General features: G+C 40.5%; 1 protein-coding gene, 1 long non-coding RNA gene, 1 other non-coding gene and 2 pseudogenes across 4 annotated transcripts; 3 read left to right on the top strand and 2 right to left on the bottom strand.

The window, feature by feature from the left end:
* Positions 1-14,974: 14,974 nt before the first annotated feature.
* On the bottom strand, positions 14,975-16,374 carry LOC132002274 (annexin A1-like; annotated as a pseudogene).
* A 2,577-nt stretch (positions 16,375-18,951) lies between these two features.
* LOC132001227 (mitochondrial adenyl nucleotide antiporter SLC25A24) lies at positions 18,952-69,106 on the top strand. 2 transcript variants are annotated; one of them, XM_059375597.1, is made up of 10 exons: positions 18,952-19,362; positions 34,998-35,124; positions 38,683-38,770; positions 49,317-49,428; positions 51,393-51,551; positions 53,779-53,931; positions 57,844-57,951; positions 59,347-59,514; positions 64,659-64,809; positions 67,010-69,106. In XM_059375597.1, exons 1-10 carry the CDS (start codon positions 19,180-19,182, stop codon positions 67,192-67,194), a joined length of 1,434 nt encoding a protein of 477 aa, XP_059231580.1. In that variant the 5' UTR covers positions 18,952-19,179; the 3' UTR covers positions 67,195-69,106. The 2 variants fall into 2 exon arrangements, with proteins under 2 accessions (XP_059231580.1, XP_059231581.1); XM_059375598.1 differs by lacking the exon at positions 18,952-19,362 and adding an exon at positions 31,702-31,842.
* LOC132001555 (segment polarity protein dishevelled homolog DVL-3-like) lies at positions 46,223-49,199 on the top strand (annotated as a pseudogene).
* Positions 69,107-71,181: 2,075 nt separating the features above from the next.
* LOC132001229 (uncharacterized) lies at positions 71,182-115,063 on the top strand. The gene is made up of 3 exons (XR_009399561.1): positions 71,182-71,323; positions 75,427-75,597; positions 114,961-115,063. It is a non-coding gene; the product is annotated as an uncharacterized LOC132001229 (long non-coding RNA).
* LOC132002362 (small nucleolar RNA SNORA70) lies at positions 79,843-79,976 on the bottom strand. The gene has a single exon (XR_009399849.1). It is a non-coding gene; the product is annotated as a small nucleolar RNA SNORA70 (small nucleolar RNA).
* Positions 115,064-136,594: the final 21,531 nt, after the last annotated feature.

Below are 136,594 nucleotides of genomic sequence, written 5' to 3'. Positions count from 1 at the left end.
TGAAACAGCTTCAGGAGTATAGGTGTTATTTCTTCTTTGAAATTTTGGTAGAATTCCCCAGGGAATCCATCAGGTCCTGGGCTCTTATTTTTTGGGGGTATCTTTATTCTTAACATCTTGAAGAACCTCCATACTGTTTTCCAGAGTGGCTACACCAGCGTGCATTCCCAACAACAATGTAAGAGGGTTCTCCTTCCTCCACATCCTCACCAACATTTTGTGTTTCCTGTTTTGTTAATTTTTGCCATTCTAACTCGTGTAAGGTGGTATCTCATTGTGGTTTTGATTTGTATTTTCCTGATGGCTAGTGATGTTGAGCATTTTTTCTCATGTGTCTGTTAGCCATTTGTATGTCTTTTTGGGGAAGTGTCTGTTCATGTCTTCTGCCCATTTTTTGACTGGGTTATTTAGTTTTTTAAGTGTTGAGTTTGAGAAGTTCTTTACAGATCTTGGATATCAGTCTTTTATCTGCAGTCATTTGTAAGTATCTTCTCCCATATCCACAGCCTCTTAGTTTTGTTGACTGTGCAGAAGCTTTTGATCTTGATGTAGTCCCAAAAGTTCACTTTTGCTTTCTTTTTCACTTGCCTTTGAAGACGTGCCTTGAAAGAATTTACTGTGGCAAATGTCAAAGAGGTAACTGCCTCTATGTTTTCCTGTAGGATTTTGATGGATGCCTGTCTCACAGTTTTGAGTTTATCTTTGTGTATGGTGTAAGGGAATGATCCAGTTTTATTCTTCTATTTGTACCTGTCTAATTTTCCCAGCACAACTTATGGAAGAGATTGTCTTTTTTCCATTGAATATTTTTTCCTGATTTGTCAATGATTAGTTGACCATACAGTTGAGGGTCCATTTCTGGAGTCTGTATTCTGTTTCATTGGTCTGTGTGTCCATTTTTGTGCCAATACCAGGCTGTCTTGGTGATCACAGCTTTGTAATATAACTTGAAGTCAGGCAATGTGATGCCCCCAGCATTGGTTTCCTTTTCTATCATTCCTTTTGTGATTTGCCATCTTTTCTGGTTCCATACAAATTTTAGGATTTTTTTGTTCCAGTTCATTGGAAAATGCCAATGGTATTTTAAAAGGGATGGCACTAAGTGTAAATTGTTCTGGGTGGTACAGAAATTTTAACAATGTTTATTCTTCCAATCCATGATCATGGAATATTTTTCCATCTTTTTGTGTCTTCCTCTATTTCTTTCATAAATATCCTGTAGTTTCTAGAGTATAGATCCTTTACCTCTTTAATTAGGCTTATTCCTAGGTATCACATGATTTTTGTTGCTATTGTAAATGGAATTGATTCCTTAATTTCTCTTTCTACAGTTACATTGTTAGTGTTTAGAAAAACAACTGACTTCTGTGCATTATTTTGTATCTTGCCACATTGCTGAATTGCTGTATGAGTTCTAGTCATTTGGGGGTGGAGTCTTTGGGGTTTTCTACATAAAATACCATGTCATCAATGAAGAGGGAGAGTTTGACTTCTTCTTTGCCAATTTGGATGATTCTTACTTCTTTTTGTTGTCTGATTGCTGAGGCTAGGACTTCTAGTACTATGTTGAACAATAATGGTAAGGAAGGCAAATCTCATGTGAAGTTCAGGAGTAGGTGTGTAAGAAACTTGAGTAATTGTGGTAGTTGCTTGGATAGATTTTCACAATGCATTCAAACTGATGAGATCGTTTGAATAGTAACACAGAAATGGCAGGGTGGTGGTGGGGGTGGGGAGGGTTCATGTAGTAGTAGGGAAATGACAAGTAGCCTGGTCATTTTGAAATGTGTGGTGTATAGAAATATAGTGAGACAATGAGGCTACTGCTATTGACTGATACTAAGTCATAGAGAGCTGTGAGTTACATGTGCTAATGACATGCTCTGGTGTAAGAAGATAACTGACAACAGAAGAAAACCATTGACAGAGGAGATAATAGAGCCAGTGAGACCAGTTAGGATAGGATGTTATTTCCATAGTTGTAATTATAAAATGCTGGATTCTGAGTGAGGACTTCTTTTAGAGTAAGTAGATGCAATTATTGTATCAGAAGTCAAAATCCAGTTTATTTTATTAAGTTCCTGCTATGTGCCAGAAACTATTTCAAGACACTTTTAAAGGTTCTCTTGCTTAATTCTAGAAAGTTGAGATTATTATGATTTTTTTATTATTAACATGTAATGCACTATTTGGGGAGTACAGGCTGTGATTCATCATTCTTACATAACGCACAACATTCAGCACAACACATAGCCTCCTCAAAGTCCATCACCCAGCCACTCCATCATTCATCCCCCTCCCCTCTAGCAACCCTTAGTTTGTTTCCTGAGATTGAGAGTCTCTTAAGGTTTGTCTCTCTCTCTCTGGTTTTGTCTTGTTTCATTTTTTTCCTCTCTTCCCCTAGGATTCTCTACCTTGTCTCAAATTCTATGTATTAGTGAGGGCATATGATAATTGTCTTTCTCTGATTGACTTATTTTGGTTAGCATTATACCCTCTAGTACCATCCTTGTTGTTACAAGAGATTTTTTTTTCAATTTTTGTTCAGTATTTTTAAACTAACCAAACCAAACAGTTCACCCCTTTCTCCTACCCCATACCCTGCCTCTTGTAACCACCAATCTATTCTCTATATCTCTAAGCTTGTGTCTATGTTTTAGGTTTCACATATGAGAGAGATCATATAGTATTTGTCTTTGTCTTACTTATTTCACTTGGCATAATGCCTTTGAGGTCCATCAGTGTTGTCACAGATGGCCAGATTTCATTCTTTTTTATAGCTGAATAATATTCCATTGTATATATACCATAATTTCTTTATCCATTCATCCATTGATAGACACTTAGGATGTTTCTGTATCTTGGATATTGTAAATAAGACTACAATAAACATGGGGAGTATATATTTTTTATTTAGTGTTTATGTTTTCTTTGAATACCTGGAAGTAGAATTGCTGGATCATATGGTAGTTCTACTTTTAATTTTTTGAGGAAACGTCCATAAAGTTTATACAAATTTATATTTCATTAATGGTGCACAAAAGTTCCTTTTTCTCCAAACCTCAACAAAACTTGTTATATATTGTCTTTTTTATATTAGCAGTTCTGTTAGGTTTGAGGTGATATCTCATTGAGGTTTGGGTTTGCATTTCCCTGATGATTAATGATGTTGAGGGCTTTCACATACCTTTTGACATCTACATGTCTTCTTTGGGAAAATGTCTATTCAGATCTTCCACTTTTTAAAAGATTTATTTATTTATTTTAGAGAGAGAGAACAAGCGAGCATGTGGCAGGGAGGGGCAGAGGAAGAGAATGTTCAAGCAGACTCACTGGTGAGCATGATGCCCAACTCGGGGCTCAATCTCACGACCCATGTGATTGTGACCTGAGCTGAAACCTGGCTTAACTGACTGAGTCACCAGGGGCCCCTGAAATAGATCATATACCTTAATGTAAAAGTGGGAACACTACTATTCAAAGTATTGTATATTTAAGTAAAATACCATTTTCACCTCTCATATTGAGAAAGTTTATAATATTCTAATACCCAGTACTTGCACTTTTTAATTAAATAAAGTAATAAATAAATAAATAAAGCACTCTCATATACTACCTATGGAAGTGGGAATTAATTCAAACTTACTGGAGGGCAATTTAATAATACTTATTTAAAAACATGTATATAAATAATTTAAAAAAAACATGTATCACTGGGGTGTTTATATTTTCCATTGTTTATAATAGCAAAGAATTGTAATAAATACATTTAACACAAAATTTTAGTTTAAATCTAACACAATACAACATACTTTTAAAAGACTTTATTCTTATTTATTTGAGAGAGTGATAGTGAAAGACAGCCTAAACAAGGCAGGAGAGAGAGAAGCAGACCCCATGCTGAGTGCAGAGCCCCATCTGGGCTTGATCCCAGCACCCTGGGATCATGACCAGAGCTGAAGGCAGATGCTTAACCAACTGCACCAGCCAGGCACCCCTTAACACAGTACAATATTAAGCAGTTCTTTGAAATGTTATGGGAAAGAGAGAGGTTACCATATCTAAATTAAATTTCTGGACAGTGAGTTCATGAGCTTTTTGTTCTTTGTGATCTTCTTTATTTTTCACACAATAAATATGTAACAGTTTTGTAATCAGAAATGAAATTACAAAGGTCATTTAAAAATAGTGAGAGAGGGCTGCCTGGCTGGCTCAGTGGGTTAAGCTGCTGCCTTTGGCTCAAGTCATGATCTCAGAGTCCTGAGATCCAGCCCCGCATCTGGCTCTCTGCTCAGCAGGGAGCCTGCTTCCTCCTCTCTCTCTGCCACCTCTCTGCCTGCTTGTGATCTCCGTCTGTCAAATAAATAAATAAAATCTTTAAAAAAATAAAAATAAAAATAAATAAAAATAGTGAAAAGAAATTATAAAGGAGAGATTTTTTTTAAGATTTTATTTATTTATTTATTTATTTATTTTAGGGGTGGACAGCAAGTTAATTAATTATTTATTTTCAAGGTAGCTACCATTGAATATATCTAGAGCTTAATCCAACAGAGAATATTAATTTGAGATCTTGTATAGAACATTGATCTGAGGTTTGTTCCAAGAGAACTGAATTACTTATTCACATAGTCCTATCATTAGTTGACGGCTGTTCTATTATAATTTTTTATATTTTATAAACATATATTTTTATCCCCAGGGGTACAGGTCTGTGAATCACCAGGTTTACACACTTCACAGCACTCACCAAAGCACATACCCTCCTCAATGTCCATAACATCCCCTTCTCCCAAACCCCCTCCCCCCAGCAACCCTCAGTTTGTTTTGTGAGATTAAGAGTCACTTATGGTTGTCTCCCTCCCAATCCCATCTTGTTTCATTTATTCTTCTCCTACCCACTTAAGCCCCCATGTTGCATCACCACTTCCTCATATCAGGGAGATAATATGATAGTTGTCTTTCTCTGCTTTTTTTTTTTTTTTTAAGATTTTATTTATTTATTTATTTGACAGAGAGAAATCACAAGTAGATGGAGAGGCAGGCAGAGAGAGAGAGAGAGAGAGGGAAGCAGGCTCCCTGCTGAGCAGAGAGCCCGATGCGGGACTCGATCCCAGGACTCTGAGATCATGACCTGAGCCGAAGGCAGCGGCTTAACCCACTGAGCCACCCAGGCGCCCCCAAATTTCCTCTTGTGATTGACTTCTAGCTTCAGAGAATTGTGGTCTGAAAATATGCAGGGAATGATCCCAATCTTTTGATACTGGCTGAGACCTGATTTAGGACCAAGGATGTGATCTATTCTGGAGAATGTTCCATGTGCACTAGAGAAGAATGTGTATTCTGTCGCTTTGGGATGAAATGTTCTGAATATATCTGTGATGTCCATCTGGTCCAGTGTGTCGTTTAAGGCCTTTATTTCCTTGCTGATCTTTTGCTTGGATGATCTGTCCATTTCAGTGAGGGGAGTGTTAAAGTCCCCTACTATTATTGTATTATTGTTGATGTGTTTCTTTGATTTTGTTATCAATTGGTTTATATAGTTGGCTGCTCCCACGTTGGGGGCATAGATATTTAAAATTGTTAAATCTTCTTGTTGGACAGACCCTTTGAGTATGATATAGTGTCCTTCCTCATCTCTTATTATAGTCTTTGGCTTAAAATCTAATTGATCTGATATAAGGATTGCCACTCCTGCTTTCTTCTGATGTCCATTAGCATGGTAAATTCCTTTCCACCCCCTCACTTTAAATCTGGAGTGTCTTCGGGCTTAAAATGAGTTTCTTGGAGGCAACATATAGATGGGTTTTGTTTCTTTATCCATTCTGATACCCTGTGTCTTTTGACAGGGGCATTTAGCCCATTCACATTCAGGGTAACTATTGAGAGATATGAATTTAGTGCCATTGTATTGCCTGTAAGGTGACTGTTACTGTATATGGTCTCTGTTCCTTTCTGATCTACCACTTGTAGGCTCTCTCTTTGCTTAGAGGACCCCTTTCAATATTTCCTGTAGAGCTGGTTTGGTGTTTGCAAATTCAGTTTTTGTTTGTCCTGGAAGCTTTTAATCTCTCCTTCTATTTTCAATGATAGCCTAGCTGGATATAGTATTCTTGGCTGCATGTTTTTCTCGTTTAGTGCTCTGAAAATATCATGCCAGCTCTTTCTGGCCTGCCAGGTCCCTGTGGATAAGTCAGCTGCCAATCTAATATTTTTACCATTGTATGTTACAGACTTCTTTTCCCGGGCTGCTTTCAGGATTTTCTCTTTGTCATTAAGACTTGTGAATTTTACTATTAGGTGACGGGGTGTGGGCCTATTCTTATTGATTTTGAGGGGCTTTCTCTGAACCTCCTGAATTTTGATGCTCGTTCCCTTTGCCATATTGGGGAAATTCTCCCCAATAATTCTCTCCAGTATACCTTCTGCTCCCCTCTCTCTTTCTTCTTCTTCTGGAATCCCAATTATTCTAATGTTGTTTCGTCTTATGGTGTCACTTATCTCTTGAATTCTCCCCTCGTGGTCCAGTAGCTGTTTGTCCCTCTTTTGCTCAGCTTCTTTATTCTCTGTCATTTGGTTTTCTATATCGCTAATTCTTTCTTCTGCCTCATTTATCCTAGCAGTGAGAGCCTCCATTTTTGATTGCACCTCATTAATAGCTTTTTTGATTTCAACTTGGTTAGATTTTAGTTCTTTTATTTCTCCAGAAAGGGCTTTTATATCTCCCGAGAGGGTTTCTCTAATATCTTCCATGCCTTTTTCAAGCCCGGCTAGAACCTTGAGAATTGTCATTCTGAACTCTAGATCTGACATATTACCAATGTCTGTATTGATTAGGTCCCTAGCCTTCGATACTGCCTCTTGTTCTTTTTTTTGTGTTGAATTTTTACGTCTTGTCATTTTGTCCAGATAAGAGTATATGAAGGAGGAAGTAAAATACTAAAAGGGTGGCAACAACCCCAGGAAAATATGCTTTAACCAAATCAGAAGAGATCCAAAATCGTGAGGGGGGAGAAAGGGGATAAAAAGAGGTTTAAAAGGAAGAAAGAAAAAAAAAGAAAAGAAAAGAATTATAAAAAAGGAAACAAATAAGATAATATAAAAAAGAAAAAATATATATACTAAACTAGTTAAAAAACGTTAAAAAAGAAAAAGGTAAAAGTTAAAAAATTTTTTTTCCAGAAGGCGAGAAAAAAAACAAAAAATGAAAAAGAAAAAAATTAAATTAACTGCAAGACTAAAAAAAAATCACAGGGAAAAAGCCATGAGTTCCGTGCTTTGCTTTCTCCTCCTCTGGAATTCTGCTGCTCTCCTTGGTATTGAAACCGCACTCCTTGGTAGGTGAACTTGGTCCTGGCTGGATTTCTTGTTGATCTTCTGGGGGAGGGGCCTGTTGTAGTGATTCTCAAGTGTCTTTGCCCCAGGCGGAATTCCATCGCCCTTATCAGGGGCCGGGGTGAGTAATCCGCTCAGGTTTGCTTTTAGGAGCTTTTGTTCCCTGAGCGCTTTCTGTAGATTTCCGGAGAACGGGGAATTCAAATGGCGGCCTCCTGGTCTCCGGCCCGGAGGAGCCGAGAACCCGGGGCCCCACTCCTCAGTGCGCCCTCAGAGAACAGTGCTGAGTTACTCCCGTCTGCCCGACCTCCGGCCGCGCTCCGAGCTCACGGAGCCTGCGACCGGTTCAAGGTAACCCCGAGCTGTGAGCTTACTGTCGGCTCTGTCTCTGTAGCCGGCTTTCCCGTTCCAATACCCGCAAGCTCTGCGACACTCAGATAGCCCCGATCCTTCTGTGACCCTGCGGGACCTGAGGCCACGCTGACCCCATGGGGGTTCGCCCCGGTTTAGCCTCTGGAGCGATGTCCCTCAGCGGAACAGACTTTTAAAAGTCCTGATTTTGTGCGCCGTTGCTCCGCCGCTTGCTGGGAGCCGGCCCCTCCCCCCGGGGTCTATCTTCCCGTCGCTTTGGATTCACTTCTCCGCCGGTCCTACCTTTCAGAAAGTGGTTGTTTTTCTGTTTCCTGAATTGCTGTTCTTCTCTTCGATCTGCCGATGGATTTTCAGGTGTTTGCAATCTTTAGATAAGCTATCTAGCTGATCTCCGGCTAGCTGAAGTAGTCTCAGCCTGCTACTTCTCCGCCATCTTGACTCCTCCTCCTATTTATTATTTTTTAAAGATTTTATTTATTTATTTGACAGACAGAGATCACAAGTAGGTAGAGAGGCAGCCAGTGAGAGAGAGAGGAGGAAGCAGGCTTTCCGCAGAGCAGACAGCCCGACGTGGGGCTCGATCCCAGGACACTGGGACTCTGACCTGAGCCGAAGGCAGAGGCTTTAACCCACTGAGCCACCCAGGCGCCCCTAAAGATTTTATTTTTTATTTTTATTTATTTTTTTTTAAAGATTTTATTTATTTATTTGACAGAGAGAAATCACAAGTAGATGGAGAGCAGGCAGAGAGAGAGAGGGAAGCAGGCTCTCCGCTGAGCAGAGAGCCCGATGCGGGACTCGATCCCAGGACTCTGAGATCATGACCTGAGCCGAAGGCAGCGGCTTAACCCACTGAGCCACCCAGGCGCCCAAGATTTTATTTTTTAAACTAATTTCTGCATCCAGTGTGGGATTTGAACCTACAACCCTGAAATCAAGAGTTGCACACTCTACCAACTGAGCCAGTCTGGTGCCCCTATAAAGGAGAGAATTTTAAGATAGCTTAAAAAATTCCAATGCAACACAGTTGGCTAATGAAGCTCCCTTGTTTTTAAGATTGAATGCCTTAAACATAATTTAATTGGAATAAAAATATAAGAATAAAATAGGCATAATTTGCTTATTTAATTGTTTGTTTATTATTTCAATTTTTTTAGAGGGCATAGGGCAGAGGGAGAGGGAAGGAGAATATTAGGCAGGCTCCGCACCCAGTGCAGAGCCTGATGCAGGGCTCGATCTCATAACCCTGAGATCATGACTTGAGTGGAAATCAAGAGTTGGACACTTAACTGACTGAGCCACCCAGACACCCCTAATCCATTTTTTAAAACTTAGTAATTTTATAATAGTTGGTTATTGGTCATCATGCCTCTCTTATAAATAACCTCTGTTCTCCTAGGAAGAGGAGGGTAATAACTCAAGGAAAGCTGAAGGGTTCATAAGGTCATATGTTTACTCATCCTCTCAAGTCACACAGGTTACCAGGGAGGATGTTGCAGGATGTTGTGTGGGCAGCAGGAAGTTCTTCTGAGATTGAACAAACAAATTTGGCAAAGGAAAATTCAAACAGGTCTACATCATGGCCAACCTTACTTAGTCCATTCATTCATGTGCACTCTGCATTACTGCAGCCAAGTCACACTTAGATTGCTAATGATTTGTGTCACCCAAATACAGGTTTCAAATTTGATGATACAGTGAAAAAGAATGGTCTCCATTTTCTACTTTCAGTTTTTATTGGTGGCCATCTTAGGTTTTTAGACTAGTAAACTTATTTCTTTTAAAGATTTTTTTTAAAGATTTTATTTATTTGACGGGTGCCTGGGTAGCTCAGTGGGTTAAAGCCTTTGCCTTTGGCTCAGGTCATAATCTCAGAGTCCTGAGATCGAGCCCCGCATCTGGCTCTCTGCTCAGCAGGGAGCCTGCTTCCTCCTCTCTTTCTGCCTTCCTCTCTGCCTGCTTGTGATTTCTCTCTGTCAAATAAATAAATAAAATCTTAAAAATATATATATTTTATTCTTTTGACAGTGAGACACAGTGAGAGAGGGAGCACAAGCAGGGGGAGTGGGAGAAGGAGAAGGAGGCTTCCCGCCCAGCAGGAAACCTGATGCGGGGCTGTATCCCAGGACCCTGGGATCATGACCTGAACTGAAGGCAGATGCTTAATGACTGAGCTACCCAGGCACCCCAGTACACTTAATTTTTAAGCAAACATTTCTGGTTTGAAATTTTTCAGAGAAGATATAATGGCTTTTAGTGTTGTAGTATATCCCAAACAATTTCTCATGGTGATGTATGGTCCCAAACAAAATATGATTGCCTCCAACGTAATTCTTCTGTCTGCAGAGGAAGGGACAATAAGGTATATTACTCCTCTCCTCCAATAATAATACTTTGGAATTAATGAAGTACTTTATAGTGTATTATCTCATGAGTCTTCAACTATCATCTAGAGAAAGACAGAGTAGGTATTATTAATCCAGTCTTGTCCATAAAGAAACAAGAGATCAGAGATTTTAAGTAAGTTTGCTAGAAGTTAAAAATGTCTAAGAACATGGGAACTAGTTTAGTAAAGACACGCTTCCTGGGGCCAGATATATATGAATATGAATCCTGACCACTTTTTGGGAAAGTTACTTAACTTGGGGATGGTTTTCACATAAGTTGAAAAGGGGTATTGTTATGAGACTTAAATGAGAATAATACGTGTAGCTTATACAGAACTTAGGATGTTTCTCTAACAACTGTCTCCATTCATTTCTCTTAAATATCTCTATATTCACTGAGACCCTTGCAGCCGACTCTTTTAAGCATGAAGCATAATTTAGGGGATGAATTACTAGGCCATTTTTAAATGTGTTTCCCAGAGTCACTTGGGCTTTATTTTGTGTGGGGCTGGTTCTTCCCATGCTCTAGATGAAATTTAGGGCAAGTCCCACAACTTTTTTGATTGCTTTCAGTTGCCAAATTTTTCTTCAATAAAGTAATTAATAGGTTTAGTGTAGTATGGTCATCACAACTTCAGTCTTGATTTAAAGGTAAATAACTTCTCCCTCTCAGGCGTGCTGGGATGAGAGGGCTGTGGTGACCATGCTGGGCCTTTTGGTTTCATCTCTCTTTTCCCCTTCCAGGACTGTTCTTTCTCTAGCCCCTGAGCCCCATCAGAGTCACCACAGAGTAGAAAGCCGACCACACACTGATAGGGGCTGACAGAGTTCTCAGCCCTGATATCTTTCTCTAATGGAGAGACTCCCCACCTCACCCAGTCACTAGGAAACTCTCTTTTGTAGTTTCTAGTTGGGTGTCGTGCACTCTGCCTGGCTGGTCCCACATGTTTCCTTCTTCCATCTCTACACAACTGATGGTGCCTCCACCTTTTTTGCCTGCTGAAGTTGATCTCTGAATTCAGACAGCCTTTCAGCCCTTTCAGTCAGGACCCAAGACAACATGGTCGTTTCCTGTGGCAGCGCCTTGCACAGCCCACATCTGGTACAGGAAAAACATTCATACATTCTTTGTTTCAACAGAACATGTAGCTGGCCTAAGGCAGGAGCTCCTCTTTCACTTTATTGGTGAGAACAGTTAGCAAAATTGGTGTAATCATAATAAGGTACCTAGTCCACTGTGTCCAGCACAGCCTACCAGGCCTCAAAATGCATGAGACTTAGGTCATATTTCCAGGTAGCCTCACTGAAGCTTCAGCTCTAAGCTGGAGGTGAGGGGTGCAGACCCCTTCCCCTAGGTGGAAGGTGGGGGTGGATAAAAAGGGGAGCTTGGTGCAGCAGCAGTTCTCTCCAGGTATCATCTTCTAATCCAACCCCTTTGGCCCTCAGTATAGGTGAAGTTTTCAAGGTCACAAAACTGACTCTCCACCACCACTACTGCCTTGGAAAATTCTGCATTATGGTCCTGCATGTCATTTTGGAATAGGTTATCTGCTGTCTAGTTACCTTAATCTAAACTTCTGTTTAACTGCCTGTTAATTTTCATTATTTTATGTAAAATTTATGTTCCTATATGTTGCTTATGAATTTAGTTTTTGTTAATTCAATCTCATCTTGCCATTGACTTTAATAATAATTTCCTGGATGCTTTATTGTTTTTATCTGACTTGTTTTCAAGTGGAACTGACTTTTGGACATTTGACAAATAATCTGATAAACCGAAACCCAAGTTAAGTTTAATAAAGAAAGTCTATCTGTACGTCTACATCCTCTTCCAGAAAATAACGTTCTTCCCTTTCCTTTTACCTGGACTCACTGGTAACTGCAGCACACTGACAGAATCCTCGGCCCATGAATCGTTCCAGTGGTGAGCACCTAACATCATGATGAGTCCCTCATGAAGATTTGGAGAACTTAATACTAGAAAGAGTGTTGAGAAAGGGTCTCTCTAGCGCCTGAGGTCGTATGACATAAAACTGAGAGCTTTCTACCAGGTTAGAAAACTGTGCTGTGGGAGAAGAAGATGAAGCAGGAACACAGATGGGAGCAGAGACATGAGAGAGAACCTCAAGTCTATTCCAGTTCATGGCTCTTGCTTCACCTGAGTTCCAGACGCCATCCTCCTCTTTTTGCATAAGTTAACTTGAATTGGATTTTTGCCTTGGGGCTCTTCAAATGCTAATTCTGACATCCCACTAAAGTTTCCTTAGGCTCAGGTCATGATCCCAGGGTCCTGGGATTGAGCTCCGCATAGGGCTCTCTGCTCTGTGGAGAGCCTGCTTCCTTCTCTCTCTCTGCCTGCCTCTCTGCCTACTTGCAATCTGTCAAATAAATAAATAAAATCTTAAAAACAAAACAAAATAGAAAACTTAGGTTTTAAATGACTACAGATTTACTGCATGTACACGTAATATAGTGCATCATGCAGAGTCAACATCTAGAAGATGTTTGAAGCTGTGTAGACCTTTAAAGGGAGGGTTAATTAAAATCGGCAACAGTATCAAGAATCAGTACTGTAACAACTTTAAAAAGTGGCACACTTTAACAACAGAAGGTTTCAAGGGTTACAAAAAGAACTTTAGCCATCTCAAGGCCTTTTCTGGAGCACAAAATTACATTATTTACTTCAGGGGCTTACACAGAGACTGAGTCACTGAACAGTCATTCACAGGGATTATAAAGTTCCTGATTTGGAAGAAACTTTGATTTTGTTATTGAGAGAAGTGTGCTGATGTAATGAATTGTTTCTTCAAATATAGAATAACTTTCAAAGGTAAATATATTACATTTCTTCTGTTGATTTACTTTAGTTTTGTTAGAGTGCAAATGAACATGGACAGAATATTCTTTAAGTGGAAAAAAGTATGCTGTTACACCCCGGTTTTCAATATTTTAGGTTGTATCTTTTGTTAGTGTAGTTTAGGGATCTATATTTATGACTAAAGAATAAAGACCCATTTTTTTCTTTCTTTTGATTCCCTTCTGCCTGCACTCCCCTCTCAGCTTCTATTTGGCACTGACCACCCTTCATCTTTAGGTTACAGCACCCTCTACTGAGCTGTTCGCAATATTACACGGTGGCCATTTTCCCTAATAGTGGCTGTTTTTCCTTCAGGAAGTAACAGTCTGAAAATGTTGAACTTTCTGCAAATCGAATTGCTCTTACACTCTTTGAAACTTATAAAGATACAGGTACAGCCATATTACTATGCAAATAAGTGATGGTGAGTTTGAAGACTTTACAGAGACATACGCAGACAAACTTTAATGTAAAAGACATGCAAGATTTGAATATATGTAGCACCTTGTTATCTTGAGATCTGTCTCCTAAATGACTTAGAAAATCTGGGGAGAATATTCACTTAGCTTAATGTGATAGAATTAAAACTTAAAATGATTATTGTCTTTCTAAAGAATGCTAGGATATTCAAGTTTAAAATTCATTGTATGATAAAACTATCTTTCCAGTAATGGTGATGGCTTTATATTGAGTCACTCAAATTCTCCTACACAGCCTCCTTTGTAATCACTTAAATTTGAGACAGCAGTGACCAGGATTTTGACAAAGAGTTGGTCCTTGTGATGAAGTTCTAGAACCTAGGTGGGGTTTGGTGGGGTGAGGTCCAGAGCCAATGACCAAGAAAGAATTCTTGAGACATCTTTGGTGCAAAATGGTGGTTTATTAGAGCACAGGGACAGGACCCGTGGGCAGAAAGAGCTGCTGCTGCCCCGGGCATGTGAGGAGTGGCTGGCTATATACACAGGAGTTGGGTAGGTGAGGACAAAGGGGTGTTCAGAAGGGCTATCGGGGTAAAGAAGACTGTCAGGATATTGAAGGCCTGGTTACTATCACGCCAAGGCCGTTTTCCCTGTAATGAGGCACTAACATAAAGACCATTGGGGAGTCTCCTGATGGAATGTCACATTCTTGCTATCAAGCGTCCTTGTTAGTGAGATTCAGGTTTAGAAGAAATTTAACTTTATTTACTTTTCCTTCTACTTCAGTCTCCTCTAGTTTTGTTTATGATGGGGAGGATGATGTTAGGGCTTGAGGAACTGAGTTATGTGCCTCTGGAAATTGGGCTATTGATAAGGTAACTTCTTTTTTGTAAATCTCAAGGACATTTGTAAACCAAGGGAGACTCCTGCTTTGCAGGATTGTGATCTCTGCAAGTTAACTATTTGTTTTTCTTTTAGGGCAGCCAGAGGTGCCTGAGGAACGTCACACATATTACCGATGGGGGCCGGGTGGAGAGGGGGTGCAAGGTGCCAGTTCTTGCTTTGTTCTCAGCCAGCCTCCTGCTCCCTCATTACTTGTAGGGAAACTAAGACTTTGGTCTTATTAATACCATACAATAACTACATGGTCCAGTAGATTTAAAAAAAAAAAAAAGGTAAACTTGTTTACTAGCTAAAATTATGAACATCTAGAATGATCATTTAAGTGGATTCTTTCTAACAACAAGGTATTCAAAGTAGGTGCTGAAAAGGTCTTCGAAGACCAATTATAGATGAAATTGATAAAGTTTGAAGGTTGTCTCCATGGAAGATGGTAGTACTTAAAACAGCTAGAAGCTGGGAAAAATAGTTGCAAGCTGAATTGGGCTGAACCCCCAACTTCTGTCCTGACCACAGAAATGAATCAGGGTAAGGAAATCTGAGAGAGTTCAAAGTTTCTCCTCTTGACCTCTACAGGAACCACTGGTCTTTGGGAATTATTAACACAGAAATGGGTAGGGATGCCCTCTCTCTTGCAGATGTTTAAATGTCTATGTAAAGTTTTATTCTCTCATGCAGGAAGTTTCTTTTTTTTTTTTTTTTTTTTTTGTCCTGCAAAATCATTTTATTTTCTACTGCACAAACATCTTTCTCAGGTAATGTTACTAGAACAACCTGCTTATGAGGTTTTTATAGCTTGGGATAAATATAGTTTTTTTTTTTTTAAAAAAACTTGTATTATATGGAGTTGTGATATAAAAATGATTTATAGGCTATATTTTTCAGAAAGCATTTAGCTAGAATGTAATCCCGCTGAGAAAACTTTCCCATTTAAGTCTATGATATGGAATGAAAAGATAGGATTAAGTCTTCTGATCAAGAAGCTTGCGATCATCAAAGGAATGTTAGTCTCCACAGAGAGCCACCAGGACTTTTTCGTAATCTCCCTTGGTTTCATCCAGGATGGCTTGGCAGAGAGAAATACCATACAGCTTCTGGTAGCACGCTTTGATATCATTCATGTCGATTTCAGAACGGGAAACCATGATTCTGATCAAGGTCTTATGACGAGTTCCAGAACCCTTCTTGGCCTGATGAAGCTCCTCGGCAAAGAACATCGGTTTGCTTGTGGCACACTTCACGATAGCCATGAGGCATTTCTCAATGTCGCCTTTTATCTCCAGGTCTAGGACTTTGTTCATGTCGTGCTTACTGTACTTGTGGTACTTCTGGAACACTTGGCGAAGATGGGGATAGGCTCTGGTGGTAAGGATGGTAATGAACACATTCATATCCGTCCCCTTTCTCCTTTCTCCTGCTTCATGCAAAGCCCTAGCATCTGTATCAGCCAAGTCGTCATTCAAGCCCAAATCCTCAGATCAGTCACCCTTAGCCAGAGAAAGCAGAGCATTCCGATAATCTCCAGATGTGTCTGAGGTGATATCTTTAGACAGATCTCTCTTCAGTTCTTCTCTATAGACTCTGTTAATTTCTCTGATCTCGTTGTTAGTTCTTGATACCAAAATTTCATCCAGAGTGTCTTCATCAGTTTCCAAGGCCCTTCATGGCAGCACGAAGTTCATCAGCGTCAAACTGGGCTGGAGTTTTTAATAGCGCCAAGACAACTTCCTCAAGGTGACCAGAAAGGGCTTTCTTCAGAGCTTCATCCAGGGGCTTTCCTTTTTCCTGGAGATACGCTGCTTTAATCTGTTGTTCCTCTTAGTTAGAATGTCAATGATGGTTGCTTCATCCACACCTTTAACTGTTATCGCGTTATGCAAGGCAGCAACATCCGAGGATGGATTGAAGCTAGGATAGGGGCTCACTGCTGACCCAGGACCGCTTTTGGATCCTTTCACAGTTTTAATGTATTCCTGCTCTTCATTTTCAATAAACCAGGCCTGTTTGAGGAATTCTGATACCATTGCCATTTTGAAAGAAGGATCCTTTTTCCCCAACTTCTTCCAAAGCACTGAAGAGAGATTCAACTGTGAACGTTTCCTACTCATGCAGGAAGTTTCTATTGTTGACTTTACTTTTATTCTGTACGGTAACAGTGTCTTCTTAATCTGTTGTGGACAGATACTGTTGTAAAATTCAGTAAAAATGATTAGAAAAGTGAAATTAAAAAGACAATTCATGAGCTATTATCAGATTCAACAAACAAAAGTACTCCATCAAAACTGCTATAAAGTTTCTAAATGCTTCTAAATCTTTGATTTAGCTTGTTGTGAACAGATAGCAGCTCGCAGTCTGGCACTAGAGTGCAAACCACACTTTGAATGGTATTACTTTTACTAGCAGAGTGTCTCAAAATTTAATATAGGAAAGGATCACCTGGGGCTCTTGCATAAGTACAGCTCTGGGGTGGTCCTGAGACTATTTCCTAAAAAGTTCCCAAGTGATACTGATGCTGCTGGTCTGTAGCCATAGTGTTGTGTAACAACACATTATGAACTGTTTTTGATTTTCACACTGGTATTTTGAACTAAGAATTCTTACTCTATTTTACTCGTGTTTAAGTCAGGTACTAATTAAAGTCAGATTTATTGAGGTATAATTTCCACAGAGTAAAGTTTAACCTTTTTAGTGTACAGTGGTGTGCATTTTTAACAAAGTCATAGTTGTATAACCACCACCATAATCAAAACCTAAACAGTACCATCACCCCTCAAATCTCCCTATGCTCTTACATAGTCAATACCTCCCACGCTGTAGCCCCTGGCAACGCCTGGTCTGTTTTCTGTCCCTATAGTTTTGCCTTTTCCAGAATGTCGTGTACTGTATTGTATAGTAGTTTATTCCCTTTTATCACTAAGTAGTGTTCCATTGTATGAATGCAACACAAGTTGCTTATCCATTCAGCCATTTAAGGATGTTTTGTTTGTTCTTGGGTTTTGGTGATCATGAATAAAACTGCTATAATTGGGTGCCTGGGTGGCTCAGTGGGTTAAGCCGCTGCCTTTGGCTCAGGTCATGATCTCAGGGTCCTGGGGTCGAGCCCCACATCGGGCTCTTTGCTCGGTGGGTGGCCTGCTTCCTCCTCTCTCTCTGCCTGCCTCTCTGCCTACTTGTGATCTCTGTCTGTCAAATAAATAAATAAAATCTTTAAAAAAAAAAACTGCTATAATCTTTCTTGTACAAGTTCTTGTGTGAACATAAATTTTCTCAGTCAAAATTTTGATGGACAATTTCTCCAATTACTGCAAAAAAAAGAATGTTAAAAAACTATTCAAGTCTGGGATGACTATTTCAAGCAGCATTTCCGAGTGCAGAGTATACACAGTGGAGGTTAAAAGAGGTTATTAAGGACAGATACAACAATCTGATGACATTGGAAGGCTTTTCCAAGGAACAGGATAATTCTTAAGACCAGAAATTGGAAGTAATATAAAGAAATAAATTGATCACACCGTGATTTAACTAAACAGACAGCCCTCAATTTGCAACTCTAGATTCACATATATCTTAAATATATAAAATGATATGGGGGAAGTGACTCAGGGTTCAAGTTCCTGGGTTTTGTTGGAAGAACTAGTGTTTGTTTAGTGATTCAGAGTATGTGGGGAGAGCCTTACAAGTACCCAGTTGTATTTTCTGTAAATAAAGGAATGCAATGACGGTTTCTATTTAGCAGCTATGAATGAACAGAAAATTATTAGTTTATGATATCCCATTTGGCACTTGTGGGTATTAAGACCTTTTGCATCCAATCTACAACATTGTCATGAGGCATATATTCCTGCTTTCATTTTACTGATAAGAGGCTGCTCAGAGAGGCTCTGCCACATTTCCAGGTTTACAGAGCGGAAGGCATTTTCGACGTCCAAGGATCCCGGTCTTATTCCATGTTATGAAGTAAGCCCTAAATTTGGAATTGCACCCATCCCCGAGAGTCAGGGGCCTGAGGTTTTGCTCACAAATGCTGTTGGCAAATCCTGTGATTTATCAGCGGGCAGATCAAACTAAGCTGTAGAGCCAAGTCGTCTTTCTTTTTACCGCCACCCACCTCGACGAACCTTGAATTTCTCTTTCTGATACCCCAGTTTTATTGGGGTGTAATTGACATGTAATATTGTATTGGTTTCAGGTGTTGCTTTTGTTCAGCTTTAACTCCTCTGCTTCTTAAAGAAGAATTCCCAACCCAGGAGAGCAAGCACTCAATTTCCTCATTTTTGTCAATAGAAAACAGGCCCAGAGATGGGTAGTATCTGTGGAGCCTCTCGGAAAAAGTCCGAGATCTGTGCCGCCCGACGGGTCCCAAATGTCTATGCAGAGAAGGCTGACTACCTGGGGGCAGTTTGCAGACTCCGAGCTGTTAGGTATGGGGGCTTGAAGTGGAGTAACCCAAGCTTCGAACTTTCTCTCCCCCGTCCCCCAGCACTTAATCAGCGGAGGCCCCAAACCAAGGCCTCGGGGGGGGGGGGGGGGGGGGGGGGGTTCCTCCTCCAACCTGCACCTCTGACAGCTGGACGGAGAAAGAGCGGAACTCCTTCCCCAGGTCCCAACGCCCCTCCCGAGACCCACCCGCCGGCCTCTCACTTCCTGCCCCTGCCAGGCAGCTCCGGGCCCGCCCCTCCACGCCTCTCAGGGAGGCCCGCGCCCGGCGAGCTCCTCCCCGGGTAGCAGCGGGAGCGGCCACTCCCTGCGCGCGGAGCTGGGCTGGGCCGGGGTCGGCCTCTGCTCTTGCTCCCTGGACGCCGCGAACCCCTCGAAGCCAGGCGGCGGCCGTCGCGCAGGACTTCGTCGCGCCCGGCAGTCCTCGTCCCCGTGACCCCCCTGGGCTGAGCCGACCCTCGCCTCCCGGACCATGCTACGCTGGCTGCGGGGCTTCGTGCTGCCTGCGGCGGCCTGCCAGGACGCGGAGCCGCCGACGCGCTACGAGACCCTCTTCCAGAGGCTGGACCACAACAAGGACGGCGTGGTGGACATCCGCGAGCTTCAGGAGGGGCTCAAGGGCCTGGGCATCCCGCTGGGCCAGGACGCCGAGGAGGTGGGTCGCTGTGCGGCCGGGACGGCTGCGGAGATTCTGGGCGCGGGCGGCAGAAGGCGGAACTGCGGGTTCCAGCCCGCGACTGGGTTCCGAAGCTCGGGAGTGGGGCACTGGGCCAGTTACTCCCGGAGCCGATGCGCGTCAGCCTGAAAGCCTACAGGTATATTTCCGAATGAAATGAGTGCCGCGAACACGGTGGCCCACTGTAACAATTTAAAAACGCTCTTCCATAGCACTTTTGGTAGGAATGCATCCCAGGTCCTTCACCTGCCTTTTTGCAAAATTTAATCAATAATTTTTTTTTTAAGCTCTCAGACTTAAATGGGCCTCACGTTCTGTAAAAGGCTCACATTTTGCATCCCTTAGAAGCTGCTTTGTTACACTAGCTAGTTTTGTCTAGTCTTTCAGAACTTTTGAAAACCAAAAACCAGTCGTATGTTTCTTCCAACTTCCTGTTGAGGAGAGGCAACATTCCATTGTTTAAGACCTTCTTAATGTCCTAACTGCATAAATTCATCTAAAGGGTTGGCCGGTCGCTGAGCAGTTTCAACTTCTCTGAGTCATTTTAATTGTGACTCTGAAGCTCAGCCCCTTTACCAGGGTGGAGATACTTGGAACCTCTCCAACTCCTCTGAAACATAAGAGGACACTATGGCATTCCCTATCCCAAGAGGGAAGGTGATTAAACTCCAATAGCCAACAACTGTTTCACAGTTATATTTTAAGCTACCCGTTCAATGTCTTTAGTAGTTCTAGGTGCCTTTTGTTTATTTACTATTTCTTACTGAGACAGATTTAGTAAGTTACAATTTTTAGAAAACTTTGTCTCCAAGGTTCGTTAATACTCAATTATGATTTTTTAGAACGTTCTGACTCTATGTGTGGTTATATGCTCTATTTCATTTCTGATATCGAGCTCCCCCCACACTTCAGTGTTGCCAAAGATTTGTCTACTTTATTTATCCTTTTAAAGAACCAACTTTTGGTACTTTTTACTGATGTTCTCTTTTTAATTTTTTTTCTCATTAATTTCTGTATATTTCCTTCTATTTTCTTTGGGTGTACTCATTTGCTCTTTTTCTAATTTTTTAGTTGAATGCTGATTCCCTAGTTTTGAGCTACAATATCCCTTTGATCACTTTTTTGCCTTTAAAGTCAATTAGCCAACATAGAGTACATCATTAGTTTTGGGGGTAGTGTCCAGTGATTCATTAGTTGCATATAATGTCCAGTGCCTTTCACATCATGTGCACCCTCTTTAATTCCCATCACTCAGTTGCCCTATTCCCCCACAGACCTCCCTTTAGCTGCATTCCACAAGTTTGTATTTCTGTTTAGTTTCAAGTACTTTGTAATTTCCAATGTGATTTCATCTTTGACCCTGAATTATTTAAATAATTCAGGGTCAAAGACATGACCCTGAATTTCCAAAGACATGCTTTTTAAATTTCCAAAGACATGCTTAAATTTCCAAAGACATGCTTTTTCAGTTGGTTCTTTGAAAATATGAATGAAATAGGGATGCCTGGGTGGCTCAGTGGGTTGGGCTTCTGCCTTCAGCTCAGGTCATGATCTTGGAGCCCCGGGATTCAGCCCCGCATCAGGCACTGTGCTCCTTGAGGGGGCTTGCTTCCCCACCCCCTCCCGCCGCCTGCCTACTTGTGATCTCTTGATCTCTGTCTCTCTCTGTGAAATAAATAAAATCTTTTAAAAATATATGAATAAAATAGACAAGCCTCTGACAAGGCTAAGAAAATATGAACTCAAAATCAGGAATAAGAAATGTTTAATTTTCCAAAATTTATATATGAACAAATCATAAATTGTATAGAATCATGTCTATACAAACATACAATAGGATGGCATATATTTATCACTGTCATGTATATGTATTTATACATAAGCATAAAATGTACTTTACACATACATACACATATTTATAATATCACTCTCTGTGCTTATGATAGATATTAACTAATCCCAGCACTCTTTTCTGACTGGTGTCTTCTTCAATAAAAGGTTAGTAATGGTTATTTATGAATGGTAGGAGTTGCTTTTTTACTTTTTTCTTCACAATTTTTGTATTTCCATTTTTAAAAATAACTGTATATTATTATGATTAGGGAAAAAAAGAGAATTTTGTTTTCATTTTCATTTTGTTTTTATAAATACCACCTCCTCTGAGATGAGTCTTTCTGGGCCACCTTCTATGGAAGAGTTGATCACACCCTACTATGTGTAGGTCCTTGGTCTCACATGTCACTACTATCATAATTTTCAGAAAGTGTTATGTTTAGTTATTGATTGTACCTTCCACTAAGACCAAGCATCTCAAAGATGAGGGTCATAACTTAGATGAGGGTCATCTAAGCACAATAATGCAAAAAGATTTAGGACTTGATTTGAAATAGCCTAAATAAGGCAGTGCCTCCTTTGAGATAATACAGAAAAAAGAGATAACATTTAATTGTAAAGTTGTCAGTCCTTGTATTTCCAGTATGTATAGGACAAGATGACCAAAAATCCTCCTACTGCAAGATATCAAGAAATGCTGGATAAAATAAAATAAACACTTTTTTATGAAGACTTTATTTTTTTAAGAGCAATTTTAACTGAGAAGAAGGTACCGAGATTTCCCATACACATAAGCCCTTGCATATCATGTGCACAGCCTCCGCCATTGTCGACATCACTGAGTGGTACCTTTTTTTAACCAAGCGTGAACCTACACATCATTATCACCCAAAGCTTACCTGGGGGTTCACTGGTGATGTATATTCTCTGGGTTTGGACGAATGTGTAATGACATGTATCCATCATTATAATATCATAGAGGATTTTCACTGCCCTAAAAGTCTTGTGCTCTGCCTGCGTATTCATCTTGCCATCCTGCCCCCCACTGCTGATCTTTTTCTTTGCTCCACAGTTTTTTTTTTTAATTTTTTTAAATTTATTTTTTATTTATTTTCAGCATAACAGTATTCATTATTTTTGCACCACACCCAGTGCTCCGTGCAATCCATGCCTCTCTAATACCCACCACCTGGTTCCCCCAACCTCCCACCCCCCCACCCCCCCGCCACTTCAAACCCCTCAGATTGTTTGCTCCATAGTTTTGCTCTCTAACATGTATAAGAAGAGAACGCTAATCAAACGGTCTGGGTTTAAATCTCGGTTCAGCTGCTAACTAGTTAACTTTGGGCAATTTTCTTTCTCTCTCTCTCTCTCTTTTTTTTTAATGGAAGCATAGTTGACACTATGACAGCATTACATTAGTTTGAGGTGTACAACACAGTGACTCGACAACCCTGTTGGTTCGGCTGAGCTCACCACAAGTGTAGCTCCCGTTGGTCTCCATACAACGCTGTTACAGTGCCATTGACTACCTTCCCACACTGGGCCTTTCATCCCCCTGACTCACCATTCCTCAACTGGAGGCCTGTACCTTCCACTCCCACTCCCCTTCACTCATTTTGTCCCTCACCCCTCTCTGTATCCTCACCCCTCTCTGAACAATCTTCTTAATCTCTCTACCCCCAATTTCCCCATTGGCCACAGAGGCAACACAAGTATCTATCCCAAAGGGTTATTGTGAAGAATAAATGAATTAAAATATGTAAAGTACTTAGAAAAATGCCTGGTACCTAATAAGCAATCAGTTAGCCATTAACCTTTAAATTATTAATTACTGTTACTACCATCACTACAGAAAGAGAGATGTCAAAAACTCTATGATTATGGATTTGCCAACTTTTGTTTAGAATTCTGTCAATTTTCCCTTTTATATTTAAAAAAACAGACTATATAGTGGAATATACAGGTGGTATAGTCAAATTTAGCATTTTGGTATCTTCCTGGTGAAATGCTCCTTATAGAAGTACACTTTCTTGCCTATCCTTATAGCATATTTTTCAAATTCCTGAGCTATTACCAGAGTGTTGCCCTCCAGCAGTCACTTCCCAGATCACCAGGGGGAAATCATCAGCACTGGGCTCCCACCTTGTGCAAGACATACTTCTTGCCCCATATTCCAGTCAGACTCTTTTGTCAGTTGGATGAGTGATCCAGTTTCCAAATTCCACGTTACCACTTCTTGGGTTGGACCACTCTTGGTCAGTTCTGGTCTTCTGAGGGGCAGAAACCAAAATGGGATTGGGAATGCAAAAGATGTATTGGAAGAAATCCTTGTGAAGGGTAAGGGAGAGGCAAGAATGATGAGTTGAGGTCTTAAGACTGGACACAAATTTAACCCCTGCTGGAAGAGTTCAAGAAGGAATGATTTGGGAAGAACTTCGACTGAAGTACAGTTCTTAGAATGTCTCAACTAAGGCAATAGGGGGGTTCCCAGGGGGGAAATGTTATCAGTTGGGGAATCCTATGCTATTGGCTGCCCCGTGCTGGTACCCTGCTGTGGCCAGTCGTTGGTTGGAGCAGCCCAGGGCAAGCATGGACTTGCTGGGAGTGCTGCAGCACAGGCGCGAAGGTGTTGCAGGCAGGGTTCCCTCAAAGGGTGATCTGACCTAGTCACCAGAGCCCTGTCCTCGTGCCACACACATCTGCGTCTGTCAGCTTGGGGAGCACTTACCTCACTGTTCTCTGCCTCTTTTTCTCAGGGAGGTCAGTGGGACAAACTACAGTCCCCATGGGTTCAGTTAGTCACCAATGGTACTCCTCATTTCCCTTTTTGACTGTTTACTTTAACTCCACTCATACTCTTCTATAATCACTGCAGGTCCTCGTGACTTTGGGTGGTGTGCCCCAAACCTTCATTTGTGAGGGATCTGAGCTTCTCAGGCCACTGTTCTGCGTGCCCGTTCATAGCGATCACTGTGTGGCAGAGTAGCAGGCAGCGTGTATAGGGTCCCAATGGCTCACCTGAGTCCACACCTATGCCTCTCTGTCTCCACTATGTAAAAGCAGCCCTATCTCCTGCTGATTAAGGTCAGCATATACCTACTAAGATGATGACTTCTTTTTTTTTTTAATGGGCAATTATTTTTTTTTCTTTTCTTTTTTTTTAATTTCTTTTCAGTGTTCCAGAATTCATTGTTTATGCACCACCTTTAGTGCTCCATGCAATATGTGCCCTCCATAATACCAACCACCAGGCTCACCCAACCTCTCACCCCCGCTACCCCTCCAAAACCCTCAGTTTGTTTCTCAGAGTCCACAGTCTCTCATGGTTCATCTCCCCCTCCAATTTCCCTGAACTCACTTCTCCTCTCCATCTCCCCATATCCTCTGTGTTATTCCTTATGCTCCACAAATAAGCAAAACCATATGATAACTGACTCTCTCTGCTTGACTTATTTCACTCAGCATAATCTCCAGTCCCATCCATGTTGATACAAAAGTTGGGTATCCATCCTTTCTGATAGAGGCACAATACTCCATTGTATATATGGACCACATCTTCTTTATCCATTCTTCTGTTGAAGGGTGTCTTGGTTCTTCCCACAGTTTGGTGAGAGTGGCCATTGCTACTTTGAACATTGGGGTACAGATGGCCCTTCTTTTCACTACATCCATATCTTTGGGGTAAATACCTAATAGTGCAATTGCAGGGTCATAGGGAACCTCTATTTTTAATTTCTTAAGGAATCTCCACACTGTTTTCCAAAGTGGCTGCACCAACTTGCATTCCCACCAACAGTGTAAGAGGGTTCCCCTTTCTCCACATCCCCTCCAAAACTTGTTTACTGTCTTGTTAATTTTGGCCATTCTAACTGGTGTAAGGTGACATGTCAATGTGGTTTTGATTTGAATCGCCCTGATTGCTCATGATGATGAACATTTTTTCATGTAAGATAGTGACTTCTTTCCTTGACTGTTAGTCCCTGAGCACAAGGAATTCCAAGTGTCCAGGTGGAAGTTGTAGCTTGTAGTTCATTGGGACCCTTGCTGTATTCCCTGGCAAGAGTGTGTCCTGTTTGGGACCACAAACTAACCCTCCAGAGCCCAGAGTTGTGGAAGTGGGAAGCAAAGAGTCTCCCAGTGGGTCACGGGGAGTGCTAATAAGTGAGACTGCTCCTGCTTCCACCTCTTGGTTCCTGGACTCCTGTATTCTCCCTTTTGAGGGCATGGAGCTCTATGGAGGTCTCTCATGTCATGTGTACTGCATCCTAAAGGCTAGCAACTCATTTTTGCCAAATATTGTCTCGATAATGCTTCCGTTATGGTTTCTGTAGGCCATTCTAGCATCCTGTGAGGATGGCTACTTCTGGGTGGTGTGATGTATGCGATGGCCAGTGGATCTCTTGGTCATGGGCCCACCTACACACCTCTTTGACTATGAAGCAGATTCCCTGGTTAGATGCTATGTTATGTGGGGATTTCGTGCCGATGGATCAGACATTCCATAAGCCCCCAGATGGTGGTGCTCTCTAAGCCTCTGTGGGCAGGAAAGGGTAACCCCTACCTGGAAGAGGTATCTGTTTCTGTGGGGGTGAGCCAGTGCCACTCCCATATAGGAGGCCTCAGTAAAACTGACTTTTCACCTAGTGACTGGTTGGACTTCTTGAAGAATAGTGTCATATTGGGGGCAAAGAGGGGCCAGGTCATGAAAAACAATTTGGGCCCACTGAATGGTTTGGATTTCATATGAGTAATGGGAGCATTGAGAAGTTTTAAGTAAGAGAGGGACACAGGCTGACTGAAGTTTTAGGAAGATCACTCTGGTGGCTGTGTGGGAAATAAATGGAGGAAGAGAGGGCATTGAGGCAAACCTGGAAAATAGTAGCCAACCAAATACTTGGAATTAGGATTACATGGTCAGTCTTTATGGGGGAAGATTTCAAAGGTGTAGGTCAAGGGTTTGCATAATGTCAAGGATTGGGGAGATTTATCTAGAAATGAGAGTATCATTTGAGCATCTACAAATGAGAACTATGAGGTGACTCTTCAAGGGAAGGCTTCAAGATAATAATTTGCATCTAAGACAGATCCTTAGCTTGAAGTGAAACTCTACTAAATTTCTACCTGATTTTTTTCTCCTTTCTGTGTTTTAAGCTTTCGTAATGAATTTAGCAATTAGAAGAGAGCAAATATCCATTTATGGTATAAAGAATCTTAAATGGAAAGAATATGGAAAATAAAAGTAGAGTGTAGAAAATGGGCATAAGGGATACAATAGCTAACTGTTACTAAGCGTTCCAAGACTACCCAGGGAAGAGAAAGGGCTTCAAAGCAAGTCTACTTTTTAGAGTATTTTCTTTTTTATATTCCTCCTCCTCCTCCTTAATGTTTGTTTTTTGTTGAAGACCACATTAGAACATTCTCAAAGATAGTCCCAATGTTTGTATGTTATTTTAGGTACTCTAAGGAACACGTTTTAGAACATTAAAGAATAGAGGAAAATATCTGAATTTTAGTTTACTCAAATGGAAATTGTGAGGAGAATAAGCTGATGAGGAGTGAGCAGTTTTAGCTGGAAATATGCTTATTTAGTTTCAATTTGGGCTTGGAAGAATTTGGAACAGTAAAGGCCCAAAAAAAACCCCCCAAAACCAAAAAATTTCCCAGTTGTAGAATGAAGGCAGTAAAATGAAAAAAGTGGATCTTGCCCAAGAGGATTTTACAGATTTTTTTTCTTACTTCTCCAATCTTGACATCATTTCAGTGGTATCTCTTTTATTGTATGTGGAGGAAAAAGGGGGGCAGGTTTTGTAGGGATTCCTGTATCCAAGTTCAGACCTGGCTGGCTTGATGAATGTGTTCAGCTAGCCTGGTAAATTACAGGTAGTTTTTTTTTTTTTTTTAAAGATTTTATTTATTTATTTGACAGACAGAGATCACAAGTAGGCAGAGAAGTAGGCAGAGAGAGAGGAAGAAGCAGGCTCCCCGTTGAGCAGAGAGCCTGATGCGGGGCTCGATCCCAGGACCCTGGAATCATGATCTGAGCTGAAGGCAGAGGCTTTAACCCACTGAGCCACCCAGGTGCCCCTTGTAGTTTTTTGTTTTTTTTTTTTTTAAGAATTACAGGTAGTTTAAAAACTAAGTTGTTATCATATCTTCATGTGCACAAATTCTTACTTTAACTTTCTTAGGAGAGATTTATCATCATATCATCATAAGGGGCCTAGGACTCTTAAAACAGAATTGCTGAGAGCAAGAAGGGAAAGCATCTTGGCCAATGAGTTCCATACTTCGTGGAACTGTGTAGCCTTGGTCAGGTCATCGAACCTTTGGTTTACTTTCTTTATTCTTAAAATGCAACTATCTTCTATGACTCCTGGACAGAGCTTTTGTCAAGATCCCATGTGACTGGATATGAAAGTTGATGTAAAAAAAAAAAAAATCCTTTAAAATGTAGTGTCACAGGTACACAGATGGACTTCTGGAGGACCCTCTGTCCCCATCAGTACTGAGTAAGTGCCGAATGATTAGGCAGTGTCTGACAAGTGGTTGGACTGGTTTACCTGATTTAAGGGCTCTTCCAACTCTGATACTCTGATTGTTCTGATTCTCTGTCTTAAAATTTTCTATTTACAACTACAGATGGAATAGGTTCACATACAAAAACAGTAGCTTAATAAATGTTAATTGCTTTGAATGGATTTTCTTTTCAGGGTTTCACTCCATAGCGTAATTCCTCTGTTAACAGGAGGGACTTATTTTATTAGCATTTTCTTTGTTAGAAACTTTAGGAATGTGATAGAGAAGTCATAGAAGTCATAAAATGTACTCAAAAGTACATTTTAAGGCATCATAGCAGGGAGTTTATGATATAAGAAAAATAATGAATTTCAAATACATTTATGTCAAATGTTCTAAAATTTACAACATCTGTACCTTTTGTGTTTTCTCCTTGTATTCTAAAATCTGATGTTATCCCTTCTTTGAGGCTCTTTATTTTGGAAAGAATGAAAAAAATGGAAGAATTCTTTCATAAGGCATAAAATACCCTTTTCACCTTGGTAGCAGTCTACCTGTTAGTCTCCTTCCCAAACCCCAACATTTTATTTCCCTAGCCAGGCCATAGCCATGGACATTTGTCTCTTTATTTTCTTCTCTCTGCTTGGCATTGCTCTCACTTCTTTTCTGCCTTGTCAGTTATTACCCATTTCTTTAAGGCTTCAGCTCACCTGTATAATTGTACCCTAGCACAGTCAGAATTATTATTTTTTAATCAACATTCAAGTTAATATGTTTAGAAATAAATATACTAACTCTCACAAGGCAACATAATGTAAGGGTGCTGCTTGACTCCTTTTGACCACTCTGAATTAAAAGATGTTATCTTTTTTTTTAGTTAATTTATTTTTAAAAGATGTTATCTTTTTAAGGGTCACATAGAGTCCACTGAGAAGTCTATATTGGACAGGATCTATGAAAACAACAAGAGAATTTGTTGAGGAAGTTTGATGCCTCACTCTGGAGTGCAGACCATCATATCTACATCATTCACTGGTGCAGTGTGTGTAGTGGTTATTTTTATGAGCTGTGGACTCAGACCAGGGTTCAGATGTTTTCACTGTGTGCTATACTTGTGGCCTTGAGTGAGCTATTTAATGCTTGGAAAACACAAATGTAAACTAGGAATGCTACATAGTAAGTAGTACAAATATTATATAAATCCATTCAACTAATATTTTTGGATAGTTCAAGACACTGTTCAGTGAACTGGGGTATATTAGTGAATAAGACAGATAAGGTCCCTGAACTTTCCTTATAGGAGGTGTATTTGGGGGTAATTATAAGTAAATAAGGAACAGGATAATCTTTTTAAAAAGTGGAAAGAATTGTTGAATACAACAAAAATAGTTGCCCTTTTATTAGATGAGACTATCAACTCTGTTTGGTTCCTTCCTATCCCTTGTGTAAAATTCTGTCAGTTTTCCTTATTACTCTGGCCCTGACTTTTGTCCTTTTTCCTTGGACCACTGGACTCTTGTGCCCTGTCTGGACATCTCTCTCTCTCTTCGATGGCTCTTGGTGGCTACGTGCCTCTCTGCAGTGCACAGTGCCCCTGTGGATTGTACAGTTCTCTTGTGTGGGAGAATTCATTCTTGACTGGGCCACAGCACATCTTGTGAAACAGGATTAGATGTCTGCCACTGCTCAGTTGTTCTGGGGGGAAGAGTTTATTGCAAAGCCTACAGTGGAACTTAGAACTAACTGTGGTGCAACCTCCTTCTAAACGCAAACTGTGGATATTTCACGGACATATGACAGGCCTCTATATGTTGTCAGTACTTGACAGGATGAGTGAATAGAGAAAGAACTAACAGATAATGGCCAGATTAAATTTTCTTTGAGAATTTTTAAAAAAGAATCTATTTATTTGCTTGGAGCAGTGTTAGGTTCACAGCAAAATGAAGAAGTTACAGAGTTTCCCCATAGACCCTGCTCCCACACATGAATAGCCTCCCCCATTGCCAACACTCCCCACCAGAGTGGTGCATTTGTTTCAGTTGCTAAACCTACACCAACACTTCATTATCATCCAAAGTCCATAGTTTACCATAGGATTCACTTTTGGTGGTGTGCTCTGGGTTTGGACAATTGTATAATGACATGTAAGCATCATATCTTCATAGTATCATACAGGGTACTTTCACTGGCCTAAAAAAGTCCCTTGTTCCCTGCGTATTCATTCTTCCACCCTCCCCAACCCTCTGGCAACCACTGCTCTTTTTATTTTTATTTTTTTTAATTTTTTTTTTTTTAAAGATTTTATTTATTTATTTGTCAGAGAGAGAGCGAGAGCGAGCACAGGCAGACAGAGTGGAAGGCAGAGTCAGGGAGAAGCAGGCTTCCCGAGAAGCAAGGAGCCCGATGTGGGACTCGATCCCAGGACGCTGGGATCACGACCTGAGCGAAGGCAGCTGCTTAACCAACTGAGCCACCCAGGCGTCCCAACCACTGCTCTTTTTAATGTCATAATTTTGCCTTTTCCAGAATGTCATATGGCTAGAATCATATAGTATGTAGCCTTTTCAGATTAGCTTCTTTCACTTAGTAATATGTAATATGCACTTAAGGTTCCTTTGTCCTTTCATGGCTTGATTCTTCATTGCTTTATAGCACTGAATAATGTTCCACTATCTGGATGGACCACAGTTTACTTATCCATCACCTACTGAAGGCCATCTTGGTTGTTTCCAAGTTTTGGCAATTATGAATAAAGTTGCTCTAAACATCTGTGTGCAGGAGTTTGTGTGGACGTAAGTTTTTACCTCTTTTGGGTGGACACCTAGGAGCATGGTTACTGGATTGTATGGTGAGAGTGTGTTTAGTTTTTGTAAGAAACTGCCGAACTGTCTTCCACAGTGGCTGTGCCATATTGCCTTCCCACCAGCAATGAATGAAAATTTCCTGTTGTTCCACATGAATTTTAATAGTCAGCTTTTTAAAGAGTACTCCATGTTTAGGAAAATAGATTACAGAAAAAATGGAATTTTTACTGTGAAACTACACTTCCACATTTTCAGTGGAGCAGGTGAGGGACCATAGGTCCATGAATAGGGTGGCCAGAGGCCTCAGGGACTCTGAAGAGTGGGATTAAGAAGAACCCACAGACATCGTGTATGGATACCCACTGATTTCTCTCTGTGATCCCAGCTGACTTAACTTCTACCCATTTTGAGGATAACCTCCTGAGTGTGCTGCCAGCATCTGTGAGGACAGAGCTGGGGCCCTGGTGGTTAGCATAGCATATCCTTGCTCTGAAACCACTGCAGATGCTGGGTGAAGATAAGGACCTGGGGGTGGCGGGAGTTGGGGCTGGCTAGAATCAAAGCAGGAGAGGCCCAAGTGGGCAGATTTTCATTAGGTCCTCAATTCCTAATCGCCACAATAGTCAGTGCTTCAACCTTCGAAGAAGGCTTCTAAGAAGGTGTAAGGAAACAGCTTTTTAAAAACGTGGACTTCACCACCGTCAATATGGCCCCACCATCCGTGTCCCAACACTCCCCCACCCACTTCTCTCTAAAAAGAAGCCCTACCTTTAGACAAGCCCTGTGCAAAGTTCTTTCCGGAAGTTTTGGGGGAAGGATGTGAGTTGTCCCTTCTAGGCTCCTCCTGGATTGGGGTGATAGCCTGGCGTCTCATCCTGTGTAAGAGCACAGCCCAAGTGCCAAGGCCTCGGTGTCTGGGTCAGACCCGTAGCTGTCGCCACGGAAGCTGCAGGGCTCACGGATGCACCTCGTGCCTCGGCCCTGGAGCCGTTGCGATGGGCCCTCCCCTTCCTGCGCCTGATCTCGCGGAAGGAGCCTGAGGAGGACATTGCTATCGCAGGTCCCTGCTAACTGGATGGGTGGTGCACCGGAGGCACCTTCCTCCCCCCCACTTCCACCTCTGCGGGGCTCCCGGGGGCCAAAGCGTGGACCACCGCTGCTGCTGGAGACATCGCAAATGGATGCCCTCTATGAAGAACTCTTTAGGTACCTGGACTCTAATAAAGATGGGACCCTGGATATCCTTGAGCTTCAGGAAGGCCTGCAGCGTATAGGGTTCATCGAGTTCCTGGAGGAAGGACAGGTGGGCCTCAGTGGGGCTGTGGTCAGAGAGATGTGGGGGCTGGGAGCCCTGGAGACTCCTTGGGCAGAGACGGAGGAAGCCAAATTGACACCTTATCTGGCTTCACCTGGGACCCACTGTAACTTTCAGGTTGATTAGCAACGTTTTACCGTTTTAAGAAAAACAACACAGCTGATACTTTTCTCAAGCGTTTTTCTTATTTCCCTTGGCTCTCATAAAACTTCCACATTTAAAGTGTTCTCAAGATGTTGGCTACCACCTTTTTTTGGGGAGGGTGGTCACCTTGTTCAATGTACTCACCTGTTACTAGTAGCCTGGACGGGTATCTAGGCCAGTGAGGCTCCCTCCCCACTTTGGGGAACTGGGATCGTTTTAGATGTGTTGGGAGTGGGATGGTAGTTAGAAAAGGTCTAGTATTATCTTTTGGTTTTTTTTCCTAGAAGGAGGGCATTCAGTCTCGTGGCTTGTACCCTGGGGGGTCTGGCAAGCTCTGACCTTTCCTCCTAGCATGCCTTCATTAGCAGACTTTTAAAGATGGAGCTCGGGCATCATTTTGCCTGGGAATCCCTTTTTCCCAGCTGCCTAGATTACAGATAGCGTCTCAGTATGTAATGCTTGATGCATATTTCTCTCACTGTATTTCCAGGTTATATTCTGTTTGGAAATTATTATTGAATATAAGTACTTTCCAATTATATTTGCTCTTTGGGTGTTTACAGCAGTAGACTGAGTAGGAGATTCAGGAGAGCGAGGACTGTTGAATTCATTTCAGATCATTGGTACTTCGTGCTCAGAAATCTCTTGGCTGAGTTCTGTCGTGTTAAGATTGAATAAAGCTCTTCCTACTAGCTGTGTGGTCTCTGGGGCTCTCTACTTTCATCATCCAGGGGTTGAGCAGCTGTATTTTGGGCACATTCTATATGCCAAGTGCTACAGCTCAGTTTTCTCATTTGTGGAATCAGAGGCCTGGACTGGGTGTTGTCTGTGGATTAGGCCAATCCCAAATGTTATCTCCATAAAGTTCACTTGGTTTTTGTAATTTCTAGAACAAAAATGGAAGTTTTTTTTTTTCTTTTTTCTTTATTTTTAAAAAATTTTTGAAGTGCTTTTCTTTTTTAAGCTAAATATCTCTTATGCTCATTATTTATTTGTTTGCTTTCTAAAGATTTATTTCTTCATTTGAGAGAGAGAGAGACAGAGTGAGTAAAGGGAGAGGGAGACATACAGACTCCCAACTGGGCAGGGAGCCCAATGTGGGATTCGATCCCACAAGCCTGAGATCATGACCTGAGCTGAAAACAAGAGTCGGACGCTTACCTGAGTCAGATAGGCACCCCACACTTTATGCTTATTTAAGTATCGTTTATTCTTGTACTCAGGTTTCCAAGTGTGACTTGTATTTCTTTGATACAACTAAACTTTCATAAGAAATTCTGGTTTATGCCATAAACAAGTTCAGTTCTTTGAAACACATTTCTTCCTTAAAAAAACAAATTTTTTTGCGAATCTGTCTTTTGTTTCTTAAGAGACGGTGTGAGCCATATAAGGGTTTGTATGCCTAGTGGTGGTGGCAGGGCTCACACACTAAACCCAGGAAGAGTTAGCTCTGGGGGGCTGTCATCAACCACACAGAACCATTGCAGGAGAATGCTGATGAGGCTTTTCCTTGGGTGACAGTGACATCTTTAGGGGGTTCTAATGTGAGTTTTCTCCCACATGTCTCCACCTTCCCTAGTAGAAAATTCACTTATATAAATTAAGAATTCATCAGTTAAAAAAAATAGAAATGGTACTTACATTATATAATGATAAGAAAGAAAAGATACAGCTTTTTAAATTCTGATAACAGGTTCTTTGAATGATGTTTAATTGGCTTTTTACTGTGGGGAGGAAGAGACTGAATATACAAGTATGGATCATGGTTTGCTCATATTTAAAATTGAACTTTGACCCACTTGAACTTAGAGTAACCTGCTCAGGAAACCAACCCCTTTTCTGTCGTAAACAACCCAGGGAACCAACCTGCTATAAATCAGACTTACAGGAGTCCAAACTGCTATCTCTAGAGACAATCCAGGAAGCAAAATAACTTCTGTAACAATCAGCCCCAATGGTCAGAGATTGATACCTGACACCTTCCCTAGTTTTTGTCCCCACTTCCAACTTAGGACCATCTAGAGAGAGGGAAATACTTATGCCTAACCAGTCACACAGGATGCCCCACTTCTCTTTAGCCTGCCTATGACATCCGCAGGCCCAGAGCCGCCAATCAGGGCGGCTTTTCCCCAGAATAAAGCTTGCCCCACTCTTCTGCCTGCCTTTGAGTCTCAGCCAAAACTGACCACGGCTTACTGCCTTGCTATGTAGTAGGCTCAGAACAAATTGCCTTTGCTTTTCTCATTTGATTGGTCTTCATTTATTTTTACAGAGGAATACAAAAGAAAATTCAAAAGGGAAACCCTAGTCTTTCATACTATTGTAGGTTAGAGTCTTTATTTACCATAAGAAGGGTAAAAAAACCAAGCTCTTCAAAGATAGGGTCTTTTAACTTGCAATTTCCCAAATGATAGTTGTTCCCTGATACTTCCATGGACCAAAATATAAGCTTAGATGAAACTTCAGTACATAAATGGGGCCCCAGAATGCTGTGCCATTTTCTCTTGGATTATGCACATCTCAGTATATGTTGAGGAATCAAGATGTAATTTTTAGGTGAACATGATCCTCCATCTAATTTGAAAAGTAATTAAACAGTAGTAATTATTTTTTAGTGATAATATACATGTATTTGCATTTATTTATTTATGTATTTATTTGAGAGAGAACGTGCATGGGTGGGGAGAGAGAGGAGTGGGTGGGTAGGGGAGAGGCAGAGAGAGAATCTTGAACAGGGGGCCTGATGTCATGGCCCTGTGATCATGACCTGAGCCGCAATCAAGAGTCCCAGGCCTAACTGACTGAGCCACCCAGGCACCTCAGGAAAAATACTATTTTAGACATCTAAATCCTGTGCTAGGTCAAGTGTATGTTTTTTATCTTGGGGTTTATAAAGTGCATGTCTTTCTGGGAAATAGCTAATCAGGCTGCTGGAACTGTATGTCCAAATAATTCAGTAGTTTAGCCTATTTAAAAAAACTCTTTTCTTTTTTTTATAGAAAATCTTTACAACTGGTGATATCAACAAAGATGGGAAGCTCGATTTTGAAGAATTTATGAATTATCTTAAAGACCATGAGAAAAAAATGAAATTGGCATTTAAGAGTTTGGACAAAAATAACGATGGTGTGTCTTTATTTTATTTTCATTACCAGCTACGAAGAAGTACTTCTCATATTTCGAAAAGTGTAAAATGATATGTATTCAGTCTCTCTTTTTTTGGGAGAATAATTACTAGTAGTTTTAGTACTTGTTTTTCATAGTAATGTGATTTTTCTGTAGAATTTGTTTTTAATGTGGAAAACTTGTACATAGCTTTGTCTACTGAATTAAAAACAGTGAATAAGGCTTTGTGTATATGTTCACTATAGAATATTGTGCTGATTTGACTTACGGTTATATATTTTTAACCTCTAACTTTTGGGTTTTTTTTTTTAATATATATATGAACAAATTTGGTTTTGTTCATATATAGGCATAATGCTATATATTCTAAAGTTTAAAAACTTTCAGATTATCTTAGATTTAATAATCTTTTTGAAAGGCTTACTTTAGGGCAACTACTCTCTAATGAAAATTGGGAGGAAAAAATAGATAACTATTTCAAATATGTATCTTCTTTTTTTTAAATTAAGTAAACTCTACCCTCAATGTGGGGCTTGAACTTGCCACATGCTCTGCTAACTGAGTTAGTCAGGTGTGCCTAAATTATGTATTTTCTGGTTGAGATAATGGTTTCACTATTTAGATTAATAGTTTAAATTTAGAGTCCCAGTATGTAGAGAAAAAAGCAAGTGCCACAGGAGGAGAAAGGGGGAGTCATGAAACCCTTAGCACTAGAGGTAGCCTTTAATAGGAAGTAGGAATTTATTTTAAAACATTATAACGCACACAAAACTTAATAAACTAAAATGCATCGTCAAACCCCTCGCTCTATATGAATAGTCAGGGCCATTCCATTCACAGACTTGTTATTCAAGAAACAAGTTAAACAAATAGATTGAGGAAAAAATATGGTTCATACCTGGGGCAGGTAATTTTTTCTTTAATAAAAATCCAAATAGTAAATATTTCAGCTTTGTGAGCCATGTGGTCTCACAGGTTGTAGCTACTCATCTCTGCTATCATCGTGCAAAAACAGCCATGTACTGTATATACATGAATAAACATGGCTGTGTTCCAATAAAAATTGATTTACAAAAGCAGGCAACAGACCTTATTTGGCTGGTCATAGTTTGTTGGCCCCATGTTTATACTTAATAAAGAAATGTAACTTTAGTTAGGGATAAAGCAAATCACTTCAAACAGCTAAACCCTTTGAATGGATTAGATGATGGCCCGTGATGAGTATCAGTCCATGATACTCATCAAGGAAGTTGAGTTTGTGGTGGAAAGTAGTGCTCTTTGAACGTTTGTTACCTCCTAGAAGCCTTACACTGCATACCATACCTCCAAGTCTAACCTTAGTCTAGTCTTCTAGCAAAATGTAGTTATTAAAAGCAGCTTTGCTTCTCTGCAAACTTTCATCCTGTCTTGAGCCCACTATGGTTTAGCCACATAGGTAGGACTGTCTGTGTTGTGTGAAGGCTGGCAGTAGCTGAGAGATGGAGCTACCTCAGGGGCAGAGGTTAATCATCCCTGTACATAAGTTGTGCCCATATCAGTTGTCCATTTCAGAGAAGTCTCCATGAACCAGAGGAAATAATTCAAGGTGAAATTTTGTGATGCGTTTGTAGTAAATGAAAACCGTTTTTACTTTATTTATCTTGTTTGTAGATTTTCAAACAGTTTCTCATTAGAAGTTCATATTTTTGTGAATCAGACTTCTTCAAGCAAAGCACAGACAGTCTTTTGTTTATTTGTGGATTGTGTATTTGAGAACTTGCCTACTTGCTAAAATTTAACCCCACAATTAACTCCAGAATCAGTGCTTGCAGCATTTTGGCAGTCCTTCATGGACTTGACTTCATTCGCTTGGCAAGCACGTTTCTCTCTGAGAGAAAAGAAAGAGATGTTTGAGCTCTCGTACTATAAACAGGTGTCCTTCTGTTTAGTGCCATGTGTCTTGCATTTTTGTGCTTTTTGTTGGTGATTTTGCTGATCGCAGTGGCTCCCAAGCATAGTGCTGAAGTGCCATCTCGCATTCCTAAATGCGAGCAGGTGTACGTCGCTCAGGCATGAGTTGTAGTATGACTGGCCATGAGTTCAACGTTACAGAATCAACACTATAATATGGAATTACATAGTATTTACACACACCTGTAACAAGGTTTTATACCGACAAGGTTTTATATTGATTGGTTGATGAATACGTTGTGATCAGAGGCTCAAGGAACCTAGCCCTGTATTCCCCATAAGTACAGTGGTTTGTTAATTCAGAGTTTGTAGTGACCCTGTAGAACATAACTACAAATAATGATAAGGATTGGCTGTATTTCTTTAAGAGTGCAATTGTAATGGAGAATATTCAGAATGGCATTTAAGGAATTTCTTTGCTAACAAACTGATCCCTCTGTTTTTTACACTGTGCAGATTCTCATGTTTCTCTTTTCCTCTACCCAGGAAAATTCTTTCCAAATCCTGGGACTTCTTCAGAGTCCTTCTCTTAAATGAAGTCTTTGCCTTCACCACTAAGAGTAATTTTTGTCCTCTTTTCCTGGAGAACTTCGCAGTCAGGCCTGCTTGGCATCAGACCCTCTCATGCTTTGTTTGGTTTCCTCCTGTTTCATGCATATTGCTCTTGGGCTCATGAGTCTGTGAGCTGCCTGAGGGAAACATAGTATTCATCACTCCCATTTATTGCTTCTCTTTTCTCTTTCTTCCTCTCTTCTAATTCCTCTCATTCTATCTACAAACATGCTCTAATTTCTCTAATAAAAATAATCTTCCCTCTTCCATTGTCCCCCCCCCCCCCCCCACTTTCTTTAGTTTTATTGCCAGATTTCTCAAAAGAATAGTCCACAGTCTTTGGCTTCTTTGATCATTTTCTACTTCCTTTTAACCCTGTGCAACACATCTTTACAAGTGTGAAAGTTGCCTAGTCATTTATTAAAGTGTAGAAACACATACGTGTAATATTTTTTTTTAAGATTTTATTTATTTGTCAGAGAGAGAGAGGGGGAGAGAGAGCGAGCACAGGCAGACAGAATGGCAGGCAGAGGCAGAGGGAGAAGCAGGCTCCCCGCCGAGCAAGGAGCCCGATGTGGGACTCGATCCCAGGACGCTGGGATCATGACCTGAGCCAAAGGCAGCTGCTCAACCACCTGAGCCACCCAGGCATCCCGCATACGTGTAATATTGATAGATCCTAGCCTAATGGACTTCACGTCAGAGTCAGAGTGTCCTGATTTGAATCTCAGCCATGCTGCTGCTTACTGTTGGTACTTGGTAAGGCCACATAAGTTCTCAGTCTCTTCTTCTTTAGGTGGAATATCATTATTTACTGATGGGACTGCATGCTTTCTGAATGAGGTAATGTCCATGTACTTGTTAAATGTATTTGTTACACTTTGAGTTGGTGTTGCAATATGTATTTAAGGAAATCCTCATAACTTAACTAGAGTCATAATTTTGCCCTAATGAGTCCAAGACTTTCCCTTACAAAATGAGAGGTTTGGAATTCATGACTTCTAAGATCCTTACCCATTCTGAGTCTGAGTTTATGCTCTTTTTCATTTTTTAAAGGTGTAATTGAAGCTTCCGAAATTGTCCAGTCTCTCCAGATACTAGGTCTAACTATTTCTGAACAGCAAGCAGAGTTGATCCTTCAAAGGTGAGCTCTTTATCTTATTGGCAATCGTGGGGTTTCTTTGACATTATTTTTCATATCTTGTATTAGGGATCTTCATTTTAAGAATAACTGAAACTCCCTGCACCTTAACCATTCCTCATTATGTGTGTTCAGTGTCTTTGTCTTCCCTTTTGTTTCATATGTACACATTTAAAGTGTAGGAGTGGGTAAGCATAAGCTCAGCCTGAGTTCTCTCTTGCAAGGATGGCCCCTGGGCAGTGGAATGGCAGTGAGATATTCACTCCACAGAGAAGGAGCCTAAGCATTTTCATGCTGCTGTTTTTCCCATTTGGTCTCCAAGGTGATAATGGATCTCATTATTCCAAGATAAGATGTTGAGCAGGTTCATCATGTTATTTAACCTACATATGACTAGGTAAGAAGGAAATTCCAAAGGTTCGCAAAGAAACACCGATTTACACTCTTAGAAAACAGAGATGCCCGTTTAAACATTATTGCCCAGGGTAATCCATTCAACTGTTCAATGAGTTCAGACCATTATAGCCTTAATGTTTTATTTCTCAGGATAGAGCAGTGATCTCTGAAGTCTCCATGCCCTTGAAGATTCTATTACAAACACACCCTCGGGACTAATTGTTTTGTGGTAATAGAAAACAGGAAAAGGAATTCTATTCCTATGGATGCTATGGATGCTTTCAGTCTTTGATGTTATCTCAAAAGTTTCTGCTAAATGGCTTTATCATTGAATTTACCTCCTTTTTTATCTGTACCAGTAGCATTTTCCTCCTTTCTGTCTATTCAGAATTTCTTTTAAAAGCAGCCATTCAACAGGAGGCCCAATGTCAGAGCTGGGCATGCTGTTGTTAATATTGGATATGGAGAGCTTTCCTGGGGAAATGATCAACTAAAAAATGAAAGGAAATAAACTGGATTTTGACAGTAGGTCATGGGGTATGAAATATTCTGTTCCTGAAGTCACATTCTTCCAGGGAAATGAAGGTTTTTCTCTGGTTCTTAGACCAGAAATCATATTCCTCTGTTTTTTTTTTTTTTTAAAGATTTTACCCATTTATTTGACAGAGATCACAAGTAGGCAGAGAGGCAGGCAGAGAGAGAGAGAGAGGGAAGCAGGCTCCCTGCTGAGCAGAGAGCCCGATGTGGGACTCGATCCCAGGACCCTGGGATCATGACCTGAGCCGAAGGTAGAGGCTTTAACCCACTGAGCCACCCAGGCGCCCTCCTCTGTTCTTTTTGATAGCTTTAGGAATAATGTGAATTATAAGCCCAAGTTCCAGAATAGACCATGGGTAATGCAAGAGAATGGATATTTGAAATTGGCTGAATAAAATTATGGAAGTAGCCCAAACATCCTTCAGTAGATGAGTGGGTGAAGGTGTGGTATGTATGTATCTATACATACCTACATACAATGGACTATTACTCAGCCTTAAAACAGAACAAAATCTTGCCATTTGCAACAACATGGATGAAGCTAGAGCTATTATGCTAAGTGAAGTAAGTCAGAGAAGGACAAATACCTGATTTTACTCATATGTGGAATTTAAGAAACAAATGCATAAAGGGGGGGGAAAGATAAACCAAACAACAGACTTTAAGAAAATTTTTTTCATTTTTTTAATTGACATATAATGTATTATTTGTGTCAGGGGTACAGGTCTGTGATTGATCAGTCTTACACCCAGCACTCACCACAACACATACCCTCCCCAGTGTCCATCACCCAGCTACCCCATCCCCCTACACCCGTCCCCTCCAGCAACCCTCAAACCCCAACAAAACCTTTGTTTCCTACAAAAAAAAAAAAAAAAAAAAGAATAAAAACTGAACTAGAAAACAAACAGGTCAGTGGGTAGGGGGATGGCTGAAATGAGTGATGGGGATTAAAGAGTACACTTGTCTTGATGAGAATCACTGTATTATACACCTGAAACTAATATAACACTGTGTGTTCACTTTAGTGGATACACCTGAAACTAATATAACACTGTGTGTTCACTTTAGTGGAATTAAAAAAACAAATGAAAGTGGCTAAAGAATTATACATGTAACTAATGTAGGGCAGCTTTATTGATATATGATTCACATACCAAAAAATTTGATCTTTTAAAGCACATATAGTTTGGTGGCTTTCAATATATTCGCAGAGTTGTGTAATCAGCATTACCTAATTTTGGAGCATTTTCATCACCTCAAAAAGTAACCCTGGGAGCGCCTGGGTGGCTCAGTGGGTTAAAGCCTCTGCCTTCGGCTCAGGTCATGATCTCAGGGTCCTGGGATCGAGCCCCGCATGGGGCTCTCTGGTCAGCGGGGAGCCTACTCCCCTTTCTCTCTCTCTCTGGCTTCCTCTCTGCCTACTTGTGATCTCTGTCAAATAAATAAAATCTTTAAAAAAAAAAATTACCATACCCACTAGCAGTCACTCCTTATTCCTCCTCTGCAAGCCCCCAGCAACCACTGATCTCCATTTTGTTTCTTTGGATTTGTCTGTTCTGGACATATCAGAAAAAAATGGAATCATACAATATGTGGTCTTTTGTGTGTGGCTCTTTTCACTTAGTGTGATATCTTCAAAGTTCATCCATGTTGTGTGTGTATCAGTACTTCATTCCTTTCTTAGAGCACATCACTTCCATTGTAAGGATATATCACACTTTGTTTCTCCATTCATCGGGAGATAGGCATTTGGGTTGTTTCCATTTTTTGGCTATTATGAATAATTCATGCACAAATTTTTGTGTGAACATGTTTCCAGTTCTCTTGGGTACGCACCTAGAGGTAAAATGACTTGATTGTATGATAACTTGATATTTAACATTTTGAAGAACTGCCAGACTGTTTTTGAAAGTGACCACATCATTTTACAGTTGCAATAGCCAGGAAGGGGGGCTTTAGTTTCCCCACACCCTCCCAACACTTGTTATTTGCTGTCTTTTGATTTTTACCATCTTCATGGGTAGAATGTGGTATCTCGTTACTGTTTGGATTTGTATTTCCCCGATGGCTAATAAACTGTATATTCCTTTGCACCTTTGGGCTATTATTATTATTATTAGCATTTGTGCTTCTTTAGCAAAAATACTGGAATATATTTATACTGGAAAAACCTGGGTTTTCCTTTCTCTATGTGTCTTCTTTACTATTCACACAGAAAACACTTCACTTCTGATACCTGTGGTCACCAAACGTGTGCCCTCCATCCACAACAGGCAATTAATTATCCGTGACATTAGCCCAGGTACCCTACAATTTAAGTTAATTCTAACACTCTCTGCCTGGAGATAGTGTCAGGTCCCATAGGCTAAGGGCTCAGTCCCAGAAGACTCCTCCCCAGTTCAGATGCCAATGACAAGTGGCAGGTCCCCATGTTACCCACAGTTTCTGTCCAATTGGGCTACACATTGGAGGTTCCCAAGACCTCCTTCTTCATTTCATTTGATTAATTTGCTCAGGCGGCTTACAGAATTCAGGGAAATATTTACTTACGTTTTCCAGTTTATGAAAGGATATGATGAAGAATACAGATGAATAGTCAGATGAAGAAATATACATAAGGTGAGATATGGGAGGGCCCCAATCATAGGCTCTTCTGTCCTTGTGGAGCTGGGGTGTGTTACCCTCCTGGTATGGATGTGTTCACCAACCTGGAAGTTCTCTGAGTCCCATACTAAGGGGATTTTATGGAGGCTTCCTCACATAGGCATGTTCAATTATTAACTCTACTGTAAGCCTCTCTCCTCTCTATGGAGAAATTGGAGTGGGGGGCTGAATATTCTTCCTCTTTTTTTTAAAAGACACATTTATTCAGTGTTGTGATCAGACTATTACAATTAGCAATCAACAGTGTGGGTGCAAAAAAAAAAAAAAAACCACTACATTAAAACCCTTTGTTGGAATGCTTTTTACTTTCCACAGAACAGAAACTAACATGACCTGTTATACAATTAGTCACAAATACAGTCCTCAATTTTTTGCCCGTACACATGGGTATTGTCTAAAACATGTTTTCTTTGTAGCAGCTAGGCCCTCCCACCACTGTGCTCAGCCGAGTTCACGAATGTCTGGTAATCTGTAGTTTCCATGTCACTTTCTGGCTCTCCTCTCCTGCCAAGTTATGTTCCCTGGCCGTAATGAAAACCTTCTCCCACTCCCATAGCTACTGCTAGAACTGCCAGGGTTTCATGGTTTGGCAAAGTATTGTCCTCCACCACCATAGGGGCCAGATTGTCAGCCTCCAAAATTTCCTGCTTTCATGGGTACAAAATTTGAGGATTGATTGTTGTAATTGCCAATCATTATAACTTCTGCCACCTCCAAAGTTGCTTCCATCATTACCAAATCCGTTATAGTCATCCCCACTGCCACTGTATCCACCACCACCTTGACCACCCCAAAGCCACCTCACCCTCTGAAGCTCCCTCCATGATCAAAGTTGTCATTCTCACCAAAACCACCTCCACAACCACCCCAGAATTTCCAAAATTACTTCGACCTCTTTGGTTGGATGAAGCACTAGCCATCTCTTGTTTAGATAGGGCTTTCCTTACTTCACAGTTGTGGCCATTCACAGGATGGGATTTTTGAATGACTGTCTTGTCTATGGAGTCATGGTCATCAAATGTTACAAAAGCCAAGCCTCTCTTTCTGCCACTGCCTTGTTCAGTCATAATCTCAGTCACTTCAATTTTCCCATGCTGTTCAAAATAATCTCTTAGATGATGTTCTTTGGAGCCTTCTTTAATGCCACCAACAGGAATCTTTTTCACAGTTACGTGGGCACCAGGTTTTTGAGAATCTTCTCTGAGACAGCCCTCTTGGGTTCCACAACTCTTCAACCACCTTGTGTGGCCTTGCATTCATGGTCGAATTCTCTTCCTTCAGAGTGGCATACGGGACAAACCCAAAGTCTCTGGAGCATTTGGTGTTTGGATTTCTTATTACCACACAGTCCGTCAGCATTCCCCATTGCTCAGAGTGGCTCCTCAGACTCTCATCAGTTGTTCCAAGGCTCAAACCTGGGATGAAGATCTGATCAGGCTCTTTGGGAGTCTGTGACTTAGACATGATAGCAGTGGGAGGGGAGATTTTTTTTTTTTTTTAAGATTTTATCTATTTATTTGACAGAGAGAGATCACAGGTAGGCAGAGAGGCAGGCAGAGAGAGAGAGGGAAGGAGGCTCCCTGCCGAGCAGAGAGCCCGATGCGGGACTCGATCCCAGGACTCTGAAATCATGACCTGAGCCAAAGGCAGCGGCTTAACCCACTGAGCCACCCAGGCGCCCCGGGAGGGACTAATGATGCTTACTCAGCAGTGGGGGACTGAATATTCTAAGCTTCTAATTGTGGTTTGGTGTATCTGATGACCAGCCCCCATCCAGGAGCCCACCGACAGCCACCTCATAAGAACAGAAGCTCCCAGGGCTCTTATCACTGAGGAATTTATAAGGGTTTTAGGAGCTTTGTGTCAGGAACTAGGGGCAGAGACTAATAAATATATTTTCTGTTACCTCATGAGTAAAGGCAGATTGTAATTAGGGTTTTCAGCAGTGGAAACCACAGACCTTCCCTTGAGTACTCAGCTGTCACTGTGGCTCGCATACCTCCAGGTATCAGCTTCTTTGCTGCCATTTCACCATCCCTTAGTGGCCCAAACCGGAAATGGAGAGAAATCTGAAAGGCGCTGCTTGAAGCAGCTGTGGCTAGGTTGACAGAGTATGAGACAGGATTTACTCAGCTGAAGCTTAGACTCTTTCAGTCTTCCGTGGCCACAGTGATTATTCCAAATGTTTACCATGTCATTCCTGCCTGCCACTCTCTTAGTGACTGTCCACTCTGTGTTACTTCAAAGAGCATGTTCAGCTAGGCATGGCTGAAATCTGTTGAGGTTGCTCCCACCCCGTTTCTTTCAGTTCTCTGAGCTCTCTAAGAGTCATTTAAGATTAGAGCAGTTCTTACTGCTTAAGGGAGTAAGCCCCTCCCCCCCATCCTTTCTTAGCCTTCAGTTTTCACCTCAGAGGGAGCTGCACTGCCCCCTTCTATCCTACAGTAGTTTTCTTTATTTGTGCAACTCGTTTCCCTGCTTTGTGGCTCTTACAGGTGGTAACCATGAGCTTATTTCTGTAGTTAGTGGTTAGAAATGCAGTTTCTAAAGTTAGAATGCCTACTCCACTTACCAGGCCTGTGAGCCAGGACAAAATACTTAGCCTTTCTCTCTGTATAAAGCTGAGACAATAGAAAGTGTATAGGATTATTTTCAGGATTAAGTAAATTTACTTGAAGAGTGCTCAGAACAATGCCTTCAAAGGCTCAGTGAATATTAGCTATTACTTGCCATTGTCTAGTGACTGTTTTTCCTACTACACTAAGCTTTGAGGACACAGACCACTTCTGTCTTGCTGACTATTACATACTCAACACCTTATAATCGTGTGCCCTCAGGAAATATTGAAGAATGTGTTGAAGAATGAGTAGAAGTTATTCTAGTGAAAAAAGGCTGGTGCCAGGACATTCTAGGTAGAGGCAGAGACACGTGAAGACATGGAAGCACATTGTGAAGGGCACATTCATGGACTGGTCTCTAGACCACCAGTGGTCTGTTTCTTAACTAGTGGTCCGTGTGCTGTTCGAGTGGTCCATCGGAGACAACCATGAGTGTAATCATAATGACCAATTTGTGGGATTTAAGAAAAGGACAGCTGAAATAGTAGACAAGAAGAGTGAGTCAGGGGAGACTAATTTGTTTCAAACTGTCCTAAGGTTCTTACTCAGGAGAGGGAGGTGAAATACTAACTTTAGATTTTGTTGTTATACGTACATCGCAAAATTTCATGGTAAGCCACTGAAAGTCTTGGAATTGGGGATATAACTTCTAAACCAGCGAGGGAGGAAAATGGAATAAGAAGTTCAACAAGCATGAAATTCTTCTTCAGTCTATGGACCATGGTTTTGGAGCAGTGAAGGAGGAGACATGGGATGACAATGCCTAGTTGAAGTTGCTGTCCACTGAGGGCTGCACTCAGAGCCCGTTCCCTTCTGTGCTGACATGTGCCATGCCCCATGGAGCGCAGAGGAGGCATGGGAATTCCTGGGCCTGTACTTCTCCCCTCGTGCTGGTGGGGACCGCCAGGAAAACCTGCACAGGGACACACAGATGGACTCCTTCATATCTGCCTGACACCAGTGGCCATGCAGGAGAGACGGCTCAAAGCACACAACCCAGCTAGATGGAACTGCAGACATGGAGCCGTGGTGAGAGCCAGGGGCCTGTGATCGCTGAGCCACCTTTATGAGCAGCAAGTTGGAGACCACCGGCTTCTTTGGTTTGGGTGAGGATGACTATATCCGCAGGTTCCGCAGCTCCACAGAGCAGAGAGCACTTCACAGCTCATGAGAAGACAAGCGGTGTCGGAAGTAGGGCGTTTCATGGCCTAAGTGGAACTGGTCTTTAAGCAGCACCATGGATTCCACCATGTCACTCAACATCATGGTTCCTCTCATGGAAAAGTACACATTTCTGGGCATCTCCACTGCAGGCCAAAGCAATGAGTGTGGTGATGGAGTCGTCTGCGTTGTCTCTGTCATGAAGGCTGGGGCTACAGCTGCTGGTGGAAGTGTAGATCTAGGGGATATGCTGTTACAGGCAAGCTAGATGGGCTGTGAGAACATGAGTAATGACAGCACAGTATGGGTTTTGTGGGAGACCATGCACAGATTGGGGCCCTCACCCTAACTGTAGCCAGAAGGGCTGGGACCCAGGTCCACATAGCTACTTCACACTGCCCAGGAGTGAGCCCATCTGGCCCATTGACCCTGCATCCTGGGTCACCCACGCTGTGGCCTCTGCCATGAACCCTGCCCTGAGCACCATCACCTCCACTGGTTCTTCCATCATGAACTCCATTCATGACAGTGCATGATGACTTACACCTGTCCTTCCACATGATGATGATGGGGCCACCATCGTCAAAGCCGTGGCCTCTGAATCTGGGCTGGAGGTTAGTGGCTGCATGTGGCTCATCCCCAGTGCTTTCATTGATTTGGGCTTGGTGGACTTGCTGTGCCACAATGGGGAAGGCCTCCATGATTGGCAGGAGGCCAACCAGTACGCTAGCAGTCTTCCAAAAGCAACTTTACCCACTGCACTAACAACAAGCTCACCTCTGGGCAGTGCTTCTCCATCTTCAGGGACCTCTGTGGCAACATGGTCAACGTGTCCCTCTGTGATCACGATGACTTCCATGGTACCTCTGACCAGGACACACTGGCCCCCCTGCCATACCCGGGGGCCACCTCTTGGTCAAAGGCTTTCCCTTACCAGTACCTGCTGCCCTCACACCCCTACAGCCTGTGCCTGGGCTTCCCAGAGCTGGGTTTTTTTTTTCTTTTTTTGTTTTTTGTTTGTTTTGAGAAACTTGTTAAGCTGAGTCTCAAATTAATATCAAAGGGCAAAGGCCCAAGAATAGCATAGACATTCTTGAAGAGCCTATGGGAAGCAGGGGACCTGCTCTATTGGATATCAAAAGTTGTTATTAAGGGGCGCCTGGGTGGCTCAGTGGGTTGGGCCGCTGCCTTCGGCTCAGGTCATGATCTCAGGGTCCTGGGATCGAGTCCCGCATCGGGCTCTCTGCTCAGCAGGGAGCCTGCTTCCTTCTCTCTCTCTCTGCCTGCCTCTCAGTGTACTTGTAATTTCTCTCTGTCAAATAAATAAATAAAATCTTTAAAAAAAAAAAGTTGTTATTAAGCTATGATTAAGACAGTGGTAGTGGCACCCATAGAGACAAGTTGACAAAAGGGACACGATATCCCAGAAATGGATCCATCCATATCTGGGATTTGTCACACAAGATAAGTAGCTTTGCAAATCACTTTGCAGAAAAGAAGAGATTATGCAGTACATGGTGGTAGTGCTTCTGTTATCCATGCAGACAGGGATGAAGCTGGGTTCCTACCTCACACCATACACAAAAATTAACCTAAATGTGAAAGTGAAACTATAATACTTGTAGGGGAAGAAAAGGAAGTGTCTTTACCTCGGTGGACGATAGGATTTATTTAAAAAAAAAAAAAGACACAAAAGGCAGTAGCATTAATGAAAAGAATGATATATTCAGTTCTATTAAAATTAAGAGCATTTCTTCACAGATACCATAAACAAAGTGAAAAGACAGAAGATATTTATAATTTGGTGTATTAGAATCAACTATATAAAGAACTGTACATGCAAAAGAAAAAGATAGCCAGCTCACTAAAAAAATGGGAAAAAGACAGAAGCAGGTATTTTCCACATGGGGAATATGCAATAGCAAGTGGATGAATAGCAAGTGAATATGATAAGGGATGTTGAACCTCATTGGTGATTTGAAGAGAAATGCAATTTAAACCCACAGTGAGACTAGTTTATTTAAAAAGTTTGTCAGTGTTCTGTGGCTTTAAGCTATGGAATTTAGAATTCATTTGTTCATTCAGTATATATCCTCTCTGTGCCGGGCACTGTTCTAAATACTTGGGCCATCTCAGTGATCCAAATCAACAAAAATCCTTGTCTTGTGGAAGATACTTATGAGTGCATATACAAGAGGTTGAGGAGTAGGGTCAGACAATAAACAGTTGCATTAAAATAGAAAATAGTGATAAAATTAGAGCTCTAAATATTGCAACCCACAATAATGTTATAGACAGAGTAGTAACTAGGGCTCTCATGTGAAATGTTAATACCCATGTGCTGAGACAAATTAAAGTTTGTGCATTTTCACATATGCAGATCAAAATTAATTCACACCCAAAAACATAGTATTAAGGCCTGAAAATTGCATTTCATTTGACTGTCATCTTTATGTATCATTTTTATATGAATTATTGATAAATATAAGGTCTAGGGGAGACACCCAAACTTTTTTTTTAGAGACAGTCAATTCAACAAATAAATGAAAATCTTCTTTGCACCAACCATGTTAGATTCTGGTTTAGATAGTTAACAAAACAATCAAAATATCTAAGACTAGAGGATATTAATGTTAAATGTCGAAGATGAGGTACTAGGATTTCTTAAGATTCAAAAGGCCCAATCACCAAGTTAGACTTTTTTTTTTAACAATTACTATAATTTTCTTAGCTTTGAGGAGGTTGGAGAAGGAAATTGATAGAATATTTCGAGTATATTCCAAAATCACATCCAAATGTTGGAACATTAAGAAATATCTTCCTAAGACAATGCAAGAAAAAATGGGTCATAAATCCATTCATTACTACTTCCTAATATTTAATTTCCCAGCTTTAGTATTTGGTAGCTCATTGGTTAGAGTCTGACACAGTGCCAAAAGTAGTCTTTAGTGAGATTTCTTTGTGACTTTGAGGTCCTTCTTCACCTAAATGATGAAAATTATCTAACAGAATATCAAAAGCTTGCTGCCATTTCCAACAACGTATTATTGTGAATTGGGATCTTTTCATAAGAATATTGCGTTGGAGAAGAAACTATCATTCTGCAAAATGGCCAATAATGTTTTACTTGTAAGTTTTTTGTTTTTTAATTAGCTTCTTTTTATTTTCAGTATTGATGCTGATGGAACAATGACAATAGACTGGAATGAATGGAGGGACTATTTCTTATTTAATCCTGTTACAGACATTGAGGAAATTATCCGTTTCTGGAAACATTCTACTGTAAGTATGCCATATGTATTACGTTATAATGTAAATGTAAATGTAAATGTAAACTTTGTAAGCCCATAGTTATTACATGAGAACAGTCTGTAACGCGTACAGGCCAGCCAGTAGCTCCTTAACTTGTAGAGTTCTGCTTATTCTACTAGGTGTATATTCAGAATGTCATAAGAAAAACAAACCCTAAGGCTGTATAAACTTTGCAAATGTCATACCCATTTCTCCCATTCTCAATACTGGGAGAAGATACTGCCTTCCAAAAATCTCCAAAAGGATGAGCAGCCCAGCTTTTATTGCATGTAAGTATTTTGCCAAGAGAAGTGTGAAAGTCCTAGGTTTTTACTTTTCATAGATAATACATTGCTTAAATAACCTCAGCATCTCATGATTGCCGAGATTTTACTTCCTCGGCCATGACTAATGTCCAGGCATGAGTTCTGAAACTTTTTTTTAATCTTTTTTTTCTTTTTTAAGATTTTATTTATTTATTTGACAGACAGAGGTCACAAGTAGGCAGAGAGGCAGGCAGAGAGAGAGGAAGGGAAGCATGCTTCCCGCTGAGCAGAGAGCCCAACGTGGGGCTCAATCCCAGGACCCTGGGATCATAACCTGAGCTGAAGGCAGAGGCTCTAACCCCCTGAGCCACCCAGGCGCCCCAGTTCTGAAACTTTTGCTGGTTTTGTCAACTGTCTAGATTTATCTCTGGGATAAGGTACTTAATAATAATAATCATTGATGGTTAAAACACTTTTGACTCTTTTGTTTAGCAGTTCACACCTGTCTGTCTGTATTTCTCAAAACTTTCAAATTTTAATGAAATTTCATTAATATTCTGCTAACATATATTGATGTAAATGAAGGGCAGTTTATTGCACAATCTGCTGCTGAAACCAATGGGAACTCTTGGGGGGAATTTTAATTTTTCCAGTGGGCTTCTCTGCTAGTTTATTCTTAGATTTCAATAAGTTTTATGTGTAATAAATGAATCCTAGCATTTACATCTCTGCTAGTAACAATGCCTACACTTAAGTAGAGCATTGTAAAATTATGGTGATTAATGCCTCTTCTGTGAGTATAGAATAATATACTATATTAGTAATTCAGTTGCCTAGATACATTTTCTACTTATGTGAATTTATATTTATGTAATCAGACCCTTACTGTACCTTTGAGATAGTTGTTAACAATTTTGTAATCATTTTATTGATAGTAAAATGAAGAAAGAGGGGGTTACTACTATAGTATAGCCTCTTACCCCTACACTCCTACCTATAAAATCTTTACAGCAGAATCATTTAGATAATATCCTTTAGAACTCCATTTATCTCAAGCTATATTTATAATCTATGTAAGGTTTATAGAGTAGATTGGAGGAAGGATTATTTTTAAATAGTACCTCCCTGTTAGCTAAATTTTATAAAGAAGCTGTTGCATGTTTTGAATGACAAGTCTATAAAAATATTTATAGGAGATGAGTTTTGGAGTGTTCACATATATAGCTTTAATTTAATTTTCATTTACAGGTTTAAAGCATGTATCATGGTATAAAGAATAACATGTATAGAATTTTGAGATAAAGGGAATATCTCTTAAGAATTAACAAACTAATTTCTTTGTGTAGCTAAGAAGGATTCCCATCTTTTAAAAGGCTGACCTTTCTTTCTGACTTAGACCAAGAGGAGAAAAGTTACTCTGAATCTATTAGGAAAGAAAGTTATCATTGTTGGTTTGGTAAATGTTTAATTACCATTAACTTTGATTTCTTGTGAACTGATACTGTGCTTCATTTTGTGTGACCAGGCTATTTAAAGTCATCTGTATGCTCAGGTCAGTTTGCTTCATACTTTCTAAGGAATGAAGGTGATTATCTCTGTAAAATAACACATGATTCTTCTCTACAAGAAACCTGGAGTGATCGCTTTTTTAATGGAGGGACCGTGGGGATCTTTTCTCCATCTTAACAGGGTATTGACATAGGAGATAGTTTAACTATTCCGGACGAATTCACGGAAGATGAGAAGAAGTCTGGACAGTGGTGGAGGCAGCTGTTGGCAGGGGGTATCGCAGGTGCCGTTTCTCGAACGAGCACTGCCCCTTTGGACCGTCTGAAAGTCATGATGCAGGTGAACCTTATGATCTTGGGTCTCGGTGTCTCCTACATACTCTAAAACGGTGAGAAGTGGGCTGCTTGGAGAAGGAAGTTTTAAAATTTCTCCATAATCTTTTCTCATACCTTTAAAAAATAGGTATGAAGTCTCTTGTTATTAACCCAGAATTCAGTCCCTATGAGTATTTCACCAAACTTTAAATTGTGAGTCCAGGTGTGTGAGGGACTTTTAATCTCTGGCATTCTGTCACTTGTCAAATGGTTAATGAGGGAAAAAGTTCCCAGCCATTATTGTAGGAAATAATAATATTTTCCTTCTGTTTTATGCACTTTCTCAAAAGTGAGATATTTCCAAAGTTGAGAATCTTGGAGCAGGGATATCATTTTTATGATTATTCTCAAGATGGGGTTAGCAGAAAAGACCTGGATTTATAGATCGACTTTACTATTTATTAGCAATGTGGTCCTGGCTGGTCAGAGTGGAAAGAAAGACAGAAAGGAAAGGAATTGACACTTCCTTGGTGCTCATCACAGTAACCCATTTAATCCTCAGAGCAAGCCCGTGAGGTGGGTATTTTATCCTCACACTATCTGTGGAGAACCTGAGGCTCAGAGAAGTAAATAACTTTTCCTTTTCAACAAATTAGATGAGGAATAGAGTATGCCTGACTCCAGAGTATGTGGTTCTCACACTGCACGAAACCCCTGAGGTCTCAGGGGTGAAGAATACCTAACAAGGCTGGTTGTAAGAATTAAGTGATGTAAAGTATGTGAGAATGCCAGATATACTGGAACTCCCTACTGCAATATAGTAGTTGCTTAAAAAAGAGTTTTAGAAGTTGTGTTGTCGTACCTATGGTCAACGCTTTTTATGTCTGTCCTTAGATTTATGTATAAATAAATCTGACAGTATTTTAAGCTATCATCCATTCAGAATGTACCTAAATCTCAAAATACAATTAGGGGTAAAAATAGTGCTTTAAAGAGAAAGAAGAAGGAATTGGTGCTTGTATTTTTCTTTGGGAATGATAGAAAATTGACTTTGAAAGAGCTTGAATAAGCCTTCCTCTTTCCCTTTGTCATATTTTATTGTGAAGTTTCTTTAAGATAAAACTGGACTTTATTTCTTGCAAGTTCTTTGGGGTCAGTGGGTGGAGTTTTCCAAAATGACCTTCAGGTTCAGTAAGTCAATAGGGCTCACAGAACACACTAGAAGCTTTAATACTCCTGGTTGTGGTTTATTACAGGGCAAAGATACAGATTAAAACCAGCCAAAGAAAGCAGCATAGCAGGACAAGTCCGAGGAAGTGCCAAATGCAGAGCTTTTGTTGTCTTCTCCCTGTAGAGTCACAATGTGTTACTTTCCTGGCTTTGAGGTGTGACGATGCACACAGTGTTGCAAACTGACCGAGAAAGTTCATCCGAGTCTTTGATGTCCAGAATCTTTATTGTGGAGCAACCACACACTGCCCTCGTGGCTGACCTTTAGTCTTCAGCACATCTTGTTTTTCCATTTTTTAACAGTAGCCACTCATTTTGTGTGTGCCAGCAGAGAGCTGATTTCTTTACTTGTTTTTTGGCTTTTTGGATTTAGCTGTTTTTCCATGGAAGGAATTAGAAGGTCTAGTGTATATAAACAGCGATCACATCTGTAGTCTGAACCAAGTATTCATGGGGTTAGGCGTTCATGTTGCCATGAAGTTATTGCCTAGAGAGGGCCATAGAAGGTATAATCTTTATTTTTGGTGCCAGGCTATGTAAATTCCAGTGTCTGTGGCTCTGACACACATAATACAAAATTGTTTTCTGACACATTTATATTTCATATTGGTATTACTTCTCTGGGGAAGAAATAGTGTATTACCTGCAGTATATTTTTGAAAGTTGTCTTAAAATGAACTTGTTTGCATTCCAAGGAGTGTTCCATAGCCTAATTCATAATTCAGTTCATGTTGTCTTATATGAATGTTGTTCATAATAATTTTAATTTAGATCATGTCCTCCCTGCTTTCCCACGCTGAGGATACTGATTTTTCTTAGTTTTAGATTGAGTCAGGCCTCTAAAATGGTGGTAGTAATTCTTCCCATCATTATACATTACCTGAACTTTCTATATTTTATTTTTAAATGCATCTTCTTGCAGTAATATTATTGAAATAAAGAGGATGGTTTGCATGGTTACTTAAGAAGTGGTAATAGTAACATACCACCACTGTTTTATATGCTTTTACTTTTATTTTTAGGTCCACGGTTCAAAATCAGGCAAAATGAACATATATGATGGCTTTCGACAGATGGTGAAAGAAGGAGGTATCCGCTCCCTTTGGAGAGGAAATGGTACAAATGTCATTAAAATTGCTCCTGAGACAGCTATTAAGTTCTGGGCATATGAGCAGGTAATTGTTGTCACCTGTGGAATTTATTAACAAAGAGGAGTTAATAAACTGATTCAGTAGCAATGAACATATAGTGCTTTTTGGATTCTTGTTTTACTATATAATAATTTTCTGCAAATACTACAAGAGGAATTTCTCTTCCAGGACATTAGAACTATATGAACTCAGATTCTTTATGACCAAACTTTAGAATTCTTCATTTCCTATTTTTTAAAAAGACTTATGTATTCATTTCATAGTGGCTCTTTTAGGAAATACAGCATTTTTGCTTATTCATTTTGAATTCAAAGTAGAAGCTGCATGCTAACCTAAGTTTTATGAAAGCGTCCTAGTCTAACATCTGGACAGGAAACTTTTAAGTTGAAGTCCTTTGTGTAAATTAACATTGCTAGAAAGTTTAATTGAAATTAAAGTGAAAATTCCTTGAAGGCAGGGGCTTGGCTTCTTCCTCATGGCCTCCAGCACTTAGAGCCTGGCATGTGGTAAGTGTTCAGTATGTGTTTGTTGAATGAATGTCAGATAGTGGTGAACATCCTGCAACTTGACTCAAGAAATTTCCTCCAGGAAACCATCTGCATTGGCACAGTTCCTTTGGTCTCCCTCTGTTGTAGCACTTTCGCACTAAATTCTAATGAACTCAGTACTTCTCTCTCTCCTTAACAATACTGTGACCTTCCTTAGGCAGTATTTGTTTTCAGGTTTGTATTCCCAGCACTTGTCCCAGTACTAGCGAGTCCTTACTGAATGAGTGAAAACACTGAGGTGCCCAAGCTAGGGTTTGAGCCCAAGCCAGCCTGAATCTCAGGTCCACTAAGGTGAAGGGAAAGGTGTGTAGTTCAAGCAGAAGCAGCTGAGTGTGGACAGAAATGCAGGCACAGGGGAGCACTGTTCACTAAGGAAATTGAAGGTGGTTCATTTGGCTCTGGTGTAGTGCAGTTTATTCCTGGGAAGACAATGATGAAAGCAGGCTGGACAGGTAGGCAGAAGCCAATTGTAATGGGAATCTTGATTTTATCCTGAAGAGAGTGAGGGGGCTCTTGAAGCATCTTCTGTAGAAAAGTGAAATGAGAATATTTACATTTAAGAAAGATCAACCTGGAAAAAATGGAGAATGTACTAGAGGAGTGCAAGGCCAGACTGGAGGTAGGAAGACTAAGGAAATATTTCAATCATCCAGGTCAGAAATGATGAGCACCAAGATAAGGTGGTGGCTACAGAAACTGGAGATGAAGGAAATGAACTGAGAAATATTTTGGAAATAGAATCAACAGGACTCACTGAGTGAGTGGATATGGAAGTGAGAAAGAAGGAGGAATCAAGGATGATGCTCTGGGTCCTAATTTGGGCAATGATGTACATGGAGAATATAATAAGAGGAATAGATTTGGGGTACCATGACATGCTGAGTTTGAGACCTCTCTCCAACATGAACAGGTAGCCGTCCAGTAGGACTTTTGCTCTCTGATAGAGAGGTGGTTTTTGAGTTGAAGCCGTTGGAATGGATCACAGAGGAAGACTTACAGAATGGGAGAACTCAGGAATATTTCCAGGGGAAGAAGAAGGAGCCCCTTGTAGAGGAAACTGAGAAGGAATAGCCAGAGGGATGGAAGAAATGCAGAGACTGATGGCCTAGAAGTGAGAGGGTGAAAAAGGATTTTGTGAAGGTTTTGTGAGGTTTCCACATGCTACAGGGCAGTACATACAATAAGAAGAGTATCTTTTAGGATTCATCAATCCAGAGATAGGAGAACTTGGAAAAAAGGCTCCAGGGAAGTGAAGAGATGAGAAACCATTCTGACATGGGTGAAAATAAACCAGGGGCTGACAAAAATTATACAGTGTAGACACATTTGGGGGGAATTTGACTTGAGTAAAAGGAAGGAGAAAAAATGATGGAGTGATAGATAGGAATGATGGTGGACAGAGGGGAGTTTTGATAGGTTTTATTTTAATGTGCTCGTTACTGAAGGAAGCATGTCAACACAAGGAAGTGGAAAGCATAGAAGGGAGAGGCTGGTGAATGCAGTAGGTGTTCACAGGAGGTATGTGTGCTGGGGAAACATGGTACCATCCAGAGGCCTTGGGAAGGATTGGCATTGGTGGCATGGGGGACTCTTCTTCTGTCACTTGGGAAGAGAGAGGCGCATGTGGCTATGGATAGTTCTGTGGAGGGTGGGCAGGAACATCCTTACTCAGTGGCTTCTGTTCTTCCTTGAGTTTCCAAGAAAGGACAGTTCCTGAGAATGAGGAGGAAATGGTGTTGGAAGCTGGAAGAGAATGGAAATATTAAAATAGGTGTTGTAACAAATGGAAAAGAAAAGAAGAGACACAGGGATTTCAGGGTGGTTTTGGGAGCGCTGTTAACCTCCTGCTTCTCTCTGTTGATTTATCCACTTCTCCCTCCTGGGCCAGTGGCTAATTACCTCTGTAGACTCACCTCACCTTCTAAAACAAGCAGTCTGGTTTGCCTGGTTTATGACCACTCTGTGTTTGGGCAGAGCCTTTCTTTCCAAGTTGTAGGAGAGAATGGTAATATTAATAGCGTTTACTGAATATTCATCATGTACTCAGCACTATGCTGTATTATATGCATTATCTTATTTAATCCTTTCAGCAATCTTGCAAGAATAGATGTTACCACAGATGAGGAAACACATACGTGAACTTGCTCAGGGCCACGTGTTTCTGGGGTTCCAGCCCAGGTCTCCCTGACTCCACAGCCCATGCTACTAACATCCTTGTCTGTTGATATGTTGCCAGCATTGGGGTGCCATTTTCCCCTCAGCCCGATTGGCTATGTTGGTTGCTTTAGTACCGCTGGTCCACGTGGGCTCTGGGGTTGATGTGGATGTGTAATTATGTGTTATTTTAAGTGTTACCTACAGAAATGTCTTTCTCAGTTGTTCTGTTAATGTTTGTCACTTATTTTATTTATACTGGTGAGAATAAACTCATCTTAAAAAAAGAAAAACTAGGGCCACCTGAGTGATTGAGTCAGTTAAGCATCTGCCTTTGGCTCAGGTCATGATCTCAGGGTCTTGGGATCAAGTCCCATGTCAGGCTTCTTGCTCAGCGGGGAGCTTGCTTCTCTCTCTGCCTGCTGCTCCGCTTGCTTCTGCTCTCTCACTTTCTCTCTTGATCTCTGTCAAATAAAAATAAATAAATAAAATCTTAAAGAAAAGAAAAATTATGAGGAAAACATCCAAAAATTGTGAATACTTTATCAACCCTCTATTTTCTGGCAAAGAATGCTATTATTATGTTTTAGCAAAGGAGTGACTGGGTCCCATCTGTGGAACATCTGTTCTGTGGAAATCTAAGTTGAAAAACAACTGTCCAGTAAACTGAATATCTTAGCATCTGAGCTTTCTTTTCTGCTAGGTATTGTTAATGCAGTGTATACATTTGGAAAAACGTTGTTGTATTGTCAACTGATTACTAGGCATTGACTTGTGTTTTGGTATTTATGTAGCTTGGGCTGCCATAACAAAATACTGTACTGGTGGTTTAAACAAGAGAAATTCATTTCTCACAGTTCTGGAGCTGGGGGATCCAAGACCAATGGGTGACCAGCTTGGTTTCTGGTTGAGGGCTCTCTGCCGCACTTGCACATGGCTACCCTCATGCTGTGTGCTCATATGCCTTTCTTTAGTACACATGTGTATAGAAAGAAAAACAAGGGAAGGGAGTGGGGAAGAGAAAGCTTTCTGGTGTCTCTTTTAAGGACACTAATCCTTTCACAGGCCCAACTTCATAACCTCCTCTACACCCTGGTTATTTCCTAGAGGCCCTCTTCTCCAAATATTATCACAGTGGGGGGTTATAGCTTCAACTTAAGAATTTGCTGGGAGGGAGAGACATGACTCAGTCTATAGCAGGTTTTAATGGACACTTTTAAATGTATTTATACAGTACAAGAAATTGCTTACTGAGGAAGGACAAAAAATAGGAACCTTTGAGAGATTTATCTCTGGTTCTCTGGCCGGAGCAACCGCACAGACTATTATTTACCCCATGGAGGTAAGTACCATTGTGCAGCCTGACTGTGTTGGTGGTATTCAGTTCATGATCTATCACTGGGTAACAGGTCATCCCCAGATTAACAGTTTAACAGGCCTTTATTATCTCACGGTTTCTATGGGTCATGGGGTACCCCTGGATCAGGGGTCTTCTAGGCCTAGAGTCAAGGTGTAGGTCAGAGCTGCAATCAAGGCAAAGTTCAACTGGGGACGGGTCTGCTTCCAAGCTTGCTCTCATGTTTGTTGCTGGGCCTCCCTGGCTATTACAGCTGGAGATGTCAGGTTCTTATCTCAGGAGCCGTCTCCTCTGGCTGTTTCAGTACCCGTACAACACAATAGCTGCTTTTCCCAAGCTGGTGATATGAGAGGGAGAGAGAATTGTTAGCCAGCACCCAAGATGGAAGCTGCAATCTTGTCATTTCTGCTGTTCCTGTTAGTCACAGACCACTCTTTGAGAGCATGGGAGGGAACACCAGCTGCTACAATGTTGATAAGAATTATAATACCCATTCCTGTCCAAAGAGTTTCTGTGCTATAAATTTAAGAGTAGATTTGATTAGGTGATGGTAATCCTCACTAGACATCCTACCATTAGAGCATGGGATTGGCAAACCATGTACGTGGAGAGTACTTTGTACAGCCCTGGAGCTAAGAATGGCTTTATACATTTTAAAAAGTTGGTTAAAAAGATTTTAAAAATATACAACAGACCTGAAGTTTTAGACCTGCAAAGACTAAATAAAATGTTTACTATGTCACCTTGGTAGGAAAGTTTGCCAACTCTTGCTTTAGAGAAAAACAGTATTGTAGACATGGCTATCTTTATTGATATGAAAAAGGGTTTTTCAACAAATAATAAAATCTAAGCAAAACATACTCTTAATCCTTACCTTTGTGATATGCCTATTAACATGGCTTTCCTTACAAGCATCTTAATATGGTTATTTCTATGATGAGCCACACTCCTCAAAAAATATCCTAACTGAATACATCTTCTTACATCCCCCATCTCAGTTAATAGCATCACCGTCCTGCCTCCCTGCTGCCCGGCTCCTGTGTTCCAAGCTAGAAACATTGGGGTCATCCTATAAGCTGCCATTTCCTTCACCCTCCATATCTAATTGATCAGCAGTCAATTTTAAGACATCTGTAAATTATTTGCCATTTTCTGTGCCCTCATTCAGATCCTCTTTACAATAAACAGATCTTCTTGGCTCTGGTGTTAGCCCCGAATTCAGTAGACATTCTATGTGAGGGATAACACTTCAACAAATTGGGCAGTCATTTGAGAGACAGTATGGCTAGGTATTTATTCTCTGTAAAATCACTTCCTTTGACTTCCATGATGATTGAATTAATATAAATGATAGTATTTGTTACATTCTTTTATAACTAGGTTATGAAAACCAGGCTGGCTGTAGGCAAAACAGGACAATATTCTGGAATATTCGATTGTGCCAAGAAGATTTTGAAACACGAAGGCATGGGAGCTTTTTACAAAGGTTATGTTCCCAACTTATTAGGCATCATACCTTATGCAGGTATAGATCTTGCTGTGTATGAGGTAAGTCTGTAGCAATCTTCTGAATCTGAAAATGTAATTAAATAGTTCTTATTGTTAGAATTCGACTTTATATAAAGAAGCCCATATATACCAGGAAATAATTTGTCGCTCAAAGTAGATTCAGGGGTGTGTTATTTGATCAATTTTTTTAAGTACCTTGAATATGAAACTCATATGCCTGTGGTCACCTCTGTATCAGATTTCCCTGTTAATTATGTTTATTAAGGAAGAGCCTAAATTCACGTTATATAATGTAATTGTTAATCGTTATATAATTATAATGTAATATATATTTGTTCAGCTTAGAAGATGGTACTAGGGATATTTTTTCTTTTTTGAGGGGAGAGGGCACATTTTCTTTGATTTGTTAAAATCTGCCATCATAAAGCCAAGAGATTGATGTGGATAGCACAGATTCATCCCTGGCACTGAAAAGACAACTTAGACTGCACATCTTGGATCAACTCTGCCATTTAAACCATTTAATAATTTATGAATCTGACAAACAGTCTCAGTTTTTGCCTTTAAAAAACTGAAGTTTTTGGCTCAGGTCATGATCTCAGGATCCCAGGATCGAGCCCCACATCAGGCTCTCTGCCCTGCGGGGAGCCCGCTTCCTCCTCTCTCTCTGCCTACTTGTGATCTCTGTCTGTCAAATAAATAAATAAAATCTTAAAAAAAAAAAAATAAAATAATAAAAAACTGAAGTTTTGGTTGGGGAGGACGACAAACCAGCTGCTAAGTCACAGTGTAAGGGAACTAACTGTGCTGTGGTGGAAATAATTCTATAGTGCAGGGAAGGGATGGAACATGGAATGCAAATAGCTTTATTAGAATATAACTTACACACTATACATTTCACTCATTTAAAGTGTGCAATTAAGTGGCCTTTGGAATTTAAAATTTAATTTAAAAATTGTGGTAAAATGTATGTAGCATAATATTTGCCATTTTAACCATTTTTAAGGGTACAATTCAAGGATGTTAATTACATTCACAGTGTCCTGTCACATCCAAATAGATCGTAATCTATTTCCAATACTTTTTTTAAAGTATTTTATTTATTTATTTGAGAGCAAGAGTTGAGTTAGTGCAAGCAGGGGGAGCAGCAGACTCCTCCTCAAGCAGGGAGCCTGATGTGACTGAGGCTTAACCGTTAACTGAGCCACCAAGATGCCCCCATTTCTAATACTTTTTCATGATTCCAAACATAAACTCCATTAACTGTATTGAAATAATTCTCTACTCTCCCTTCCCCCACCAGCCCCTGGTAACCACTAATTTACTTTTTGTCTCTATGAATCATCCATTCTAGTTATTTCATACAAGTAGAATCTTATAGTAATTGTCCTTTTTTGTCTGGCTTATTTTACTTAGCATAATGTTTTCAGGGTTTGTCCATACTGTAGCATGTGTCAGAACCTCATTCCTATTGGCCGAATAATATTTCATTTGGTGTATATACCACATTTTGCTTATCTGTTCATTTGTTGGTAGATACTTGGGTTTTTGGGGTTTTTTTTTTTTTTTTTTTTTTGGCTTTGGTGAATAATGCTGCAGTGAATATTGGCAATGAGTATATGAGTATCTGGTGAAGTCTCTGCTTTCAATTCCTTTGCATATATCCTGAGGTATAGAATTGCTGAGTCCTATGGTAAATTTATTTTAAGCTTTTTGAGGAACTGTCAAACTGATTTCAATCTGATTTCCATGGTAGTTGTACCCTATTTCATCCTACCAACAGTACACAAGAATTCTAATTTCTCTACATCCTTGTTAACGCTTGATAGAAGAAACTATTTTTTTTTTAATAGTGACCATCCTGATAGATGGAAGGCAGTATCTCATTATGCTTTTGATTTGTATTTCTTTTATAATATGTGGGGTTGAACATCTTTTCATATGCTTGTTGTCCATTTATATACCTTTTTGGAGAAATGGCAACATTTTTTGCCAATTTTTGGTTGAAGTATAGTTGAGGCACAGTGTTATATTGGTTTTAGGTGTACAGCATAGTGATTCAGCAACTCGATATGTTATGCTGTGCTCACCGCAGATGTAGCTTCCATCTGTCACCATATGACACGTGTATAGTGCCATCGACTGTATCCCTTGTGCAGTACCTTTCATCCCCATGACTTCCTCATTCTGTAACTGGAAGCCTGTACCTCCCCTTCCCCTTCACTCATTTTACCCATCCCTTCCCTTCCTTTCTCCTCCCCTCTGATAACTATCAATTTGTTTTCTGTATTTAAGAGTTTGCTTCTGCTTTTTTTGGGGGGGGAGGGGGGTTGTTTGTTCATTTGTTTTGTTTTTTAGATTCCACATATAAATGAAATCATATGGTATGTGTCTTTCTTTGTCAGACTTATCTCACTTAATACCCTCATCATACTATCTAGGTCCATTCATATTGTTGCAAATGGTAATACCTTAGTTTTACAGCTGAGTAAAATTCCTGTGTGTGTGTGTGTGTGTGTGCATGCGTGCGTGCATATGCATGTACACACACACCCCATATCTTCTTTATCCATTCATCTATCCATGGACATTTAGGTTGCTTCCATATCTTAGTTATTGTCAATAATGCTGCAGTAAATATAGGACTATGAATTAGTGTTTTCATTTTCTTTGGGTAAATACCCAGTAGTGGAATTGCTGGATTGTATGGTAGTCCTATTTTTAATTTTTAGAGAAACCTCTGCACTGTTTTCCATAGTGGCTGCACCAGTTTACATTCTCACCAACAGCGCATGAAGGTTTCTCTTGTGCCAATTCCTCACCAATACTTGCTCTTTAGTTTGTTTCTTTCTTCTCTTCCCTTCTCTTCTCTTCTCTTCGTGTATGAGCTGTCGGGGTAGGCAGAGGGGCAGAGGAAAAGGAAGAGAATCTTAAGCAGGTTCCACATCAAGCATGGAGCCCGATGCAGGACTCAATTTCATAACCCTGAGATCATGACCTGAGCCAAATCAGGTGTCAGATGCATACCTGACTGAGCCACCCATGAGCCCCTATTTCTTGTCTTTTTTATCCTAGTCATTCTAACAGGTGTAAGGTGATATTTCATTATAATTGTAATTTGCATTTCCCTGATGATTAGTGATGTTGAGTCTCTTTTCATATATCTGTTGCCTTTGCCCATTTTTAATTTTTTAAATTGTTGTTTTCGGAGTTCTTTATGTATTTTGGGTATTAACCCCTTATCAGATATGTGGTTTACAAATACATTCTCCCATTCCATAAACTGCCTTATCACCCTGCTGATTGTTTTAAGTTGGTGAAGTTCTTTTATCTGTTTTTTATTTTATTGCCTGTGCTTTTAATGTCCAAGAAATCATTGCCTAATTCATTGCCTGGAAGATTTTGTCCTATGTTTTCTCCTAGGAGTTTTAAAGTATTAAGTCTTCTGTTTAGGTCTTTAATCCATTTTGAGTTAATTTTTGTACATAGTGTAAGGTAAAGGCCCAACTTTATCCTTTTGCATGTAGATATTCAATTTTCCCCACAACATTTGCTGCAGAGACTTCTTTTTCCAGTGCATAGTCTTGTTGATCATTTGGCCATATATTCAAGACTTTATTTATGGACTGTTTTGTTCCATTGATCTGTGTATCTGTCTTTATGGCAGTACTACACTGTCTGATTACTGTTGCTTTGTGGTATCTATTTTTTTTTTAAGATTTTTTTTTATTTATTTGACAGAGAGAGCACAAGTAGGCAGAGCAGCAGACAGAAGGAAAGGGAGAAGCAGGCTCCCTGCTGAGCAGAGAGCCCAATGCAGGGCTTGATCCCAGGACCCTGAGATCATGACCTGAGCCTAGGGCAGAGGCTTTCAGCTGAGCCACCCAGGCGCCCTGCTTTGTAGTATCTGTTGAAATCAGGGAATATGAGGCCTCCAAGTTAATCTTCTTTTCTGAGATTATTTTGGCTCAGTGGGGTCCCTTGAGATTCCATATGAATTTTAGGGTGGTTTTCTCTTTTTCTTCAAAAATTATCATGGGGTTGTGGTGCCTGGGTGGCTCAGTCAGTGAAGCATCTGCCTGGGCTCAGGTCATGATCCCAGAGTCCTGGGATTGAGTCCCACAAAGGGGTCCCTGCTCAGTGGCAGGCCTACTTCCTCTCCCACAACCCCCTGCTTGTGTTCCCTCTCTCTGTCAAGCAAATAAATAAAATCTTTAAAAACAAAATTGCCATGAGGATTTGAGTAGAGATTGCATTGAATCTATAGATTGCTTTAGGTAGTATATTACTTTGCTTGCACTAGCATAACAATTACTTCCCCCGCATGTTAGCATAGATTCTTATACTTAAAATATCATATATTTAAAAAGTGGATTAGTATATTTTATACAGTTACTTTCAATCATCGCCTTCCGATGGAAATACAAGGATGTAGGCTAATCGGGGCAAAGGCACAGCCTGGAGACTAATACCGTTGATTCTGCACCCTTGTTAAAAAATATTCCACTGAGGGGTGCCTGGGTGGCTCAGTTGGTTAAGCATCTGCCTTCAGTTCAGGTCATGATCCCAGGGTCCTGGGCTCAAGCCCCACATCGGGCTCCCTGCTCAGCGGGAGGCCTGCTTCTCCCTCTCCCACTCCCCCTGCTTGTTGTGTTCCCTCTCTCACTATTTCTCTCTGTCAAATAAATATGTAAAATCTAAAAAAAAAAAAAAAAAAAAAAAAAAAAAAAAGGCCACTGAGACTCCTTTCCCTTGTTTCTAAAATTGGAAGAATAGTTCCACCTCAGGGAAACAACAAAATGAAATATATGTGTAAAGTATAAAATTGATGCAATTAGTAGAATTATATTGTTTTTATTAATACTCAGTGTAAGAAATGTTCTTGAGATACTGTGTTTGGAGTGCTGTTGATCTTAACATTAGTTTGGAAGACAAGGAGCAACCAGTGCAAAACTCAGGTGTTCTGGATCCCCACTAGCTCCGCCCGCCCCCACCTCTCTGCTCCCTGCAGAGCTGGTGCCTCCTCCAGGGACTGCTGCTCCTGGGAGTGTACCCCTTGATCTTGCAGAAATGTGGTCTGTCTCTCCTAAGGACAAGAGTGGCTAAGAAAGTGTTCATGCTGAGTGAGAGCTATTGTTGAGTTGGTTGTTCACTATTATTCTTCTTTCCTATTTCTCTGGCAGCTCTTGAAGTCCCATTGGCTGGATAATTATGCCAAAGACACTGTAAACCCAGGAGTTGTAGTGCTGCTGGGGTGTGGTGCTTTATCCAGCACCTGTGGCCAGCTGGCCAGCTACCCCTTGGCTTTGGTGAGAACACGCATGCAGGCTCAAGGTGGGTTTTGTTTTTTTTTGTTTTTTTTTTGTTTTTTTTTAAGATTGATTTATTTACTTGAGAGAGAGAACATATGGCAGTGGGAGGAGAGGCAGAGGGAAAGAGAAACCCAAGTGGACTCTGTACTGAGCAGGGAGCCTGATGTGGGGCTAGAACTTACGACCCTGAGATCATGACCTGAGCTGAAATCAAGAGTCAGATGGCTGAGTCACCCAGAAGCCCCTCCCTTGGCTTTGATTACACTGTGTCCTCCTGGCTCTTCTGCCAGCTCATTGAGTATTCTCTTTTCCTAAGCCTTGCTGGCTTTTATTGCTATTTAAAATATGTAGCCTGTAACTTTCTTTTCTTTTCTTTTCTTTTCTTTTTTTCTTTTCTTTTCTTTTCTTTTCTTTTCAATTGTTTTCTGTTAGTCACCATACAAGATTAGTTTTTGATGTAGTGTTCCATGATTCATTGTTTGTGTATAACACCCAGTGCTCCGTGCAATACATGTCCTCCTTAATACCCATCACTGGGCTCACCCATTCCCCCACCCCCCTCCCTTCTAAAACCCTCAGTTTGTTTCTCAGAGTCCACAGTGCATTTCTTTTCTTTTTGGCTCTTTTGCTGGCCAGTCTCACTCACCCACTGCCATTTCTTTAAATAGTGCTCCCTGGGTATCTACAGCTCTATATCCAGTCTCTCTTCCAGGTACCAACGACTCCCACCCCCAACCAAGTCATCACTCATTATTTAATGACTACTTCTAGAGCCCCATGGTCAGGTGTTGGAAAGTCTGCCAGACTCTAGGGTTAGAACAGTCCACAAGACAGATGTTGTCCCTGCCTTTGCTGAGTGGAAAAAACATAGGATCAACAAGTAAACAACCTTATTAACATGCTTTGTAGAGGAAGCACAGAACAAGGATCCCAAACCTTACTTGGGAGCCTGAGAACGTTATCATTTAAGCTCCTCCTGGAAAGACAGGTGGGAGTTAGCTGGGCAAAGATGGGTGGAAAAGAAAGAGCATTCTAGCCCAAGGAAAAGTATTTGTGAAGGCACTAAGGCAGGGGAAATGGGGACTGTTTGAGGCACCAAAAGACCGTGTGGCTGGAGAGAAAAATGCAACATAGTAACCAAATACTATGTATTCTCTCATTTAACCATCACAGCCATCTTTGGGATTGATACTAATATCCTCTGCATTTTGTAGATGAGTAACTGGGGCAAAGAGAGATTAAGTAACTTCCTTAAGGTTATACGTTTGGTAAATAGTGAAGCTAGACTTCAAACCCAGGCTTTCTGATTGGCAGCATCACCTGGCAATCCCTCTGCTCCCATATGCCAACTCCACTTCAGTCCTCTCGTGGGCCACAAGGCTGTTGTTTTTAAAGTCAAGTTCCGATCCTTCTATGCCTGTGCAGTAACCTTTGTGATCTCCAGTGTCTTCCAAATAAATTCTGAGGTTCTTGGTGGGACTTTCAAAGCCTGTAGTAATCTGGCCCCACTTTATTTCTCCGCCTCCTGCCCCTGGGTGCCCTCTGTGTAATAACCACGCAGATGGTCAGCAGTGTCCCCTAGCACCTGCATGTTCCCCCCGTCTTTGTTGTGCCAGAAACATGGGCTTCCCCTTACCCTCTTTCTTGCCTCTTGAGGTCTTTTGCACCGCCCTGGCACCCTACATTTTCCCAAGTTCCCCAGAGTGTTCCCCTTGCTCCCCTTAATTCCCAGGATTGAACTACTCTCTTTTCAGTGTGTGATTAATGAGGAGGTGTGGCGGTGGCAATGCAGGGCTCGAGAAAGTACGTGAACTTTGGAGTCAGAAAGACTATCGGCTCTCAGTTCTCCCCTTACTAGCTAAGTGGACCAGGCCAAGTTTTTCCATCTTTCTAAGCCTCCAATTCCTCATTTATAAAATGGCTATAATACTTACCTCACAGAATTGGTGGATAAGGTAACTAGCCCAGTATCTAACACATGATAATCACTCAACATGTAACCGTTGTTATCATTGTTATTATAATTATGGACCTTACTCTCAGGTGCCGTGCAAGGAGAATTACATAAAGGGGTACTTTCTTGAGCCCCTTGGAATAAATATTATCCTTTCATTATATTCTCACATGTCATTTGGAATCATAATTATGTATGACAGTAATAACAAAGCATGCTTGAATATTAAATTACCCTGGTTTCTTTTCTCTTCTTTTTTTTTTTCTAGCCATGATAGAAGGAAACAAACAGATGAACATGGTTGGCCTCTTTCGACGGATAGTTTCTAAAGAAGGAATCCCAGGACTTTACAGAGGCATCACTCCAAACTTCATGAAGGTGCTCCCTGCTGTGGGCATCAGTTATGTGGTTTATGAAAATATGAAGCAAACTTTAGGAGTATCCCAGAAATGACATGTTGAATTTTTTGCTTTAGCATGATTTTTGAAATTTTCAACAATCTCTGGAGTGACTTTTCCTCCGAGAATTACAAGTGTATAGCAAAAGAAGGCCTTTATTTCTCACCAAAAAAAGGAAGAGCATATCAATGATTATTTCAAACATTTGGACTCAATTTTATATATATATATATATATATATAGAAATGTCAAAAATCATAGTTTTGATAAGCTCATACAATTTTGAAAAGGCCAGAAAAATTGTATTTTATCTTTTCTTATTAGTACCTTTCTATACATCTAGGCCCTGAGTCCTAAATCTGAAAAATGTATTGCTCGAATTAAATATGTTTTATGTGATAATTATAAATCACTAATCTTTATTTTGGTTGGTTCAAGTACATGCCAGTTCCTTAACACTTAAGTGTCTTTTTGTACAAAACAAAATGATCAGAAAAACTTGAAACTTGAGTTGTTTTATGTATTTGGAATGTCTTTATAGACTGCTTAAAATTTCCTTGTAGAACCATTAGTAGAAAATCATTGCATGAAAACATATCTTACAGCAGCCAAATAAGTATAGGGCTTCTATCCTTATCTTTCTTGAAGCTGAATGAGGAAGAACTTAAGTGGCAGAATTCCAGGACATGCAAATACTGTAGTCCATTTAAATTTTGTATAAGGAGGAGTGATGAAATAATATTTATTTCAGCGGGCCCTTTTCCATTTTCCTTGCACGGTTATTTGGTTCCTGGAATGGCACACTGATTGTCAGTATATTACTGTTAAATTATCAACACAAGGCAACTTATTTGAAAGATTCTATTTATTCTGTCATTACTTTGAAAAGCACCAGGAGACAAAACCCTCTTATTTATGTCAGCTTCTTCAGAGCATCTCTCTTTGTCCTTTGTTTCCTACTTGAGTCAGATTCTGTTTTAATCAGGAAAGCTTCTAGGGTGCATTATTAGTAATCTGACATTTCTTAATTACATGGGTAGGTTGATCATGGGTGAATGATATTTTCATTTCCCCCACACTGTTGAATTTGTTTGAGCCTGCAGTTCTCAATTTGGACAGCACAAACCTAGGAGATTAGTACATTTTAGTAGTAGTATATATCAATGTTATATATTAGGTACCTACATTTAAATGAAAGGCCCAAGTTATAAACATATAATTCATATTCCTTCTTGCCCCCAGTTTTAGGAACATGTTATAATATAGAAAATTCATAATATTGATAACATATTTTTTATTTTACTAAAACATTTTTGTAGTCAACCATCTTGTTTTGATTTGTGTGATTAAGACTTAGATATTTATTAGTCAAAGTTGCTCTGTAGCTTTTCAGTTTAGTTCCTAAACTCACGTTTGATTTCTAGTGGTTTCTGTTATAAATTGCCAACATTTTAGTGAAAATCCAGTGATGTAATAGGCACTTACTTTACTTGAACCTACCTCTTATTTTTCCTGAACCGAAGAGAAATGTTGGAGTTGTGTTTATGAAACATTATCCTAAAATACAGTTTTTAATACATTAGTTATGCTTGATAAATGTCTTTTTATTTTTATTATACCTGTGATAAACACAGGACTCTCTTTTTTCTTCAGAGTTGTTTATACTATTGAGTAATCCAGAAATGACAATATTAAGGTACATGATTAGCTTTTCCTTTTTTTACTCATGAGAATTATGAAATGAATGACTAGAATTTCAAGCTACTGAAAAGCAGTCATTGTTTATTATGAACTTAATTTTTTTGCTACTTAACATTGTAAGGTATGAATGTGATTTATCCATGCATCTTGTATCTTTTGAAAAAATCATCTTGTGTCTTTCAAAAAGAGCCCAGAGTTGAAGATGTTTATTTCCGGTATTACTGCATATGTACTTTCCATTTATATTAAAAAAAAAAAAAAAGCTATATATTTGTTTTAAAAATGACTCGTTTCCTCATTTAAAAAAAAAAAAGGCCACAAAAAAAAAAAAAAAGGTCTGTATCTTACAGCTTCTATCCCTGGCAGCAGTTTGAATAATTGTTTTCACATCTGACTCCATATAACCTTCCCAAATATTTTGGCTTTTCCTGAATATCCATAGCAGTTGTCTCTGTCATATATTTTGGCATAAGATGATGTTTTTCCTAACATCCGAATTCCACATTTACTAGTTAGGGTTACACCTCTGGGGGTTCACAGTGTCAGGGTGAATTCAAAATCGTGGGATTTCTTGACACAACTTGGTGGCAAATCAGTTTGTCTGGAAGCCATGGGAAGCAGAGCTAAGTCAGTTTACTGGTAAGTGATTGAACATTTTTTTTTACAATGCAGATTACAGGGGCGCCTGGGTGGCTCAGTGGGTTAATGCCTCTGCCTTCAGCTCAGGATATGATCCCAGGGTCCTGGGATGGACCCTGAGTCAAGCTCTCTGCTCAGCAGGGAGCCTTCTTCCCCATACCCCCCACTGCCTCTCCTTCTGTTTGTGATCTCTGTCTGTCAAATAAATAAATAAAATCTTTACAATGCAGATTACAAATCTGATTTTAAAAAAATAAAAATAATACTAAGACTGCAAAAAAATTTCTGCATTCCAACTCAAATGCCAGCCAGACTCCAGGAATAAACATATTATCAGCCATTCTCTGTCTGCTGTATGGGACCCTTTGTTAGAAAAATGCTGCTGGATTTATTTCTCAGTCTTGTTTGCACACCAAGAGAATAACCTTCACGCAAACAGGGATTATATATTACTCTATTTTGTTCTTTGAGCTGTACATCAGGACACATATAAAAGTGTGGTGTGGTTTTCCTCTCCCAGATAGTAATTTTACCAGCCCTTTTGTTATGGAGTTTGTTGTTGTGGTTGAGATGTGCACCACAGGAGGGTGCTTTGCTGTATCCCCTTGTTGGGAGGAGAATGGAGTGGACAGAGCTTATTTAGACAGCTCTTGGAGAGCGTGTGCCCTGCCATGGTCCACCTGCTTTCTCCCTCCTGTATAGGACAGAGCTGAGCTGAAGTCCAAGCTGCCCCAGCCTGGACCCACTGGGGCCCTCTGGCCCTGCATGATTGAAGATGCCCATTCACATCCCTGTAACTGGTATGAGACATGATTTTTTTGTTCTTGTGTGTGGGTTTTGTTTCTGTTTGCTGTTTGTTTGTTTTTCAATTTTAATTTTTTTTTTTTTACCAGACATGCATGTTCCCTGGTTGGCAGCAGGCCCCCTGACTGTATACTCAGCTACTCGGCCACAGCCACTGCAACATTGTTTGCTGTGAAAACAGAAGTACCCCAAGCCCAGGCTACTTGGGCATTTATTCTGTAGAAACATATGTGCTGGGACACCTGGGTGGCTCAGTGGGTTAAGCCTCTGCCTTCGGCTCAGGTCATGATCTCAGCGTCCTGGGATCGAGCCCCGCATCGGGCTCTTGCTCAGCAGTGAGCCTGCTTCCCCCTCTCTCTGCCTGCCTCTCTGCCTACTTGTGATCTCTCTCTCTCTCTCTCTCTCTCTGTCAAATAAATAAATAAAATCTTAAAAAAAAAACACACAAATGTGCTCATTTTTCACTTCAGCATTTATTAAACATGTACTTGGTGCCAGACACTTTTAGGGGCTGAAGACAGCACTGAACAAAAGACATAGTGCCTTTCTTTGCAGAGAACCCTAGAGGCAAGAGACAGACAAGACACACAATGAGTAAAATATGTGATATTGCAAAGGGGGTTAAGTGCAGAAGGCAGTGCTGGGGTTGGGACTGTAATTTGAGATAGAGAAGGCCTGACTACAAAGGTGCTATTTGAGTAAAGACCCAGAAGACATACAGGAATGTATGTCTAGGGAGGGCATTCCTGGTAAAAAAAGATGCAGATGCAGGCCTCATGTATGGCTGGAGCAAAGCTGGGCCAGCAAAGGGGGGAGGGTGTGAGCTAAACAGCCCCAGGGCTACCACGAGAGGCATATCAGCTGAGCCCTTCTCTGTTTCTCACTCTCCAGGACTCCAGGACAAGACTTACATGTCTCTCCTTTGCGGGTGGGGCTTTCTCATTGGAAATGCTGGAAGACGGGCCGCTGTTTCTGGTCACCTTCACATCCGTCGCCACAGTTGTCTCCACTGCAGTCTAACACATTGGTCACTTCCCCAGGTACCATGTCTCCTGGCTGCTGTATGCCTCTCCCTCTCCGGGGAGATTTTTAATTTTTTTTTTTTTTTTTTTTTAGAACTTAAAAAAGTAAAGAAATCAAAGACCTTAAAATCTTTCTAGATTATTTTCCTGAGAATTACAGAGAACTTCAATCTCGGCAAACTAGCAAGTTCTCTTCGCATCCTTTCTCTGACCATCCTGTATCTGCCCAGGGTTTATTTGTTTATAATTTTTACAAGTTGTACAATATTGGGAATAGTACTTTTATTTTTTGTTGTTTGATACTGTCCTGCTTTGAATCCACTTCCACAAAGCCAAGATAACAGTAACAAAGAAGTGATCTGTATTTTGTTACTCCTGAAAAAGGCACTGATCTGGCCAGGAGTTTTAAAATATTCTTAAGTACTCTTTCAAACTTAAACTTACCACACACCCTCAGTATTCGTTCATCAGTTATGTTTTCCAAAAGTTCATATTCGTCTCTTTATACAAGTTCTACAAAACAGTAAGGACCATGGACTCATGATGAAATTGGTTAAATTCCAGCCCTATAATCAGTGTGGGCTACAGGTATGCATCAATCATACCCCACAAGAGGTCCACACATGACTCTTAGTGCACCAAATGGGTTGTGCAGAAAACATGACATTTCCTAATTTTCTTTGTATTAGCTTAAATGCATCTGGAAGCTTCTTCACCACACAGTGTTGTGCCTGGGGTCTTGGTCCTTCTGGGTCATGGTCTGCATCTGTGCCATGCTTGGCATGGGTGTAGATGGGAACACATGGGCCATCTGTACTTGGTGTCCAGCATTTCCATTCTGAAGGGCTAAGAAGTCAAATGTAAATCTCTCTTAACCCCGGGACCCACCAATCTTTATCTCTTTCCCATCCTCTGAGTTTACCTCTTTTTCTCTTTGGTCTTAAAAGCATTCGTCTTGGGGTGCCTGGGTGGCTTGGTGGGCAAAAGCTTCTGCTTTCGGCTCAGGTCTTGATCTCAAGGTTCTGGGATCAAGCCCTACCTCGGGCTCTCAGGAGGCCTACTTCTCCCTCTCTCTCTGCCTGCCTCTCTGCCTACTTGTGATCTCTCTCTCTATTTATTTATTCAAATAAATAAATAAATAATCTTTAAAAAAAATAAAAAGGTATTTGTCTTTATACCCCCTGGGGCTCCTAGCATCCTTTCTGTAGGTAATTTAGATGTTTGCAGAAGACACAAGAGACTAATCAAAGTGACTTCTGTTTTCTGCTTTTAAAACTCACGCAAGGAGGGGCGTCTTGGTGGCTCAGTCAGTTGGGCATCTGACTCTTGTTTTGGCTCAGGTTGTGATCTCGGGGTCGTGGAATGGAGCCCCAAGCTGGGCTCTGCCCTCAGCATGGAATCTGCCTGTCTCTCTCCCTCCTCCCTTCTGCTCACATGCACCCATGCTCTCTCTTTAACAAATGAAATCTTTTAAAAAATTAAAATAAATAAAAATTACTCAGGAAAGAAATGCTAAAGACTCACCTCCTTGCCTGAAGTGAGATGAAAGGGAACATATAGGGGAATAGAAACAGGTTAATATTTCCCTAGGTTATCCTGCTATCCGGCTCTCTAACTCCCTCTTGTCCCTTGGCCCTCTCTCTCAGGAGTAAGCCTCCTTATTCTATGGGGCAGGGGCTCTGTACAGGTGAGACACCACATTGTTCCACCTACTAAATCTCTAAATCCTTACAACTTTATTGATATATGGCAATGTAGCTTCATAGCCAGACAGTTCAACAATGTCCAAATGGAAAAGTCAGCATTGTCACTGAGAGTCAACACTTTCCAAGGGCTTGGGACGAGATAGGAAAGACAGGGAAAAATTAGTCGTAATGGGGAAAAGAATAACTTGGAGTCTAGAACTGTTTCTGAATCTCTTGTTTTGGATAACATAGGGAATACAGATGATAAGGTGCAAGCGTAGGTAGTATTAATGAGTCAGGTACTTGAGAATTTTACAGTAGAAGAATCTGGAAGAAAACCAAAGGTGAGGAAGAATTTTTAAAGCCTATTCACTTGTGATCTCTGTTGTTCTAATATTGTTCCTGTCCTACTTTACTATTTGTTAAGATACTCTTCCTGGAAAGATATGAGAAAAGCTTCTGTAAGGTAATAAAACTGTTAAGGAGAGGAAAGAATAGACAATTGATGAATTTTGCTGTAGCTTGAAAATTTTGCCTTTTTTATCTGCATGTGACTAATAGAAATGTATGATTATTCTTTTAGAGAATTTTGGCCAGAGATTATGGGAGACTTTCCCCTCTATACCAAGCCTTAATAATTCACTTATTCTTCATATAAGGCATGAGCAAAAGATTCAGAACATCAAGAGACATACACTGGTCAAAACGGTTATTCAGCAAAGTTTTAATTTTTTTTAAGGATTTTACTTATTTATTTGAAAGAGAGAGAGTGAGTACGAGCAGGGGGAGGGGCAGAGGGTGAAGAGACTCCTGACTGAGCAGGAAGCCAGATGGGGGGACCTGCCAGGACCCTGGGATCATGACCTGACCCAAAGGCACACACTTAATTTACTGAGCCACTCAGGCACCCCCTATTTTTTTTTTTCATGGTACTATTAACTAATAATCAGATGGTAATTGCTGGTGAGGTATTCCCTCCGCTTTTCAGAATTCCCCACGGTGGACTTCCCCTTGGAGGAAACCTGGGCAAAAGGAGCATGAGAGTTGGCTTTGGTACAACTCTGTGGACAGGCCTTTAGGGTAAGAAGCGAACTGACATCCTTGTTTATAACTAGTAATTGCTCATGATGTTATTCAATTACAGATTTGTCTATTTGGGGCACCAGGAACCATAAATATGGTTCTCCAATACAGGCATTGCAAGTATCAACCACGCATAATTTCTGAGAGGAGAGAGAGGGAAAGAGAGAATAGATTTATGACTTTTGCATTCCATTTCATGCTTTCTCTTGTTGAACTGCATAAATTATCTTTTTGGAAATAAATAGCACAGGCTTTGGGAACAGTAATACAATCAAGCTCATCCGTTTCTGGATTAATGGATAGTCACGTGACAAATGGCCAAGAACCTCATCCCAGAAGTCGTATTTTCCAAGGATTTCTTGCCATAGTCTACCCTTTGCTTGCCTGACTGCAAACAGAGGACTTACACAGTTCTAAGTTTCTATCATCCGACGCAAAATGAAATAGGAAGGCTGTTTTTTGCCTCTTGTGGCAATAGCACAGGACCAGTGAAATAATGACACTTGGCTTACAACAGCAAGTCTTTGAAGGTGCTGGTCATGGGACTTTTTCCCACAGCAGCCTAGTGACCTCCATTTAAAAAGTATAAACTGGGGGCACCTGGGTGGCTCAGTCACTTAAGCATCTGCCTTTGGCTCAGGTCATGATCCTAGAGTCCTGTGTTGGAGCCCTGCTCAATGGGGAGTCTGCTTCTCCCTCTGCCTGCTGCTTTCCCCTGCTTGTGCTCGCTCTCTTTCTTTCTCTCTGTCAAATAAATAAAATCTTTAAAAAAGTATAAATTGTTTAAACCCATTTTTAAATTTAATTTTCAACACCATGGTCTACTTTGTATTAGTTTTTCACATAGCCCCAAATAAGATTGTTAAATTTCAGTTGATCTAGATTATGATGACATGCAAACTGAGGTCGAGCCAAGTTTACCTCGGCCAGGTGGGTCCAAAGATTCTACTCCTGACTCACATAAATTTTAATTCAAATACTATATGTTCCTTCTGAGAGGTATCATTTTTTTTTTCTTCCATACAATAGACTTGGTGCTTCTAATTGGAGGAAGGGACTGTCTCTGCATCCTTTGCTGACTGCGTCTCTCACGGGTATACTGACAGCTTTGGTTGGGTAAATTAAATGCACGTACATAATTGCCAATATACTGTTAGAATGCACTGTCCAGGCTCCCCCCACTGTCAGAAGTCAGCCACTGCAGTGCATATTTCCGTTTAGAGCAAAGGCAGGTATTTTTATTGAACCAGGACTTCCAAAGTGAGCCAAGAATTATGTAAATCAGGCTGATTCCATATGGAATATATGCATAGTAAGCGTCCCCTTAGCAATCTGTGGTTTCGCTTTCCGCAGTTTCGGTGGTGGTGCGGTCGGTGGTGGTCCACGAGCAGACGACCCTCTTTCTGACGAATCATACGAAGGTCAATAAGTAGTCTAACTCTGCGCCGTCGCAATGCCTACGTCATTCACCGTGCTTCATCGGGGTGTGTAGGGATTTTCTTCTCTCCCGTCGCTGCAAGCAGGGTGAGTGTAGTCCGATACTTTCATAGAGGCCACATTCACATAACTTTTGTTACAGTATACTGTTATAATTGTCCTAATTTATTATTAGTTAATGTCTTACTGTGCCTAAACTATACATTAAACTTTATCACACGTACGTATTACAGATAAGATGAAAAAAAAAAAAACCAGTATAAAGAGGGTTCCGTATGATCCCGGCATCCACTGAGGGTCTTGGAACATATTCCTTGTGGGCAAGGGGGACCTACTATCATGCAGATTAATGAGGATGTTATAAATGGAATTGCTTTGAAGAAAAAAAGTGAACTGATATTTATAGGAATCACATTTAGACATTGTAACTTCTTGAGCAGGTCTTAGACCCAGTTGAGTCTTGTAAGTAACATTTTTTACACAATCTGATTGGTGTATAATTGAGATACAATAAACTGCACATATTTAAAATGTATAATTTGATGAGTTTTGACATATGTATATCCCTATAAATACAATCCAGGCGATGAGCATACCATGAGCCTTAAAAGTTTCCTCCTCCACTAGGAAACTGTTGATCTTCCTTCTCGCCATCACTATAGATTAGCTTGCGTTTTATAAATTTCACATAAATGTCTGGCTTCTTTGACTGCACACTGGTTCCTCTGTGTTGCTGCAAGTCCATTTCTTTTTCTTGCTGAGCAGTGTTCCATTGTAGGGATATTCTACAGTTTGTTGATGGACACTGACCTGTTGATGGATGTTAGAGCAGTGTCCAGCTATTACAATAAAGCTGCTATGAACATTGATGTACAAACTTTTTTGGACATATGTTTTTATTTCTCTTGGGTAAATACCTGGGGGTGGCATGACTGGATCATCTGGTAGCATATGTTTAACTTTTTCATAAATTGCCAAACTGCTTACCAAAGTTTCTCTACTATTTTATATTCCCATCAGTGAGAGTTGTAGTTACTCCACATTCTTTTTTTAAGATTTTATTTATTTATTTGACAGGGAGAGTGCAAGAGAGAGCACGAGAAGGGGGAAGAGGAAGCCTATGACATCTGCTGAGCAGGGAGCAGGATGTAGGGGTGGAGCCCAGGACCTGAGTTCATGATCTGAGCCAAAGGCAGACGCTTAACTGACCCGCCCCTCCCCACCCCCCAGGTGTGCTGTTACTTCACATTCTTGACTTGTGGCCAGTCTTAAAATTTTAACCCTTCTAGTAGGAGTAGTGCCATCTTCTTGTGGTATTAATTTAAAATTTCCATAATGATAATGATGTTGAGCGTTTTCTTAGGCATTTTTTTTTTTTGGCCACTAATTTTTTTTCCACTGTGTTTATGGGTATATACCTAAGTCAAAACTTAAGAAACTCTTGTTTCATTTTTTTGAAGTATTTCTTCAGGTCTTTTGACCATTTTAAAAAATTGTTTCCTTATTACTGAAGAGTGAGAGTTCCTTATATATTCTTCATAAAAGTCCTTTATTAGATATATATGTTTGCCAATATTTCCTCCCACTCTGATGCTTGTCTTTTCATTTCCATAGCTGTGGCTTTGGAGAACAGTTTCTGATTTTGATGTAGTCTGGTTTATCAATTTGTTCAGTTTTAAATTTTGATATAATCCAATTTATTAATTTGTTCTTTATGAATAATAGTATTGTATCCAAGAAACCTTTGCTTAAACTAAAGTCACAAAATTTTTCCATTGTGTTGCTTCTAGAAGCTTTGTAGTTTAAAGGTCTTTAAATTTGGGTCTATGACCTGTTTGGGGTTAATTTTTTAATATATGGTGCAAGGTACGGTTTAAAGTTCATGGTTTTGCAAATGGATATTCAGTTGTTCTCATGCCATTTGTTGAAAGAACCATTTTTTCTTTACTGACTAGCTTTTGTACCTTGTTGAAAATTACTTGTTCATAGAGATGTGCTTCTATTGTTGGACCCTCTTCTGTTCTGTTGATCTACTTGTGTATTTTAAGTCAGCATGACACTGTTTTTGTTACCATGGCTTTGTACGTCTTGAAATCAAGTACAGCAGATCATCCAACATTATTCTTCTTTTTCAAGGTTGATTTGGCTGTTTTAGGTCCCTTGCATTTCTATAAGAAATTTGGAATTAGCTTCTCAATATCTACAATAAAGCCTGTGGAAAATTTGATTGGGTATTATATGGAATGTATAGATTAATTTGGGGAGAAATTACATTTTTTGACCCATGAAAAAGGCATACCTTTCCATGTATTAATTTTAAAAACCTCTCAGTAGTGTTTTGTAGTTTGATAGCAGTATGTACGAAACCAACAAAAATCCATAACATAGCCAAAAAACACCATACTTTACAGATGTTTTACTTTTATAATCTTTAAAACTGTAAAAAGCAATATGAGATTATATAAGAAATTAGAAAAGCCAGAAACAATCTTAAAAGCTTCTGAGGCAGTCAGGGAGACACAGATCATCTGCAAAGGAATAAGAAACATCAGATTTTGGAACTGTAACCCTAGAAAGTAGAAAAGTGACTTTTAACTTAGAATTAAAAGCATTAATTTACTAAGCTAAAGATAAGAAAAATCAATGCCCAAAGTAAAAGGAAATTTACTTCCCACACAGCTCTTTAGGATATATTCAAGCAAAGTGAGAATACCAAGAAAAAAGAGGGAATGGAATACAGACAACAGTGGCTCCATCTTGGGAAAGCAATACCGGGGGCTCTCAAGCTGGCAGCAGGTGGAGAGAAGGACTCCAGAATGGAGCAGGTTGATGGAGGGCTTGCAGAGAGACCCTATAGAGAACTAGGGGCTCAAAAGAGTACTTGATCCCTGAGTGGCACAAGAGGTCAGGGGGAAATGTCAATATAAAATAAAAGCAAACAAAAGAAGCAAGAATTAGTAGTTAGAATTTCAGGAAACATAAAAAAAAGCTCAAATACAAAGGAAATGTAATGATAGAGAACATTAGCTCTACAGTGAAAAATACTGTACCAACTCATCTGTATGCTTTTAGAATCTATAGGCTGAGCGTTTGGGACTTAAATAGAGCTATCGAATAAGGTAAATGAGAAAGCAAATATAATCAGAAGCAGAGAGGTTGGAGAGAGGAGGAGGGGCTCAAGGGAAATATGGGGGACCTAAAGTCTTCATGTTTGAGGATGCTGCTTAGTGTGGATGGAAACAAAAAAGAAAGCTGTTAGTATATCCTCTAAGTGACTTAGGTTTCCAAGGAAGGACTAAAAATGATGAATCGGAATGATGGGAAGGGGAGGTGGCTGTGTGCTAGGGACGTGCCCATTTAGGTAAGATGGCCTTATTGGGTGCCAACAGTGCCCTGCCCGGATACCTGACCCTGACCACAACTGCATACAGTGGCCCTGTGTCCAGTTAGGCTTCTGCATTTCTTTGCTTTGGAGTTCCTCCTGCCGCTGGAGCTCACTTGGCTGCCCATTTGACAAGAGTAGCTCTAAACTGCTGATACTGCGCACAGTTTTTCACTGGCTCCCATTTCTGCACTGGGCTCTAACTCTAGGTTCCTGTAGTGGCAGCTGGTTTGATGCCTACCCTTTCCTGGCTTCCTTCCCTGCCTCATTGTATTTCCCCATCCTGTCCAGGAATACCTTACCTTGTGGTATACTTCAGAGGGAACACAAACTGAAATAGTCCACTACCAATAGATCTGGTCATAGCAGCAAACACATTTTATTTTGAGATTACGGAGAGACATAGCAAAAGAAGCATTTAACAAACCAACAAGTAGTTACTTCTAAGGAATAGGACTATAGAAGGAAGGGATAGAACAGGGGACTGATGCCTTCAAATAGGTACCTATCCATGTGCTACTTTATTTTTTGTCAGGAAGTAGGATGTATTGGTGGGCATGGATAGGGAGGGGGCAGTGCCAAGGTTCTTGTGAGTGCAGAGCCCTCCATTTGTCCAAGGGGCCACAATTAAGGATGTATTTGACCCTGCAGCCATCTGGGATGAGCCGCTTTTCAGCTACCATGTCTTCAAATTCATCCTCATTAAACTTAGTAAAGCCCCACTTCTTGGAGATCTAGATCTTCTGGTGGCCAGAGAACTTGAACTTGGCCCTGTGTAGGGCCTCAGTCACATGCTCCTTGTTCTGCATCTTGGTACGGATGGACACGATGACTTGACCAATGTAGACCTTGGCTACTGCGCCGTGGGTCTTTCCAAAGGTACCCCACATACCTGTCTGCAGCCTAGATTGGAGATAACAAGTTGTCAGACCTCAATGTCTACTGGAAAGGGCTATCTCCAAGGTCCCTTCGGGTAACCCATAAAATCAACAGGCTGTTTACACTACCAGGGAGGCTACCATTTGCAGCCATGGCACACTGGGCCCCCATGGAGAAAGAGCACAGTTGGCGTAATTGGCTGCAGACATGTGCTACTTTAACATAAATTTAAAACAAGCATTTAAAACATCAAGCAAACTAGAATACTGTGAGGAATGGGACCAAAACAAGAGAGCACAAACATATCTGCATGCCCTGGCCTGGGATCCAGCTCCCAGTCTCTTAACTTTATTTGAAAATGTCAGTCATTTTTGAATGGCATCCATAAACTGGGATAAATTACTGCATGGATTTGAACAGCCGGAAAACCTTCTCTGTGCAGAAAATTCACATGTACAACTTTAATCATAATAATGGGGGTTAAGTATACTTCCCACCTTGTGTTTTCACGGTGTAGGAAAAGACACCCAGAATACATTAGTAATGGGATGGGATGGTTGAGTAAAACAATACCTCATGAGGCACCACTTTATGAAGAGGCTTTATATAGGGCGCCACTGTGTAGTTTTCATTTGTAGGAAGGAACGTTTTGTGTCTTGGGTTTGCATATTGTTTGTAAATGGTGCTGGGTATTCTCTGGATAGTACACCATGTCCCGAACGGAAGCTACAGCCCCAGGGCTCCATTTATAGAAGCGGTTCTTGACAGTCATGAGGCACTGGCAAAAGACTATTTCAAGAAACCAGCCTTGGCCTCGCCCTTCCACTAGGTGGCAGACTTCCCCCAGTTCTGCCGGCTGCAGGCGCCCGGCAGAGGGCCACAAAGCCTCTCTTCGCGCTGCTTTCTCCCTTTGATTCTGTCTGGAAAATCACTAGGCTGCCTGGGGCCAGATTATTTCCAGGACAAACCATCATTACCTTGTTAGAGGAGAGAAGGTAGGGTTGGTCTGTTCCGATTCCATGGGAGAAGGTGACAAAGAGGTCTTTTATATGCAACACTGGAGAGAGGCGGCTACTTCATTTTTTTAGACAGTTCTTCAAAAATTGAAAAATTCCATGTCTTACGAGTCCAATTACAAACAATTGAAAAAAAAAACCACACAAGTATTACTGATCCTATGCAGGATTATAGTTAAATGTGCAGATATGAACACTGCGACCATAGGAGATATTTTGATATTTGTTTTCATAGCGTAATGAATCTTTTCTCATTTGCTTAAAATAATCTGAGAAGTGTACTCATAATTCCAGCTTGAAGTGCAAGGGCAGTAAAATAAGTATAAAAATAAAATAAAACAAATAAGCAAAATTGAATCTGTTCCATTTTCTTTTAGGGATTTTTTTTGTTTGTTTGCTTTAAGAAGTTGTTTTCATTGATTTACGTAGTTCTCTGGTTGACATGTGTTGTTTGTATTGTTGTTTTTTAAAGATTTTATTTATTTATTTGACAGACAGATCACAAGTAGGCAGAGAGGCAGGGAGAGGAAGCAGGCTCCCTGCTGAGCAGAGAGCCCGATGCAGGGTTCTATCCCAGGAACCTGAGATCATGACCTGAGCCAAAGGCAGAGGTTTAACCCACTGAGTCACCCAGGTGCCCCTCTAGTTGACATGTTTTGAAAGAAATACGATTCAGGTTTCAGACTGAGATTAAGATAAACATGTTCTGGTGTCCTTGGAACAATGAGTACCAGAAGAAGAATTTATAAGAAAATCAGGTAACTCAATCTGTATTTGGGGGTTAACCTGGGGTGTTCATGAATTCCATTAAACAGGTGGAAATATTTACAAATTTTGATCAGAGGAAAATAGAAAATAGGGTGGGGAAGATAACTGTTAGATTCAGTTGTGTTGTGGGGTACCCCCCTAAACTCACAGGGTCTATTAGATGTTTACCTGCTCCCCCTACCCGACCCCATTGTGGGAACTGAGAAGAGGTGCCAGACCCTGGCCTCCTTTGCCTCTTCCTTTCTCCTTCCTCCCCACCCCACCACTTCTTGAGTGTTTTTTTAGTGATCCTTCTTTACTTCCCAATTCTCTCTTTCCTCTTTTTTGTTAACTTAGCACTAAAAAACTGCAGACGGGTCACCCATGAGAAGCCTGTACACCATGGCCTGTATGCCTTTGCAAGAAAAGTGAGCAAAAATTGAAAAAGAAAGTCAAGTGATGAAACCAACCTTGTTAAATTGTTTAAACTCCTTCAACCTGGCCTAAAACTGTGATGAGCTTCTCAGTTCATTTCCCTCAAAATTCACAGAAAAAATGTGCTTGAAAAGAAAACACAGAAGATCCGGAACTGAGATCTGGTGATATTCTGGCCAATTTTTTAGCCAGTGGTAAGGTTTTCTCACCAAATGATCACTATTTAAAATGAATAAAAAATATTCTTATAAAAATGAGAAATAGGGGTGCCTGGGTGGCTCAGAGGGTTGGGCCTCTGCCTTCGGCTCTGGTCATGATCTCAGGATCCTGGGATCCAGCCCCACATCAGACTCTCTGCTCGGCGGGCAGCCTGCTTTGCCCTCTCTCTCTCTGCCTGCCTCTCTGCGTACTTGTGATCTCTGTCTGTCAAGTAAATAAAATCTTTTTAAAAAATGAGAAAGAAAATGAAATAAAAGTAAAGATTGAGATTATAAGGCTTGTTCATATAGCTTCCCAGTTTTAAGTCTTACTATTATTTATTTTGATTTGGGGATATTATTTTTAGTGTGTGATACCGATTCTGAAATCTACTTCATAAACTAATGGTTTTCACCAGGTCTCTCTTTTTAAAGCCCTAGCACAGTGACTAGAAAACTTAGTAGCTCATTAGAATCACCTGGGTGGGGGCCAAGAGTGGATTTTATTATTTATTTATTTTCTGGGTCGTCCCCCCCCTCAAATTTTTATTTAGATTCTAGTTAGTTAACATGTAGTGTAATATTGTTTTCTGGAGTAGAATTTAGTGATTCATCCCTTCCATATAACACCCAGTCCTCCTCACAAGTGCCTTCCTTAATACCCATCACCCATTTAGCCAATTCCCTCGCCCTGCTCCCAGGAGTGACTTTTAATTTTTTTATTTTTTAAAGATTTTTTATTTATTTTATTTGACAGAGATCACAAGTAGGCAGAGAGGCAGGCAGAGAGAGGGGGAGGAGGAAGCAGGCTCGCTGCCGAGCAGAGAGCCAGATGCGGGGCTCGATCCCAGGACCCTGGGATCATGACCTGAGCCGAAAGCAGAGGCGTTAACCCACTGAGCCACCAGGCACCCCCAGGAGTGACTTTTAAAAGTTTCAGGTCATACCGCAGATCATTTAAATAAGAATCTCTGGGTGTGGGATGTGGACACCAGAATATTTAAAGGCAGTGCCACCCCAGGTGATTCCCATGTACAGCCAACGCTGAAAACCATTGCAAACCAGTTGCATCCTGACCATTGTATATAAATGATGTATGTTATGAATGTTTGAGATGAAAGGATATCAAGAGGGTGATGCTCTCCAGTGCCCTCCTATGGAAAGAAGACTGGGAGGGAGAGCTGACAGGATTAGCTGACAGAAGAGGTGAAGTAGAGGTTTAACAGAAATTGTCGAGTCAAGTTTTTGATCTGAGAGAGAGAATGATAGCTGCCTTTTATTGAATGGGCAGACTGCATGAATCCCCAAAAAGGTGGGGCTGAGTGGGGAGGTGAAGGACTAGGTTTGGGATGTATGAAATTCAAGATATCTTTGAGGTAGCCTAGGCAAAAATTCAATAAGGCTGTTCTGGAATCCAGGCTAGACACACACATCTGGGAGTCTTCAGCATGAAGGTGGTATTTAAAGCAGTGAGCTCAGATGGTTACCTAAGCAGTAAGTATAGGTAAGGGGCTGAAGACCAAGGCCTGATGCGGCTCCAGGGAGAGGTCAGAGAGATGACAAGGGAGCACCTGTGAGGTAGGAGGAAAACCAGAACATGGGGTGTGTTGGAGGTCACGTTAGGTAAGGCGAAGACTGAGAATGGACCCTTGGCTTTCATTCCATGGAGGTGGCCAGAGGAAGGAGAGGAACAGAGGTGCATGACAAAAAAGAAAATACTACCACAGCACACAGGATTTTCTCTAGCAGTATTGAACATCAGATAGCTTGATTAACCTAGGGTTAGGCAGGGTATGAGAGCACAGAGAAGGTAAGGTGGAGATCTCTTAAGACGTTGAAATCAAAGTAGCATAATGGGAGGAGAGACTGTTGCATAAAGAAGGGTGTGGTTTGATGGCCCACAGGTCCTAAAAGACCTAAAGAACAGAGATGGTGGGAATGACCACAGATAACCTGGGAAGAGAAAGCTTGGGCGGGACTGAGATTTTGAGTTATAACTCTAACAGAGAAACAGTGTGGGGTGAGAACAATTTTAGTGATCTAGCTACTTAAAGTACTTTAATGCATGAGAGGCAGTAACCAGGAAGTTGGGGAAAATGTTGATGACAAAGGGAATAAGTGGTCAGAAGGCAGGACCTTGGTGGAACAGCCCTTTAATGAGAGGGTGCATGTGGACAATCATGTCGAAGTGGAAGACATCAGTGAGGAGCACCCATAGCCACCCTCAACCCTGCAAAGGGCCATGGGTGTCATCATGGGAGAGGCAGGCTCTCCAAGGAAAGGGGAGGATGGGAGAGGCAAGGTACGGGGGTACAGAGCTTTATTGGCAAAGGTTTTAGGGAAGCTGATGAGGGGGAACATTTAAGATATGTGGGGTTCATGAGTGAAAATAGGAATGTGAGCAGTGTTGATGCCTGCTAGGCTCCCTCCTCTGTGAGATGGGGGCTCTTTAGAGCTTGTGTTCCCAAGAGTGCTGTGGCCAGAGGCAGAATTCAAAGAGGGGAGCAAGAAGGCAGAGCTGAGAAATTCTATCCTGGAGGGACAGCAAGTCCAAACTGAATCATCTGTCCACATTAGTGTGAAAGTATGGGGCCACGGCACAAATCCCAAATTTCAGGGTGTGGAGGAACCTGGAAACTGAGTGGGAGAAATTGAGGGATGGGAAAGCAGGAGGGGGCCTGGGGGCATCCTGGAGACAGAGATGACCTGCTTTTGTGTGTGGTGACTTTTTAAATCAAGCCCAGTGAAGTCTAGTGTGGGTGGGCGGGGTTCATTTACAAGGGTGGGAATGGGATGAGCGGAAGGCATGGTTTTCAAAGAGTAGTAATTACTATACAATGACAAAATTAGAAAGAATGAGAGGAAATTAAATGTTGTAAAATAGAGAGGCTGTGCCTTTTGAATCAAGAATAGCCACTTAAGCTGTTTGGTTATGTAATATTTCATTCATTAGGCATTGAATTACCTCTGGCTGTATGTACTGTTCCTGTGAAGTTAATTTTTATTCTATTATGAAAGAATTAATCAAATCCAATGAAAGAACATCTGTGCTCGTTACTATCTACAGGAGGAGGGGCATGAACCAAAAGCCTTTTTTGTGGTTTAATATTTTTGATTTCAGCTTAATAAAGAAGAGGAGCCTGGGGGATAAGAAAAGAGGTCAGGTTTTGCCTTTTCCACTTGAAGTACATAAATAGAACAAAAAGAAGAAGTGAGATGTAGACAATTGTAAAGACATAAAATCAACCCAGAACATGCTAGATTTTGATAGGAAGGACCGGCAGCAAATATTCATGGTACCACTGAGAACAGAGTAATCAATTCAACAAGATTTTGTTGGTGTGTGCTAACTACTTCACAGAGCCTTTATTGGGCAATAGGCATATATAAAAAATACTTTTGGTTCTCAGAATTCAGTCTGTTGGAAAGACAGATGTGAAGAACACAAAAATTTCCATATAACATGAAAAGTGCTAGAATCTATTTTTTTTATTATTTTTATAAACATATAACGTATTTTTTGCCCCAGAGGTACAAAAGTCTGTGAATCATCAGGCTTACATACTTCACAACACTCATCATAGCACATACCCTCCCCAATGACTGTAATCTAATTTTTTTTTTTTTAAGTAGGCTCCACATCCAGTGTGGAGCCCTGTGTGGGGCTCGAACTCACTCTGAGATCATGACCTGAGTTGAGATCATGAGTTGGACACTTAACCAATTGAGCCGCCCAGGTGCCCCTAGAATCTAAATTCTAATTAACACCTAACTGTTAAACAAATGGCTAAATGTCAGGAATGGAGATAGTATAGTCTAGAGGAGAAAATGCTGGACTGAGAATAGAAAACCTGGGTCCTCGCCCCAGCTGCGCTGCTAACCAACTGAATGAGCTTCACCCAGCTATTGCTCTACTTGGAGCCTTCATTTCACCTCTGAAGTGAGTGTAGTTCAGTGCAATGGACTTTTTCAGCTTGAAAACTCTTATGATTCAAGTTGTTATAAATTTGGTGATATAAACCTATAAAAATAAAGAATTTTCCTAGAATAGTCGGCCTCAAGTATAACTCGGGTGTTTTGTTTTTGAAATTTTTGCTTCCTATTATCTTTAAGAATAAATGTGTATTCTTTAAGAGGAAATGCATGTGAGAAAGAACTTTGTAGACTTTTGAGGTATAACAGTCACCTTTCTATTTATTAATAATCATGTTAATTTTCTTGACCCAGAGATCTCACATGTTTTCTTTCTCTCTCTCTCTCTTTTTTTATTTGATATATTACCCCAGAGTATGAAATCTTAGCAGAAGGGGTACCAAAATTAAATTAGCTCCTTATCTAAAGATTTAGATGCCCTGGTACAAACCTCTCAAGGATAATAAACTAAATCATTTCCCTATGGATGGTGAAGTTCTGGTTTGCATAATTATTTCCTCATGGTTTAATTGAAAATATGAACGATTGAGCACACAGATACCAGGGACTCTAATACAGGGTAACACATTTCCATCTTTTGTCTCTCTAGCCCTTGCAACCCGTAAGGCTTACATGCAGCTAGAAATGCCCGTGAAAGACAGAGATGAGCTGAGACGTGGACTTGGGCCATTCTAGGGTATATGGAAGCCCTAGATTACTGGCCGTGAGACAGATGCCACTTTCCAGGGGTCTGTGGAGGGCAGAGGCCCTCAGCTGTCTTTCTCCTCCTCTAAGGTATTCCTGGTCCTGCCTGTGAGCATCCCTCCGCAGGATCTGGCAGTGCCACCCAAGCATTCACACTCTCAGACCTGGTAGCCCGGGAATTGGATGGCTTTGTGAAAAGACCCTCTTCCTTCTGGGGAGGCGGTCACCTCCTGATCTCTGTAGTTCAGAGGTGCAATCAGTCATCACCACTAGAAAGCCAGTGTGCCCTCCTCAGCTCCTTGTCTTTTCCCAAGTCTAGTGGATCATCTCTTACGTGGCTTTTGCCACCTAAATAACCTTTCTTCTGGGTCGCGTTTGCTCTTTCTATGCTCACTGATGTAACTTCAGCAATAGCCTCTCCTGTTTCTCTGGCTTCCCAGCCATGTCCCCTGCACACCCACCCTCCACAATGTCACTAGATTCTCCAGCAGGGCATCCAAAGCCCCTCCTTTTTTGGCTGCTCACTCCTCCTCCTTCCTCACTTCAGCCCTCCAACTTTCATGTTGAGATTCCATGAATGGGCTGTGGTTCCCTGTTTCATCTATTTGCACATGGCCTCCTGCTTGCCTGTACTGCCCCCCTCCTGACCTTTTAGCACATAATATGTGCTCAGTGTATGCATGTTAAGTGGGGCTGAATTTTGTTTCATTCATTCTTTCCTTGCCAGCTATATGCCCCTTTATTTTTATTCTCATGTATATATTTCTAGCAGAAGAGAGAGCTTTTCTTTTGCTTTTCACACATATCTTAACTCAAATAATAGAAGCACACTTTTATTTTCTTCTAGTACTTTTATAGTTTATTGTTCTTTAAATAGGTCTTTAGTGCCCTAGAAATTAGTTTTACCTAAAAGAGGAGGTAGGGATCTAGATCCACCAGGCTCAGCCAGGATGCTGGCCACCTGCTCTGCTTCCTGGACAGTGGGACCAGGCAATGGCTCACTTTGCTCTCATGGGCATAAAGCCATGGCCACTGATGCCATAGCCTGAGGAGCCCCTTGTGCAGCACTGACTGACAAGGAGAGTCTGTCATAATGGCACCCTTGTTAGATGGGACCTATGGAGGCTCAGATTTCTCCAGTGGCTGACCAGAGTGGGCAAAACAAGGAAGTGGAAGAGAGTGAAAGCCCTAGCTGGTGGACTTCTGTCAAGAAAGAGAAGAGGGAAAGAGGAAATGCAGTCGTCTATTTCCTTGCCTGTCCTCTTCTCGTGGAGTTCCAAGATGCAGTGGTTTCATATGGCCTTCTTGGAGACATCCTGTGAGACCAAGAAATGAGCTGTGTTGGTTGCAAAGCTGTGGCCAGTTCATTAACTCCCCTCCATGCATTAGCTCTCCCTCTCTCCCACAATGCAGTGCTAGCATATGGGCTTTTCCTGGGGTCTGTCTGAAGTAAGCATCTTACTCAAACATTTATCCCATATGGATAACAAATTTTCCTGACAGCTTTTTATCAAACTCGTTTTTTTTCCCCACTTTGAATGTGACTTTGACTGCAAGTAACAAAAACTGCAGTTGAAAGTAGCTGGGTCAGGACTTGAGGGGTGCAGCTAAGGAACTTGTCTTGGGTGCACTTTTGGGAGAGGGACACCAAAAAACAGTAATACAGATTTATAGCATTTTAATGTAGTGTTTTAAAATTTCAGCATTAATGTGAAAAAATCTGTGATGAATAAAATATCAACAGAATCTGATCTTGCACCTGCTTCGTTTACTCATTTTCTCCTAATCCTGGCCCTTAAACAATAAGAAATTCCTATGTTACAAAGGAGAAATCTATAGGAAGAAAAGGGAAGTCTTCAGGCATGTTACAATCATCAGCTCAGGTGTGTCTTTCAGGACCCAGATTCCTTTCATCTTTTGTTCTGCTCTCTTCCACATCAGCTTCAGCCCAAGGCCAGTTTCAGCATCTGCCAAGGCTAGTTTCCCATGAGATTGCTGCTTGCAACAGTATTCCAGGAATGACATTCAGATGTGACTATGTGCAGAGGCAAAGAAGGGACACACCTTTGGTGAAATTCTACTCAGTTGTGTTTTGGACAAAAAAAAAAGGGGAACTTTTGTGTGAACTGATTCAATGAGAGGTTTTCATCCCAATTCCTAGTTTAGCTTTCCTGAGGGAGACTGAGTTTGGGGGATGAGAATAATGATGCAAAAAAGTGAGACTTAGTTTTGTGATTTGGGGGACACTTCAGGGAGACCAGATCTGAGTGGGCTCTGGGAGCTAGTGAGAGCACTGGGAGCTTTATGGGGGGCCCTCCTGCCAGAAGAGAGGGAGGGAAATGAGAGAGAGGTACAGGGGAAGGGAGCTGAGGACTGCCTCTGGACAGTATGTAGGACATGCCCTGCTCCCTCCCCACCCCTCAGGGATCTTTGATAAGAGTCCCATTTCCAGGGGTGCCTGGGTGGCTCAGTGGGTTGGGTCTCTGCCTTCGGCTCAGGTCATGGTCTCAGGGTCCTGGGATCCAGCCCCGTGTTGGGCTCTCTGCTCGGTGGGGAGCCTGTTTCCCCCTCTCTCTCTGCCTGCCTCTCTGCCTACTTGTGATCTCTCTGTGTCAAATAAATAAATTAATTTAAAAAAAAAAAGTCCCATTTCCAAAAATGCCTAAGCTGTCACTTTATCTTCAGGATGGGGCCATTGTCTCAACTGTTCCAGTGCTATTTACATAGAAACCTGGGGATACTTTCCAAGCTGGCTAGGCAGGGTTCCAGGAAAAGTGATAGTGCTGTGTGTGTGTGTGTGTGTGTTTGTGTGTGTGTATTTCTGTCTCTGATGGCACTAAGGACTCACAGCGTGAAAGCCTCATTCTCCCTGTCTCCTGAGGGGAAGCCCAGGCCAGGTCTGGGTGGTCCTTTCTTGGTCACCTGTCAGGATGAGTTTGCTGGCCCTTTGTAGACTCAGCGTCATTACTACAGTCTGGGGCTCACTGGACCCATGTTAATGGCTTGCTGATGGAGGCGGATCTTTCCAGTTGGAAATGATGCATCTGGCCTTGTTCTTAATCCATCACTCCACTCATTTCTTCCCATGCATGGCAGGTGGGAGGAGGCAATTATTGATTGGCTTTGGGAAGCACTCAATACTTGTGGCTCGGCCAGCCACGCTCCACTTTTCAGTCTCTTTGGAGACCCTGTCTACAGAATAGACTTATTTTGGTCTGCTTTATGCCATATACCGTTTTCCCTGACCCAGTCAAGGAGGCCTCTGATGGCTCAGCTGGGGATGAGGAGTGGCTGCTGCTAAGTCATTGTAGTTACACATCTAGGCCACATGCTTCAATCCAGTTATATAAGTAATAAAGCTGATTTCTTTTTTCCTCCTCTCTCTCAATAGTTCTGAGTTATTGGCCCCTAAAATCCTAACCCATCAACGGAATTTATTCCAAAGGAGAGAGGGACATAAAGAATCTCCTTGCATTGGAAACTTCAGATTTGCTCATTTAGTCAGTAGATATTTATTGAGTAGGTACTTGGTGGGCAGTATGGTGCTGGGTGCTGGGCGTGTTGAGGTAACTAAATGAGCATTGTGGAGGCAATATCCAGTGTGTGTGTATAGTCAATAAATAGATGGTCCCCCAATTAGTTTATTACAAATGTTAAGGAATTTTACTATGAAAGAAAAGTGCTGTAGGAGTCACTGTTGTTGGGGCACTTGGGTGGCTCAGTCAGTTAAACGTCTGCCTTTGGGTCATGACCCCAGGGACTTGGGGTTCAGCCCAGCATGAGGCTCCCTGCACAGTGGGGGGCTGCTTCTTTCTCTCTCTCTCTCTGCCTACCGCTCTGCCTGCTTGTGCGTGTGCGCTCTCTGTCTCTTTCAAATAAATAAATAAAATCTTAAAAAAAAAAATTCACTGTTGTTGCTCAGGCAGATCAGCCGGCCTAGCCTCAAAGACACCCCCACCAGTATGTCCCCCAACCTGCAACATCCCATTTCCCACAAGGCACAGGGGCACTGTGCAAAGTGAGCCTTGGCAATACCCTATCTTTATCTGTCCCCAGGGTAGATATGCAAAATACATTCACAGTGGTTTGGGGTTACAGAATTATCTTTAATTAGAGATGTTAAATGGCCAAATTAAAAGATGAGGGAACAACTGCCAAAAAAAAAAATGGGGAGACCATCATACCAAGGAAATAATTGTGTAATAATCCCTGTTGTACTCTTCTAAGAATATGAACAGGAACAGTCTTTTTGGTCTCTAAGCATTCAGAGCAGGCGTCAGGCTCCTCTTGGATGTCAGGGGCAGTTCCAAAGCTGTGCTTTCAATTCTGTGGGTATGGAAAGAGGGACCCATGGGGCCGGGAGAGCCTCCTATTCAAAAGTGTCTTTCCGGTGTTCCCACTAACAAGAACTTTCTCTTCGTTAACAAATACCTATTCTTAGGGTTGAATCTGTTAATAATTTGTTTCTTAGTATAAATATCTGCATTGGGATAGTAGGAATTGGAGTTGAGGAATTGAGGGAGTAATAATAATGATTACTGCTTACACAGAACCTAGGAAACTGATTGCATGAATTAGCTGGTAAGGATTTTTTTGAGTCTGGTACTGTTATTATTCCAATGGATTTTAAGAAGGGGTTAGTAACTTGCTTAAGGTCATAGCCCTATTAATTGGCAGAGTCATAATTGGAACCCAGAATATTCTGACTTCAGCATCGTCAATGCTTATGTCTCATTGAGCACTTATGGGAAGGAAGGGAGAGATCAGCTCTGCAAGGCCAGAAGGCATTGTGAGAGGGTAATGGGATAATAATGATAATATTAATACAGATAGCATCCATTTATTGGATACATACTCTGTGTAACTCATCTCATATATGTCATATCCTTAACCCTCTCAATTATTCCACAGGGAGGGCCATGTGATCCCCATTTTACAAATGAGAAAAGAGAGTCTAAGAGGGGTTGCATGACCATACTCAAAGCTATACATCTTTAGGGGGAGAGGCAGCTTGGATTGTCAGGCAAAGTAGTACCACCTGAATTCTATCACCAGGGTCATAAACTGCTGCTGCTGTTTGGAGGACATATTGCTGGAGGTCTCAACATCATGATTCTGGCATAAACCACATTGGGAAGAAATTGAGACCCAAGAGCTAGAATTCTATGAAGTTTACTTACCTACTCTGAATTTGTTATGTTTCTGTATCTAATTAACCCTGAACCACAAAACTCCTTGGGGAGTTTTGAGTCCTAATGGAATAACTTAATTTACATATGTAGCCTTGGACCCTGGAGGGAAGCTTGGGGAGGAATGGTGGAAGGAGGAATCTCTGATAGACCCAGATCTCTGTGGCTGCCTGAGAGTGGACCAGTCTGGATATACATCAGCTTGGCCACATCTGTCCCATAGTGCAAGTTTCTCCCCCAAAAGGCCTAGAATCCCCAAGTTGCTTAATGTTACTCTGTCAAGGTTATCAGAAGACACCTTATCCCAAAGCCACTCATGAACATGAACCCCTGGGAAGTGTGATACCGTAAGTCTCTTTTTTAAAATGCAATGGCAGCTTTTTGTGGGGACTGAGCCCAGAGCCTCAGGTATTTGTTTGGGGCGGGGGGGCTTCAGTGAATGGGCTCCAGTCACTGTTGCTGCTTGTGTCTGAGCCCAAGCTCATACAGTCATCCAACTGTTGCCTCAGCTCCTTCCTCATGGACAAGCCCAGCCTTTGCCATGCTACTCAAGTCCCAACAGAGGGGCTGGATTCCTCAATTTCCCTTGGTGTATAAATGCTACTAAATGCCAAGAGTGATGCCAGGCCACACTCACAGATCTGGTAGTTTAATTAACTGTGTTTTCTGGAAGTAGAATTAGGCATGCTAATAAGGCATGCTTAAGTAAAACGTAAGCCAGGCTGTCTGATGAGAAAGTTCTTTGCTGACAACTTCATTAAACATATATGAGGAAGTGAGTCAAGCATTTCAGCAGAGAGGAAATCCAGTAGACAGTGGGCAGGAAATAATAGGAACACCAGCAGGGCTTAGAGATACATGAATACGAAGCATAGTTCTAAGGATGAGAATAATTGGCATTGGCACGGATGCATGCCAGTATACAGGATTAATGAATCTTTGTTTATTCACTCATTAAAAAAAATATTTATGGAGCAATTTTTTCATCCAGGTACTGTACTAGGCAATAGAAAATAGGTTGAAGAAGGAGTGTCGACCCTTTTGTACTTACCAAGTCTAGTGGGTTAACGTTACCAGGAATTTTGGGGGAAACCATTGGCTGGTAGACAATTTGGGCAAATTATTTAATATTATTTTTAAAATCTCAGTTTGGAAACATATAGTCAAAGTGTGTAAAACTCAAATGTAAAGTTTAATGAAAAATAATAAAACAAAGGCCTGTGTCTCGGTTTAAGGAACAGAAACTAAGATTTCAGAAGCCTTCTGTGAACCCCTTCTGAATTTAATTCTCTTCTCAGCCCCACCCAAAGGAAACTACCTTGATATTTGTGTTAGCCTTCCTCTTCCTAGTTGTTTTCCTTTTGCATGTTTCTCCGAACAATATTTTGGGGCTCTGAAAAGTATACAGGTGAATCTAAATATCACTTTGGTGAGAATTAACTGCATTATGATGTTAAATCTTTCTATCCAAGAATCTTGCATCTCTCTCCATTTGTTTAGGTTTCCCACAGTCTTGCAGTAAAGTTTTATTTATTTTTTTTTCAATAAAACGTTTTACTTCTTTGGTTAGCTTTTTTCCTTAGCTAAAAGCATCTTTTTAAAAAAAAAGTATCTTAAAAATTATGATTTTTTGACTGATTGATGAGGGTGTAGAGCGATGCAATTGACATTGTAAACAGGAATTATTAAACTCTGTTACTAATGAATTTTTGCAGCTGTTTTGGACATCTATGTAGATAATCACAAGATATGCAAATACTGACATATTTATTCCTTTCAAATTCATTTTGGTCTGTTTTTCTTATCTTACTATACAGGCTAAGATCTCTAGTACAATGTTAAATAGAAACTGTATTAAATAGGCATCCATGTCTTTTACCAGACAGTGTATGACAGTGAAATGCTAGAAGCACTACGTTTAAGTATGCTTTGCTGTCAGTTATTTTTAGATATACTTTGATAAGTTAGAGACTTTCTAGTTCCGGTTTTTGAGGTTTTCTTTTTGAAAATCATGAGTGGATATTGAATTTTATTGAATGCTTTTCTTACATCTATTGAAATGATCATTTAGATTACCTGATGTTTAATTTTAAGCCGGACTTTTATTCCTGAGAAGGAAAACTGACTTGATCATGTTACAAGATCATTTTACACATTTTGGGCTTCAAAGTTACAGTATTTTCCTTAGGATGTTTACATTTTTGTTCATGAGTTTATCTTGACCTGTGTGATTGGTTTCTTTTCTTGTGCTGTCTTTGTGTGAGTTGGGTATGAAATTATGACAGAATATGAATTGAGTAGCATTTCTTCATTTTATGTTTTCTGAGAGAATTTATGTAAGGTTAGAGTTATTTTTTACTTGAATATTTAGTAGAATATGCCTGTGAAGCTCTCAGGGCCTACTTTTTTTGGGGGGGGTAGTTTTAAAATATTAATTAAATTTATATAATGGTTATAGGATTTGTCCAGATTTTCTATTTCTTCAGTTATTGTTGGTAAGGACTGCCCCCCCCCCCCCAGGGATTGAAATGTTTCATCTGGTTTTCAGATTTACAAAAAGTTGGTCATCATTTTCTAATCTTAGTATCTCTATTTTAAAAAACAACCTCAAATCTCAGATAGGCACAATATCTTTTCCCTGAGACAATTTTCCAATGACAGTGTTTATTGAATACCACACTGTTAATTCAAACTCTACTCCCTGCCACCATTCTCATTTTGAAGAATTTGATCTCTGAATTCAGATGTCCATAACTTGACCAGGTGTTTGCCCCAAAGCTGAGCTTTAATTGGCTTTGGTATGCCAAAACTTGCTCAATGTTACCTTTTACTGTTTGGGGTTGAGAGGCAGTTGCCTCCTGTACCATGCGAATCCTTGAATTTGTGGACTGTGTTCTCTTTCACCTTTTTCTGAAAGCCAACCAAATCTTCTCCAAGCTCCTTGCTTCCCTGTGGCACCTATTGAATGCATCCAATTGTAACCAAAACATACAGCTAACATTTTGTCTTCTGAAATTTTCTGCTAGGGTTATAAATTCACTAGTTACATGAGCTGCCTTCCAGGTTCTTATAGTGACGATTCCACCAAAGGCTTCCTAATGTATAAAAAAGATTGCCGTTCTGGACTCTGCTCAGGTTCCCTGCTGCTGACCAACGAGCACAAAACCAGTGTCACCGACTAAGGGCATTTTTCTTGTTAGCAGAGTCCCCCTTCTGATACCAAATTCTGTGCCCGTCAAGGCTATGCCACAGTACCAACCAGATGACTTCAAAAAGTTCAGCATAGTCTCAGAGGCTCTGCCCCTCACAGTCACTGACAAGTGTTGCCCCACAGCAAGAAGGAAAGGGGTGGCTTGCTTGGTTGCCTGTGTCCCTATTCTTCATCTCTCTCCTGCTTTGCTCTGTAGTGTAGGAAGCTGACACATCTTCCCATGTCAGCTGGCTTCTCACGGGTGTGTCATTGGAAAGCACGGGGGAGAAAGGATTGGGTATTTCTGAGATTCTGAAAGGAAAGCCCACTGTACCAGTGTTGGTCCTCTCCCATCCCCCTGGATAGTTCTTGCACTGACACTTGAAGCCAAGGAAGGCTCCTCTCAGCTTCACCAGGTGTCCTGACACCTGGTGCCCACATTTCTATTTGGATGGGTCTACTTTTGGTGGGGAGTCTTTGCAAGGCTTTTTTGTTTGTTTGGCTAGGTTTCAGGATGGATTTCGGGGAGATTCAACAACTTCCTGCTGCGGTCATTGTTCTTTTTCAGAAGTGCGTTGGGGCCACTTGAAATTCTCTGCTTGGGTGTTTGGGCCACAGTGTTGGTGTGAATTTAGACTGTGAACCCATGAGAGCACTCTGTGGTTATGAGAGCTCAAGGAGAATATTTTTTCCTTTTCCACCCAGTGTCAAGGTAGAGGTGAACTATCACTTTCAGCATGCAGGGGTTGGTTTTTTATTATTTTTTCTGAGGGTGTAGGCCTTGGTGATCTCAACTTTGTGCAGGATCTTCCATTTGATGCCCTATCTTGGGGAGTAGCTAGGATTTACACACACCCCCACCAGCCATGCACTCTGCAGTTTTATTAAATGTGTCTCTAGGATTTAGTACAGATTCTCTATGCAGAGTTTCATATTTGCTTACCACCTAGAGTTCTTGCTTTCATTTCATTTTTGGATTCTTTAAGATTCCTTTGTGACAGCTCAGTGATACATTTAAAATATTTTAAGAAACGTTTTATCCTGCATTTCAGTTGATTCAGTTGTGAGGGTTGTTCAGAATATCTAATCTGTCTATAATGCCAGAAAAAGAAGTCTACTTCTAATCTTTACTTTATATTCTTTCTGTTGCATAGGAGGCAAAAGTCACTGGGAGCATAGTCCCCATTTTAAAGTGCTATCATCATACCAAAAAGACATGGGGGAGTAGGTGACTAGGTTAGCATAGGTTAATAGCTAATAACAAGGTCAATTGATAAGTTTAGTATTATTCACTTCTCTGGAATTTCACAGGTCCTCCTCTCTGTTGGAAAGTGGGGAATAATGTTTAATGAATTTAAATAAAACTGACCTGAAACCCCATTGTAAGTTAAAAAAGGAAGCACAAACTTGCTACAACAGAGCTGAGGATTTTTTTGTAGAAGAGGTTTACATTTAGAGGTGCTAGATTTTTTTTTAATTTATTTTTTTATTTTCAACATAACAGTATTCATTATTTTTGCACCACACCCAGTGCTCCATGCAATCCATGCCCTCTATAATACCCACCACCTGGTACCCTGACCTCCCACCCCCGCCCCTTCAAAACCCTCAGATTGTTTTTCAGAGTCCATAGTCTTTCATGGTTCACCTCCCCTTCCAATTTCCCCCAACTCCCTTCTCCTCTCTAACTCCCCATGTCCTCCATGCTATTTGTCATGCTCCACAAATAAGTGAAACCATATAATTGACTCTCTCTGCTTATTTCACTCAGCATAATCTCTTCCAGTCCTGTCCATGTTGCTACAAAAGTTGGGTATTCGTCATTTCTGATGGAGGCATAATACTCCATAGTGTATATGGACCACATCTTCCTTATCCATTCTCCTGTTGCTAGATTTAGTAAATAACAATACTAATTTTTTAAGAATAAGTATGTCCCTGCAATATTTGAGACCTTGCAAAAATTTTGTTACCATAAATTAAAGTTTAAATGAATGTCATTTATTCTACCTGGAAACCCTGCTCTCATTTCATCCAGTCACCTCTTGCTCATGTTTTCTGCTTCCACCAAATTCTGCTGCTTCTTTATTTCATCTTTTGTGGATATTCCTTTTCTTTGCTTTTGGTTAACCTGAAAGGAAGAGTTCCTTTTTCTAATTTTTATGAAATATACTGTAGGCTTTTACCAGTGACTTGGAGGTTGATGTCAGGTTTGTGTGATACTGCAGCAGAGCCAGAAAACAATTTAAAATAGAATATCAGCTACCCCTTTCCTTTAAGATCAGTAGCTACGCTCACAGCTTTGGACTTCCACGTAGCCATCTGTTCTCTGGTTTCCTGCAATGAACCCCTTTTCTCTCTTCAACCTCTTTTATCTCTTCCCCAGTTTCTACTATGTTCTCAGACACCACCACCCCCACTTCCACAAAAACTTCTTACTTATTGCACAGAACAATTTAATTCTCTTTTCTTCACTCCTGGACCATCCTGCATAATCTTAAGGGATATCTTTCTACAACAACCCAAGAGGCAACCCAAGATGTTATAATTGAAAGATAATTTTTCTTTTAAAAGTATTCTCTCACTTAGTTTTTATAAACTAACATCTTTTGCTTCCCTTTTCCCCACCTTGCATGATCACTGGTGATTATAGGTCTGAGCATGGAGGGAGAGAGAGGAAAGACAATCTTTAATGCAAGTACTAAGACTAAGCTTTGTTAAAAAGGAATCAGGAACACGAAGTGTTCTGAAATGTAGCTTTCTTGGTAGAAAAATTATTCAAATGCATTTATAGCATTGGCGGATTCAATAAATGTAGTCATAGTTTTCTACTACCTGGTGCCAAAATAGTGATTATGAATGCAGTATATAACACCAAATCACATAGTTGCTTTTCATGTTGTGAAGATTTATAATTAAATGGCATGTTTTTATACTATTATATGGTTAAAACATATTTTGTTAGCAATTCTTTTAATCATGGCATCAGTAAACTAAAAGTTTATAACACCGTGTATGTTCTAGGACTTATTATTACCAGCAGGCTATATATTGTTTCCTGAGACTGTCAACATCACAAATTTAAATATATTAACTTCCTTCATAGATAGCACTGAAAAATGGAAACAAATTGATGTCTTTAGATGACAACACTGTTGCCATGGGCCTCTGATGTGGATCAACTTTCTTAGTTGACAAGATACAGTGCCTTACAAAGTAGGGCAGAATTTCTCAAGGTTGTTGGCAATGAAACTTAGAGATTACACTCAATTTTATTGTGAGCTGACAATGACCTTTGACAAGGACCTCTGGTAGATTGCTTTATTGTACCCAATTTCCGTCACCCCTTGCTTCTGCACCCTTACTGGTGCCTCATAGAGGCTGAACTGTATCTCCTTGCCCTTAAATTTGGGCCCAGCTTTGTGATTTGTTCTTGCCAGGGACCTATGCATAGAAATGATAGTGTGCCAGTTCCAAACCTGGGCTGTGCATTTCTGCAGCCCCCTTTTGTGCCTTGGTCATTTCATGAGAAGAACGTGCCTGGACTAGCCCATTGGTCCAGGGAGAATGAGGGACAGGTGGAGCAGAGGTGCTCTAGCCATGCCTCATCTAAGTCAGCCAAAATGGCAGATGCATTAGTGGTAATAAATGAATGTTTCTTTAAATCACTGAATTTTGTTTTATATTTGTTTCTTTGTTTTGTTTCATTTTTGCATATAATTTTTGTGGCAATAGCTGACAGACCAACAGACAGACAATTTTTAAAAGGAAAATGTTATAAAGACTCTGATGAAGGATGAGAATTTCCAAGTTTTCTGTTCTCTCTGATTGATATTACCAACTGCCTGATACATTGTTCTGAAAACTTTTCTAAAACGAGTCTGGTTTTACCACAAAAGTGATGTGATTGATTATTAATGTCTGCCACAGGGTTGGAAAGGGAAAGTGGAAGAATGTTTTCTATATATGTTCCATCCTTACTCAGACTCAACTTAGGTGTGACTGGCTATTAATGACTGATAGGGTAACTAGATCACTAGGGGCTTCCTTAAGTAGATTATGACTTGTCATCAAATCTCACTTGACTCTTTCTAGTCTGTTTTGTTTTCTTTCAAAAATACCTGCCTTCTCTAAGTATTGTCATATCTATCTATTGGGTGGCACATGTTGTAGTTTCTTTGGCCTTCTCCCTATCTTTCATAATGTCTTTGTAGCATGTCCTCCTGTTCTTCCTGTACACCAGAAGCTACGAAGCTAAAGATCACATTTTTAAGGCTCCCTTAACTAGTTGCAATTTAGGTTTTACCAATCAAATGCACTTGTAACTTAGAACTGAGTTAAGTGGGAGGAGAGTCAGCTGAAACCTCCACTGGGCTGACTGGGATTGTGATAGAGCAGCAGCTTCTTCAGTCAGCAGAGAAATTACTTTTCCTCCTTGATTTCTTCATTCCCATCTTCCTGCCTGTCATCCTCAGTTACATTCCACACAGCCTCTCTGGCAGAAGGTGTGTCCTGCCAGCATGCCCTTAGACAGTGGTTCTCTTTGTTTCTCTTCAGCACTCCTCACATCATTGATGACAGCATTCCTTTGAAGTAGTCAAGTATTTAAATCTCATTTTTCCTGGGAAAAATAAGAACAGCTTAAGTTACTAGGAGTCTTGGAGGTGCATGTCTGTAAAGAAGCCACACAATTGGGCATGGTGTTGGAGCCAGTGAATCTCTGGAGCAGAAAGCATTGGGTTTCTTCACTAAGGAAGCTCTTGTGGTCTGATCCTGGGAATAAGTGACCTTATGCGGGGAAAAAAAATCCAATCTTCATTGCCCAGTTATGTTTACCATTTAATTAATGGGTGAAATTTTCTACCCTTTAAAAAAAATCAATAATACAATGAAGTCTTGAAGATAGGACAAATCAGATTTCAGGCATGAGGAACTCATCAATAGCCACAGAATAATGGCATGTAGAATTGAAAGTGACTTCAGAAGTAGTTTAATCTAACATTCCACTCTATGGAGAAATCTCCTTTTATATCATCCTTGAGAGGGCTGAGTTCTCATAACAAAAATGTAGCCAAGCAGGGACCGCCACCTCATTAGAAAATTCTATTCAACATTTCCCCAAGTGTGTTTCATTTTGGAAAGTGATAATTTGCAGAAAAAGGTTATGAGATCAAATGCATTATTAGGAAAACATTTTACAGAATTCCCTGCTCTTGGAGAGCCATCAAGTAAATTAGAGTAATAAGAGTTCTGCAGAGATCAGGAGGGGAGAAAGCTATTTTGTTTAAACCAAAATTTTCCACACATTTAGCCATGGAACTTCTACCTCTTCATAGTGGGGATCCGAAGACATACTTGAAAAATGTTATAAAGCTGATTATAAAACTCTTTATAATGAGAGAATTTGTATCTTTGTATCTTTTCTTACACGTACAGCAATTAATTTTCATTGTGACCTGGAGCCACTGAAAAAAAAATGAGTAATCTCCTTTCCACATGAAAACCTGTATGATGGTCACTGAGGACTATCAGTGGGTAAGGGGTGGAAGCTGTGGGAGGAAAGTGAGTGCATCATGAGGGTCAGAAAAAAAGTCCCCTACTAATTTGTCATTCTGCCCGGCCTGTGACTTTTCATATTCTACCCAATTCCTTCATTTTGCTCCACAGAGTGACTTTTCTATTCTCACCCTGTATTTCCCTTCAAAATCTCAGTGCTTCCCATAATGAAATGGATAAATTTCAGTTTTCTTGACGAGGCATAACAAGGTGATGCACGATCTGGTCCTTGTTTCTTGCAATTTTTTCTTTGGTCAATATTTTCTTTCGCCATTCTACTTAAACTAGGGCAGTAATGAATTACTTGCCATTCTTGGATCCACAGTGCCATTTCACACTTCACAGGCTTTGCACAAGCTGGTCTCTTTGTCTGGAAGAACATGCTCTCATTCCCCATGCCCACCTTGCATTCCATTAGTCATCATCCACTCCCCAAATTAACATCGCTGTTTGTGTGAAGACTTTGATGAGTTCTCCCCTCCCCACATAGACCCCCAGCAGAGTTAACCACTACTTGTTATTACATTTGAGTGTTGTACACAATTTTATTTTGTTTTTTTCTTATCACTCTGTGGTGTAAATATTTGTTCATATGTGTGTCTCTTATTATGGTTTCTGAAGATAGAGACTATATTAGTTTCCTAGAGCTACAGTAAAAAGGTACTATAAACTGGGTGGAATGAAAAAAACAGAAATGGATTGTCTTGCAGTTCTGGAGCTAGCAGTCTGAAATCCACGTGTCAGCAGAGCCATGTTCCCTATGAGAGCTGTAAGGCAATCCTTCCTTGCTTCTTCCTGGTTTCTGGTGGCTGCAGTCCTTGGTGTTCTGGGTTTGCAGCACTCTAGTCTCTGCCTCTGTGATTACATTGGCCTTCTCTCTATGTCTCTCTCTTCTTCTAGGGACACCAGTCATGGGATTAAGGATTCTTTCTACTCCAATATGACCTCATCTTAACTAATTCCATCTGCAACCACCCTTATAGGAAATAAGGTCTCATTCTGAGGTACTGGCGTTTAGAACTTCAGCATATTGTTTTAGAGAATATAATTCAGCCCATAGCAGGGACTAATCTAATTTTTCTTTTGCTAGAGAGTGGATGTTTGGTAAATGTTCCCTTGGTTAAGACCCATGTTTTAAGTTAGACACCTCAGTTTTCTGGTTACCTGTACTTTCTCTTTCTATTATTTAAAATATTGCTGTGAAAAAAATTAGAAGATAAATAAATAAATAAATAAAATAGTGCTGTGAAAAACTGTGCATCCATTTTTTTTCACCTCTGCTGAATTAAGAATTGATTAATTAAGAATTAAGTCTATTCCTGAAATTCAAGTTCTTGAATAGAGCTGGGCATTGACTCAGGCCAACTGAAGAGATGACTACAAAGGTACATCAGGTAGGTGGGCAGTTAATTCATTCATGATTCATTATTCATTAATCAATGTGCCCACTACCTATCAGATACTAGGTTAGTGAATAATCACCATTATTCACATGCTGCATGCCTTCCTGGAATTTGTAACCTAAGTGCCCTGAGCACTGAGCACATCCCTACCTTCAAGATCTCCAAGTTTAATGGAGGAGATTGACATGTTAAATGATAATTGCAATGCAGTGTTGACCTAACATTGTAACAAATGTTTTCATAATGAAGTACATGCTGTGATACCTTTGACAAGGAGCACTTAAGCCAGCCAGAGTGGAGAGTTGGACATCTAAGGAGGGGTTTCTGGAGATGCAGACAGCTCAGTTGAGTATGAAGTGATGAATAAAAGCTGGGTATTTTTTTGTGTCTGAATCTTTTGTGGCTCAGGGAGTGGGAATTATTGCATCAACTAAAGCAAGGAGGTGAGAAACAAGTTGTATGTGATTCTGTGTGACCTAGAGTATAAATTGATGGGTAGGGAGAAGTGAAGATGATTGGAGAGAGAGTTTCCAGATAACGAAGAGTTCCTTAAGCCATGACATTTGTTTTTTCTCTGATTACAAGTACAGTAATAGGCAATACTCGAACATTAGCAAAATAGCTGAGTAAGTCCCTGCAAATCCAATCCCCAAAATAACCATGGTCAACATTTTAACCTTCATTTATCCAGTGATTTTTTATACATATTATTATTTTATCAAAATGGGATTATGCTACATACATATTTTTCTGTAGCTTGCTTCTTTAAGTAGTATTTCCAAGGCATCTTTCTACATTACATGGCTCATGGTGTAGGTGAACTCAAGTGTATTTAATTATTTCCATACTGATGAATATTAGCATGGCTTCCAAATTTTGTAATTACAAATAGTGGTGTAAGAAAGAATTTTAAGTGTATATTTTTGGGCAGTTGAGGGAGTATTTCTGACACATAAATTCATAGGAGTAAAATATGAACATTTTAAAAAGAAAAACCAAATTGCTCTCCAAAAAGGGTTATCGATTTATCCTCCTACCAATTCTGTGTGAGCACTAATTTCTCCAGATTACTATCAATCTTTAAAAAATACTTACTGTGGTGCCTGGGTAGCTCAGTGGGTTAAGGCTTTTGGCTCTGCTTTTGGCTCAGGTCATGATCTCAGGGTCCTGGGATCGAGACCCATGTTGGGCTCTCTGCTTAGCAGGAAGCCTGCTTCTCCCTCACTCTCTCTGCCTGCCTCTCTGCCTACTTGTGATCTCTTTCTCTGTTGAATAAATAGATAAAATCTTTAAAAAAATTTAAAAAATATTGGCTGAATGAAGGGCAAAAGATACCACATTGAGTTATAAAGTTGCCTCATAAGTAAGAGTGATTATCTTTTCAACTATTTATTGACCACTATTATTTAGCTATAAATTTCCTTTTTAAATACTGTATGTACTTTTTTTTAATAAACATATAATGTATCTTTAGCCCCAGGGGTACAGGTATGTGAATCGCCAGGTATACACATTTCACAGCACTCACCGTACCACAAACCCTCCCCAATGTCCATAACCCCACCACCCTCTCCAGACCCCCTCCCTCCGGCAACCCTCAGTTTGTTTTGTGAGATTAAGAGTCTCTTATGGTTTGCCTCCCTCCCAGTCCCATCTTGTTTCACTCATTCTCTTTCTACTCCCCAAACCCCCCACATTGCATCTCCACTTCCTCATATCAGGGAGATCATATGATAGTTGTCTTTCTCTGATTGACTTATTTCGCTAAGCATAATACCCTCTAGTTCCATCCACGTTGTCGCAAATGGCAAGATTTCATTTCTTTTGATGGCTGCAATATATACCACTTCTTCTTTATCTCTTTATCTGTTGATGGACATCTAGGTTCTTTCCATAGTCGGCTATTGTGGACAAGGCTGCTATAAACATTCAGGTGCACATGTCCCTTCAGATCACTACGTTTGTATCTTTAGGGTAAATACCCAGTAGTGCAATTGCTGGGTCATAGGGTAGCTCTATTTTCAGCTTTTTGAGGAACTTCCATGCTGTTTTCCAGAGTGGTTGCACCAGCTTGCATTCCCACCAACAGTATAGGAGGGTTCCCCTTTCTCCTCATCCTCACCAGCATCTGTCATTTCCTGACTTGTTAATTTTAGCCATTCTGACTGGTGTGAGGTGATATCTCGTTGTGGTTTTGATTTGTATTTCCCTGATGCCGAGTGATATGGAGCACTTTTTCATGTAGCTATTGGCGATCTGGATGTCTTCTTTGCAGAAATGTCTGTTCATGTCTTCTGCCCATTTCTTTTTTTTTTTTTTTTTTTTTGACAGAGAGATCACAAGTAGGCAGAGAGACAGGCAGAGAGAGAGGAATAGAAGCAGCCCCCCTGCTGAGCAGAGAGCCCGATATGGGGCTTGATCCCAGGACCCTGGGATCATGACCTGAGCTGAAGGCAGAGGCTTTAACCCACTGAGCCACCCAGGTGCCCCTTCTGACCATTTCTTGATTGGATTATTTGTTCTTTGGGTGTTGAGTTTGCTAAGTTCTTTATAGATTTTGGACACTAGCCCTTTATCTGATATGTCGTTTGCAAATATCTTCTCCCATTCTGTCAGTTGTCTTTTGGTTTTGTTAACTGTTTCCTTTGCTGTGAAAAAGCTTTTGATCTTGATGAAATCCCAATAGTTCATTTTTGCCCTTGCTTCCCTTGCCTTTGGCGATGTTCCTAGGATGAGGTTGCTGCGGCTGAGGTCGAAGACGTTGCTGCCTGTGTTCTCCTCAAGGATTTTGATGGATTCCTTTCTCACATTGAGGTCCTTCATCCATTTTGAGTCTATTTTCGTGTGTGGTGTAAGGAAATGGTCCAATTTCATTTTTCTGCATGTAGTTGTCCAGTTTTCCCAACACCCTTTATTGAAGAGGCTGTCGTTTTTCCATTGGACATTCTTCCCTGCTTTGTCAAAGATTAGTTGACCATAGAGTTGAGGGTCTATTTCTGGGCTCTTTATTCTGTTCCATTGATCTATGTGTCTGTTTTTGTGCCAGTACCATGCTGTCTTGATGATGACAGCTTTGTAATAGAGCTTGAAATCTGGAATTGTGATGCCACCAACTTTGGCTTTCTTTTTCAATATCCCTTTGGCTATTCGAGGTCATTTCTGGTTCCATATAAATTTTAGGATTATTTGTTCCATTTCTTTGAAAAAGATGGATGGTACTTTGATAGGAATTACATTAAATGTGTAGTTTGCTTTAGGTAGCATAGACATTTTCACAATATTTATTCTTTCAATCCAGGAGCATGGAACATTTTTCCATTTCTTTGAGTCTTCCTCAGTTTCTTTCATGAGTACTTTATAGTTTTCTGAGTATAGATTCTTAGGCTCTTTGGTTAGGTTTATTCCTAGGTATCTTATAGTTTTGGGTGCTATTGTAAATGGGATTGACTCCTTGATTTCTCTTTCTTCTGTCTTATTGTTGGTGTAGAAAAATGCAACTGATTTCTGTGCATTGATTTTATATCCTGACACTTTACTGAATTCCTGTACAAGTTCTAGCAGTTTTGGAGTGGAGTCTTTTGGGTTTTCCACATATAGTATCATATCATCTGCAAAGAGTGATAGTTTGACTTCTTCTTTGCCGATTTAGATGCCTTTAATTTCCTTTTGTTGTCTGATTGCTGAGGCTAGGACTTCTAGTACTATGTTGAATAGCAGTGGTGATAATGGACATCCCTGCCATGTTCCTGACCTTAGCGGAAAAGCTTTCAGTTTTTCTCCATTGAGAATGATAGTTGTGGTGGGTTTTTCATAGATGCCTTTGATAATATTGAGGTATGTGCCCTCTATCCCTACGCTTTGAAGAGTTTTGATCAGGAAGGGATGCTGTACTTTGTCAAATGCTTTTTCAGCATCTATTGAGAGTATCATATGGTTCTTGTTCTTTCTTTTTAATGTGTTGTATCACATTGATTGATTTGCGGATGTTGAATCAAACTTGAAGCCCTGGAGTAAATCCCACTTGGTCGTGGTGAATAATCCTTTTAATGAACTGTTGAATCCTATTGGCTATTATTTTGGTGAGAATTTTCGCATCTGTGTTCATCAAGGATATACTGGTCCATAATTCTCTTTTTTGATGGGATCCTTGTCTGGTTTTGGGATCAAGGTGATGCTGGCCTCATAAAATGAGTTTGGAAGTTTTCCTTCCATTTCTATTTTTTGGAACAGTTTCAGGAGAATAGGAATTAGTTCTTCTTTAAATGTTTGGTAGAATTCCCCCGGGAAGCCGTCTGGCCCTGGGCTTTTGTTTGTTTGGAGATTTTTAATGACTGTTTCAATCTCCTTACTGGTTATGGGTCTGTTCAGGCTTTCTATTTCTTCCTGGTTCAGTTGTGGTAGTTTATATGTTTCTAGGAATGCATCCAATTCTTCCAGATTGTCCAATTTGTTGGCGTAGAGTTGCTCATAGTATGTTCTTATAATAGTTTGTATTTCTTTGGTGTTAGTTGTGATCTCTCCTCTTTCACTCATGATTTTATTTATTTGGGTCCTTTCTCTTTTCTTTTTGATAAGTCTGGCCAGGGGGTTATCAATTTTATTAATTCTTTCAAAGAACCAGCTCCTAGTTTCGTTGATTTGTTCTATTGTTTTTTTGGTTTCTATTTCATTGATTTCTGCTCTGATCTTTAGGATTTCTCTTCTCCTGCTGGGCTTAGGGTTTCTTTCTTGTTCTTTCTCCAGCTCCTTTAGGTGTAGGGTTAGGTTGTGTATTTGAGATCTTTCTTGTTTCTTGGAGAAAGGCTTGTATCACTGTATATTTTCCTCTCAGGATTGCCTTTGCTGTGTCACACAGATTTTGAACCGTTGTGTTTTCATTGTCATTTGTTTCCATGAATATTTTCAATTCTTCTTTAATTTCCTGGTTGACCCATTCATTCTTTAGAAGGATGCTGTTTAGTCTCCATGTATTTGGGTTCTTTCCAAATTTCGTCTTGTGATTGAGTTCTAGCTTCAGAGCATTGTGATCTGAGAATTTGCAAGGAATGATCCCAATCTTTTGATACTGGTTGAGACCTGATTTATGACCCAAGATGTGATCTATTCTGGAGAATGTTCCTTGTGCGCTAGAGAAGAATGTGTATTCTGTTGCTTTGGGATGTAATGTTCTGAATATATCTGTGATGTCCATCTGGTCCAGTGTGTCACTTAAGGCCTTTATTTCCTTGTTGATCTTTTGCTTGGATGATCTGTCCATTTCAGTGAGGGGAGTGTTAAGTCCCCTACTATTATTGTATTATTGTTGATGTGTTTCTTTGATTTTGTTATCAATTGGTTTACATAGTTGGCTGCTCCCATGTTAGTGGCATAGATATTTAAAATTGTTAGAGCTTCTTGTGGGACAGATCCTTTGAGTATGATATAGTATCCTTCCTCATCTCTTATTATAGTCTTTGGCTTAAAATTTAATTGATCTAATATAAGGATTGCCACCCCAGCTTTCTTTCTTCTTTATTATTGGCATGGTAAACTGTTTTGCAGCACCTCACTTTAAATCTGGAGGTGTCTTAGGGTCTAAAATGAATTTCTTGTAGCAGCATATTGATGGGTTTTGTTTTTTTATCCATTCTGATACCCTGTGTCTTTTGATTGGGGCATTTAGCCCATTTACATTCACGGTAACTATCGAGAGATATGAATTTAGTGTCATTGTATTGTCTGTAAGGTGTGTATATACATTACTATTGAACCTTTTCTTTTTACCTTACAGAAACTCTTACATACTGTAGGTATGAACTCTTTGTTGAACATATTCCAAATCTTTATGTCCAGTCTGTAATATGTCTAGTAACTTTGTTTATAGCTTATATGGAATTTTAAAAGTTATACTGTGATACCTCTTTATTTTTTATGACTTCTGAGTTTTATGTTTTTTTGAAAGAGACCTTTTCTGTCTCACAATTTGAAATGTTCTATATTTTTTATAATCATTTATTTTTATACTTAGGGATTTTTTTTAAGCCATCAGGAATAAATTCTTTTGTATGATGTGAGATAGGGATTTAGTGATTATTTATTTATTTATTTATTATTTTTACATTGAATTATTTTTTTCTCCCCCACTATTTGGAGATGTTTACTTTGTCACACACACAGAAACACACACACACACACACACACACAGGTCCATTTCTAGGTTCTAAAATCTGTCCCATTGAGATTTTTTCTATTCCTGTGCCAGTGCCATCCTGTCTAATTACTAGAGCTTTGGAGTATATTTTAACAGCTAAGATGTCAAGTCTTTCATTCATCTTTGTTGGAGTTTTTTAAGCTATTCTTGTTCATTCACTCTTGGGCATGCTACTGAGTAGGACCAGATTCAGCTGAAAACTTAAAACCAACAGTGTTGTTTAAACTAGATGAAAGTGTATTTATTTCTCCATCAAACAAAACTTGGTCCAGGGACACTATGGTGGATACATGATTAATAGGAGATCAGTATTTTCTATCCTGCTCTTTCACTATCCTCAGTATTTGGCTTCGACCTCATGTTCTAAAATGACTGCTCAAGTTCCCACCACAACATGGGAAGTGGCAAGTGAGGATGAAGAGGCAAAGGGAGCATGCTGGCTTCCTTTGAGAGGGTTTCCTAGTAGCTGCAATACAACATTTATATTTGTACCTTATTGGCAAAACTTGGTGCCATATGTGTACCTAATTGTTGCAAAGCCTGAAATTATATTCTTTGTTATGTATGGCCAGTGCTCGAAGATTTATTACTAAGAAAGAGACTTTTAAAAATGTGTGTTGGGATTGAAAACTAGTGTCTCTACACAGCGCCTTTTATCCCACTGGGATTTTGATGGAATTACATTAAATTTATAGGTAAATGGGGGGGGGGGTAATTGATATTGTTATGGTGTCACAGCTCTCTAACCAAGAACATGGATTGAATCTCCATTTATTGGGTTTTTTTTTATATTTTATATTTTTTAGCAAAATTTTATTTTGTTATTTTTTTTTTAATTTTATTTATTTATTTGTCAGAGAGAGAGAACAAGCAGGGGGAGTGTCATGCAGAGGGAGAAGCAGGCTCCCCACCAAGCAAGAAGCCTGATGTGGGACTTGATCCCAGGACCCTGGGATCATGACCCAAGCTGAAAGCAGACGCTTAACCAACTGAGCCACACAGGTGTCTCTTGGGGTTTTTTCCTAATAAACATTATACCCCTGTCTTTTAAAATTTATTCCTATGGGGCGCCTGGGTGGCTCAGTGGGTTGGGCCTCTGCCTTCGGCTCGGGTCACGATCTCAGTGGCCTGAGATTGAGCCCTTCATCGGGCTCTCTGTTCAGTGGGGAGCCTGCTCCCTCTCTCTCTGCCTCTCTGCCTACTTTGATCTCTGTCAAATAAATAAATAAAATCTTTAATAAATAAATAAATAAAATTTATTCCTAGGTGTCTTATAATCTATTTTGCTTTTAATTATTGCTAGAGTTAAGTACTCCCTGTGCTTCCCTCGTGCTTTGTATATACTTCCAAAAGAGCAACGATTAATTGTATTGTAATTGCCTATTTACTTCCTAACTGATTTCCAATGTAATCTTGAGGCCATTTGTTGCATCTCATTCATGGTTGTGTCCTTAGTATCATGCTTCACATTTAGAATATGCTTTATAATATTTTTGAGTGAATGAATGATGCCATTATTAAGAGTTTCTGGCACTTAGTAGTTGTACAATAAAGATTACTTCTTAACTTCCTTCCACTTTCCCTTTTTATATTGGTGGATAGTGAAAGAAAAAAAAAAAAAGAGGGAATTCAGGTAGGTGGTTTAGGATTCATTTATACATAAACATGAAAATATTTTCATTCCCCCATCCTTCCACCTGCCTTTCTGGGTCATTGCTCACTTATATAATGAAGGGGAAGGGAGTAGGACTTTATACTCACCATCCCTGAAAATAACTTTGATTCCAATTTTGCGTTCCCTTCCAATAGGAACGCTTTCTCATTTCTTTAAGGTTTTGTGTTTGTGGCAAGTACTGAAATACAGTTCATTTATGTATTGATATTGATTTAGTTTTTCTTAAGTTTTTGATTTCTGGGGGAATTTTCTGAATCAGATACTCAAACAGATACAGAGGAACACAGACTATCAGGGAAGGAACATGTACTATTTGGCAAGGTAATTGGGACTCCTGTTGGCTTACATACCGCACTTCCAAGTTCAACATCCAGCTGTTGCTTACTGTCTTCAGGCCTTGATCTTGCATAGATGTAAAAAAATTTTCTTGGAGTCCCACTTGTTGACCGAACCTTTGGGCCTTGATATTTGCTAAAGTGAGAAGTGGTGTAAGGTGCTTCTCATGAGGTCAGTGCCTGGATTTCTAACATCATAAACAGATGTGTTTCCTAGAAGTCTTGTTGCCATTTCACCATCTCTGGAGAATTCCTATACATCTAAGTATGCTAATATCCAAAATTGTCCATCCATTCTCACTGGAGTTAGTCTACTAGAGTTGAATGGATATGTTTTGTTTCTGGAAGTCTCTCATTGTCAAAAGCACAAGAACTTCCTGTGTGCTATTTGGCTATCAAATTTGGCATGGTCCAATGAGGAATGTATACATCTTTTGAAACAAGGATGTTTCTGCTCTGATAGCACAAGAATAAGGATTTAGCTGTGTTTCAGAGCAGTGGAGGGGTTTGGGATGGTGTTGGGAAAGGAGATAGGAGGCCAGGGTTATAGTTTTGCCCTTTCACTTAATAATCAATGGACTTAGAGTCACATTTTTAAAACCAATCTCTAGATAAAACTGTTGTGACTATCAATATTAAGCTAATAACATTCCAAGAGAAAGGCCTCTTTTTCCTTTATTAAAAAAAATTTTTAAAGATTTCATTTTTTTTTAATTTATTTATTTTAGAGAGAGAGAATGTGTGGGTGGAGGGGCAGAGGGAGAGAGAGAAGAATCTCAAGCAGACTCCCCACTGAGCAAGGGCCAGATACAGAGCTTGATCTTACAACCCTAGCGTCAAGACCTAAGCCAAGGGACGTCTGGGTGGCTCAGTCAGTTAAGTGGCTGCCTTTGGCTCAGGTCATGATGCCAGTATCCTGGAATCAAGTCCCACATCAGGCTCCCTGCCATGCAGGGAGCTTCTCCCTCTGCCTCCACCTGCCACTCTGCCTGCCTGTGTGCTCTCTCTCTGACAAATAAATAAAAATAAAATCTTAAAAAAAAAAAAAAAGACCTAAGTTGAGACCAGGAGTTGGATGCTTACCCAACTGTACCACCCAGACACCCCTAAAAGATTTTATTTTTAAGTAATCTCTATACCCCATGTGGGGCGTGAATTCACAATCTTGAGATCAAGAGTTGCACACTCTACTGACTGAGCCAGCCAGGCGCCATCCGTTGCTTTTTCACTCAGATGCTATCTTATTTCCTAACACATTTTTTTTTAAGATTTTATTTATTTGACAGATGGAGATCACAAGCAGGCAGAGAGGGAGGCAGAGAGAGAGGAGGAAGCAGGCTCCCTGCTGAGCAGAGAGCCTGATGCGGGGCTCGATCCCCGGACTCTGAGATCATGACGTGAACCGAAGGCAGCGGCTTAACCCACTGAGCCACCCAGGCGCCCCTTGCTAACACATTTTAAGCTAACATCCAACACTTAGAAAATGGGGAGGCCTCACTGAAATATTAGTTTGTAATTAATTGCCAAATCTGACATTTTTATGGCAAAAGTAATCTTATTTATTTCAAAATTTTGATAAGAGATTAAAAAAAAAAAACTTGTTCTGAAATACCAGTAACTAAAAATTATTATAACTAGAAATATATATATTGACAATAAATTTTGGTTTTAATTATCATGTCTCCAAGTTACATTTTTTTTGTTTTTTTAATTTATTTGACAGAGATCACAAGTAGGCAGAGAGGCAGGCAGAGAGAGAAAGGGAGGAGGAAGCAGGGTCCCTGCTGAGCAGAAAGCCCGATGCAGGGCTCGATCCCAGGACTCTGAGATCATGACCTGAGCCGAAGGCAGAGGCTTTAACCCACTGAGCCACCCAGGCACCCCTGTCTCCAAGTTTTAAAAGGCATTTTTTTTCTTTTCTCTGTATCTTACGTTTTGGTCTTTGCCCTTACACTTGCATATTTTTAGATAGTTGTAATAACAGTGCACATATTGTTTTGTATTCTGTCTTTGTTTTGGCAATGGGAAGTAAAATAACAAGCACTATAATCAAAACAGAATTCTTTTGAATCTAGCTGTAACTAAAAACATCATTCATAAAATCACAGAAATTGAAGAAAAAAATGAAAGAAAACAGACAGAGTGTCTTATTTGTGGAATTTCTATTTAGCAAGACACATTAGCACATTTTAAAACTTACCCTTCTAGGTTCATCAGAATTTCCATTGTTTGAAAGAGGTTGTGTCTGTTTATGGAGACCTTCGGACATCTCATAGGTGTCTGGGAACCCAGAAAACTGAGCAGCCATGTTCCCTGTCTTAGTCTGTTCGAAACGCTTTAACAGCTTACCACAGACTGGCTGGCTTATAAACAAGAAATTTTGTTTCTCAAAGTTCTGGAGATCAAGGTGCTGGGCCAATTTAGCATCTGGTGCAAGCCCACTTTCTGGTTCATAGATAGTTGTCTTTTTGCAGCGTCTTCACATGGCAGTAGGGACAAGGGAACTCTCTGGGGTCTCTCTCTCTCTCTCTTTTTTAAATAGGCTACATATCCAGTGTGGAGCCCAAGGTGGGGTTGAACTCACAACTCTGAGATCAAGACCTGTGCTGAGATCAAGAGTCAAGACGCTTAACTGAGTGAGCCACCCAGGCGGCCCTGGGGTCTCTTTTATAGGAGCACCAATCCCATTCATGAGTACCTTCTGAAGTGACCTAATCATCTTCCAGGGGCCCCATTCTCAAATTCCATTACATTGGGGATTGCGTTTCAATGTCTGAATTTGGGAAGGACATTTAGTCTGTAGACCCTCCTTTGCCCTGACTGTGACATCATACATTCTTAGCTAAGTCTTAAAGCAGTTTTCAGACTCTACTTTCCCTTTGTGTTTATGAAAACAGCTTTTTCACCTTATACCTGAGGTGTGTTCTGCCATCTTATAGTAATACCTAGCTTGACACTGGTAATAAGCTCTTAAGGTAGGGGACTACTGTCATTCCACATCCAGAGAAGCACGCTATCAACACATTCCTGACTCTCAGCTGTACTTGCACTTTGGCAAGTTAATCTGTGATGAGCATATTGCATTTCAGTCTTGGAAAGACTTGTTGCCAGAAACCTTGGGCTTCTTTTCCTTTGAATTATCTGGACAAAACAGGTGAGCTCCTCAGAGGTAGTATGAGGGTGTAAAATAAAAGATGAACCAGATTTGGAAGTTGGCCACAGCCTTGAAGCATGCTCACTAATCTTTCCCCAGAGTGCTTCTTCCAGGAGGACTAGGGCAGTAAGTAGGCTTCTAGAAGTTCCTTGGGCTGTCACTTTTGCTCACCTTCCTACAATAGTGCCACGGTTATGATCTGATCACTTTGACTCAGACTCTTGAACTTGAAGAAGGCTTTTCCTTTTCTGTCATTGATGACAAAGATGGCAGAGATATTTTCATCATTGCTGCGACTTTATATGTCTTACACATTTTTAAACTAAGGACCTAGGAGGGTTGGTATTTGTCTATGTGTAACTGTAAGCCTGTGTCTCCCAGATGGAGAGTGAGTATATTCGTGGTTCTTCAAGGTCTTGCCAGATAAAATTAGGTCATAAAAACAAACTTTCAAAAAAATTCACATAATTTATGTCATTAATCATTTTACCATAAATTTCTAGAAAGTAGTAGTTATTCCAAGATCCCTTGAGCCATCATTTTAAATTGTATTCTTGGGGTGCCTGGGTGGCTTAGTGGATTAAAGCCTCTGCCTTTGGCTCAGGTCATGATCCCAGGGTCCTGGGATCGAGCCCTGCATTGGGCTCTCTGCTCAGCAGGGAGTCTCCTTCTTCCTCTCTCTCTGGCTGCCTCTCTTCCTACTTGTGATCTCTGTCTATCAAATAAATAAATAAATAAATAAATCTTTTTTAAAAAATTGTATTCTTATGAGACAGAAGAATATTATCTTTTCTTTATCCTGGTTAGTCCTATGTGTTTGATAATACCTTCTTCTTCAATTTTTTAAAACAACTGGCCTCCTAGCATTTTGTCTGGAGTATTCTGGTCTTGTGTCTTTGGTACATGAATCTATTTTGGTACATTCAGAACACAGTATATTATTATATACTTAAACATTTATATATTTATCTCAAATTTTGCCTTGATTTTCTGTAATAACCCAACAGAAACATATGGACTATGGGACTTAGAATCAATTAGATGACCATACATTCTTGTTGGTCTAAGACAGCCCTGGTTTTATGCCTGTTATGTGGGTATAAACATTAATAGGGTCTCCTTTCATGCTCAGGTTATTTTGATTTTTTTATTGTGTTAACATACAAGGTATTATTTGCTTCAGGGGTACAGGTTTGTGAGTCATCAGTCTTAAACAATTCACAGCACTCGCCATAGCACATACCCTTTCCAGTGTCCATCTGATTTAGATAATAAAGTATGATCCCCCTTGAGATGATGTCATTGATTGCTGGCTCTAACCAGATGTTAACTTAAGGCAGAGAACTTTTTATGGTGTTATTTTCAGGGTCAAGTTTCTTATATCTCTATTTTATGATGTTACTCTGAACACAGATTCTGTTACACTCAGGAAGAATATAACCTTACTCCTTATTTGTATCTTCCTCCTGTTTTTTTCTTCCACAGTCGGGATTGAAGAGTCTTTAAATGAAAAGTTTTCAAGATTTAAACAAGGTGTCTCAATTGTGGAAGCTTCAGGAAAAGAAGTGGTTTCTTTCTTTTAGCAGAATCTGGACTCAAGGATGAGAAGAATATCCAGAAGCTCCCCAACATCTCACCTATAGCACTAGGCAAGTCCTTTGGATGGACTGGGGAGGTACTTTGTTGGTGAACCATCCCATCCCCAATCCAAGCATGTAACTATATCCCCTCTGTCCCCATCCCTCTTTCAGGAGATTCCACCTCCCACACCTGAAGTAAAGAGAGGTATTTGGACTTGGCCATGGAATCCCAATCCATACAATTCTTGCAACAGGAAGGGCTTAGGTGGTCGTCAGGACAGTTTCAAAATTATGGTCATTTGTTGCAATTGAGCCCTCTAGAGTACCAAAGCCCCTCTATTTTTGTAATAGGGTTAACTTTTGTCCTTGTTTTTCTTGAATCTCATATAAGTAAACCTTTGAAACGTTGGTAATATTCCTTAAGTTTCATTTTCACTGGGGTCTACCGGTCACCTTGGAGAGTCCATACTCTTTCCTACACACTTAAAAGTATATACAGTTGTTCCCAATATCACATAATTCTTGTTCTAGATAATTAGTCTGTGGGGTAAGTATATACTGGGCAAAGGTCCATTATCATTCTGGACGGTGCCCTGTCCCCTTTCTTCACAGTTATCCTTACATTGATACCTCAAGTGTTATCACTTGATATGACTCCCAGATCCCACCAGCCAAAGTAGCAAAAGCCCAGCTTTTCCCACCCTTTTTCTTTCCCGATATTTCTGGAATTACTGTGGGGGCTAATTTGTTCCTAAAAATTGTCCTGATCCTTCTGCTGCTTACAGGTAGTCTAAGAACCTGGATGCCACTTTGAGACTACTGTTAGCCATGGGGCTGGTTCTCCAGAGAGAATAGCTTGTTTTAAAATTGGCAAGACAGAAATGTGTTGCCTACTAACAGAGAAATCCAAATTTCACTCTCACAGGGCAAGTTTCTGTGATAGGATCAATTAAATGAGAATCAGGTGGTGGTGGAGAGGAGCCTCTAAGCAAAATTGTTTGTGGCCCAAGGCATCTTGTTTCTGTAGCTCTTAACCCTGCCACTGGGACAGACTGGGTGGTCACTGCCAGTTTTGTGGAGACTCTGGCAGACCTGTATGGGTCTGGCTAACTGGACTCCCACTCCTGCTGGCCTCATCATCCACCTCTGTTATCTACCCACCGGTAGGACAGATGACCGCCATGGTATCTCTCTAGATGAGGGACAGCTTGTCTTCTCTCTGCCTTAACCTTTTATGCCCCACAGAAATATGCCTAGTCCCCGAGGGTTAAAACTCTTAGAAGTCCACTTCCAGGGCAGCTGAGTTGAGGGGAGTTCTGAGGCAGTTAATACTATCCTAATCCTTAGCCCTTTGTGACAAGGCCAGTCTACTGCTCTTGACTCCTCCCACCTACATGGGCTGTTCCTTTTAGAATTCTCACTATTCTTCCTTAAAGTTCAAACACAGACCCTCTCATTTCTAACCCATCAGACAACTTACAAAAACTTTGAATCTGAAGGGGAAGGATTTGGGGTCTTCCAGAAGTCTTTATTTCCCTCTATTAATTTGTGGGTACATAAAGCTTGGGGTCAGACTCTCAGTAATTGTTAAACTTTAACACAAATGGATATATTAGGAGGGGCTTTATGCAAATCTGTCCTCATCCTGAGTCTGGGCCAGCACGTGCCCAGCCAAATTATCTTGTACTACGTGATACAATAATTTGATTTAAAAACAAAATTTGGATCACACTGAATATTCTCTTTTATGACCTTCATGTTTTTACTTAACTTCATGAACATCTTGCTACAACAATTTGAGGCATATATTTCGAGTTTTTTCACTATCTTGAATAGTGAAGAGATAAATACCCTTTTACAAACATCTTTGGATATACCACTGATTTTTTCCTTGCGATGATTTCCCAGAAGTGGAATTTGTGGGCCAAAGGGCACTCCACTGTACTCCAAGACCAGAAGCATATGGGGCTTTGCAAAGGGCTGTCAGTAGTCATAGGAAATAACTCAGAAGACATTCTTTTATGGCTTTTCTTTTAAATGGTCTATAAGAGAATGCAATTAAAGCTTAGAATTGTTCACATACAACAGCTACTTCGAAGTCCCTGGATAACAAACTAGATAGTACAGTTAACTGTTCTCTCTCAATATATCTTTTATTGAATATATCTTTAATATTTGCTCTTTAGCAAAACATAATGACAGCTGTAATACTAATGACTTCCAGGAAGGGTTTTCCCTAATGCTCTGAGTATTTGTGTGTCAAAAGCAGAGTCTTTATATACTTCCAAAAGAACAGCAAATGTAGTGGGGTGAGGGTTGGAACAAAGTTGCATCTCAAAGGCTTTTGTGTTCTTGGGAAGATGCCTAGAGAGGTCAGGAAGTATTTCCTGGTGGGGATAGAGCTGGCTACCTCTCCCATCAGACTGTAGCATTAAGAATACTATGTTCTAATAATGTGTGATGTTTGTCATTTTGGCTATTAGTTTGTCCCCTGGGACCCTCTTCTAACCTTTTTACACACCCTGTAGCATGTTGGCTCTAGACTTGACATTTTGTCTTTTTCTTTAAAGGCATAGGGAGACTTAGGGAATCATCTGTGTTTGCCTTCAACACTGTATTTAAGAGATAAAGAAGCAATTATTTCTCCCCTCAGGTAAGCTCATTTTCTGTCAGGAAGGTTCTGCCTTGATCCCTCCTTAGTTAATCGTAGGGACAATGTAGCAGTTCCATCACCATAGAAGCCTGTGGTCGGCTGCTACCCCAGCAACTTTAGAATGCATGAATAGAATTGCAGCATATGGATAGAACAAAATGCCAATCCCTTTGTACTCTGCAAGTCTTCGAACTGCAGACATTACCTATGCATTATGCACTGGGCACCTGGCGGAATGTTGAGATTCAGGGCGGAAGAGGAACACACTTAAGGAACTCAGACAGGCAGGAGGCAAATATAGCAACAAGTATTTATTCTATGATGCTATAATTTATAATGGTTATTTGTTCAAAGGGCAGGAGATGTGAAAGGAGACGGAACACCTTGGACAAAGGGCCAAGGAGCTTTTCTTGGAGGATATATAGGGGTTTGCCTAGCAGATGAGTGGATGAGGAGATTCCAGGCGAAGAAACAGAATGTGCAAAGTCATGAAATTGTAATAGTTCATGACGTATTGGGTTAAACATCGAGTATTTTAGTTTTGCTATTAAAATATGGAGGTGGGTGGGCAGGAAATGAGGCTAGAAGAGTATCGGGAACATGTGATGAGGGCTCTCATATGTCACATGTGGGAGACACCATTAATTGTCCCCTGATATTTGTTTCCTCCCATCTTCAGTGAGCAATAAACATGCTAGCTGGGCACATAGAAGCTCAGATTGAAGACTACATTTCCCAAACTTCCTTGAAGCTAGGTGTGGCCTGGTGGCTAAGTTCCCTAATTAGAAGATACCAGGGCAGGTCCAGGGAGTCTGCCTTGAGGTACTTAAAGACAGTGAGCATGACAACATCATTTTTCTTTGTTTTGTCTTTGTCCCTTTCTCCATCTAAATTCTGAAAAGCAAATAACACCAACCATATAGACCAAGATAGAAAGGCTGGGAAAAAAAAAAAAAAAAAGATAGAAAGCCTGGGTCATTGATGCTATGGGAAACCTTACAGCTCCACACCACCTATGCAGATTTCTACCTGAGAGAGAAATAGATTTCTATTTCGTTTAAACAACTATTACTTCAACTTTTCTCTCTCTTGCAAACATACCCGATCCTAACTAATACATTATGCAAAGGAGTGTAGATTTTGTGCTGTTGCTGATGGATAGGCAGTGGGAAATTTGATGGGTGAATTGCTGCAATTTTGAGACAGCATCATCATCAGCGTTGCATAAGACAACCATCTCATGAGGACACTGTGAAGGATGGATTAGTGGGAGAACCACCTGAGGTTGGGTAGGGCCACTCAATGAAGATGCATTGGCTTTGTACTGGGTCGGATGAGCCAAACTGGAATTAAATGTCCCTTCCCTGTGTGGTTGTCAATTAGGGCTGGCCCCAAGAGAAATTTCACAGGATTTGGAAGGGGAGCGGGGAACAGCAGCAATGTTTATATGGGAAGTGGATGTAGGGTTGGGTGCCTTTGTAGCTCACACATGGTCAGGAATTTGCTGGTTCATGTTCTTGGCTGCAGGGAGCAGCTGGGTCTGGATCTAGTCCAGCTACCATTGATCTCCTCTTTCAGCTCCTCTGCCTCTGGGCCAGCAGGGGTTTAGATTCTGGACAAAAGGTGAAAGCTTTGAGGTGCTGGGAGATGAGGGGAGTTTCAGCTTTCCTCTTGGGCTCTAACCTCCTCTTGTGGGTTCCAGTTTGTCCTTGCTTTCCCTCACTTCCTGCCCACCTATCCTTACTAGCTGCCTGCCCTGCTGACTGTAGGCCAGCACCAAATGAAGAAGGGGCAGCTGTACGTTGACTCCTTAACCAACTCCCCAAAACTAGCGTTTCCATAGTGTAGTGGTTATCACATTCGCCTCACACCAACTCCCCAAAATGGCACTAAGTCAAATCCCTGGACTAGGCCTCCTCATTCTGAGTGGTTTTCTCTTTTCTGATTGAACCCTGATTGATACTGAATATGAAGATGGTCAGGGGAAGACTGGGACTTTCTTATTTACCACCGTGTCCCCAGAGTCTAAAATAGTGCCTAGAACTAATAGAACATAGTAGATGCTCAATAAATATTTATAAATGAAACAGTTGAAGAGGGTGAATAATAAGAGAACTTTGAGAGGCAGAATTAATAGGATTTGGTTGTTGCCTGAATGTGGAATTAGGAGAGAAGGGTACAACAAGCAGGACCTCATTCTTTTTTTTTTTTTTTTTTTTTGCCTGTTATAACCGGGTGAATTTGGTGTCATATTCTAAGATAGGGGATATGGGAGGGGACCAGTTAAGGTGTACTTGCCAAAAGGGCTCTTTCCAGGATGATATTGAGTCGAATGAACCACAAGGCAGCTCTTGTGCTGAAATGCTTGTATTCATAGAGACTCTTAAAGCTATGGGATTGAAGGGTGAAGCTGAGACAGCATCTGCAGTTCCTTTTGGCCTTAGAATCCTGTGACAGTGGGGAGAAGATAATGGGTTCCTCTTTGAATATACAAAATCTAAGGAGACTATGGGATGTTCTTAATTTAAGAAGACTGTGGGATGTTCTTAATTTAAGGAGACTGTGGGATGTGGAGATACATAGTAACCTGAAATTCAATTCATACATCAAGTAAGGGGTCTAGGCCAGGGACTGAGTTTTTGGAGTCATCTGTGTAAGAGCAGTTGTTGAGGCAATGCACATGCTTAAATGAGTTTAAATGTTATTAGGAGACAAGACTGGAGCCATAGGACCAGCAGTGTATAAGAGTCTGGCAGAAGAGAAGCCCATTAGGACAGTTAAGACAGTGGTCAGCTGAAGTAACAGGTGATCCAGGAGATATGGTCCTAGAAACTGAGGGAAGACATGGTTTCAAGAGAAGCACCATCTATTGTGAAACATTCAAGTAAATGAAAATTTAGAGGTGTGCCTAGGAAAAGTACTTTCTGTCACACCTTGGGCTGAGAAGCCAGTGTGAGGTGGGTTGGGAGTGGCTGGGAGGAAGGGAAATGGGTGTTGATGAATGAAAACTATGCTTTTTTTTTTTTTTTTTTTTAAAGCTTGGCTGTGCAAGAAAAGAGAGATTTGGGATAGGAGTGAGAAAGAGTATGGGAACCAAACAGGGAATGGTCAGAAAACACAGTGGGGTTTAAAATCTCTGCGGGAGTTTTTCTGAGTGACAACAAGGTTTGCATGGGGACTTGGGAGTGGGTGACTGAGGGGTACAAAATGAATGAAGTCACTGGATTCAAGGCCAAGGAAGTTTAGGCCTGTATGTGGAAATAGTCTGTCAATACCCATTGATCTTCAAGCAGACCATGGTGAGACGGTGAGAAAGATGACAACCTGAAGCTCATGGCGAACATGCAGGAGTAGACAAGAGATGGACGTACCTCAGGGGAGGAGATGAGAAGAGCTCGTCATTCTTGGAGGGCATGGGTCTCAAAGGAATAAGGGGCTGTTCACTTAAGACTCAATATTAAATGGCTACGTTCACGACCAGGGGGATCAGTGGAGCATAACTGGGGGAACCACCTATTGATTCAGTGATAAGTGGGAAGAGGGAGGTAAAACATCTCACATGGGAAGGATTAGGCTTAGGAAGGATCCAGATTTCCTCAATGGTTTTTAACCCTGGCTGCACGTTAGAATGTCCTATGCCAGTCCAGTTCTATCAGAATGTCTGATAGCAGCATCAGTAGGGCGGGGCAGCACTATGTTGTAAAGGCCCCAGGGATTTCCAGTATGCCGCCAGGCTGGCGGATCACTAATGAACAAGGAGTCCTTGGGCGTAAAGAGGTCTCACTGCTGAGGCTGACACGGGGTTGGGGTGAGTACTGAGTGGCACCTGCTTTTGGCACCCAGGGCACAGGATGTATAGCGGGGCCTCTGAGTTTGGGGTGCATTGATGGTCTGCAGCTGAAGCCCTTGGCCAGCAGGCCTGCGTGAAGCAGGGCCCAGGTGCAGAGCATCTTATCACTGCCTGCAGCTGGGTGCTGATGCCGGGGAAGGACAGGAAGGGGGGTGGCCCCAGTGTTATTTCGCACTGGGAGGGAAGCTACTTGTTGAGTTCTGTCATCAGTCCTTGGTGCTACATTTGAAAAGAAGCATGACAAATTGGGCCTGTCTTGAGAGAGTAAACAGAAAGGAGGCTGGATTCAGGAAATCATGTCACATTAGGAGTGAAAGAAGGAACTGGGAATGGGGAGAAGAAAAGCTTTTGGGTGGTTCTGACAACCATCCCCTTGAAAGGCTGTCTGTCCTGTGGAAGAGTGATGAGGTTTACAGCATTTGGCTCCAGAAGGCAGACCAGAGAGTGGGAATTTAAAAGAAGAACTCATCTTGGTGTGAAGGAAGGTATTTCTTTTTTTTTTAAGATTTTATTTATTTATTTGACAGACAGAGATCACAAGCAGGCAGAGAGGCAGGCAGAGAGAGAGGAGGAAGCAGGCTCCCCGCTGAGCAGAGAGCCCAACTCGGGGCCCAATCCCAGGACCCCAAGATCATGACCTGAGCTGAAGGCAGAGGCTTTAACCCACTGAGCCACCCAGGTGCCCCTGAAGGAAGATATTTCTAACAATTAACTTCCACCACACTTGAGACGGTCACCGTATGAAGTGGGGCAATTCTTTAGAGTTTTTCAAGAGATTAGATGACAGATCTCTTAAATAGTGTAATAAAATTATAGCTGTACTTTGTGTAGGAGGCTTGATATCATGGTCATTTTCTTTCTTCCTAGTCTTAGAGTCTAGGAAACTATTTAATGTGAATATTAAAAAATGAAAAACAGGAATACCTGTGTGGCTCAGTCAGTTAAGTTTCTGACTCTTGATTTTGCTCAGGTCATGATCTCAGGGTCGTGAGATTGAGTCCCACACCCAGCGTTGTGTGCTGGGGGTGGAGCCTGCTTGAGAATCCCTCTCTCTCTTCCTTTCCCTTTGTGTCTCCCTCTTCCTTTCTCTAAAAAAATGAAAGAAATAGAGAGAGAAAGATAAAGACAGACAACTAAAAAAAATCCTTGGTATATATTGGCCAGTGTCTTGGGAAAAACAAAATATTAGTTTTTTTTTTTTTAATCTAGCTTTATTCTTGGGAAGTATAGGTAACAGCATTATTCAAGCTGACAGTTTTTTTTTTTTAAATTAAAAATCAAGAACTTATTTCAAGATATGTGTGTGTGTGATATGTGTGTGTGTGTGAGTATTTATAGCTTGAGACAATAATAATATTTATAGATCCTGACATTTTCAGAAAAATCTATTGGTTAAGCCTCACAGTGTTTCTGTTTAAGTAGGTCAGTATTTTTACAGGAGTAGAAACCTGAAAAACAGAGAAATCTATGTGACTTGAGGAAGGTCATAGCTGAAGTCAGCATTGCAGCCAAGAATAACCAACTGCCATTATTTGACAGGTATACATCTCTAACAGTGAGCTCAGACTGGATACATAATAAGAGCATATAAATAAATATAGTCCCCATTCAAATGGATTTCCACATAAACCAAGGCAGATAACAATTAATACAGAAAGTCGGTGGCTTGTGTTCCTTAGGGAAAGGCAGTAAGTATGACCTTGATTTCTACTGCTAGGTCCTTGTGAAGGAACTACATCATAACTCTTTAAGAATGGCTCACTCTAACATGTTAAAAATTTTGGAGAGATTCAGAAAAAAAACATTTTTTGGGGGGTAGATATTTTTAAAAAAGGTTTTAAGGAATGGGAGGTCAAAAGAGGTGGTTTTTAGGAGGAGGTGGTAGAGCTAATTTCCCAGATAATTTTAAGGAATTAGATACAAAAATATTCATAGCTGCCCAGAGCTGCAAGACATGGGGACAGGTAACTGAGAGCAGGAACTTGATCTTCAAGAATGTAGACCCATCCTTTCTGAGGGTGCAAAGAGAAGGTTGGTGATACCTGCCGATGTTTAGGCATGCATAAGGGTAACAAGATGATGATGATTATTTTGTTGTGGTTTCACCTTTTAAAAAGAGTAAGTAGAACAGGTGAGATAAACTAATCCCTTCTGAGAGGGTAAGGACAGCTTACTGCTGATTAGAAAAGATAAGGAGGGGGGCGCATGGGTGGCTTGGTTAAACGTCTGCCTTTAGCTCAGGTCATGATCCCAGGGTCCTGGGATCAAACCCCCTCACCCTGCTCTGTAGGGAGTCTGCTTCTCCCTGTGTCCCTCCCCTTGCTCATGCCCTCTCTTTCTCTCTTTTTTTTCCCCCCTCTCTCTCAAATAAATAAATAAAATCTTTAAAAAAAGAAAAGGTGAGGAGGTGAAACCCCCTCCTCTATGAAGAACATAATACCCTCTGCAGCTCCTGACAACAGTGTGTGAAATGATGAGTCCCCAGAAAGTCTGAGTTACACAGGCCTTAACTTTAGATATCAAAGCATAAGAGAAAGTAGAAAGTTCTTCCTAAAATAAAAAATAGAAACAGTGTTAGATTCAGTAGCCATTGTAAGAATTGATGTTTATGGTATAGGAAGCTATTTATTTTTACTTAAGTTTTAGGCCTTATTCCAAATTGCATGTCATGCTGATGTCTAATATGCATGACATACAGGCTCTATTTTATTCAAGAACTATATTTCTGCAGAAGAAGCATGTGTCCTAAACTGTGAACTGAAAGCTATGACACCAGAAATCTCCATTTAGGGAGATACTGGACTGGCGGCCCAGGGAATCACACTTCTTTGGGGATAGATTCATCAAACGATAGAAACTAGTGTGTCTCTAAGCTATAGGATAAGTGAAGAACCCATCCTTAAGCAAAGGCATCCTCATGTGTACTTCCATCTCAGGCCTTGAAGAGCTGATCACTCTTCTATTTAAACAGACTGTTAATGACTAGGCAAATAGTGAATTTTCAAATATAAAAAATGTTTAGCTCTGGTATCAGGTAAAAGGGAAAGCATTTCTTTTGTCTAGGATGACTGTAATGAGGGAAAAGCAGGGATGTAGAGGTGACAGTGGCAAATGATGGGTTTGGAGTGATGGCCCTCAAACTTTGGTGTTCATCAGAATCACTTAGAAGCCTTGTTTTAAAAAATACACTTTCCCAGACATTACCAAAGAAGACATGCAGATGGCAAAGAAGCAGGTGAGAGATGCTCAATGTCATCTATCATTAAATAATTGCAAATTGAAACAACAATGAGATATCACCACATGCCTATTAGAGCTGTTAGAATTCAAAAACTCTACACCACAAATGCGGCGAGGATGTGGAGCAGTAGAGACTCCCATTCATCCTGACGGGAATACAAAATGCCACTTTGGAAGGCAGTTTCACAGTTTCTTACGAAGCTAAAAATAGCCTTACATAGGATTCAGCAATCACACCTTTCAACTAAACTGAGGAGGTATTTACTCAACTGAGTCAAAAACTTACGTCGACATGAAAACCTGCACACAGATGCTTATAGCAGCCTGAATTCTAATCACCCCAAACTAGAAGCAGCCAAGGTATTTTCTAAGTGGATGGACAAATAAACTGTGGTACATCCATACAATGGAATAGTATTTGGCAATAAAAAAAATGAGCCGTCAAGCCATGAAAAGACATTGAAGAGCCTTTAATGTACATTGCTAAATGAAAGAAGCCAGTCTAAGTCTGTGGTTGCCAGGGCCTTAGGGGACAGGGTGAAAAGAGGGAGTAGGGAGAGCACGGGATTTTTAGGGTGGTGAAACTGTCCTGTATGATACCATAGTGATCTGTACATGTCATTATGCATTTGTGAAACCCTGTTAGGGATTTACAGCATAAGAGTGAACCTTAACATGTGAAAATTGGAAAAAGACATTTAGAAGGTTAGGGGGTCCCAGGGAAGAAGGCAAACTGTGACAAGACAATCTAAGGGTGTTACAGATGCATAAAACACTCTCACTGGAGTGTGACCTGATGGCTTTGGAAGTGAGTAGAGTTTGTAAGATCCAAGGCAAAAAAGAGCGCACAGAAGTACTGGCCTCCAGTCAGAAAGTTGTTTCTCACCGAGGTAAGAGTTAACTATTCTGATACCACTATACATGTATATATATGTTGGGATTGAACAATAAAGTAAATGAATGGTGGCTGTTGGTTGCCAAGTTTCTGACTGTTAGAGTGGGAGTTTTCAGAGAAGGGAGAATGACCTGTGTGTAATGAGTTAGAATTGGGGGCTTTAATAAAATTTCATGGCACTATTGATCCAGATGGTTAACATAGAAATATTTACAGATACGTATACACACACATAGAAACGGCAAAGGTGCACAGGGGCCAACTGAAAGCTCCAATGGCCAAAGCCAGAACATTTTGAGCAACAAAATACAGTAGCCTTAGATTATAATCCCAAGTATTAAATAAATATCCACAAGTACATACAGATATAAATATTGAGTAAATTAATAAACTGGGGAGAAGAGACAAATCTTCCATTCAGAAAAACTTCAAATTAATTATGTAGATCCTCCATCTTATAGGAGGGAGAGCATACCTTCCCCTCCTCACTTGTGGGCTGCACATAATGACTTCCTTCCAAGGGAAGGAGTAACTTTATAGTAGAGAAACCTGACAAACACTATTTAAGCCAGATGATCAAGGTCAGCAATGGTCATAAATAATGTTGATGATATGTATCATTTACATGCTGCGATGAAAATGGAAATTTACCTCTGTGTTCTTTCTCCCCAAAACTCATAATGCACAGTCTAATCATGAGCAAAAGACTGGACAAATTCCAATAGAGGGCCTTCCTACAAAATAGCTGACCAGTACTTTTTAAAACTGCCAACAGCATCAAAAACCAATGTGAGAAACTGTCACAGCTAAGAGGAGCCTAAGGGTACATGACAACCATGTTATAATACGATTTCCTGTAACAGAAGATGAGCATTAGGTAAAAACTAAGGAAATCTAAATACACTTTGCAGCCTTAGTTAATTATAATATATCAGTATTGGTTCCTTAATATTAACAAATGCACCATAGTAATATAAGATGCTAACAGGGCACACTGTGTATAGGGCACACCGGTAGCTTCCTGTATTACTGCCTTTATTTTCTGTAAATCTAAGACGGTTCTAAAAAATAAAGGCTATTCATAAAAACACCAATTCAAAAAATACACATTCCCAGCTCCCACTGGATGATTCTGATACACTTCAAAGTATGAAAACTACTTATCAAAATGTTCCAAAGTCAAGAGAAAGCTTGACTTCTAGGCCTTTTACTGGGTCAGCATATACCTTTTAATATGCTAAAAAGCAAACATAAGATCTTAGTGAATCTTGCATTTTTTTAAGACCTCTGTCTCCTCATCTGGGTTCATCAGGTAGAGGAAGCTGTCTGATTCTGGAAGGGGAAGCAGATGAGAGCTCCGCAGAAAGAAGTGGGGAGAGACGTGAAGGGTTTTAAACTCCCACAATTCAGGGGCTAGAGACAGCTAGTGGGACTGTTTGTCACCATATGAGATTTGCATTCAACATGTCATCAGCAATATGTAATTATAAAGATAGTCCTGGCTTCCGAGAGTTGACAGCTTCCATGTTCACTACTGGCTTTGATTATTGAATGACAGGATAACAAAACTAGAAGAGATTAGAAGGAATAATTGGCTTAGTATCTTCTCTTCTCTTGGGTAAAAACAACCTATATATTTTCCCCTGCAGTATTGTAATGGGAAAAGCAATCTTACATTCATTCTTTCTCTTTCCTTAAAAAGTAAAATAGGTAAAATGTGACAAAATTTTAGGATAAACAAGGTTGGGTCCCTAAGGATGGGGATTCCTCAAAGTGGCAACATCTGACTTACAAGTGCCCTGTATGTACGAAGCTTAGTCTGTGCTTATTAACTAAATCAGAAGAGGGAAGAGTGTTCTTAAGGCAGTGGGTTGTCTTCACCCTATGCACCTGCAACGCTCCAGAGCATTAACTCTTAAAGTGTGCTCCCACCTCCGGCTTATTCTCTGCTTCCCGGGTCTTGAGTCACCATGTTATGGCTGGCTGGTCTCTAGTATCTGCCTTCAATAAAGGTATCATTCATCATGTCACATTGGTTAGGAAAATGTAGGCTAACAAAGTGGAGTGACAGTGAACCTGGAAGTATGGTTATTAGAGGGATGGAGAGACAAAAAAAAACCCAATCCAGGGACACCTGGGTGGCTCAGTCAGTTAAGTGTCCGCGTTTGGCTCAGGTCATGATCCCAGAGTCCTGGGATGGAGTTCCCTCATCGGGCTTCTTGCTCAAGGGACAGCCTGCTTCTCCCTCTCCCACTCCCCCTGCTTGGGCTCGTTTGCTCTCACTCGCACTCTCTCTCCCTGTCAAACAAAATCTTTTTAAAAAGGGAATTACATTTCCTCAATTTTAAGATGAATACTTTCTCACAATTTTTTTTTAAAGATTTTATTTATTTATCTGACAGACAGAGATTACAAGTAGGCAGAGAGGCAGGCAGAGAGAGAGGAGGAAGCAGGCTCCCTGCTGAGCAGAGAGCCCGATGCAGGGCTCGATCCCAGGACTCTGAGATCATTACCTGAGCTGAAGGCAAAGGCTTTAACCCACTGAGCCACCCAGGCGCCCCTCTCACAATTTTTATTTCTGAAAAAAAGATATACCTTACAGTTGGTGTATACATTCAGTGTGATGTTTCTCACCAAACCCTCTCAAATTACTTCTAAATTAATGTTGTGTCTTACAGGTGACCCACCTTAAGAATTGAGAAGATCTGGCAGTCAAAATATCTATGGAAGGTGAAAAGAACAGTCTGAATCATTTCCCCTGTGAATCTAGTGAGGACCATTACAAAGCAACCTTATTGGGGTGCCTGGGTGGCTCAGTGGGTTAAAGCCCCTGCCTTCTGCTCAGGTCATGATCCCAGAGTCCTGGGATTGAGCCCTGCATTGGGCTCTTTGCTCAGTGGGGAGCCTGCTTCCTCCTCTCTCTCTCTGCCTGCCTCTCTGCCTACTTCTGGTCTGTCAAATAAAATAAATAAAAATCTTTAAAAAAACAAAGCAATTTTCTTTTCATCAAATTCTAAACATGCATTTACTATTACTCTTTTAAAATTAAAATTGCCTCCAAGGCTTTTTGCTTTAGGGTCAAGATAAAATAAGAGGGGCTATATTTAACCCTTGCCTGAAACAACTAAAGAAATGGAACAAAATATATGAAATAACAGTTTTCTTTCTTTAGATTATTTATTTATTTATTTGACAGAGAGAGAGATTGGGAACATGGGCAGGGGGAATGGGAGAGGGAGAAGCAGGCCTTCCACCAAGCAGGGAGCCTTGATCAGGACTCCAGGATCATGACCTGAGGAGAAGGCAGATGCTTAATGACTGAGCTACCCAGGTGCCCGAAATAACAGTTTTCAAGATGTTGAAACATCAGGGCGCCTGGGTGGCTCAGTGGTTAAGCTGCTGCCTTCGGCTCAGGTCATGATCTCAGGGTCCTGAGATCAAGTCCTGCATCGGGCTCTCTGCTCAGCAGGGAGCCTGCTTCCTCCTCTCTCTCTCTCTCTGCCTGCCTCTCTGCCTACTTGTAATTTCTCTCTGTCAAATAAATAAATAAAATCTTAAAAAAAATAAATTAAAAAAAAAAAAAGATGTTGAAACATCAGTCACCAAAGATTGGTGATCTGAGGAATGGGAAGGAACTGAGGTGAGCCCTGGAATGACCCTCACGGATTGCCTGGGAGTCCTCAGGCCTGGGGTGCAGGGAAGGATGTGGTACTACCATCTGGAGAGGGAGAGCAGATTTCACATCACGGTAATGGGTAACAGGATAAGTCATGGTTACCATGAAGTGTTTTGTCCATTTGGAACATATTTAAAAACTATTGGCCACCTAGATTTCTTTATCTGTAATATAGATATCAAGGTGTTTATCAGGGTTAGGTGGAATTAAGTATTAGTATTTTGGGGGAAGTGCCAGTACATCAATGCTAGAATCTTTCTGGATTTTAGAAGCATGAGAGAACTGTTTGATTATAGCTGAGTGTGGGTTATAGTCCGTGTGAATGTGTGTGTTTGCGTGGACACGCATACTCAACAAACAGACAACAGCTGTTTGGTTACAGGATGAAGCAGGCCAATTGGGAATTGTACAATTACTATTTCTTTGCCCAGACCTTACTCAGAACTTCCTGGGTTCTGCAAGATTGGCTTGTGATATGAGTAAAGAGGAATGTACAGTATTCTACCTGACAGAAACAAGTTTCTACCTGAAACAAGGCTCTTTTGACATGGTCTCTCCAATTGGACTGAACCACAAGTGGTTTTGAGTTTGCTTTTGATCTCACCATGAAAGATGAAATGCTGAGCGAGGCCATTTATCCATTGTATCTGTGGCCTATCAGGGGATAGTTACAAATAGAAGCTGGGTAGAGGAAAACATGTGCAGGCCTGGATATTAACAATGATCACCTCTAGCCTGCAGCTAACCCAAAACTGGTGACCTTGAGTACATTAATGACCCTGAGACCAGGCCCCAGCGAGAATCAAATAAATAAGAATTAGTGGTTGTGGATTTGAGCATCAGTAATTTTTTTTGAAACATTGTGGTGATTCTAACATACATCCAGGTATGAGAACCTGTGACTAGTAATTGGGAATTATAACTAGTGACTAGTAACTGTCTGTAAGTTCGCTTCTAGATCTTGGGGTATAAATCGAAGCTTAAATTCTGGCAGATGACAGGCCGTTAACTGTCACGGTGTGACAATTTATTTTTGTTGTTAATTTTTTTCTAATTATGATAATTAGCTCCTGCATTGGCAGACATCTGTAGCCTTAAATCCAGTATCTGGAATGATATGTCCAGCTGGGGCCTGCGCTTCCCACCTCCCAGGACTAGCTGAAACAATGTGTCAGTCTTTTACTGCTCTTTCCTGATAGTTTTAATGAACTTCCTGCTATTTAAAAATTGTGCTGGCAGTGTACCCTCTCTAGGCCATTTGCTCATTGCTAACAGCTGGTTATCACCCTAATTAGAAGGAGTGTTGGCTTTCCTTTTAGTCCTGTAATTTAGGGTGCAGAAGCTGCCAAGCTGAGGTCAGTTTTGTTTGTGGGATCTGAATCTTACCAAAGTGACCTTGACAGCTAAAACTTTGTGTTAAATCTATTTCTACCATATTAGAGGATATTTTTTCTTATTAACCAGGTCATCAATTGTAACCAGATATGTTAAAACCTTACAATATTCTGCCAAATAAATTAATGAAAGTATGATAACATATCGCCTTTGGAAATATTATTTTATATATTTGTATTGTTACTATTTTATAATATGGAGGTCATAGAATTATGGAATCCTGGAGGGGATTTATAGGATCACCATCTTCCTATGGAATAAAGAAATCTCTTCTATGATGTTACAATGACCCCTGTCTTCCAGATATTTCTAGTGACTATAGTTTGTTGTTGTGTTCATCCATCATGATTTGTTTCTTCTAAGCATTTGTTTAAACTTTAGTATTTCTAATATCTATGCTGAATTCAAGAATTATACAGAAATCATGATTTATTTCTCACACCTTCATGGGAGAAGAATGACAAGTACCAACTATAGCAATACAGTGAGACAAATGCTCCTATGGCTGTAGATTTTTCTGGAAGTCACCACACTGGAAAGTAATTTTGCTTGCAACTGAGAGGGAGCAAAAGATCAGGGAAGTTTCGCAGAGAAGATGATATATGAATTAGGTCTTAAGGAACCAGATTTTCCGGCAGAAAAGGTACAGAGGGAAGACGGTAACAGGGATACAATGGAACCTCCTAACTAAAGCCTCACTTTTATCCTTGTTTCTCTAATTATTTCTCTCTCTCACATCTTTGCCTAAGACCAAGAAGACTATATAATTTCGTTACTCAAAGTATGGTCCATGGACCAGGAGCTTGAAAGAAGTGTAGACTCTTAGACCCCACCCAGATCTACTGAAGCAAGAGCCCAGATACTTCCTGTGTAGAGGCAGTTTGAGAAGCACAAGGCTTGTGCTCCATTCCTTTATCTCCCATTCAGTCTTTGGAAAGGGCTTATTGTATCTTATACAATATACAACATATGATATAACTAACTAATGTATGTATGTAGTTTTCGTAGTCAAATAAGTTTACAAGTTCTCTAACAAAAAAATGGCAGACCCCTTTTCTGTCCCTCTTTATTGCCACTAATCACTTCCTAGAATTAACCCCTTTTAGATCTTTCAGCCATTTTTCTAAGAGTTACCTCTAACTCGAAAATTTATATGATCACATTATTATTTATAGGTTTGTCTATTTTAGAACTAACCTGTGCTTCCTATCACAGAACGTAAAAATTTGACTTTTTTACACAACCACCTTGACTTCCCTTCCTTTCCCTTCATCCAACATAATTATAACACAGTTCTGATTAAACTAATATTTAGTATTTAGAGTGTTACGGCTATAAACATTATTTGTTAAAATAAGTAGTGTACTTTTAGAATTTTTTCCTGTAGTTAATTATTGCCTTGCTTTGTTAATTTGTTTAGATTTTTATGTACTTGTACCTAGACCTAATTCTTCCTTATCTCTCCAACAGTACTGTAAAAATCCTATGAACACAGTCAAAATATTCTATCAGTTTCATTTGTTTTCCTTGGATCCCTTTCTTAAAATCCTATATCCTGGGGTGCCTGGGTGGCTCAGTGGGTTAAGCCTCTGCCTTCGGCTCAGGTCGTGATCTCAAGGTCCTGGGATAGAGCCCCGCATCGGGCCCTCTGCTCAGCAGGGAGCCTGCTTCCCCCCGTCTCCCTCTGCCTGCATCTCTGTCTACTTGTGATCTCTCTCTCTGTCAATAAATAAATAAAATCTTTAAAAAAAAATCCTACATCCTCTTGTTCTAACCTGGATTGGCTGCTCTATCGGCAGTTAACACAGCTGTCATCCTAGAACTTACTGCTCCCATCTTCCTGGGAAATTCTTTTGCCTCTCTTCTTTTCTAAATTCTCAGTTTCTAGAATCTCAGGATTTCCTACTTTTGGGGTTAAATTTTCATCTCTGTGGAGCATATCCTTCAGAGCTTCTGGAAAAAAAGTTGTGCTAAGTATATCTGCTGGCTTTTAGTAACTTTTATGGTTTTCCCTTGCATGAGAGAGGGAACTAATTTTCCCAGAATTCTTTGCTAGCAACATCCTTGTTTAGAGTAGACCAATTGAAGGTACTTACGTAAAATTTGGAAGGAGGAAGTAGGATAGGGTTTATTCCTCTCTCATCAGAAATGGTGACAGAATAAATAAAATCTTTAAAAAAAAATGGTGACAGATTAACATGAACTTTTGCAGTGGCTTTCTTACATTTTGCTATTAGACCTAGCAGTTGTAATTTTACCAGAAGAGTTATGTGGTTTCCTGATTGCTTGGTAGCGCCTTCCTCCCACTTTAGCCCTTTCAACGACATGAGATGACTACATTAGATCATTTCCTGTTAGGACTCCCTATGATAGATATTTTTTTTCTGATTGAACACTTACTAAGAGGGCTTTGAGAAATAGACATTCTAGGGGCACCTGGGTGGCTCAGTGGTTTAAAGCCTCTGCCTTTGGCTCAGGTCATGATCCCAGGATCCTGGGATCGAGCCCCACATCGGGCTCTCTGCTCAGCAGGGAGACTGCTTCCTCCTCTCTCTGCCTGCCTCTCCGCCTACTTGTGGTCTCTGTCTGTCAAATAAATAAAATCTTTAAAAAAGAAAAATAGGCATTATAAAATAGGAATTTAAGTGGTGTCTGGCTGGTTCAGGTAGTGGAGCATGAGACTCTTGGTCTCAGGGCTGTGAGTTTGAGCCCCACACTGGGTATAGAGATTACTTAAAAATAAAATCATTTTAAAAAAGGGAATTTAGGGATGCTTGGGTGGCTCAGTTGGTTAAGCATCTGCTTTCGGCTCAGGTCATGATCCCAGGGTCCTAGGATCAAGTCCCGCATTGGGCTCTCCATTTCGTGGGGGAGCCTACTTCTCCCTGTCCCTCTGCTTGTCCCTTTCCCTGCTCGTGTGTGTACTCTCTCTCTCCCTTACAAATAAATAAATAAATTTAAACTTTGTTATTTGGAGTAGCTAATATTTGAAGAAATGATGACCTACCTAGTGGTAATTATTATTAGCTAATGACAAAATAGTTGCATAAATTATTACCTGTACTTGCATAGCATGAAGTGCCCAATATTAAGGGACAGTTTTGGGAGACAAAGTGGCTCCTGCAATATTTGGATGTTGTTGGAGTGAGGACAAAGGAACTAGTAGATTGTATATTTCTGGGTGCACTGGAGAGATTACAGAAAGAAATGATGAGGGGCACCTGGGTAGCTCAGTAGGTTAAGCCGCTGCCTTCGGCTCAGGTCATGATCTCAGGGTCCTGGGATTGAGCCCCTCGTCGGGCTCTCTGCTCCATGGGGAGCCTGCTTCTTCCTCTCTCTGCCTGCCTCTCTGCCTGCTTGTGATCTCTGTCTGTCAAATAAATAAATAAAATCATAAAAAAAAAAAAAAGAAAAAGAAAAAGAAAGAAATGATGAGCTCAGGGTTGTAAAATGTCTCCTTAAGATATTCTCAGAAAACCAGAATACTTACATGACTTCCCCCAAATAAAAGCTTACTTTTTAGAATTATGTAACAATGTAACAAAACAGTATAAGAAAACAGTGTAACAAAAATGACCAAAAGTTTGATTTTACACACTGAATAATTTGCAAAACAAGTGAATTTATTACCTCAAGAAGTCTGATATGTGAAAGAAGGTAGAACATATTACAAAAGAGTGTGTTGCGGACTGAATTGTGCCCCTCTCCCCATTCATGTGTTGAATCCCTAACTCCCAATGTGACTATATTTGGAGATAGGACTTTTAAAGAGGCAGTTGGCGTTAAATGAGGTCATCAGGGTAGGGCCCAAACCCACTATGACTGGTACTCCTATAGGAAGGGGAAGAGGTACCAGGGATGCAAGAAATAGGTCTCAATAGAAACCAAACCTGCTAACATCTTAATCTTGGACTTCCAGCTTCCAGAACTGTAAACAATTAATTTCTGTTGTTTAAGTCACTCAATCTGTAGTATTTTGCTATGACAGCTCTAGTAAACTAATAATATCCTTTCAGAGTATTTTACCTTTATCAAAACTTTGGGAGAGACATTAGTTAGAGGAGCACCAGTTTTCTTTGAAAGAGCTCTTGTGTCTGTCCCTGAAGGCCCTGAGTTGACAGCTGAAGATAGTGCCATAGAAATGGTCTCTTTGATTTCATTGTGGATGATGGATCTCAGTGACAGAGTGGCAACCAATAATGCCAAGACAAGGTGAGACTGAGACCAAATAGTGATAATTACAGTGGTTTAATCTATAGACGTTTTTAAAGATGGCTAATTGATCATGAAGACATGAAAAATTGATCCCTAAGACTGATACAGATGGTCAGCATTACTTTTTTGTGACAAGGTTTTACTTCATCTATAAAATAGAAAAGTTCTAGGTCTGTGAGTAGAGGCTTAATTTTAATCACAATGGAGAGCTAATGTTTTTTAAGATTTCTAGTCCTGGGCTCATTCTCAAATCTATAACCCCTTGATTAGAAGGGAAGGTTAGTCTCTTGGAGGAAGACTCCTATGACCCTTGCTATAACTATATTATATGTCTTCTACTGAAAAATTCCAAGGCTTTTCTGGGATAACTGCCCACTGTCTCTGAGCTGACACTACCTCCTAGAGTTACAAAATGCCACTGCAATCCACTGGTCAAAATGGAAGTCCATACAGGTCAGATGATATGGTGGATTTTATTATTATTTTCCAAATTCTCCATTTTCTCTCCCTGAAGTGTCTTCAAGAAGGCAGGATTACAGTGTGCTATGTTTGGCTATGTGATTTGCTCTGACAGGTGGAATGAAGGCAGGAGTGATATGTGTCACTTATGGACAAAAGCTTTAAGACACATTTTTTAAATGTTTTATCATGTTTTGTTTCCTTCTGTTGCAAGATAGCTAATGCTCCAGAGAGTAGCAGCAGCTATTAGCCTGAGTCCTGGATTGAAGACAGTGTAGGATAGAGCCATACCCAATAAATAATGGCATGTAACATGAATAAGAAATTATGCTTTGTTTTTATAAGGCACCAGTATTTGGGGCTATTTGTCATTTCTGCAGAGCAAAGACAGTCTTGACCAATGCAGGTGTTAGATGGAGTTTTGTCCCAAGTCTTCTATCACAGTGAACCCAATGGACCCACAGATCTATGTTGTGGTTATTTCCCCAGGGCCTGAATGTATAGTTGGAATAGACATATTAAAAAACTAGCAAAAAAAAAAAGAAAAAAAGAAGAAAGAAAGAAAAAGAAAGGAAACTAGCAAAATATTCACTCTGATGCATAGCTTAAAATTTGTTTCAGTAGAAAGGACAAATTTGTAAACCAAAAGCAATATTGAATCTCTAGGGGAGCTGCAGAGATTAATGCTACCGTCAAGGACTTGAAAGATGTATGGTTGGTGATTCCTATTACTTCTTCAATTATCTTTTCTGTTTGGTCTGTGCAGAAGACAGATGGCTTCTGGATGAGAGTAGATACAATAAACTTAATCAGGTGTTTAGTTTAATTTCCTCTATTGTTTCTAATATTTTCTTTTTGTTGGAATCAACCAACATGGTTTCTCACATCTGGTATGCAGCTACTGATCTGGGAAATACTTTGTTTCTCTAAACTGTGTAGTAGCAAAGACCAGCAGAGCAGTTTGATTTTACCTGACAAGGGCAGTAGTGCATCCCACTGTCTTCTTGCCTGATCACTGCCCTTGATCTAATGCTGCATTCTCTACTTGCTATCCTTGAGTTGGACCTCTCTTTTTTCTATAAAGAAGAGTAAATCTGCTGCCTCTGGCTTTTTAGGCTTCTGGGATCTTAGTTTGTTCATTAGTTTTATTCCAACT

This window comes from Mustela nigripes, chromosome 14 (genome assembly GCF_022355385.1).
Source record: "Mustela nigripes isolate SB6536 chromosome 14, MUSNIG.SB6536, whole genome shotgun sequence".
Classification (NCBI taxonomy): domain Eukaryota; kingdom Metazoa; phylum Chordata; class Mammalia; order Carnivora; family Mustelidae; genus Mustela; species Mustela nigripes.
This window is presented reverse-complemented; position numbering and strand designations above follow the sequence as displayed.

Bases quoted from the DNA above. Each gene is read 5' to 3' on its own strand.
- LOC132001227 (XM_059375597.1), top strand. From the start codon at position 19,180: ATGCTACGCTGGCTGCGGGGCTTCGTGCTGCCTGCGGCGGCCTGCCAG. The intron at 49,429-51,392 runs GTAAGTATGCCA...CCATCTTAACAG, and splicing joins GTTTCTGGAAACATTCTACT to GGTATTGACATAGGAGATAG. The intron at 64,810-67,009 runs GTGGGTTTTGTT...TTTTTTTTCTAG, and splicing joins AACACGCATGCAGGCTCAAG to CCATGATAGAAGGAAACAAA.